The 123,327-nt window shown below is 44.5% G+C and overlaps 5 protein-coding genes across 7 annotated transcripts; 1 reads left to right on the top strand and 4 right to left on the bottom strand.

Annotated features, from left to right (window-relative positions):
- The first annotated feature begins 5,723 nt into the window (after positions 1–5,723).
- Positions 5,724–45,258, top strand: LOC124040063 (glutamate dehydrogenase, mitochondrial-like). Its single transcript, XM_046356841.1, has 13 exons — positions 5,724–6,317; positions 11,824–11,904; positions 12,085–12,140; positions 23,058–23,121; positions 26,476–26,570; positions 28,795–28,974; positions 39,382–39,519; positions 39,684–39,821; positions 39,945–40,025; positions 40,202–40,325; positions 42,171–42,262; positions 42,484–42,546; positions 42,808–45,258. The coding sequence occupies exons 1-13, from the start codon at positions 5,930–5,932 to the stop codon at positions 42,925–42,927; spliced, it is 1,620 nt and encodes a 539-aa protein (XP_046212797.1). The 5' UTR covers positions 5,724–5,929; the 3' UTR covers positions 42,928–45,258.
- A 65-nt stretch (positions 45,259–45,323) lies between these two features.
- Positions 45,324–47,003, bottom strand: LOC124040064. Its single transcript, XM_046356842.1, has 3 exons — positions 46,849–47,003; positions 46,263–46,331; positions 45,324–45,622 (listed from the first exon to the last, which is right to left on the bottom strand). The coding sequence occupies exons 1-3, from the start codon at positions 46,979–46,981 to the stop codon at positions 45,516–45,518; spliced, it is 309 nt and encodes a 102-aa protein (XP_046212798.1). The 5' UTR covers positions 46,982–47,003; the 3' UTR covers positions 45,324–45,515.
- Positions 47,004–63,724: 16,721 nt separating this feature from the next.
- LOC124039275 (alpha-synuclein-like) lies at positions 63,725–70,796 on the bottom strand. 2 transcript variants are annotated; one of them, XM_046355202.1, is made up of 6 exons: positions 70,307–70,796; positions 66,100–66,141; positions 65,938–66,029; positions 65,147–65,170; positions 64,279–64,317; positions 63,725–64,167 (listed from the first exon to the last, which is right to left on the bottom strand). In XM_046355202.1, the coding sequence occupies exons 1-6, from the start codon at positions 70,425–70,427 to the stop codon at positions 64,147–64,149; spliced, it is 339 nt and encodes a 112-aa protein (XP_046211158.1). In that variant the 5' UTR covers positions 70,428–70,796; the 3' UTR covers positions 63,725–64,146. The 2 variants fall into 2 exon arrangements, with proteins under 2 accessions (XP_046211158.1, XP_046211159.1); XM_046355203.1 differs by lacking the exon at positions 65,147–65,170 and having other exon boundaries at positions 63,726–64,167; positions 70,307–70,788.
- Positions 70,797–72,650: 1,854 nt separating this feature from the next.
- Positions 72,651–89,617, bottom strand: ldb3b (LIM domain binding 3b). 2 transcript variants are annotated; one of them, XM_046356840.1, is made up of 9 exons: positions 89,288–89,601; positions 81,716–81,867; positions 81,438–81,513; positions 77,645–77,667; positions 75,470–75,667; positions 75,155–75,184; positions 73,926–74,095; positions 73,264–73,300; positions 72,651–73,079 (listed from the first exon to the last, which is right to left on the bottom strand). In XM_046356840.1, the coding sequence occupies exons 1-9, from the start codon at positions 89,381–89,383 to the stop codon at positions 72,974–72,976; spliced, it is 888 nt and encodes a 295-aa protein (XP_046212796.1). In that variant the 5' UTR covers positions 89,384–89,601; the 3' UTR covers positions 72,651–72,973. The 2 variants fall into 2 exon arrangements, with proteins under 2 accessions (XP_046212796.1, XP_046212795.1); XM_046356839.1 differs by lacking the exons at positions 75,155–75,184; positions 75,470–75,667; positions 77,645–77,667 and adding an exon at positions 79,459–79,769 and having other exon boundaries at positions 89,288–89,617.
- Positions 89,618–91,696: 2,079 nt separating this feature from the next.
- Positions 91,697–102,251, bottom strand: LOC124039014 (melanopsin-A-like). The gene is made up of 5 exons (XM_046354904.1): positions 102,146–102,251; positions 94,205–94,335; positions 93,558–93,758; positions 92,819–92,887; positions 91,697–92,598 (listed from the first exon to the last, which is right to left on the bottom strand). The coding sequence occupies exons 1-5, from the start codon at positions 102,249–102,251 to the stop codon at positions 92,290–92,292; spliced, it is 816 nt and encodes a 271-aa protein (XP_046210860.1). The 3' UTR covers positions 91,697–92,289.
- Positions 102,252–123,327: the final 21,076 nt, after the last annotated feature.

Raw genomic sequence — 123,327 nt, 5'->3', positions numbered from 1 at the left:
GTTGGGCTAGTGAGACCGGGCAGGCACCGTGTTATGCTATGGAGCGCACGTGCGACACATACCAGCCCTTCCTATTGGCCGGGCTAGAGTGGGCATCGAGCCAGGTAAGCTTGGGCAGGCTCGGTGCTCAAGAGCTCCAGTGCGCCTGCATCGCGCCAGTACCACCAGTTCCAGCACCACGCACCAGGCCTCCAGTGCGCCTCGCCTGTTCAGCGCAGCCATCGCTTTTCTCCCCTCCTGCGCTGCCGGAGTCTCCCGCTTGTTTAGCGCAGCCAGAGCTTTTCTCCTCTCCTGCGCTGCCAGAGTCTCTTGTCTGTCCAGCGCCACCAGTGCTCCCAGTTGGCCCAGCGCGTCCAGTGCGCCTCGCCTGTTTAGCGCAGCCAGAGCTTTTCTCCTCTCCTGCGCTGTTGGAGTCTCCCGCCTGTTTAGCGCAGCCAGAGCCTTTCTCCTCTCCAGCGCTGCCAGAGTCTCTTGTCTGTCCAGCGCCACCAGTGCTCCCAGTCGGCCCAGCGCGTCCAGTGCGCCTCGTCTGTTTAGCGCAGCCAGAGCTTTTCTCCTCTCCTGCGCTGTTGGAGTCTCCCGCCTGTTTAGCGCAGCCAGAGCCTTTCTCCTCTCCAGCGCCGCCAGTGCTCCCAGTCTGCCCAGTGCTCCCAGTCTGCCCAGTACTCCCAGTCTGCCCAGCGCCGCCAGTCGGCCCAGCGTCACCAGTCTGCCAGGATCCGCCAGAAGTGCCAGTCTGCCAAGATCTTCTAGATCGGCCAGACAACCTGAATCATCCACTTCCACCAGCCAGCCAGGATTTACCGGAGCCTACTACCTGCCTGAGCTTCGTCTCAGTACTGAGCTTCCTCTCAGTACTGAGCTTCCTCTCAGTACTGAGCTTCCTCTCAGTACTGAGCTTCCTCTCAGTACTGAGCTTCCTCTCAGTACTGGGCTTCCTCTCAGTACTGGGCTTCCTCTCAGTACTGGGCTTCCTCTCTGTACCGGGCTTCCTCTCTGTACCGGGCTTCCTCTCTGTACCGGGCTGCCTCTCAGTACCGGGCTTCCCCTCAGTACCGGGCTGCTTCGATCCCGGGCTGCCCCTCTGTCCCGGGCTGCCCCTCTGTCTTGAGCTGCCCCTCTGTCCCGAGCTGCCCCTCTGTCCCGAGCTGCCCCTCTGTCCCGGGCCGGCCCTCTGTCCCGGGCTGCCCCTCTGTCCCGGGCTGCCCCTCTGTCCCGGGCTGCCCCTCTGTCCCGGGCTGCCCCTCTGTCCCGAGCTGCCCCTCTGTCCTGAGCTGCCCCTCAGTTATGTGGGGATCAGGGTGAGGACTATTAGGCCATGGTCGGCGGAGAAGGTGGATTATCCCAGGACGCGAAGGGGAGGAACTAGGACATTTATGGAGTGGGGTCCACGTCCCGAGCCAGAACCGCCATCATGGACAGACGCCCACCCGGACCCTCCCTATGCTCTTGAGGTGCGTCCCGGAGTCCGCACCTTGGGGGGGGGGGGGTTCTGTCACGCCTTGGTCATTGTATCTTGTGTTTTTGTTATATGTTTGGGTAGGCCAGGGTGTGACATGGGTTTATATGTTGTATTTCGTATTGGGGTTTGTATTAATTGGGATTGTGTATGATTAGGGGTGTGTCTAGTTAGGCTTGGCTGCCTGAGGCCTTTCCCAATTGGAGTCAGGTGATTCTCGTTGTCTCGGATTGGGAACCGTATTTTGGTAGCCTGAGTGCGCGTTGTATTTTGTGGGTGATTGTACCTGTCTCTGTGTTAGTCACCAGATAGGCTGTAATTAGTTCACGTTCTGTTTGTTGTTTTCTTATACAGTTATTTCATGTACCGCATGAGGAACATCTTTACATAAACGTGAAGTCCCACATCTGTTTTGGTGGAAAATATAAAAGGGAAAGGATGAGATGGTTGTGAGATACTGTACTATGTCAGTCTTTATCAGTCAGCAAAGTTCATGAAGGTCTATGGCTTGACAAAAGATATAGTAGATAAAGAATTATTACATTATCAATACATAGATACATTGATGGGAGACTATAATATCAGACTAAAGATGACATACAGTTAATATTGATTACATACAGAGATGGGCAGTATTTCTGGAAGGCCTACAAGTATTTGAAATATGTATTTTGTATTACACTGGGCTGAACTACGCTACAATGTATTTTATAACAAGATACTTTCGAGAGCTGTAATTTAGTTTTTTATTTTATTTAACCTTTATTTAACTAGGCAAGTCAGTTAAGAACAAATTCTTATTTACAATGACAGCCTACCTCAGCCAAACCCTAACCCGGAGGATGCTGGGCCAATTGTGTGCCACCCTGTGGGGCTCCCAATCACAGCTGGTTGTGATACAGCCTGGAATCAAACCAGGGTCTGTAGTGATGCCTCTAGCACTGAAATGCAGTGCATTAGAACGCTGCCCCACTCGGGAGCCCAAAATAATTTGTTATACTTTTTTTCCCAAAGCGGTTCACATTTGTGGCCATCCTTTCACACTGAAGAAATCTGATGGCACTATGGTGTGATAAGAGCGTCTGCTAAATGAACTATAATAAATATATATCTAAAAGTAAATAATTGCAAAGCTTGCTGAGTATTATTCTAACGAACCCAAATCAAGGCCAATAATAATACCCAGTGTGCTTTGCAGTTCATTTTGGTCTGTTCATTTTTACTTTAACATGACATTTTGGTCACATAGCAGCTTAACTCTTATCCAGACTGACTTACTCAAGTAATGTAGATAAACAACAACATATCGTATCATCATAGCAAGTCAACATTTTCTTTGAACCGTTTTTGAGAATGTTGTTGCTGTTCGTCCCTCTAGTTTCAAATATGTTTTTGTACATTCATTTTTATAAAATACATTACAAAATATTTGTATTGGTTTATGGTTATTTGTAATTATGTTTAGTTTTTTTTGGTAAAAATTGCCCATCCCTGATTAAATATCACTCTGAAACAGACTTGGGCTTTACACAGAAGCTAACCACACACTGTGTTCATGTGTGTGTTTGTTTGTAGCTGTGTTAGCGCAACGTGTGTGTTTGTACCAGGACCCAGGAGGATCAAATCAAATTTTATCTTGTGTTCACTCCACAGATGCAGGCAGGGGTCAGGTTCTCTATTCAGACAGACAAAACACGATTTGGTTGAAATCAAATCAAATCAAATTGTATTTGTCACATACACATGGTTAGCAGATGTTAATGCGAGTGTAGCGAAATGCTTGTGCTTCTAGTTCTGACAATGCAGTAATAACCAACAAGTAATCTAACTAACAATTCCAAAACTACTGTCTTATACACAGTGTAAGAGGATAAAGAATATGTACATAAAGATATATGAATGAGTGATGGTGCAGAGCAGCATAGGCAAGATACAGTAGATGTTATTGAGTACCGTATATACATATGAGATGAGTATGTAAACAAAGTGGTATAGTTAAAGTGGCTAGTGATACATGTATTACATAAGGATGCAGTAGATGATATAGAGTACAGTATATACGTATGCATATGAGATGAATAATGTAGGGTATGTAAACATTATATTAGGTAGCATTGTTTAAAGTGGCTAGTGATATATTTTACATAATTTCCCATCAATTCCCATTATTAAAGTGGCTGGAGTTGAGTCAGTGTCAGTGTGTTGGCAGCAGATACTCAATGTTAGTGGTGGCTGTTTAACAGTCTGATGGCCTTGAGATAGAAGCTGTTTTTCAGTCTCTCGGTCCCAGCTTTGATGCACCTGCACTGACCTCGCCTTCTGGATGATAGCGGGGTGAACAGGCAGTGGCTCGGGTGGTTGTTGTCCTTGATGATCTTTATGGCCTTCCTGTAACATCGGGTGGTGTAGGTGTCTTGGAGGGCAGGTAGTTTGCCCCCGGTGATGCGTTAGGCTATTTGTAGATATCCTACGCAGAACTAGAAACAACCGAATGGGGAGTTTGGTTAACTATCTGTGGATACCCTACACACAACTACACATACCATGGAAATATGAACACTATGACATACTTTTAGGAATTCATAAAAGGCATACACATGCACGCGCACGCACACACACAGACATTCTATGTGGAGTCATACTGACCCAAAGGACCCTTCCAGCCCTTTAAGGGTTCTTAGCAGTTCAATCAATAATTTTCCTTAATTAGTGATAATTAAAATGTAGGGGAGGCATCTCATTGAAATACATTTACATCATCATTACATTTAAGTCATTTAGCAGACGCTCTTATCCAGAGCGACTTACAAATTGGTGCATTCACCTTATGACATCCAGTAGAACAGTCACTTTACAATAGTGCATCTAAATCCTAAAGGGGGTGGGGGGGGGGGGGTGAGAAGGATTACTTATCCTATCCTAGGTATTCCTTAGCAAATATTTTGGGGTGTGGTTTTTTCACAGCTCTTTTCGTGCAAATGTGAGTGAGGGAGTGTGTCATTCCAGTTTATCTGATCTGTTTGTGTTATGCTATTACATGTTAGATATGACTTTGGTCAGTGAAGGTGTCTTGTGAAACACTTATGAATGGCCTTGTGTCAATTGAGAATGAATGATTTAGTCAGTAATTCTCTCCCCAGGGACCCCCAGCCATTCCAGAGCTAGCAAACAGGAGATCAACTTGTTAATTAACACAATAATAAAACTTGTGGAATTTTAATCATATAATATGTCTATTAAATAAAAAGCACAGTATGGTTCTACAATGAACCTTTTCAGATTGAGAATAGTTCTATAAAGAATCTTTCTCCATAAAGGTTCTACAAAGAAACATAAAAAATGGTTCTATATTGCCCCAAAAAAGGTTGTAACCATAGCGGAACCCTTTTTGGGTGCTATATAGAACCATTTTTAACAGTTCTTTAGATCATCTTAGGAAAGGGTTCTTTATAGCAGGGTTTCCCAAACTCAGTGCTGGGTGCCGTGTTTGGGCTACTATCAGTTGTACATCGGATCTGTTATAACGGATGTTCTCACTATGTGATTTGACAGAGAAAGAGAGAGAATCTGTAACAGACCAGTAAAGAGATTATCTTATCTTTCATAATATAGGGGAAACTTTGATAGAATAACATTTTCAACCAGTCCTACATTATTTTGTCTTTCTTATTAAAATAACTGCTTCTTAAAACATATTCAGAGATTTGTTTTCCAGTCAGACTTTCAGAGGTGGCGTTTACATTTAAAAAATATATATATTTATTTTACTAGGCAAGTCAGTTAAGAACAAATTCTTATTTACATTGACAGCCAACACTGGGCAAACCCAGATGATGCTGGGCCAATTGTCTGCCGCCCCATTGGACTCCCAATCACGGCCGGTTGTGATACAGCCTGCAATCGAACCAGGGTGTCTGTAGTGACACCTCAAGCACAGAGATGCAGTGACTTAGACCGTTGCGCCACTCGGGAGCAGAACAACGATCTAGAATACCACGAAATTAAATTCTCAGGATCCCATCAGAATGACTCCACAATTTTCTCATTGGGAGATTCAGTAGCTGCATTTATCTTACAGTATGTAGGCTATATATCATATATGTCACACTTACACAATAAACATTTGACATCAGGCAGCAAACGGTATCAAAGGGACACATACACGGGAGCGCGCTTTGTTTACGTGTGCACGCTCACCGCTAAATGAACCTCTCCTCTTCCGCGTGCATCCCGGTCTCGGAGTCGTCCTCGCGTCGTTGGTTAGCGCTGCCTTTTAAAGCAAACGGGCGCGCACTTCCAACCGTCATTCAGTCTGAATACTAGACACAGGGAAGGAGTACTGCTGTGTCGTCCAACCATCCCCCTCTTTCTTTCCCTGTTATTAATAGATACCAAACTAGCTACCCCCTTTATCTGTTGTTATTTTTTATTTGTATTTTAACGTTAAACGGTTAGTCAACTAGCTCGATCATGTATCGGTACTTCGGGGAGTTGTTATCCCGCGGGGCGGGCAGTGCGCTGGCCTCGGGGTGCGTGGACTCTGCTCTCCCAGCATCGGCCTCTCTAATGCGGGTCCGACAGTATAGCGAGCAGCCCGACGACCCCAACTTCTTTCGCATGGTGGAGGGTTTCTTCGACCGCGGAGCCGCCATCGTTGAGGACAAGCTTGTGGAGGACCTAAAGAGCAGAGAGACCCCTGAACAGAAGACGAAACGAGTGAAGGGGATTCTCCGCATTATCAAACCCTGCAACCACGTCCTCAGCGTCTCTTTCCCCATCAAGAGGGACAACGGAGAGTGGGAGGTAGTGGAGGGCTACCGCGCACAGCACAGCCAGCACAGGACGCCCTGCAAGGGGGGTAAGATACTGCCAAGCACCGCTTCCTGGTTCTCAACTCTTCAAGTGGTTGTGCGGTTTGACAGCGAGCTTGTTGCTAGGCTAGCTAGGTAACTAGCTACTAGGCTATCCCATTACCCAGCTGTGAGAGAAACTGCACTGATTCTCTCTTTCGCTAATGGTTGCCATAAGTGAAGCAGATAATGCAAGATACGTCTCTTACATGGGTTTAATTTCACAGCGACACTCGTCTGGATGTGGAATATGGTTATTTCGACAGCGTGTAACGTTAGCTTTCTGCCTGTCATGGCTATGCCATGCGGGGAGTGTAGCTCTGCAACACTGGATCACTGACCTTCCCACACACCTAGTGAGGCAGCCTGGAGCTAGCTGTCATACACTAACAGGAGCCAGCTGACATGGCTAGCTAGTATAGCCCCTTGATCAGCTCTAGGACACTGGGCTATCAGGGCTAATCAGCGAATCATACTACTGGTTTCCAAGATAGCTCTATACTGTAACAGAGCTCTGATCAATGCATTCTCTCAGTAACTAGAACCAAGATACAAACATTTATACTGACTATTGTTGACTAGCCAGCTCTGGCATAGTCCTTGTGTAGGCACTAATAGAAAGTGTTAGCAATAATAACCAATGATGGGTTAATATCTTTGGCTATGTGTGTGCAATTAGTGTTAGCTGAGATGTGGTGGCTAGAGAAGCTGATCATGTGATTTGGCATGTGGCATTTCACTGGGCAAGCCCTGCACTGGCACCCCTGTACCACTTTCAACACATGCTGCCAGCTGCCCCATACATAAACCATCAAGGAACAGGAACAGAAATAGGACATAGTGTACACACACACACACACACACACACACACACACACACACACACACACACACACACACACACACACACACACACACACACACACACACACACACACACACACACACACACACACACACACAACAGTGAAGGGCAAGTGATGTGGGTATTCCCTCCCAGCCTATAGGTGTGTGTGAGTGAAGCAGCATGGTGCTCTCTGCTCAGGCAGAGGTCAGGTGTGAGGAGGGGCTGGGGCGAGGCTGCAGGGTGTGAATGTGTGGTATTAGGAGGGGGGCTATGTGGTTCAGGGTTCAAGGCAGATAATTGTAGGCTGGTGCAGCCCTGCATTGTGGGTGCTTTGTGTGGTGAGGACCAGGATGGGTTACAGTGAGGGAGAGGGGGATAAACAGTTGTTTGAAGAGGAGTGGAGTGAAGGACGGGAAGGGGTGGTGATGTACCCAGGTGCTCCTATTCGTCAGCATTGTGCTAGGAGGAGGGAAGAGTGTTCACTAAGCGTTACTTACTTGATTCAGCTCACCACCTACCCAGGGTGCTAGGTAAGCTGAATCAAGTGCACCTGCTGACTGACAGAATATTTGAACACTGGTGTATAGATGATTAATGATGCAAATCACTTTCACAACACATCACCACTGTGCGTCACGCATGCTTAACTCACGCGGTCACATGCCACCAGAACAGATGCTTCCCTCCAACTCTTTTCTCTTTCTGCAGCTTAGTCACACTTTCCATTCTCCCCCTTGCTCTGACTTCGGCTGCCACTGCACTTCTCACGGCTTCTGTTTTCCCTTTTTCTGTGTGATCCAGCAACATTGTTGTCCTGTCAGTGTACGCGTTTTAACAGAGATGGTTCAATTAACCACTCTTGTATAACCTTGACTAGGACCTGCAGACTTTAACTTCCCTACATACTGAGGGTTAGCACAGTTATTTAGCACACAGATAACTGATGGTGAGGCTAGATGATAAAAAAAATAATATATTATTTGTTTAACCTTTTATTTAACTAGGCAAGTCAGTTAAGAACAAATTCTTATTTTACAATGACGGCCTACCGGGGAACAGTGGATTAACAGCCTTGTTCAGGATTGTTTACCTTGTCAGCTCGGGGATTTGATCCAGCAACCTTTCAGTTAGTGGCCCAACGTTCTAACCACTAGGCTACCTGCTGCCCCAAATGGGCATAAGATTGGGTAAAGGCGTGTGTGTGTGCGTGCGTGCGTGTGTGTGTGTGTGTGCGTGTGTGTGTGCGTGCGTGTGTGTGTGCGTGTATGCGTGTGTGCGTGTGTGCGTGTGTGCGTGTGTGCGTGTGTGCGTGTGTGCGTGTGTGTGTGTGGAAGGTTATGGGCTGACGCTTTCTGTGTAGGCCTATCTAACAATGGGGTAGAGGTTAAAGGGCTGATGGCTGTTATTCGTTGTCAGGTTTAATGTTTGATAATCAAGCTGAGAGACCCTTGGTCCTGCTGACTTATATATGATGGTCAAGGTGAATGACAAAGTGCAAAGGCTGTTGCTGTAATGCTGCTGCTGCAGATACAACAGACTAACAAACAAACCCACAAGGCTCTCTACAGTGTACCTGGTCCTACTACAATAGTTGCAGAACCTCACATTTTCTAGCTGGAACACTGCAGAACTGTGTGCCTGCATGTGCAAGCGTGATTCTGTGTTAGGGAGTTTCAGGAAGTATGTCACTCCAAGGACGTTTTGTCTGCTAAATCTCTAACATCTCCTTCTCATTTCCAAGCAGAAGTGGAAGAGGGAGCCTGTGGTGCAGAGTCTGAGTCAGTCTAGGCCTAATTACGTTTTTATTGTTAGAGTAGGTCTCATTTCCACTGTGTGACTAACAGCCCACTATGGGCTCCCTTCGTAGTGAATTTGTGCTCTTGGGCAATTGGGTGTGGGTGTATGTTTGTTCCTGTGTATCATGTGTTTGCATTCATTTTTGTGTGTGTATACACAACATACACAGCAGTTTTTTTGTATGTGTGTGGGTGAGAGCTAGCCAACCCAGAGACTCATTTCATTGGATTGTTTATCAACATATTTTTTCCCTTTGATGCAGTAGTGGGGGATGGGAGAGGAGTTGAGGAGGACGCGAGGAGGAAGAAAATCAAAGGAGGAGTGGTTATGGGAGAAAGGGGGCTACAAATATATCTATTTTATGTTCAGTGAATTGAATCAGCCTAGCTCAGTCAGTGCTGTGTCTGTAGTTCAAAGGAGAGTCTCAGCAAAATGTTCAAGGCCTTTGAGCATCTTATTGTGACACACTCCTACAGTAGTCTTAGGTTATCTAGTCTCTGAAGGTCATGTTTAGGTGGCATGAAACAGGAGAAATGTAATTGCTATGGTGTGCTCTACTCTGCTGAACACCACCCTTCTAACACAGCAGGGGCTACTGGCTAGCTAGGGGTGGTTTCTGGACTGGGCTTCAGTACACGGTATGGCGCTTAGAGATGATGTCACACATGCACACATCCTCCCTGTCCTCTGACAGGAACTGCTAGCTGCAGTTTCCTGTCAGTGCTCGGTGCCCTTGGCTCTCTGTAGGTCTCTGTCACAGCGTCACAGCCCAATATAGCACAACCAAAGTTAGCACACACATTCAAACACCCATGCGTACACACTCTGTTTCCCCTTGCCGCTGGTATAGAGGATCCACCTGCTCCAGAGTAGGCTTTACCCCCCCCACCCACACGGGCCACAGTGTAACTCTTATGTTTTGTCGTTTGGTTCTGAAACCACCATCAACCACTAATTAACTTGTCATTTTAGCAGATTAACTTAAGCTAGTAATGTATAAATATGTATATTTTATAAATTAGCTATGAATGTATAGCACAACAATGCCAATGAATATATAGCACATATACAGTGAGTGTACAAAACATTATGAACACCTGCTCTTTCCATAGCATAGACTGACCAGGTGAATCCAGGTGAAAGTTATGATCCCTTATTGATGTCGGTTGTTAAATCCACTTCAATCAGTGTAGATAAAGGCGAGGAGACAGGTTAAGTAAGGATTTTTAAACCTTGAGACAATTGACACGTGGATTATGTGTTCCGTTCAGTGGTTGAATGGGCAAGACAAAATATTTTAAGTGCCTTTGAACGGTTTATGGTAGTAGGTAACCGGCACACTGGTTTGTGTCAAGAACTGCAACGCTGCTGGATTTTTCATACTCAACAGTTTCCTGTGTGTATCAAGAATGGACATCCCGCCAACGTGACAACTGTGGGAAGCATTGGAATCAACATGGGCCAGCATCCCTGTGGAACGCTCTCGACACCTTGTAGTCCATGCCCGACCAACTGAGATTGCTCTGAGGGCAAACACTATTTCTGATGATGAACATGTTCAACATGTATGAGCAGTGTCTCCGGTAGCTTACTTTTATTCCGCTAAAACACCGTTTGTAACAGCTTATAGATAATAACCTAGCGTATTACAAAGGTTGTCACTCCGCTAATAAAGCCTAATATCACGTAAGTGTTACTGTAATTTAATTATGCCAATGTGTTTTCATTAATTGAAAACCCTTCATCTATTTTATGAGAATTTGTAAGATTCTTGTTTGCATAAAATAGACGGAGACCAGCCATTTCAATAATAGGTAACATCATTTATTCTCGGAGCGCGCTGCCACGTTACCACGATCGACAGTTTATATACAATAACATGACGTAATTTCATTGCTTAACAGAATCCCCTCCTCTCGACCGGGACAAAGTGAGGTTAACAGTTCATTCTAACTTACTAACACACTCTCAGGTCATACAACATAATTGAATTAACTTTTGACCCCTCAACATTATCGATCACCACTTAGCTGACAGTTCTAATTAACAGAGAACCTAGGAATGCACTCACTTCCTTATCTAAAACACCCCATAGCTCAGTTTGGTCGGTTCAACCATAGGTTAACTACCTTATCTGTTTACTTAATCCACAACCCATTTCTTTCTTCCTAGTTGTAATGGTGTTCATTAACTTTAATTACTCCTTGTCTGTGTCACACAATCCCTTATGAACTCATATTGTTAATCAGATATAATAAAACGGAGCATAAGTTTACTTAGTTACAGTTCCATTTAAAATGATTTGTTCAGTCATTTAATCATAATTTTCCTATCAGTAAGCCATTTTAGCATTTGAATGCTGAAGGTGTCGCGCATATGTGCAAGATCAGGAACAGGCCTCCTACCGCGCGTTGGCCAGCGCGTGAAGCTGGGCACAGTGCGCAGTTTGACTAGGCCACTGATATTGCCTGGGGACGTTCTGCATGCTAAATGACTTGTAGATCAATGACTGTTCACATTTTACATGCAGATTGACACTAAAGCAGAGGTCGCATTAGTTATTTTCGGAAGGTAGAGACAATGTAATATGAGCCCCAAAAAATTGGGAACCTGGAATTTGTAGTGTTCGAATCGATTTTCAGACCAATGCGTGCTACATTTGGATGGGTTTGTGGTCCGCGGACTGATGCTTATCGGTGAATCATAACATCCCTACTGGCATCCCTACTGGCTTCCTGTCAACTTTACTGTGTGTTGTGTTATGTTAGAAGACGATCAAACTTGACTATCTAGAGGAAGTAAAAGTCGTAACTAGTTTTGTTATGTTATTGTTGGGCGTTAACTTCCTATGTTTGTGTGTCTGTGTGCAGGTATCCGCTACAGTGAAGAGGTGTCTGTTGATGAGGTGAAGGCTCTGGCCTCTCTGATGACATACAAGTGTGCCGTGGTCGGTAAGTCCCTCTCCTTCCTCTATGTTCACATCTCATTCATGCCTTGATGCTCCTGAATTCATGCAAATATACACACTTTTTCTTAGCATTTTCGGTGAGCTGTTTTCAAAGCAATGAAGTGTATGTGCGTGTTTGTGTGTTCTTAAGCCCCAATTTTTAAGCTTTATTCTCTCTCTCCAGATGTACCCTTCGGAGGGGCTAAAGCTGGTGTCAAGATCAACGTCAAAAATTACTCTGTAAGTCCATCAGACACGCACAAACATACCCGCATACAGTGCATTCGGAAAGTATTCAGACTCCTTGACTTTTTCCATTTTGTTACAGCCTTATTCTAAAATGTATTTAAAACAAATTATAATTCTTCATCAATCTACACACATAATGAAAAAGTGAGAAAAGATTGTGCATTTTTTTTTTGCAAAAAAAGAAAAACCCTGGATAGACTCCACAGACACATCACCACAGACCACCATTGCCTTCAGGAGGTTTTGCTGTGCGTAGGGGTTGCGGTCATACATTCTCCACCGCCATACTGAGAGAAATTCCTCATTCGGATTCAGAAATGGGGAATATGCTGGCAAAAAAAGAACAGTGAACCTGGGGTGGACATTGAACAAGGCGCGAACCAGAGCAATCCGGTGGAAACTCTCGTTATCCCGAATGACAACATATGGGGCTTTCTCTGGTTGCCCTGGCTCCCCTTCCTGTTGAATAATGTTATTGTGCTGATGATCTAGAAATTGAAGGAGTTGTGCCTTGTTGTATGGACCCACTTTGACATGGCGGTGGAGGACGCCACGATTGCTGATTGCTGCACATAGGGTGACGTTGCCTCCACTCTGGCCAGGAACTTGTATGATGGCATCGTGACCAATGATGTTACGCCCCCTTTTGTGCATTTTTGTTAGGTTGAACCCAGGCTCATCGATGATGTACTACTGTGGGTCAGCCATGGCATCTCGCTCAAACATTCTCTTCAGAAGTAAAAAAAAACAACAACAAAAAACACACATTTTACTGTACTACAAATACAGTACTGTAGTGTACTACTGTACTGGAATGAAATGAGGTGTACTGCAGTTACTGTAACACGTTACTATACAGCACTGTATTGATATGCTGGAGAGATGGGCCATACTCTACATACTGTAAAAAATCTGTACAGTATAGCAATTACCTGCACATATTGGAATCATTGCTCCTTAACTCTGTTTGAATTCCTTTCCAAGGCACACGATACAGCTGCTTTGTCCTTGTGTTTCTTCTGAACGATCTGTTCCATGGTGGAAATGCTGATGCTGTCAATTCCTTGGAAGACTACCTGGTCTTCAACTATTTGGGTTTGAATTTCCCTCAAACGAATGTCATTATTGGCAATCACTATATTCACCAGGGCAGTCTCCTACTCAGCTGTGAGAAGTCTCCGCCTACCTCCAATAGATGATCGCCTATCAGTTCTGCAAAAATAAAATGGGATGGTCATCCATTACTGACATCCATTACTGACCTATGGTCATCCATTACTGTGGTAAAAACTACACTGAGAACAAAGTGGAGATTCAGTCTATATGCACTACAACATTACATGTATCACAGTAACAACATGGCAAATGACCCGTTTTCCCTTCTGAAAGTACGGACAATGGATGGAGCCATGTAACGGCTTAGGTTGGCTTGCACTAGCTGTCCAGCTTCTCTCATAGTCCTCCCATGTATGAGCACATGATGAACTAGGGTGGCATGGATATCATCAGAGATGACTTGTCTTTGTTGTTGTTGTCGTCATCTTCCTCTCTGTTGTCTTGCAACATTGTTAGGATCCATTGTTCCAAAGCACATGGACATGCCTCTAGGCCCTATTTATTTATTCTGCAATTCTGATTGAGGCTTAATGTTTGCACCTGGAGAAAGATATGCTCTTTGAGTTTAGGTTGTGGTGACTTGAGTAAATTATATTGAGAGCATGTGTTTTCTGAATGAATATATAGTACAATGAAGGATTTATTTGGCCATTTTTGTGTAAGGTTTTGCAGAAAGAGTTTTGAATATTGAAACTAGAGGTCGACCGATTTCATCGGAATGGCCGATTTCAAGTTGTCAAGTGTCTGTGTGCAGCGGGTAGGATGGAGTCAGGCGCAGGACACTGAACGGAGTAAAAACATACTTTGCTCAAAAATAAGACCAAAAACTAATTCCATACAAGGAATACAAAATCCAGCTCTACACAAACGAGTGAACACTTAACAAAGAACAAACACGCACAAAACCTTGTGGGAACCAGAGGGTTAAATAGGGAATAAATTATAACATAATGGAAACCAGGTGTGTAAAACCAAGACAAAACAAATGGACAAAGAAAAGTAGATCGGTGGCAGCTAGAAAGCCGGTGACTCCGCCCAAGCAAGGAGAGGCACCAACTTCGGCGGAAGTCGTGACACAAGTTTTCATAACAATCGGTAATCAGCATTTTTGGACACCGATTATGGCCAATTTATATTGCACTCCGCGAGGAGACTGTGTGGCAGGCTGACTGCATGTTACGCGAGTTCAGCAAGGAGCCACAAGGTAAGTTGCTAACTAGCATGAAACTTATCTTATGAAAAACAATCAATCTTAACATAATCACTAGTTAACTACACATGGTTGATGTTATTTCTAGTTCATCTAGCATGTCCTGCATTGCATATAATCGATGCGGTGCCTGTTAGTTTATCATCGAATCACAGCCTTCTTCGCCAAACGGGTGATGATTTAACTTCTTGCGTTGAGCAACCCCGTATCCGGGAGCGTAATCATAGCCTCAAGCTCATTACCATAACGCAACGTTAACTATTCATGAAAATCGCAAATGAAATGAAAGAAATATATTCACTCACAAGCTTTGCCTTTTGTTAACAACACTGTCATCTCAGATTTTCAAAATATGCTTTTCAACCATAGCTACACAAGCATTTGTAGAGTATTGATAGCTAGCCTAGCATTCAGCAGGCAACATTTTCACAAAAACAAGAAAAGCATTCAAATAAAATCATTTACCTTTGAAGAACTTCGGATGTTTTCAATGAGGAGACTCTCAGTTAGATAGCAAATGTTCATTTTTTTCCCAAAAAGATTATTTGTGTATGTGAAATCGCTCTGTTCATTAATAAAAACGAAAATTCAGTCATTACAACGCCAAACTTTTTTCCAAATTACCTCCATAATATCGACAGAAACATGGTAAATGTTGTTTAGAATCAATCCTCAAGGTGTTTTTCACATATCTATTCAATGATAAATCATTCGTGGCAGACGGGTTTCTCCTCGGAAGCAAATGGAAAAATACACACAGCTGGAGATTACACAATAATTGCGACAGAGGACACCAAGCGAGCACCTGGTAGATGTAGTGTAAAATGGTCAATCTTCCAATGATATGCCTACAAATACGTCACAATGCTGCAGACTCCTTGGGGAAACGACAGCAAGTTTAAGCTCATTCCTGGCCCCATTCACAGCCATATAAGGAGACATTGGAACACAGCGCCTTCAAAATCTGGGGCACTTCCTGTTTGAAATTTAATCTTGGTTTCGCCTGTAGCATCAGTTCTGTGGCACTCACAATATCTTTGCAGTTTTGGAAACGAGTGTTTTCTTTCCAAAGCTGTCAATTATATGCATAGTCGAGCATCTTTTCGTGACAAAATATCTTGTTTAAAACGGGAACGTTTTTTTATCCAAAAATTAAGAGTGCCCCCTATATCCAAGAAGTTAACAAGCGTATTCGCGAAAAAAGCACTGTCGTTGCACCAATGTGTACCTAACCATAAACATCAATGCCTTTCTTAATCAATAGAAAAGTATATATTTTTAAACCTGCATATTTAGTTAATATTGCCTGCTAACATTAATTTATTTTAACTAGGGAAATTGTCTCACTTCTCTTGCGTTCTGTGCAACAGAGTCAGGCTATATGCAGCAGTTTGGGCGGCTTGGCTCGTTGCGAACTCTGTGAAGACCATTTCCTCCTAACAAAGACCATAATTAATTCCCCAGAATTGTACATAATTATGACATAACATTGAAGGTTGTGCAATGTAACAGCAATATTTAGACTTAGGGATGCCACCCGTTAGATAAAATATGGAACGGTTCCGTATTTCACTGAAAGAATAAATGTTTTGTTTTCGAAATGATAGTTTCCAGGTTTTGACCATATTAATGACCTACGGCTCATATTTCTGTGTGTTATTATATTATAATTAACAATGCGGGAGTGGCTTCAGGACAAGTCTCTGAATGTCCTTGAGAGGCCAGAGCTTGAGAGGATATGCATAAAAGAATGGGAGAAACTGTGCAAATCGAGGTGTTTAAAGCTTGTAGCGTCATCCGAGAAGACTCACACAAGTGTATGTGTGTGTAGTTGTGTCATGTAGGGGAAAGAGCAGCCAGGTCACCTGTGATACAAGTATTCAGTATTCGACATCCATCTATGGCTGAGGGAGATGACGTGGAAACCTGCTACTAGGGTCAACAGTGAGTGCTGTTACCTTCAAGTAGGTTTTGGTTTAGCTTCGGTTTAGCTAAGGTGTTGTGGACAGGGATGGTGGATGGGCATAAGCATCTCTCTCTGATTTTAAAGGTTGGAAGTTCGAATCCTGCGATAGCATCTGCCTCTGATTCCAAAGGTTGCAAGTTTGAATCCAGAGAGAAAAAAATTGATATTAAAAACATTTAAGCCTATTCCAAACAACCCTTACCTTAATGCATGAACTTAACCCTATCCTTAGAAATTCAGAGTAAAACTTAACCTTAAACGCTTAGAACAACACTCTTTAGAACAACTTTGAAATTTGACTTTTGAGAAACAAGGATTAACGTCTAATTCTGACATGAGACTGAAAACTGGTAGTGAAAGATTGGCCTGCTTACTGGCTCTTCTCCACCACAAACACACACACACTGGATTTCCGTTAGCTGTTAATAGACTGTTTTTTAAAAACATTTTTTAAAGTAGATAAATAAAATTGCAGCCGGACAAACCGGGAGAAGAAGAACAACAAATCCCATTGTTAGCCTATTAATTGATGGAAATACCAGTCGATGAAAATACTTTAAACTGGGCATGCTTATCGGTCTCTGGAATTAAATTGCTGCGTGTGTACAGTATATTTGTTATGTAGTCCTATCTTTTTCATCACACGTGTATGGCATACAGAGCCTTTGAGTGGAAAATCTGTCAGACAGCGTGAGAGCTGCTGCTACAGCATCTCAAACAGCAAATGCATACAGTGCCTTGCAAAAGTATTCGTCCCTTGGTGTTTTTTCTATTTTGCTGTAATGTAAGTGGATTTTTATTTTTATTTCATGTAATGGATATACACAAAATAGTCCAAATTGGTGCAGTGAAATGAGAAATTATTTGTATCAAAAAAATATTTAAAAAATAAAAACGTAAAACTGGTTCGTGCATATGTATTCACCCCCTTTGCTATGAAGCCTTTAAATAAGATCTGGTGCGACCAATTACTTTCAGAAGTCACACAATTAGTTAAATAAAGCCCACCTGTGCGCGATCTAAGTGTCACATGATCTGTCACATTATCTCCGTATATATACACCTGTTCTTAAAGGCCCCAGAGTCTGCAACACTACTAAGGAAGGGGCACCACCAAGCAAGCGGCACCATGAAGACCAAGGAGCTCTCCAAACAGGTCAGGGACAAAGTTGTGGAGAAGTACAGATCAGGGTTGGGTTATAAAAAAATATCTGAATCTTTGAACGTCTCGCAGAGCACCATTTAAATCCATTATTAAAAGATGGAAAGAATATGGCACCACAACAAACCTGCCAAGAGAGGGCCGCCCAGCAAAACTCATGGACCAGGCAAGGAGGGCATTAATCAGAGAGGCAACAAAGAGACCAAGGATAACCCTGAAGGAGCTGCAAAGCTTCACAGTAGAAATTGGAGTATCTGTCCATAGGACCACTTTAAGCCATACACTCCACAGAGCTGGGCTTTACGGAAGAGTGGCCAGAAAAAAAGTAATTACTTAAACAAAATAATAAGCAAACAAGTTTGGTGTTCACCAAAAGGCATGTGGGAGACTCCCCAAACATATGGAAGGTACTCTGGTCAGATGAGACTAAAATGTAGCTTTTTGGCCATCAAGGAAAATTCTATGTCTGGCGCAAACCCAACAGCTCCCATCACCCCGAGAACACCATCCCCACAGTGAAGCATGGTGGTGGCAGCATCATGCTGTGAAGATGTTTTTCATCAACAGGGACTGGGAAACTGGTCAGAATTTAAGGAATGATGGATGGCGTTAAATACAGGAAAATTCTTGAGGGAAACCTGTTTGTCTTCCAGAAATTTGAGACTGGGACGGAGGTTCACCTTTCAGCAGGACAATGACCTTATGCATACGAAAGCAACATTTGAGTGGTTTAAGGGAAAACATTTAAATGTCTTGGAATGGCCTAGTCAAAGCCCAGACCTCAATCCAATTGCGAATCTGTGGTATGTCTTAAAGATTGCTGTACACCAGTGGAACCCATCCAACTTGAAGGATCTGGAGCATTTTTGCCTTGAAGAATAGGCTAAAATCCCAGTGGCAAGATGTGCCAAGCTTATAGAGACATACTCCAAGAGACTTGCGGCTGTAATTGTTGCAAAAGTTGGCTCTACAAAGTATTGACTTTGGGGTGTGAATAGTCATGCACCCTCAAGTTTTCTGTTTTTGTGTCTTATTTCCTGTTTGTTCCCCCCCCCCAAAAAAAAAAAAATATTTTGCATCTTCAAAGTGGTAGGCATATTGTGTAAATCAAATGATACAACCCCCCCCAAAAAATATATTTTAATTCCAGGTTTAAGCAAACAAAATAGGAAAAATGCCAAGGGGGTGAATACTTTCTCAAGCCACTGTAGGCAACGGAAGGCAGGCTACTTGATTCCGTATGTGTTATTTCATCGTTTTGATGTCTTCACTATTATTCTACAATGTAGAAAATAGTACAAATAAAGAACACCCTTGAAAGAGGAAGTGTGTCCAAACTTTTGACTGGTACTGTATTTAATTGTTTGAAACTGGAATGCTGTACTACATATTATGAGCAAGTCTTACCTTGCCTCAAAGTAGCCTAGCCAAAATCAGACTATATCCATGGAGGCAATTATTTTATGTATACTTTCTTTCATTGTCCAGGAGCCAAAGGCACAATCCTAGTCATATTAGCAACCCATGCAAGTTATTGCAGATTAGATTTTCCCTTTTTTCTACATTTCAAACGGATATTTTCATCTGCCGCATGAAACCGCTCGCATGTGCAGTGAGCTTTTGACAACAGTGTTTTCCCATTAATTGCATTAAGGAACGAACATTCGTACGTAGCCTACTTCCTTGTGCACATTGCTGCGCTTATAATGTGAAGAAATAATAGTTGATCAACATTTTAAGCTAAACATTTTGATCTGCTGCTTTAAACTCATTGCTTTAAATGTTTTTAATTTTTAATGTAGCCTAGGCCTACTGGTTGTTTGAATTTGGGCTCTATCGTCCCACAACTGTCCCAGAGTCTGTTCAGAATAGGCTATTTCTTTCTCGGCAATCTGACCAATAGAATTGTTCAAATGTTCTACTTTGGGGACAGTAGCTTGACATAGGCTAGTGATGTTGCTGTTCGTTATTGATGTTGTTGGCACAGGAAAAGTAAATGTGGCAGTTATTCTAAGGTCTTCAAAGTGCGCATCAGAATTCGGTAAGAAGGACCACACATCGTTGCATCCTCGAGTTGCATGTTCTGTTAATATGATTTACCATAATCTACATGTGATTTCTGTCACCCTGAGCACTGTGGGTGGGTGCCCTAATCAGGTTACGCACCCAATGCATATGGGTCCAGTACATTTCTGAAATGTCCATTAAATTAAAATGCTGCCGGTCAAATGTTCAGGGCCATGGAAACCCTGACACGCGCACACACACCATAGCAGGCGATTATGGTGGGAACGCTCTGATGCACAGGAAGCTTATCTTACTCCCTGTCACATCAGTGATATATTCCAGTGACCCCTTTACACACACACACACTTTGTCTTTTCCCCTCCAGCATAGAAGAAAATCAGAGGTTTAGTCTTATCCTTTTAGCATCTCCTCATTTTTCCTGCTCTCTACACATAGACACTCACCACAGAGCAAGATATACTGTTTATTTATATCCTTTGGCGTTAGGGCTGTTTGCTATGGCTTTCTGTTATAACATTATGTCATAGATAGACTACATGACCAAAAGTATGTGGACTGCTCATCGAACATCTCATTCCAAAAGCATGGGCATTAATATGGAGTTGGTCCCCCCCCTAATGCTACTATAACAGCCTCCACTCTTCTGGGAATGATTTCCCCCCTTTGCTACTATAACAGACTCTACTCTTCTGGGAATGATTTCTACTAGATGTTGGAACATTGCTGCGGTGACTTGCTTCCATTCAGCCTCAAAACCATTTGTGAGGTCTGGTGCTGATGTTCGGCGAGTAGGCCTGGCTCACAGTCGACGTTGCAATTCATCCCAAAGGTGTTCGATGGGGTTGAGTTCAGGGCTCTGTGCAGGCCAATGAAGTTCTTCATCACCGATTTCGGCAAACCATTTCCGTATGGACCTCGCTTTGTGCACAGGGCATTGTCATGCTGAAACAGGAAAAGGCCTTCCCCAAACTGTTGCCATAAAGTTGGAAGAATTGTCTAGAATGTCATTGTATGCTGTAACATTAAGATTTCCCTTCACTGGAACTAAGCGGCCTAGCCCAAACTATGAAAAACAGCCCCAGACCATCATTCTTCCTCCACCAAACTTTACATTTTGCACTATGCATTGGGGCAGGTTGCATTCTCCTGGCATCCACCAAACCCAGATTTGTCCGTTGGACTGCCAGATCACTCCAGAGAACGCATTTCCACTGCTCAAGAATCCAATGGCGGCACTCCAGCCGACAACTTGGCATTGTGCATGGTGATCTTCGGCTTGTTTGCGGCTGCTTGGCCATGCATACAGATTTCATGATTCTCCCGATGAACAGTTCTTGTGCTGACATTGCTTCCAGAGGCAGTTTGGACCTCGGTAGTGAGTGTTGCAACCAAGGACAGACAATTTTTACGTTGCTACGCACTTCAGTACCCGGCGGTCCTGTCCTGTTAGCTTGTGTGGCTTACCACTTCGCGGCGAGCCATTGTTGCTCCTAGACGTTTCCACTTCACAATAACAGCACTTACAGTTGACCGGGGCAACTCTGAAATTTGACGAACTGACTTGTTGGGAAGGTGGCATCCTATGTCGGTGCCATGTTGAAAGTCACCGAGCTCGTCAGTAAGGCCATTCTACTGCCAACGTACACTACCGTTCAAAAGTTTGGGGTCACTAAGAAATGTCCTTGTTTTTGAAAGAAAAGCAACAAAAAAAATGTCAATTTAAAATAACATCAAATTAATCAGAAATACAGTGTAGACATTGTTAATGTTGTAAATGTCTATTGTAGCTGTAAACGGTAGATTTTTAAAAAATAAAATATTTCTACATAGGCGTAAAGAGGCCCATTATCAGCAACCATCACTCCTGCGTTCCAATGGCATGTTGTGTTAGCGTTGTAAAATTATAAACTTGGATTAGCTAATTGATTATTAGAAAACTGTTGTGCAGGTTTAAAGAAGCAATACAACTGGCCTTCTTTAGACTAGTTTGTGGGTTCGATTTTTAAAGTCCCAAAATGGCCGGAAACAAATAACATTCTTCTGAAACTCATCAGTCTATTCTTGTTCTGAGAAATCAAGGCTTTTCCATGTGAGAAATTGCCAAGAAGCTGAAGATCTCGTACAACGCTGTATACTACTCCCTTCACAGAACAGCGCAAACTGGCTCTAACCAGAATAGAAAGGGGAGTGGGAGGCCCCGGTACACAACTGAGCAAGAGGACAAGTACATTAGTGTCTAGTTTGAGAAACAGACGCCTCACAAGTCCTCAACTGGCAGTTTCATTAAATAGTACCCACAAAACACCAGTCTCAACATCAACAGTGAAGAGGCGACTCCATCTCAATTATTTCATCAAACAGCTCGCTTAAAGCATCAGACAAGCTCACTATAGTTGATTTGTTAAAACACATAAGGTGTGTCTGTATAACAACAAAAAAATACACGTTAAGAACTTACAACCAATATTTTTTGTGTCTCCACTAGTATGTCCTTCAGCTGGCAGAGACAAAGGAAACCCTTCTCTCAAACCACCCCTCCCCCTCTCTCCTTGTACACACTGTGATCAATCAATTATCTTTATCGCTCTCCCCTTTCTATTTCTCGCTCTCTCTCGCCCTCTTTATTTCCCCTCTCTCTCATCGCGCTCTCTCTCGCCCTCTTTATTTCCCCTCTCTCTCTCCATTGCGCTCTCTCTCGCCCTCTTTATTTCCCCTCTCTCTCTCCATTGCGCTCTCTCTCGCCCTCTTTATTTCCCCTCTCTCTCTCCATTGCGCGCTCTCTCGCCCTCTTTATTTCCCCTCTCTCTCTCCCTCTTTATTGCGCGCTCTCTCGCCCTCTTTATTTCCCCTCTCTCTCCATTGCGCGCTCTCTCGCCCTCTTTATTTCCCCTCTCTCTCCATTGCGCGCTCTCTCGCCCTCTTTATTTCCCCTTTCTCTCTCCATTGCGCGCTCTCTCGCCCTCTTTATTTCCCCTCTCTCTCTCCATTGCGCGCTCTCTCGCCCTCTTTATTTCCCCTCTCTCTCTCCATTGCGCGCTCTCTCGCCCTCTTTATTTCCCCTCTCTCTCTCCATTGCGCGCTCTCTCGCCCTCTTTTTTTCCCCCTCTCTCTCTCCATTGCGCGCTCTCTCGCCCTCTTTTTTTCCCCCTCTCTCTCTCCATTGCGCGCTCTCTCGCCCTCTTTATTTCCCCTCTCTCTCCATTGCGCGCTCTCTCGCCCTCTTTATTTCCCCTCTCTCTCCATTGCGCGCTCTCCCTCATCTCAATTCAATTACATGCAAAGGGCCTTTCTTTATTGTCATGAGAAACGTGTCTGCATTGCCATATCAAGTGAAATAAACAAATGTGAGAACATCAAACAATATTAACAAAAAACTATTAGAAATGAAAAGTTAACATTGCTCTCTCTCTCTCTCTCTTTCTCTAGGACAATGAGCTGGAGAAGATCACTAGGAGGTTTACCATTGAGCTGGCCAAGAAAGGCTTCATCGGTAAGCGTGACTGTGTGCCTCACACAGTCTTACGTAGCCAGTTGTCCCCTATGATTCTGTATGCTAATGACTGTGACGTGTTAACTCAAAACACAGAGATGTCCCTCCCTTACATGTAATAATAGTGATGGGGTAGTAGACCCCTCTTCCAGTCAGTCAGCTCCTCCCCATTCCTCCCCCCTCTGTCCTCCAGGTGTTGGGGCCCCGGGAACACATGAGAATGTCCCTCGCTACATACCACACCCTGTTTATACCACAGAGAGTCTGGTATTTAGACATGTCTCTCTCTCTGCCATCAGGGTATAGTGGGCATTCAGAAACCTCCAGTCAGCCACTGTACAGTATTAAACATATAGTAAGCATATACTGTAGAAACTAACTAGTTGGTGTATATTTAGAATATGTACAAGTAGGGTTGCAAATTTTGGGGAATATTCAAAGGTGGAAACTTTCCTTGGGAATTAAGGAGAATATATGGGAATTAACTGAATTATATGGGAATTAACCAAAATATATGCAAATTATTATTAATACTATTTAAATGTAGATGTTTTTTGCATTGGATATATTTACAATATCATATTGAGACAGAAATATAAACATTTTACCTTATTATAAGTAGACATAATTGCAAATTATTAAACAATTTAGTTTAATTGAACTTTAATTAAATTATTTGACTCTTCACATCGGATGATCACCAATGATCCATCGCATCGCCCAAAAACGTTTTCAACATACATCTGTAAAATGATAGTCTAGAAACTAAAGCTTTGGTTGTCTTCCTCTCAGGCTTCCATGTCTTCTCTTTGGACCTCCTCAATGTCCACCTCTTGAACATCAGACTCTGAGGCCTCATCTTCACTGTCACTTTCTAACCTTGTTGAGGATGGCTTGTTTTCAGGCTCAAAAAGCCAAACAATGCATGGATGGCCACCAATCTTTCAACCCAAACAAGGACCAGTTGCGCTCTAAGGCCGCTGATGTTGGTGGGATTTGGAGGATGATGGAGGCAACAGGGGAAAGAGTCTCAGCTCCTCAAAGTCCCTTCCACCAGGTGGCTGATGAGATATGTTGGCAGGACTGCCATATTGCATCTCCATCCCAAAGCCCTTGCTCGGAAGTGTACTTCATCAGACTGACAAGAACCTGGCCCTCATCCAGGCCAAGGTGGCGAGACACGGTAGTGATGACACCATAGGCCTAGTTTATCTCTGCACCAAACAGGATGCTCTTGCCAACATGAACGCTGCGGCGTGTATGGGCGTCAGACAGAAATCTTCATGCTTTTTGATGTATTTCAGAATTGTAGTTTCCTCTGCTTGGAGCAACAGTGAAGTGGGCAGGGCATTACGGATTTCTTCTCTTACATCTGCAAGCAGAGTCTGAACATCAGACAGGATGGCATTGTCTCCCTCAATCGGTGCAATGGCTCCTGCAATAGGTTTCAGGCTTGCTTACCACTCTCCCAAAATACATCATCCAGGAGGGTCCTCTTGATGGGGCTGTCCATTTCAGCAGACTGTGATATGGCAATTTCTTTGAGAGACACCTTCCCCTCCAGGAGACTGTCAAACATGATGACAACACCACCCCAACGGGTGTGACTGGACAGCTTCAATGTGGTGCTCTTATTCTTCTAACTTTGCTTGGTGAAGTAAATTGCTGCTATATCTTGATGACCCTTCACATACCTAACAATTTCCTTGGCTCTCTTGTAGAGTGTATCCATTGTTTTCAGTACCATGATGTCATCGAGGAGCAGATTCAATGCATGAGCAGCACAGCCAATGGGTGTGATGTGAGGGTAGGACTCCTCCACTTTAGACCAAGCATCCTTCATTTTCACAACATTGCCAGTTACCAGTGAAAATACCTTCTGTGGTCCAAGGTCATTGATGACTGTCTTCAGCTCATCTGCAATGTAGAGACCGGTGTGTCTGTTGTCACTTGTGTCTGTGCTCTTGTAGAATACTGGTTTAGGGGTGGAGATGATGATGATAATTATTCCTTGCCCACAAACATTCAACCACCCATCAGAGGTGATTGTAATACAGTCTGCTTTCTCTATAATTTGCTTCACCTTCACTTGAACTCTGCATCCAGCAAATGAGTAGATAAAGCATGTCTGGTTGGAGGGGTGTATGCTGGGCGAAGAACATTCAGAAATCTCTTCCAATACACATTTGCCTGTGAGCATCAGAAGTGAACCAGTTGCATACACAGCTCGAGCAAGGCATTCGTCAGCATTTCTCTGACTACGTTCCTCCATTGAGTCAAAAAAAACTTCTGATTCCAGTAGGACCATGAGCTGTTGATATCGATAAGGTGTCTGATTCATCATTTTTACCTTGAATAGAAGTAGAGGGATTTTTGTCAGAGGTTGCTTGTTGTGAGCAGTGAGGGAACTTTATGCACTTGGCCAGATGATTCTGCATCTTTGTTGCATTCTTCACATATGTTTTGGCACAGTATTTGCAAATGTACACAGCTTTTCCTTCTACATTAGCTGCAGTGAAATGTCTCCACACATCAGATAGTGCCTGTGGCATTTTCCTGTAAAGATTTGATTTTTTTGTTGTAAAAAAACAATGTACAGATAATTAGCTAAGCAGTTAGATTAAACAACTCCTTTCTAAGATGATAAATGTTTTAAAGTGGAACATGTATGGAAACAGGTGAATTAACACTCCTCAGTTAGCAGGCTCCAGCAAGCTAAAACCTTCATGGCAGTAAAAACTAACTAGCAGAATTTGTTAACAAGTTCTAAATGATTTAAACACACTTTGATGTAGGCTACTATTTACTATTTACAAAATATAATGTATGTCATATAAAATATATTCACCCCATCCAGTATTGTAATCAAAACTTAACAGAAAGCATGTAGTCCTAGGCTCAGACAGTATAGTAGTGTGGGCTCAATAGCATTTCAATCCTGTGCAAGATCTTGAGAATCAGCTGTACATGTGATGGAAGAGTGCACTGTGCATGCAGAGGGTTGCAATTCCATTGAATTCTGGATAGTTTAACCAAAATATGTCAGAAGACCAAGAGTTGCCTATGTGTATCCCACAAAAAATGTTCGCTGTTATAAGCTAACTTTTTTGATGAATTTAAGCAAAATTCCCAAAATTCCGGAAACTTAACAGAAGATTTCCAACCCTTTGCAACCCGATGTACAAGTATAGAGATATATTAATATGTTTATCTCAAACATGTCTAGTGTTTGATTGTGTATGTTTGTGAGCAAAAAAAGCTGTGTGCATACATACGGGAGAGAAATATGTAGGGTGTGTACATGCTCCCCTTCCTCACATATACCTTTACTCCCCTTCCCCCTCCTCCCCTTAGGGCCAGGTATTGATGTGCCTGCTCCTGACATGAGCACCGGAGAGAGAGAGATGTCCTGGATCGCTGACACATACGCCAACACCATTGCACACACTGTGAGTTACCGCGCACACACACACAACACACACTGATCCCAACACGACCAAAGTCATTATTGTGTAGTGTTTGGCCATTCATTCCCTTACTGAGCTCAGAGTAACCTATGGCCAGTCAGTGCCTCACAGTGTGGTGCGTGTACAGCCCTAACGCCAGGCTGGATACTGACAGAGGGTTACATATTCCCCACTGAGAGGTGAAAATAGGTACAGGGCATATGTGGTCACTCTTTCTCAGTCTAAATCCCTCCCCCTCTTTCTGTTTTTATCTCTCCAGTTCTCCTTCCACTACAGTAGCAAAGACCCTTAGTTGTAGTTTGCAGGGTGTGTAGAGGGAGACAGATTACAACTCTCAGGCCCTCTGTGCGTTCCATCTACAAATTACAATAGCTTTAAAAAAAAAAACGACTCATTATGTGATTAGCGAATCCTCACAGAGCCTTGCTCAGGCCGATCCCCTCGAACACTCCATATACACTCCATGTATTCAGACCCTTTGACTTTTTCCATGTTTTGTTACGTTACAGCCTTATTCTAAAATTGATTAAATTGTTTTTATCCCCTCATCAATCTACACACTATACCCCATAACGACAAAACAAAAACAGGTTTTTATACATTTTTGCTAATGTGTATATATAAAAAAATATAGTACATTTACATAAATATATAAATAAACCCTTTACGCAGCACTTTGGCAGCGATTACAGCCTCAAGTTTTCTTGGGTATGACGCCACAAGCGTGGCACACCTGTATTTGGGGAGTTTCTCCCATTCTTCTCTGCAGATCCTCTCAAGCTCTTTCAGGTTGGATGTGAAGCGTTGCTGCACAGCTATTTTCAGGTCTCTCCAGAGATGTTCGATCGGGTTCAAGTCCGGGATCTGGCTGGGCCACTCAAGGACACTCTTGCTTTGTCTTGGCTGTGTGCTTAGGGTCGTTGTCCCGTTGGAAGGTGAACCTTTGCCCCTGTCAGGTTTTGAGCGCTCTGGATCAGGTTTTCATCAAGGAACTCTCTGTACTTTGCTCCGTTCAACTTTCCCTCAAACCTGACTAGTCTCCCAGTCCCTGAAAAACATCCCCTCAGCATGATGCTACCACCACCATGCTTCACCATAGGGATGGTGCCAGGTTTCCTCCAGATGTGAGTTCAATCTTGGTTTCATCAGACCAGAGAATATTGTTTCTCATGGTCTGAGAGTCTTTAGGTGCCTTTTGGCAAACTCCAAGCGGGCTGTCATGTGACTTTTATTGAGGAGTGGCTTTAGTCTGGCCACTCGGGTTCTTGGTTAGCTCCCTGATTGCTCAGTTTGGCCGGGCGGCCAGAGCTAGGAAGAGTCTTGGTGGTCCAAACTTCTTCCATTTAGGAATGATGGATGGCCACTGTTCTTGGGGATCTCCAATATTGCAGAATTATTTTGGTACCCTTCCCAAGATCTGTGCCTTGACGCAATGCTGTCTCGGAGCTCTACAGACAATTCCTTTGACCTCATGGTTTAGTTTTTGCTCTGACATGCACTGTTAACCTTTATATAGCCAGGTGTGTGCCTTTCCAATTCATTTTTGATTTAATTAGGCACGTCAGTTAAGAAAAAATTCTTATTTACGATGAAGGCTAAACCCTAACCCAGACGTGCGCCGCCCTACGGGACTCCTACCCACGGCCGGTTGTGATACAGCCTGGATTGAACCAGGGTCTGTAGTGATGCCTCTATCACAGAGATGCAGTGCCTTAGACCGCTGCGCCACTCGGGAGCCCAAATCACGTCCAATCAATTGAATTTACCACAGGTGGAATTATGTTGTAGTATTTATCGCATGGATAACCAATGAAAACAGGATTCACCTGAGCTCAATTTTGAGTCTCATAGCAAAGGGTCTAAATACTTATTTGAATGAGGTATTTATTTTTTAATTTGTAATTTTTAATACATTTTCAATAATGTCAAAATACCTGTTTTACAATAAGCCTGTAATGTAACATAATGTGGGGAAAAATCAATTGGTCTGAATACTTTCCGAAGGCACTGTACTTATAGTTCTGTTTTACCCCCAGAGCAGTGTGGGTATTGTGGTTCAGTAGTCGGGACCAAGGGTAGTATGGGTACTCTCATAATTATGCTATCTGACAGTTTGACAAACAGCCAACAGATGTAATCCAATTAAACATATGCTCTAATGTGTATGTCTCTGTGTGTGCCTCTGGGAATGTCTATGTGTGTGCAGGACATCAACGCTCACGCATGTGTGACAGGGAAACCCATCAGCCAGGGCGGTATCCACGGTCGTATCTCAGCCACCGGTCGCGGAGTGTTCCACGGCATTGAGAACTTCATCAACGAGGCTTCCTACATGAGCATGCTGGGCCTGACCCCCGGCTTCCAGGACAAGACATTCATAATCCAGGTACACACACCGACACATACACACATACGTGCACGCATATGCACACTACACGCATATACTTTATTTTGATGACAAACCCACCACTGGTGTGCATGACCTTGTAAGGGTTTTCCTGTGGTGAAGGAGAAGCGGACCAAAATGCAGCGTGGTGGTTATTCATGTTCTTTAATAAAGGAACTAGACATGAAATAACTAACAAAACAATAAATGTGCGAAAACCTAAACAGTCCTATCTGGTGCAAACACAGAGACCGGAACAATCACCCACCAACACACAGTGAAACCCAGGCTACCTAAGTATGATTCTCAATCAGAGACAACTAATTACACCTGCCTCTGATTGAGAACCATACTAGGCCGAAACATAGAAATACCCAAAACATAGAAAAACAAACAGACTGCCCACCCAACTCATGCCCTGACCATACTAAATAAATACAAAACAAAGGAAATAAAGGTCAGAATGTGACAGACCTGGCCAAGATAAAGCAAAGCAGTGTGACAAAAAACAACAGTTACACAACGTACAGTCAATAACACAATATAAAAATCTATATACAGTATGTGCAAATGAAGTAAGGAGGTAAGGCAATAAATATGCCAATAGTAGCGAAGTAATTACAATTTAAAAAATTAACACTGGAGTGATAGATGTGCAGATGATGATGTGCAAGTAGAGATACTGGAGTGCAAAAGAGCAAAAAAAGTAAATAAAAACAATATGGGGATGAGGTAGGTAGTTGAATGGGCTATTTACAGATGGGCTGTGTACAGCTGCAGCGATCGGTAAGCTGCTCAGATAGCTGATTCTTAAAGTTAGTGAGGGAGATAAGTCTCCAACTTCAGCAATTTTTGCCATTTGTTCCAGTCATTGGCAGCAGAGAACTGGAAGGACAGGCACCCAAAGGAGGTGTTGAATTTGGGGATGACCAGTGAGATATACCTGCTGGAGCACGTGCTACGGGTGGGTGTTGTTATGGTGAGGTGTGGGGGGAGATAAGGCGGAGCTTTACCTAGAAAAGACTTATAGATGACCTGGAGCCAGTGGGTCTGGCGACGAAAATGTAGCGAGGGCCAGCCGACGAGAGCATACAGGTCGCAGTGGTGGGTGGGATATTGGGCTTTGGTGACCAAACGGATGGCACTGTGATAGACTGCATCCAGTTTGCTGAGTAGAGTGTTGGAGGCTATTTTGTAAATGACATCGCCCGAAGTCGAGGATCAGAAGGATAGTCAGATTTACGAGGGTATGTTTGGCAGCATGAGTGAAGGAGGCTTTGTTGCGAAATAGGAAGCTGATTATAGATTTAATTTTGGATTAGAGATGCTTGATATGAGTCTGGAAGGAGAGTTTACAGTCTAGCCAGACACCTAGGTATTTGTAGTTGTCCACATATTCTAAGTCAGAACCGTCCAGAGTAGTGATGATAGTCGGGCGGCAGGTGCAGGCAGCGATCTGTTGAAGAGCATGCATTTAGTTTTACTAGCGTTTGGAGGTTTGTTAACAGTGTCCAAAGAAGGGCCAGATGTATACAAAATGGTGTCGTCTGTGTAAAGGTGGATCAAGGACTCACCCGCAGTAAGAGCGACATCATTGTTATATACATAGAAAAGAGTCAGCAGAAGTCGTGACAGTACCCCCCCCCCCCCCGCTGACGAGCCGCGCGTCGACACCGGCCTCTGGGACGACCCGGAGGGCGAGGTGCAGGGCGATCCGGATGGAGATGGTGGAATTCTGATAACATGGGATGATCTAACACGTCCTCCACCGGAACCCAGCATCTCTCTTCTGGCCCTTACCCCTCCCAGTCCACGAGGTACTGAAGGCCCCTCGCCCGACGTCTCAAATCCAAAATGGATCGAACAGAGTACGCCGGAACCCCCTCGATGTCTAGAGGAGCCGGAGGAACATCACGCACTTCAGCCTCCTAGAGCGTGCCAGCCACCATCGGCCTGAGGAGAGACACATGGAACGAGGGGTTAATACGGTAATTACTGGGCAGTTGTAACCTATAACATGCCTCCCAGGTTTCCTCAGCGTGCCGAAACCAATTGTCCACCGCAGGGGCCTCGGTCTGGCTCTGATGCCAAGGAGCCAGAACCGGCTGATACCCTAATACGCATTGAAAAGGAGCCAGTGGAGGAGTGACGTAGCGAGTTCTGAGCCATCTCTGCCCAGGGCACGAACTTCGCCCACTCCTCCGGCCGATCCTGGCAATAAGACCGCAGAAACCTACCCACATCCTGGTTAACTCTCTCCACCTTCCCATTACTCTCGGGGTGAAAACCTGAGGTAAGACTAACCAAGATCCCCAGATGCTCCATGAACGCCTTCCAGACCCTTGATGTGAACTGGGGACCTCGATCAGACAATATATCCTCAGGCACCCCATAGTGCCGGAAAACGTGTGTAAATGTGTCAATAGGGCCTCTGCCGTTTGTAAGGCCGTAGGGAGACCGGGCAAAGGGAGGAGACGACAGGACTTTGAAAACCGATCCACAACGACCAGGATTGTGGTGTAACCCTGTGAAGGTGGAAGATCAGTCAAAAAATCCGACAGGTGCAACCACAACTGTTGAGGAACGGGTAGAGGTTGTAGCTTACCTCTGGGCAGGTGTCTAGGAGCCTTGCACTAGGCGCACACCGAGCAGGAAGAAACATAAATCCTCATGTCCTTAGCTAAAGTGGGTCACCAGTACCTCCCTTCAAGACAGCGCATCGTCCGACCTATCCCAGGATGACCAGAGGAGGGTGACGTGTGAGCCCAATAGATCAATCGGTCGCGGACAGCAGACTGAACGTACAGACGACCAGCTGGACACTCGGGGAGATGGCTCTGCACGTGATGCCTGCTCAATGTCCGCGTCCAGCTCCCAAACTACAGGCACCACCAGACACGAAGCTGGGAGTATGGGAGTTGGATCCATGGATCGCTCCTCTGTGTCAATGCGTCTGCCTTAACGTTCTGGGAGCCTGGCCTGTAAGAAAGAGTAAACACAAAACGAGTGAAAAACATGGCCCACCTTGCCTGTCGAGGATTCAATCTCTTCGCCTGCCGGATGTACTCCAGATTGCGGTGGTCAGTCCAGATGAGAAAAGGGTGTTTGGCCCCTCAAGCCAATGCCTCCACACCTTCAAGGCTTCTACGACAGCTAACAGCTCTCGGTTCCCCACATCATAGTTTCGCTCCGCCGGGCTGAGCTTCTTCGAATCGAAAGCACAGGGGCGAAGCTTCAGTGGCGTACCCGAACGCTGAGAGAGCACTGCTCCTATCCCAGCTTCGGATGCGTCCACCTCCACTATGAAAACCAAAGAGGGATCCGGATGAGCCAGCAAAGGTACCGAGGTAAACCGAGTCTTCAGGTGCTCCAGATCCCTATTCGCCTCAGCCGACCACTGCAAGCGCACCGGGCCCCCCTTTAGCAGTGAGGTAATGGGAGCTGCCACCTGACCAAAACCCCGGATAAACCTCCGGTAGTAATTGGCAAACCCCAAAAAACGCTGCAACTCCTTTACCGTGGTTGGAGTCGGCCAATTACGCACGGCTGTAATGCGGTCGCTCTCCATCTCCACTCCTGAAGTGGAAATCCGATGCCCTCGGAAGGAGATGGATTGTTGGAAGAACAAGCATTTCTCAGCCTTGACATATAGATCATGCTCCAACAGGCAACCAAGCACCCTGCGCACCAGGGACACATGCTCGGCGCATGTAGCAGAGTATATCAGAATATCGTTGATATACACCACTACACCCTGCCCGTGCAGGTCCCTGAAGATCTCATCTACAAATGATTGGAAAACTGATGGAGCATTCATCAACCCATATGGCATGACAAGGTACTCATAATGACCTGAGGTGGTGCTAAATGCAGTCTTCCACTCATCATCCTTCCGAATACGCACCAGATTGTACGCACTCCTGAGATCCAATTTTGTGAAAAAACGTGCCCCGTGCATTAACTCAATAACCGTATTGATCAGAGGTAGCGGGTAACTATATTTCACTGTGATTTTATTAAGACCTCGATAATCAATGCACGGGTGTAAACCGCCATCCTTTTTTTTCACAAAAAAGAAACTCGAAGAGACTGGTGAAATGGATGGCCGAATGAACCCCTGATGCAGGGATTCAGAGACATATGTCTCCATAGCCTCAGTCTCCGCTTACGACGGGGGATACACGTGACTCTTGGATATGCAGCGTCTACCAGGAGATCTATCGCACAATCCCCCCGTCGATGGGGTGGTAATTGAGTCGCCTTCTTTTTACAGAAGGCGAGAGCCAAATTGGCATATTCAGGGGGAATGCGCACGGTGGAGACCTGGTCTGGACTTTCCACCGTAGTAGCACCAACGGAAACCCCTAAACACCTACCTGAGCATTCTTGCGACCACCCCGTGAGAGCCCTCTGTGGCCAAGAAACAGTGGGGTTATGCCAAGCTAACCAGGGTAGGCCTAGCACCACAGAATACGCAGGAGAATCAATAAGGAAAAGACTAATCTTCTCCTTGTGACCCTCCTGCGTTACCATACACAAAGGTGAGGTTACCTCCCTGATAAACTCTGACCCTAATGGTCGACTATCTAAGGCATGAATAGGGAAAGGCATATCCACAGGAACAATAGGGATCCCTAAACTATGAGCTAGACTTTTATTAATGAAATTCCCAGCCGCACCTGAATCTACTAGCACCTTATACTGGGAATGCATTGAAAAATCAGGAAAAGAGACAGAGACAAACATTAGTGCAGCAGAGGGCTCTGGATGAGAATGGTGCCTACTCACCTGGGGTGATGCCAGAATGCCCTGCCTGCCTTCTCTATTCCCAGAGGAACCAACCCGGCACCGACCAGCAGTGTGCCCTCTGCGACCATGAATGGTGCTCGAGCGAGAACCCCCTCCGGTCTCCCTGCGCACCATCCCTCCCAATTCCATAGGTTCGGGAGAGAGGGTGCGGGAGGATGGAACAACCAGACCCCGATCTAGACGTCCACGAGTAGCCAGCATGTTGTCCAGCTTGATGGATTTATCAGTGGTGTTTCCTAGCCTCAGTGCAGTGGGCAGCCGGGAGGAGGTGCTCTTATTCTCCATGGACTTTACAGTGTCCCATAACTTTTTGGAGTTAGAGCTATAGGATGCAAATTTCTGTTTGAAAAAGGTAGCCTTTGCTTTCCTAACTGACTGTGTATTGGTTCCTGGCTTCCCTGAAAAGTAAATGGCGGGGACTATTCAATGCTAATGCAGTACGCCACAGGATGTAAACTGTAGCACTCAGCATTTTTTTGACAAACATCTTTCTGGAAAGAAGAGGGGCGGGGGCGTATGCCTTGGAAAATTCCAGAAAATTATGTCATGGCTTTAGAAGCTTCTGATGAGCTAATTGACATCATTTGAGTCAATTGGAGGTGTACCTGTGGATGTATTTCAAGGCCTACCTTCAAACTCAGTGCCTCTTTGCTTGACATCATGGGAGAATCAAAAGAAATCAGCCAAGACCTCAAAAAAGAAATTGTAGACCTCCACAAGTCTGGTTCATCCTTGGGAGGAATTTCCAAACGCCTGAATGTACCACATTAATCTGTACTAACAATAGTACGCAAGTATAAACACCATGGGACCACGCAGCCGTGATAGCGCTCAGGGAGGAGACGTGTTCTGTCTGCTAGAGATGAACGTATTTGTCACGTTCGCCGAAAGGATTGGACCAAGGCGCAGCGTGATGAGCGTACATTTCTCTTTATTTTAAATGAATGTCGCCAGCAAAACAGGGAAATGACCGTGAAATGACCGCTTAACTTGGGCCACTAACAAAGATAATTACCCACAGAGGCAGCCTTTTTTCCTTTCGCATAAGTATGATTCCCAATCAGAGACCACGATTGAGAACCACACCCGGCCAAACACAAAGAAATAGAAATAAAGAAACTAGAATGCCCACCCTAGTCACATGCTGGCCGAACCAAAATAGAGAATAAAAGCCTCTCTGTCCAGGGCGTGACAGTACCACCCTCCCCCCGGCCGCAAAACCGGCTCTAAAGGGGAGGGTCCGAGTGGATATCCCTTACGGCGGCGGCTCTGGTGCTGAATGTAGACCCGCCTCTGGCTCCCCCCACTTTGGTGGCGCCTCTGGTGTGGGGACCCTCGCCGCCGACCCTGGACTGGGGAACCTCGTTGCGGGCCCCGGACTGGAGGCCCTCTCTGCCGATCCCGGACTGGGGACCCTCGCTGGAGGCTCCGGACTGGCCCGTTGAGCAGGCACAGGACTCACAAGGCTGAAGAGACTTACTGGAGGCCTGGTCCTTGGAGGAGGCACAGGATGAACCAGGCTGAATGCCCACTTTAGCCCGGCACCTCCAAAGCGCAGGCACAGGTCAAACCGGGCTGTGGGGGAGCACTGGAGATCTGGTGCTTAACACTTGCACCTCTCCTCTTGGCTAAATGCCCACTTTAGCCCGGCATGGGCGGAGCGCAGGTGTAGGACGCACTGAGCAGTCACTGCGCACCGGAGACACAGTGCGCAGAGCCGGTGCAGGATACCCTGGGCCAAAACGGCGCACCAGAGACCAATGGCGCTGAGCTGGCACAATCCGGCCTGGCTGGATGCCCACTCTAGCGTGGCACTTGCGGAGAGCTGGCTCCGAGCGCACCGGGCTCTGCATGTGCACCGGAGACACTGCGCACTTTACCGCATAACACAACACGGTGCCTGCCCGGTCACTCGCTCTCCGCGGTAAGCACGGGGAGTTCACTCAGGTCTATAACCTGACTCCGCCAATCTCCCCTTGTGCCCCCCGACATTTTTGGGGCTGCCTCTCATGCCTGCTTCGATGACTTGCCTCCTCATACCGTCGTCGCTCCTCCTTCGCTGCCTTTAATTCCTTATACCGTCCAGGATTTCCTCCGAAGTCCATGAGTCCCTTTCTCCACGCTGCTTGGTCCCTTTGTAGTGGGTAGTTCTGTCACGTTCGTCGAAAGGAATGGACCAAAGCGCAGCGTGATGAGCGTACATTTCTCTTTATTTTAAATGAATGTCGCCAACAAAACAGGGAAACGACCGTGAAGCTTAACTTGGGCAATAGTGCCACTAACAAAGATGACTACCCACAAATGCAAAAGGAAAAAAGGCTGCCTAAGTATAATTCCCAATTAGAGACAACGATAGACAGCTGCCTCTGATTGAGAACCACACCCGGCCAAACACAAAGAAATAGAAATAAAGAAACTAGAATGCCCACTCTAGTCACACCCTGGCCTAACCAAAATAGTGAATAAAAGCCTCTATGGCCAGGCCGTGACAGTACTTTGGTGCGAAAAGTGCAGATCACTCACAGAACAACAGCAAAGGACCTTGTGAAGATGCTGGAGGAAACCGGGACAAAAGTATCTATATCCACAGTAAAACGAGTCCTTTATCGACATAACCTGAAAGGCCGCTCAGCAAGGAAGAAGCCACTGCTCCAAAACTGCCATTAAAAGCCAGACTACGGTTTGCAACTGCACATGAGGACAAAGATTGCACTTTTTGGAGGAATGTCCTCTGGTCTGGTGAAACAAAAATAGAACTGTTTGGCCATAATGACCATCATTATGTTTGGAGGAAAAAGGGGGAGGCTTGCAAGCCGAAGAACACTATCCCAACTGTGAAGCACAGGGATGGCAGCATCATGTTGTGGGGTTGCTTTGCTGCAGGAGAGACTGGTGCACTTCACAAAATAGATGGCATCATGAGGGAGTTAAAGTATGTGGCTATATTGAAGCAACATCTCAAGACATCATTCAGGAAGTTAAAGCTTGGTCACAAATGGGTCTTCCAAGTTAAACATTTTAAAGACAATGCTACCAAATACTAATTGAGTGTATGTAAACGTCTGACCCACTGGGGATGTGATGAAAGAAATACAAGCTGAAATAAATCATTCTCTTTATTATTATTCTGACATTTCACATTCTTAAAATAAAGTGGTGATCCTAACTGAACTAAAACAGATTTTTTACTAGGATTAAATGTCAGGAATTGTGAAAAACTGAGTTTAAAATGTATTTAGCTAAGGTGTATGTAATCTTCCGACTTCAACTGTAGGTATTCCTCTTGTCCAGATGTGATAGGGCAGTGTGATGGTGATTGCATCGTCTGTGTACCTGTTGGGGCGGTTTGCAAACTGAAGTGGGTCTAGGGTGGCAGGTACGGTGGAGGTGATATGATCCTTGACTAGTCTCTCATAGCACTTCATGATGACAGAAATGAGTGCTACAGGGATTTAGGCATTTAGTTCAGTTATCTTTGCCTTCTTGGAGACAGGAACAATTGAGGCCATCTTGAAGCATGTGGGGACAGCAGACTGGGATAGGGAGAATATTGAATATGTCCGTAAACACAGCAGGCAGCTGGTCGGCATATGCTCTGAGGACGCGGCTAGGGATGTCGTCTGGGCCAGCAGCCTCACGATGGTTAACACATTTAAATGTCTTACTCACGTCGGCCACGGAGAGAGGGGGGGGCATTCCTTGTTAGCGGGCCGTGACGATGGCACTGTATTATCCTCAAAGCGGGCGAAGAGGGTGTTTAGTTTATCTGGAAGCGAGATGATGGTGTCCGTGACATGACTGGTTTTATTTTTGTTGTCCGTCATTTCCTGTAGACCCTGCTACAAACGTCTCATGTCTGAGCCGTTGAATTGTGACTCCACTTCGTCCCTATACCGACATTTCGCTTGTTTGATTGCCTTGCGGAGGGAATAACTACACTGTTTATAATCAGCCATATTCCAATACCTCTTTCCATGGTTAAATGTGGTGGTTCACGCTTTCAGTTTTGTGCAAATGCCGCCATCCATCCATGGTTTCTGGTTAGGGTAGGTTTTAATAGTCACAATGAGTACAACATCTCCAATGCACTTCCTTATAAACTCACTCACCGTGTCAGCGTATAGATCAATGTTATTCTCCGAGGCTGCCCGGAACATATCCCAGCCCGCGTGATCAAAACAATTGAAGCGTGGATTATGATTGGTCATACCAGCGTTGAATGGTTCTCGTCATGGGTACATTCTGTTTGAGTTTCTGCCTATAAAGACGGTAGGAGCAAGATGGAGTCATGATCAGATTTGCCAAAAGGGAGGGCAGGGGAGGGCCTTGTATGCATCGCGGATGTTAGAGTAGCAGTGATCGAGTGTATTGCCCGCACGAGTGCTGCATTCAATATGCTGATAGAATTTAGGTAGCCTTGTCCTCAAATTAGCTTCGTTAAAATCCCAGCTACAATAAATACAGCCTCAGAATATATGGTTCCAGTGAAGTTCCTTAAGAATTCTGGCATTTGATTTTAAGGAATTCTAGGTCTGGTGTGCAGAAGGACTTGAGTTCCGGTATGTTGTTATGATTACACCATGAGTGGTTAATCATGAAGCATACACCCCCACCCTTCTTCCCAGAGAGGTGTTTATATCTTTCGGAGCGACACATGAAGAAGCCCGGACCTGACTGTACACACGCAGACGCACACACACACACTTGCAGGCCCCATGGCCTTGTCCTCTTTCCTGGAAGCCTGTCTATAATTATCACCCTTTCCCTGTAATGAGCTGCGGAGAGTGTACGACAAGGTATGTGTTTGTGTGTAGGTCACTCAGTGTAAGGGTGAATGTACTACCGATTTAAGTTAGGATGAGAGTTAATGGCAACAGCAGTAGAGATCTTTTGATATACTTGCATCTCGCCTTGGTGCCTGATGTACAGACTGACTGACTAAACAGAGGTTGGAGGTGAGGAATGTCTGTGTGTGTAGTGGTTGCAGGGAGAGGGGTGAGGTGGAGAGCGCTCACCCTGTGCCCTGCCTATCTTGTGTGTGTGTGTGATTAGATTTTCTTGGAGATTTAGTGAGTACGCAGATCTGTAATGTCATCATGTATCTAGCAGATGACAGAGAGAGTTGAGGAAAGGAGTGGTCAGATTTATACTGCAACAAAGGAGAGGATAACTGAGAGAAACGGAAGTGAGGATAATGGAGGGATAGACGGAGGAAAGGAGCTGATCTCTTGAGTATTTATAGACGTCGGCCACTGCTGCTGTGGACACACACGCCTCTCAACTACAGTATCTATTGTGCAGGGCTTATAGCAGCGTTATATACTCGTCATAGTTAAAGCCACATTTCCCAGTTGTACCAGGTTTGGATAATATTTGATATTACCTGGTTTCCGTCCTCTCGCTCTGCTTATTTGCTGTTTCAGTTCATTAGCTAGTAATCTGTGGCTGTGGCTTCTGCAGTGACAGAGGGGGGCCACATGGGGGCACTAGTGTCATGTGTATGTAGTGGAGCTGAGATCAGGCCTGGTCGGGTGTTTCTGCGCAGGTGGTGGTAGTGATGACGACATAATGATTTCTCTCCCTTTCTGTCATCATTAGGGCTTTGGTAATGTGGGTCTCCACTCCATGCGGTACCTCCACAGGTACGGTGCTAAGTGTGTGGGCATCGCTGAGTATGACGGCAGCATCTACAACCCAGAGGGCATTGACCCCAAGCAGCTGGAGGACTACAAACTGGTAAAAATACTCTCTTACTCTCCTGCATTCTCTCTCTCTCTCTTCTTCTTTCTGTTTACCCCCCCTCCTCTCTCTTCCTCCCTCTCTTGCTCTGAATATGAGCTGGCCAAAGGCTTCCTCTCTCTCTCTCATACTTACCTGTGTCTTTGCATGTCTGTGTGCAGCAACATGGTACGATCGTAGGTTTCCCCGGGGCTCAGCCATACGAGGGCAGCCTCCTGGAAGCGCAGTGTCACATCCTGATTCCTGCCGCCAGCGAGAAGCAGCTCACACGCAACAACGCCCACAGAATCAAGGCCAAGGTACTACATTACAGACAACACCCCTATCTAAACTACACTATGCACAATACCCTATTTTCCTCTCAAGTTTAAACTACACTACCCACAGTCCTCTGCTCTAGCCAGTGTTGTTGTTTGTTCTAGATCATTGCTGAGGGAGCCAACGGCCCAACCACACCCGACGCTGACAAGATCTTCCTAGAGAACAAAGTCATGGTCATCCCTGTAAGAACACACACACACGAATAAAACGCACATTTGCATGTTAAGGCCGTCATGCACACATTCACAGTGTCTGCAGTTCTCTCATTAACCAATCAAGAAGCTGAAGACTCACTCAACAATCCCAGACAGAGACATTTATCTGTTTAACCTCCTGTGTGTGTTTCTCCCTCCCCCAGGACATGTACCTGAATGCCGGTGGTGTGACAGTGTCCTACTTTGAGTGGCTCAAGAACCTGAACCATGTCAGCTATGGACGTCTCACCTTCAAATACGAGAGAGACTCCAACTACCATCTCCTCAGTAAGTCCTGACCTCTTACCTCTGACCCACACAGCCACCGTCTCACCTTCCAATACAAGAGAGATTCCCACTACCACCTATATATTTTTTTTAATTTTTTTTATTTAACTAGGCAATTCAGTTAAAAACAAATTCTTATTTACAATGACGGTCTAGGAACAGTGGGTTAAACTGCTTTGTTCATGGGCAGAATGACAGATTTTTACCTCGTTTACCGGGGATTTGATCAAGCAACCTTTCGGTTACCTGCCCAACACTCTAACCACTAGGCTACCTGCCTCCCCAATATATAGTACATCCTGACACTTGTTAAATCAAACTTTATTAGAAAAGCATTTTAAAAAATCATTATACATTTTAGAACAAACATTTTGAAACACATATTGCTGGGGAAATTCACAGGGACCACCACCTTTTTGCTTTAAGCACCTTTATCATTGGGAAAGTGATAAACTATAACCAAAACAAGATAATGATGATGGTGAGCACTTATGAATGCATTTTTCATACAAGCTCAATAAAAAACACAAACATTAAAAGGTAAAAGATACAACAGGTAAGAAATACATGAAATAAGGTGAGAGGAACAGCAGGCTATAGCACAACTGTTCATCATATTATACATCCTGTAAAATAATGTTTCTCTTCTGATCTGCCCTGGAATGTTCAGGGCTTCCCTTTTCCTCCTTCCACCTCTTCCTTTATTTCCCCCTTTATGGCTTCCTGTTTTATGTCTTCCTCTTTTATGTCCTCGCTCTCTCTTTTCCTCTGCTCTCCTCTTTCCTCAATGCCTAGCTCTGCCATTTTCTCCTCGACACGCTTGCTCTCGACACTCTTTCTCACTCTCTCGCTCAAGGCTGGGAAATCATTTGGGAATATCATTAGCGTCTCACTATTATCCTGCACCATGATTATCCCAGTATCATACACATTTATAGTGCCTGCCTTCGTTTTCAGTTGTTTGCCATCTTGAATTTTTCTCCACTGTTTTCCCTCAGGATAGTGTTTCAGTATTTCCTCTTCCCATGTAGAAACATTTGTTGTGTAGAAAATGAGGTTGCATGGAGCCTGTTTTCTTTCATCACGATATAAAGTCTCAGGATTTCCCTGCAAAATGTCTCTTTTTTTTCTTTTTTATCTGTCATCCCCTCAGGGTAGGGGATGAGGGGGGGCAATATGTTCAGTTGTTTTACCTCTGCCATTTCTAGATGTGGCAACTAGATTTCCTTTGACTGTTTGTTTACTACCACCTGTAATAAAGATGAATGTTAATGTATTTATTATCAAGGTCACTCATTAACAACATTCTCTTTCACAAAAAAGCCAGGTTAAATATTAGGGCCCTGTATTTCCTTGACTAATATTGGAAGTCTTTCATCTGTACTCACTCACTCACTTTCTGATCTCGTCTCTCTGTCTGTAGAGGATCTGTGTTCGTTCAGTTCTGAAGCCTTTTCCTCTTCCTTTAACAACCTCGGTGAAGCAGGAGATACAGTACTGTGTCCCCTCTTGGAAATTGTTTCCGTTTTTTACGAGTTCTAAGGACAACTGAAAAGATGACCTCAAAACAAGTGTAACTGGCGATCTTTCCGTTGGTCACTCCCGTGTATAACGGAGGTTAAGGTGACGTGCCAGGTAGAATGACAGATGCGCCTTTCTGACGTTGAGGTCTCAACTGAATGAAAACGATATCTGAAATGTGTGAGTGAACCCAGAGGAAACTTCAGGGATGAATGTTGATCGATTGGATATACTTGAAAATACGATGGTTGCCAATGATCAGGTTACATTGCTACATTGCTGTCTAACTATTTCTCTCTATCCCTCGCTTTCTCTCTCTGTCAGTGTCCGTTCAGGAGAGTTTGGAGAGGAAGTTTGGAAAGCAGGGAGGACCAATCCCCATTGTCCCCACCGCTGACTTCCAGGCCAGAGTCGCTGTGAGCACACACACACACACACACACACACACACACACACACACACACACACACACACACACACACACACACACACACACACACACACACACACACACACACACACACACACACACACACACACACACACACACACACACACACACAACCTATGTGGTATGGAAATGATGTAATGTGTTGGCAGTTTGATAACACATCTTTCCTTCCTCTCTCCACTCCAGGGAGCTTCTGAGAAGGACATTGTTCACTCTGGCCTGGCCTACACCATGGAGAGATCTGCCAGGGTAAGAGTGTGAGCGTGCTTACATGTATGCGTGTGTGTCTGCGTGTGTTGGTGAGGTTAGTGCCGATGAGTCAGATCCTAGAATTTAATCATATGTTCTCTATGAGACAGACTGTGATAATGACAATGTCCCCGCCCTGGCCCGGGGCACCTCTCAATCACACCACCAGGTGTCTGTGTATGTTTGTGTCGGTGTGTGTGACTGGTTTTGCCAGTGTAACTGGTATCTAACTAGGGTTTGTGTGTTTTTGTCCCCCTGCAGCAAATCATGCGTACGGCCAGTAAGTACAACCTGGGTCTGGACCTGCGGACGGCTGCGTACGTCAACGCCATCGAGAAGGTGTTCAAGGTCTACAACGAGGCCGGCATCACCGTCACATAATCACCCTATCTAAGTCAGACCCCACCCATACTGCCCTGCTATTGGTTCTACCGCTTCCCCGTCGCCCAATCAGCCTTTTGAACATTTACATTAGAGATCCCCGCCTCCCCTTCGTACGCACGCACACAGACATACATGCATACACACACACTGAAACATACTGTGTTCTGTGTCCCATGACCTCGCCGTATCTCATTATCATGACAGTAACTCAGTATTTCTGTATCGTTTTGTTTCAGTATTGTCGTTCAGTAATTTGTGTATTGTGAAAGGAGCAGGTTGTAGCAGGAAGCAAGCTATGCTGAGAGAGCTTCAAGACAACCCTATCGGAGTTCAACATCTGTCTTTTTGTCTTGTTTGACCCTGGTGTTGCCATGGTTTCAGACCACAGCACTGGAAATGCCTTAGCTCTGACGGAGCTCTGACCTGAAGAGATGCACATACACCCCTATACTGTACTTTATAAAAGGAAATCGATTTAATGTTAACTTTAGTCTTATACTTTTTTTTTAAGGGAAATAGTTTAAAACTTTATAACAGGGAAAGATGACATCATATGTGTTTCTCAGTTTTCCTCCCAGAGGTTAGAGGTCAGGGCCCGTATCCACAAAGCATCTCAGAAAAGGTCCTAGGAATCCTGTTATAACCTGTTTTAAGACACAAAAAAAAATCAGAATAAGTTTAAGACACTGATCAGATGGGCCTCCCGAGTGGCGCAGAGGTCTAAGGCACAGCTTGAGGCGTCACTACAAAGCTGGGTTCGATCCCAGGCTGTGTCACAACTGGCCATGACCGGGAGTCCCATAGGGCGGCGCACAATTGGACCAGCGTCATCCGGGTTAGTGGAGGGCTTGTCCGGGGGGGCTTTGATTGCGCTCGCGCTCTAGCGACTCCTTGTTGCGGGCTGGGTGCTTGCAGTGAACAGTGTTTGAACAGTTTCTGCCGACACAGTGGTGCAGCTGGCTTCTGGGTTAAGCGGGTGGGTGTTAAGAGTGCGGTTTGGCAGGTTTATGTTTCGGCCTTCATGTTTCAGACTCGACCTTCACCTCTCCTGAGTCCATTGGGGAGTTTCAGCGAGGAGACAAGATCGAAATTGGGGAGAAAAAGGGGGTACAATACAAACTAACAAAAAGGCACTGCTCAGACAAACTCTGAGCCAGGAGTAAAATCAACTACTAAAACTTTTATCACGACGTTTTGAGGTTCTGCAAAGGAAAGATAGTGATGACGCTCATTGCCGTTGTTGTAAATGATGGGGGAATAACCAATCACGATGAGGTATTGGCAGCTGTGAACTCTATAGAGCACACACGTACATCAAATGTTGTCATGGTAAAACGTTTGATATCATTTTCATCCTGACACAATCACTTTGCTTATTTTTAATGATTGCCCAATATGTTGGCATGCATAAAATAAATACTGTAATCAAATTTTTATGGTTGTCAAAAGCTTTATTTTGACAATATTACCGTTATAGCAACACACACATTGTCACTCCTATTTAACAACTCTAAATCGCTTTGGCACAGTAGGCATCAAGTCACTTGCCCATAATGTTTGAAAGGTCTGTCATTTTCATTGAACACAATCAAAGGTTGCATAAGCACTAGATGCCTACAGTTGCACAATTTATAGGGTTGCCCAATTTAGACATATTTTTTAACTATGTGAGTGTGCGTTCCAAATGGATAACTTGAAATAACTTGATGTAGGTCATTAAATAATCAAAGGAAAATGGGTTTATTCATTAGCGTAGTGGTTATAAATATTTAGGCATATGATGTGAAATCATTGTCAAAAGGGCAAGAGATACTGTTGATTGTAGGTCTAGATTATTTAGGAATTGATGAAATATCAAAATGTTCTTTTAAAAACTCAAAAGCTATTGCAAATGACACAGGAACCACTGACTGGCTGCATTTGTCTGTTATCAAGACACCTGCTGGTAACTCTTAACTGGTTAGGACGCTTTGTTGATACGGGCCCCGGGCTCAGGGTTAGAGGTCAGGGGTTATGGTTAGCGTTCTGAGCTGAGGAACACTGGGTTCTACTGTGTTTGGTTGTTAGTAAAGTTCTACACCCTTCTCCACTACATCAGTCCCACCACGAGCCCCCCAACCTTCCCTGCCTACTGCTCCTGTCTTGTCCAATCTGACCCTCCTCCAAACCCCCCACCCCACCCTGAGCGAGAGTAGAGATACTCAATGGAACAAACGTTCTCCTTTTACTTCTCCAATAACCCGTTCATGCCCGCAAATGGAAATTGCTTTGGGAAATGTATTTCCTTTTTTGTTGTTGAAAACCAATAAAATGATGACAAAAACACAAGTGTGGCTTGACTGTGATGTATACGTGCAGTATGTGAGGTACAGAGACAGACAAGAGACTAGTGCTGAAAGATAGGTGTTTTATTCATGTCCTATTAACTTTATACAGATCTCAGTTACAGTACAGTGTATGGGGTTGGTTGAGGGGAAGGAAGGTTTGTGGTTGATGTATCCAGAGGACTCTTCAGGGGTGAGTGGAGAGATGGTATAGTCCATGTAGGGATGGAGTGGGGACATGGTATAGTCCAGGTCGGGGGATTATTTCAAAAGGCTCTTTCCGAAAGACTTGGCCTTGTCTGCAGCACTGTCCTTGGCTGCATTGGCTGCTACCCCTTTCACCGCATCAGTCACCATTTCTCCAATACCTGGAGAAACAACCACATCATCAGTCACCATTTCACCAATACCTGGAGAAACAACCACATCATCAGTCACCATTTCACCAATACCTGGAGAAACAACCACATCATCAGTCACCATTTCACCAATACCTGGAGAAACAACCACATCACCAGTCACCATTTCACCAATGCATACAAAGACATCGGACTCCCAACAGAATCATTATACTTCTTACACCTGGGTCGCATTTAGGAGGCTGCAACATACTGAATGTTGTAGATAGGAATTCAATGAATAGAGTTGACATTGTGGGTGTGTGTCGAGATCAGGCGCCGCATTCTGTCTTCAACGAGGTCCGGAGGGTCACACTGAACATTAGTTATATTTCCTTGCCATCAAAATTTGCAAAAAATTGTCCCTCTATCCATTGTTTTTGGAATTTTCGATGGTCCCTTACTGTCTAGCTTTCATTTCTGTGATTATTAGTGAGCTGGACACTGTCAAGAAACTATGTGGGTCTATTATAATTTCCACACAGTTTGGATTTGGTTTTAGTTATTTGAAAGTATACTGAGTTACTTTCGTTTGACATCCCTGATCGAGACCCATACAGGTGAGGCTACATGACCGTGTTAGCATTGTAACTCAGAATAGACAGATCACCTTGATCTTTCTTCGGTTCCTTCGTTCCTCCTCCGATCATATCTCCCACCTTCCCCTTCACCACACCAGCTAGACAGAGGGAGAGAGAGAGGGGGGGCTGTCAAACATGCACCTTCTGTCTCGACATGACGAGACATTTGGTGGAATTAAATCGTATGTCTCGTTAGGGAGAATGTATCAGCTGTGATGCCACAGAATCTTCGTTTATTTTTTCCCTTTCTGATAGAAATGAGCTCCCACACTTTTAAAATGTAGACAAATCCAACTGAACATTTTGAAACATGAGCAGTGCCATAAAGTACAGATCCAAGATTTTTTTTCTCTTCCTTATTTAGTTTAAGAATGTTGTTGGCTCATCAACTGCAGATACGCTTAAAATACCAAAGTCCAGATTGAACATTTTGAAGGCTGATAACACAACAATGAACACTCAAATCAAAGCAAAATTGTATATTAGTGCATATAAACATCATTTTTGCTGTGTGTTTGGTTTTAAATGATTAATTCTCCACATGAATGTCCCCCATCATTCAACCACGTAAACAAACACCATTATCAATTTATCTTATAGATGCCTTTTTCTCACCTGCTTTGTCGATGACCGCATCCACCTGTTTCCCTGATCCTTTCAGAAGATCCATCTCTGCGTGTTCTGTACTCGGCGGTAGAGTGTGTGAGAACTTTTGGATGTGGGTGGGTGTGTGTGTGTGTGTGTGCATTGGTTTATATGAGGTTGGGAGAGCTGCTTAGAGGCCACCCCTCCATCACACACCCCTCAAGTCACACACACACACCCTCAGGGTGCGCAATGCTTTTGTTGTTGGTGTCCATATGAAAACTTGTTGTCAGTGGAAATGCCCAGCAGCAGAACTGTAAATACCGTAGGCGGGAGAGGCCTCCTAACTTTATTAGGATCCTCAAACATTGTTTGAACTGAGGACCCAAAAATGATAAAGGATATGCAGATACTTGGACTTGGGAGTCACATATACATGCACATACACACACAATCCCTATTCACTTCATAGATATCCATAATGTGAAGATGCAAATGACACATTATTAAATGCAATTAATACATGAATAATTCATTTATTTGATATAAAGATGCATGGGAAACTGGAAATACTGGATGTGATGTCCTGGAAGGTTTCCAGACCTTTTGACTGACCGTCAAAACAGCTCAGCTATAAAAACAAACATAACGATACATGGGCCAAGCAAAAACCAGTATAGAACGCACTCCATACCAGGACAGTTCTCTCATAGATTGTTTCTCTGTGTTTGTGTGGATTCCTTAGGGGTGTTGGCTGTATGTATGTATGTATGTGTGTGTGAGAGTGTGAGAAAGTGACACCTACCACGCCTAGGTGTGGCTCCTCTCCATTCCACCTCTGGCAAGACAATCCTCTGTTTTAATGTCTTCTGGCGCTGGATCTAAGTGTATGTGGAGCAGTTAAGGACTTGTCTGTGAATGGAACATTGGGCTGGTTACATGTCATCCTGAAAGATCATTAAAACACTAATGGCTCTATTCAAACCGTATCGCTAAAGTTCAGCGTTACCAGTGGTGGAAAAAATACCCACTTGTCATACTTGAGTAAAAGTAAGGATACCTTAATAGAAAATGATTCAAGTTAAAGGGAAAGTCACCCAGCAAAATTCTACTTGGTTAAAAGTCTAAAAGAATTTGCTTTTAAATATACTTAAGTGTCAAAAGTAAATGTAATTCATGAAATATACTTAAGTATCAAAAGTAAAAGTATAAATCATTTTACATTCTTTATATTAAGCAAACCATTACGACATGATTTTCTTGTTTTGAACATTGACAGAAGGCCAGTGGCATGCTCCAGCACTCAGATATAAATGACAAACTAAGCAGATCCGAGGCAGTAGGGATGACCAGGGATGTTCTCTTGATAAGTGCATGAATTTGAGGACCCTTTTCCTGTTTTGCTAAGCATTTGAAATGTAACAAGTGCTTTTGGGTGTCAGGGAAAATGTATGGAGTAGAAAGTACGTAGTTTTTCTTTGTTGAATGATTTGATTTTGATGTGATTTAGTAGGATCCCCATTAGCCTACGCCAATGGCGACAGCTTATGTTGCTGGTGTCCACCAAATAACGGAACAGACGTTACTAACAAAAAACTTTACAATTTACATACATTTAAAAACATTCACGTGTAGTGTATGTGCATCTATCAGTTACACATACCTGTCAGTACATACACACAACAAGTAGGTCACACGGGGGGAGAGGCATTGTGCCGCGAGCTGTTGCTTTATTTGCTGTTCACTTTCTCTATACGAGATGGAAGGGCGTTCCATGTAATCATGTCTCTATATAATACGGTACGTTTCCTTGAATTGTATTATATATATATAATAAATAGTAAATTACAGATACCCAAAAAAAACTAATTAAGTACTTTAAGGAATTTTTACTTAAAGTACTTTAGACCACTGAACGTTACAGCGTGATAGAAATGTAAAGGCAATGTTGCCTCGTTGGGGGGAGACTGCATCACTGTAAATGCTGCGTAGGTCGGATCAATCTGAAATGGCCTTTACATTTATATTGCGCAATCTATAACGCTTCAGTGATACAGACTGAATAGAGCCCTAGGACTGGGCTCAATGACACTAGAGGTTCTACGTTGGCTTTGTTTTCTTCCTGACCTCTTAACCAGTTGCGCTGCGTGGGTAAAATCATCGGGGAGGCCAGGCCGACAGTAAAAAGCCATATTACAACCTACAGCACCAGTCAAAAGTTTGGACACACTTACTCATTCAAGGGTTTTTCTTTATTTGAACTATTTTCTGCATTGTAGAATAATAGTGAAGACATCAAAACTATGAAATAACACAAATGGAATCGTGTAGTAACCAAAAAAGTGTTAATCAAAATATATTTTATATTTGAGATTCTTCAAAGTAGCCACACTCTTGGCATTCTCTCAACCAGCTTCATGAGGTAGTCACCTGGAATGCATTTCAATTCACAGGTGTGCCTTTTTTTCTGCCTTAATGCGTTTGAGCCAATCAGTTGCATTGTCACAAGGTAGGGTTGGTATACAGAAGATAGCCCTATTTGGTAAAAGACCAAGTCCATATTATGGCAAGAACAGCTTAAATAAGCAAAGAGAAATGACAGTCCATCATTACTTTAAGACATGAAGGTCAGTCAATGCGAAACATTTCAAGAACTTTGAAAGTTTCTTCAAGTGCAGTCGCAAAAACCATCAAGTGCTCATGAGGACCGCCACAGGAAAGGCAGACCCAGAGTTACCTCTGCTGCAGAGGATAAATTCATTATAGTTAACAGCCACATAAATTGTAGCCCAAATAAATGCTTCACAGAGTACAAGTAACAGACACATCTCAACATCAACTGTTCAGAGGAGACTTCGTGAATATATTTTATTTATTTTATTTTACCTTTGTTTAACCAGGTAGGCAAGTTGAGAACAAGTTCTCATTTACTACTGTTGTTCAGGTTAGTTATCATTGTTTTAGTTCACAATGGAGCCCCTAGATCCACTCTGCACCCGCACCCCACCATACCCCTGTCTGCGCATTATGCCCTGAATATATTCTACTATGCCCAGAAACCTGCTCCTCTTATCCTCTGCCCCCAACGCTCTAGGCGACCAGTTTTGATAGCCTTTAGCCGCACCCTCATACTACTCCTTCTCTGTTCCGCGGGTGATGTGGAGGTAAACCCAGGCCCTGCATGTCCCCAGGTACCCTCATTTGTTGACTTCTGTGATCGAAAAAGCCTTGGTTTTATGCATGTCAACATCAGAAGCCTCCTCCCTAAGTTTGTTTTACTCACTGCTTTAGCACACTCTGCTAACCCTGATGTCCTTGCCGTGTCTGAATCCTGGCTCAGGAAGGCCACCAAAAATTCAGAGATTTCAATACCCAACTATAACATCTTCCGTCAAGATAGAACTGCCAAAGGGGGCGGAGTCGCAGTCTACTGCAGAGATAGCCTGCAAAGTAATGTCATACTTTCCAGGTCCATACCCAAACAGTTTGAACTACTAATTTTGAAAATTACTCTCTCCAGAAATAAGTCTCTCACTGTTGCCGCCTGCTACCGACCACCCTCAGCTCCCAGCTGTGCCCTGGACACCATTTGTGAATTGATCGCCCCCCATCTAGCTTCAGAGTTTGTTCTGTTAGGTGACCTAAACTGGGATATGCTTAACACCCCGGCAGTCCTACAATCTAAGCTAGATGCCCTCAATCTCACTCAAATCATCAAGGAACCCAAGTAAAGAGTGGGAAATGACCAGGTACAACCCTAACTCTGTAAACAAGGGCACCCTCATAGACGTCATCCTGACCAACTGGCCCTCCAAATACACCTCCGCTGTCTTCAACCAGGATCTCAGCGATCACTGCCTCATTGCCTGTATCCGCCACGGAGACGCAGTCAAACGACCACCCCTCATCACTGTCAAACGCTCCCTAAAACACTTCTGTGAGCAGGCCTTTCTAATCGACCTGGCCCGGGTATCCTGGAAGGACATTGACCTCATCCCGTCAGTTGAGGATGCCTGGTCATTCTTTAAAAGTAACTTCCTCACCATTTTAGATAAGCATGCTCCGTTCAAAAAATGCAGAACCAAGAACAGATACAGCCCTTGGTTCACTCCAGACCTGACTGCCCTCGACCAGCACAAAAACATCCTGTGGCGGACTGCAATAGCATCGAATAGCCCCCCGTGATATGCAACTGTTCAGGGAAGTCAGGAACCAATACACGTAGTCAGTCAGGAAAGCTAAGGCCAGCTTCTTCAGGCAGAAGTTTGCATCCTGTAGCTCCAACTCCAAAAAGTTCTGGGACACTGTGAAGTCCATGGAGAACAAGAGCACCTCCTCCCAGCTGCCCACTGCACTGAGGCTAGGTAACACGGTCTCCACCGATAAATCCATGATTATCGAAAACTTCAATAAGCACTTCTCAACGGCTGGCCATGCCTTCCGCCTGGCTACTCCAACCTCGGCCAACAGCTCCGCCCCCCCCCCCCCGCAGCTCCTTGCCCAAGCCTCTCCAGGTTCTCCTTTACCCAAATCCAGATAGCAGATGTTCTGAAAGAGCTGCAAAACCTGGACCCGTACAAATCAGCTGGGCTTGACAATCTGGACCCTCTATTTCTGAAACTATCTGCCGCCATTGTCGCAACCCCTATTACCAGCCTGTTCAACCTCTCTTTGATTTCGTCTGAGATCCCCAAGGATTGGAAAGCTGCCGCAGTCATCCCCCTCTTCAAAGGGGGAGACACCCTGGACCAAAACTGTTATAGACCTATATCCATCCTGCCCTGCCTATCTAAGATCTTCGAAAGCCAAGTCAACAAACAGGTCACTGACCATCTCGAATCCCACCGTACCTTCTCCGCTGTGCAATCTGGTTTCCGAGCCGGTCACGGGTGCACCTCAGCCACACTCAAGGTACTAAACGATATCATAACCGCCATCGATAAGAGACAGTACTGTGCAGCCGTCTTCATCGACCTCGCCAAGGCTTTCGACTCTGTCAATCACCATATTCTTATCGGCAGACTCAATAGCCTCGGTTTTTCGGATGACTGCCTTGCCTGGTTCACCAATTACTTTGCAGACAGAGTTCAGTGTGTCAAATCAGAGGGCATGCTGTCCGGTCCTCTGGCAGTCTCTATGGGGGTGCCACAGGGTTCAATTCTCGGGCCGACTCTTTTCTCTGTATATATCAATGATGTTGCTCTTGCTGCGGGCGATTCCCTGATCCACCTCTACGCAGACGACACCATTCTATATACTTTCGGCCCGTCATTGGACACTGTGCTATGTAACCTCCAAACGAGCTTCAATGCCATACAGCACTCCTGCCGTGGCCTCCAACTGCTCTTAAACGCGAGTAAAACCAAATGCATGCTTTTCAACCGATCGCTGCCTGCACCCGCATGCCCGACTAGCATCACCACCCTGGATGGTTCCGACCTTGAATATGTGGACATCTATAAGTACCTAGGTGTCTGGCTAGACTGCAAACTCTCCTTCCAGACTCACATCAAACATCTCCAATCGAAAATCAAATCAAGAGTCGGCTTTCTATTCCGCAACAAAGCCTCCTTCACTCACGCCGCCAAGCTTCCCCTAGTAAAACTGACTATCCTACCGATCCTCGACTTCAGAGATGTCATCTACAAAATGGCTTCCAACACTCTACTCAGCAAACTGGATGCAGTCTATCACAGTGCCATCCGTTTTGTCACTAAAGCACCTTATACCACCCACCACTGCGACTTGTATGCTCTAGTCGGCTGGCCCTCACTACATATTCGTCGCCAGACCCACTGGCTCCAGGTCATCTACAAGTCCATGCTAGGTAAAGCTCCGCCTTATCTCAGTTCACTGGTCACGATGGCAACACCCATCCGTAGCACACGCTCCAGCAGGTGTATCTCACTGATCATCCCTAAAGCCAACACCTCATTTGGCCGCCTTTCGTTCCAGTACTCTGCTGCCTGTGACTGGAACGAACTGCAAAAATCGCTGAAGTTGGAGACTTTTATCTCCCTCACCAACTTCAAACATCAGCTATCCGAGCAGCTAACCGATCGCTGCAGCTGTACATAGTCTATTGGTAAATAGCCCACCCATTTTCACCTACCTCATTCCCATACTGTTTTTATACTGTTTTTTATTTATTTACTTTTCTGCTCTTTTGCACACCAATATCTCTACCTGTACATGACCATCTGATCATTTATCACTCCAGTGTTAATCTGCAAAATTATATTATTCGCCTACCTCCTCATGCCTTTTGCACACATTGTATATAGACTGCCCATTTTTTCTACTGTGTTATTGACTTGTTAATTGTTTACTCCATGTGTAACTCTGTGTTGTCTGTTCACACTGCTATGCTTTATCTTGGCCAGGTCGCAGTTGCAAATGAGAACTTGTTCTCAACTAGCCTACCTGGTTAAATAAAGGTGAAATAAATGTTTAAAAAAAACTGCGACCTGGCAGTAGGTGAATGTGCAAAGTAGAAATACTGGGGTGCAAGGGAGCAAAATAAATAAATACAGTAGGGGATGAGGTAATTGTTTGGGCTATTTATAGATGGGATATGTAGGTGCAGTGATCTGTGAGCTGCTCTGACAGCTGGTGCTTAAAGCTGGTGAGGGATATAAGTGTTTCCAGTTTCAGTGAATCAGGCCTTCATGGTCAAATTGCTGCAAACAAACCACTTTTAAAGGACACCAATAAGAAGAAGAGACTTTCTTGGGCCAAGAAACACGGGCAATGGACATTAGACCGGTGGAAATCTGTCCTTTGGTCTGATGAGTCCAAATGTGGGATTTTTGGTTCCAACCGATGCAGATTAAGTGAACGGATGATCTCTGCATCTGTGGTTCCCACCGTGAAGCTTAGAAGAGGAGGTGTGATGGTGTGGGGGGGCTTTACTGGTGACACTGTCAGTGATTTATTTAGAATTCAAGGCACACTTAACCAGCATGGCTACCACAGCATTCTGCAGCGATGCGCCATCCCATCTGGTTGGAGCTTAGTGGGACTATAATTTTTTTTAACAGGACAATGACCCAACACACCTCCAGGCTGTTTAAGGGCTATTTGACCAAAAAGGAGAGTGATGGAGTGCTGCATCAGATGACCTTGGCTCCACAATCACCCGACCTCAAACCGATTGAGATGGTTTTCGATGAGTAGGACCGCAGAGTAAAGGAAAGCAGCCAACAAGTGCTCAGCATATGTGGGAACTCCTTCAAGACTGTTGGAAAAGCATTCCAGGTGAAGCTGGTTGAGAGAATGCTAAGAGTGTGCAAAGCTGTCATCAAGGCAAAGGGAGGATACTCTGAAGAATCTCAAATATAAAATATTTGTTAAACGCTATATTTGTTAAACAAAGTGTTTAAATATTTGTTAAACGCTTCTTTGGTTACTGCATGATTCCATATGTGTTATTTCATAGTTTTGATGTCTTCACTATTGTTCTACAATGTATAAAATAGTAAAAATAAAGAAAAACCCTTGAATGAGTTGTTGTGTCCAAACTTTTGACTGGTACTGTATAAGTAACAGAATACCTGTAAAACAAATGTACTTTTGCCCTCCGGAGAGGGGAGTTGGTGAATGTGCCAATAATAATTGACTGGTACTGTATATGTTGTGATAATTGCATTATTTGCTCTAAAACCTGTTAGTTCATATTCCTTGAGGCCTAAGGCTGAGACAATAAGAAGACACAGTGTCCAGAATAAATTCAACCACACCTTTGTTTCATCATAAAACGGGCGAGCAACCTAATTACTCCTGTAAGTTGCTCTGGATAAGAGTGTCTGCTAAATATATATATATATATTTTTAAAAGTATGAATACAATGCACCATGCCAGTTAGTTAACATTAGCCTACTGCATCTACTGTAGGTACATGTTGAACTTCCATCCGCACAGGCCAGGAGCACAATGTATGAATTTATGGTTGGATTAGAATCAGAGTTATAATTATTGGCCAATACGGAGAATTAAGAAAAAACAAAAGTTCAAATCCCTATCTCCAGCCATGGATAATTTAGAAAAGGGCTGATTTTAACTAGCTAACCACCAGAGGACAATGACACAATGAGATGCAAAAAAAAAAAGAAATTGGTCAATTACATTTTTTCTTCTCATGAAATGTGATTGGTGTGAAGCCAAATCCAAGCTGACTTCCCTTGAAACTTTTTTTTGGTGAGCCAGGACCATTCACATCTGAGCTCACTCAGTTTAGCTTAATGCTGATTTGCTGTTTATTATTATTTTAATTGTATTTATCATGGGAGGCCAAATGCTCGCTTGCTTCCCTTGCATTTAATGCTACAGGCGACAACAATGTCATACTCTTTATGACCAGACATAATTTGATGGCTACACATACTGAGACAGTGGGACGCTGTTTCGTTCACTCGGATGATTTCTCCGGTGAGATACATTCAGCCTCTATTATTTAGAATGTTTTTTTTTTCTTTTTTTCTTTGGGGGAGCCTGGCTACCCTTGGCCTACATGAATACACACCACTGCTCTGGACCTCTCTGTGACTCTGTCAGCTCCCAGCATGACGAGGGAGGGAGTTGCTTCATACAGTACCTGTAGGGGAGGACAAAGAGCCTGACTAAACCCGTGGTGCATTACGCACGTGCACACACACACACACACACACACAGTTTTGTATTGCTGTCCTTGTGGGTACCAAAGAATTGATTCCAATCCAAAATCACATTTTCCCTAACCCCTAACAATACATCTAACCCTAAACTTAAACCTTAGCCTAACCATAATCCTATCCTATCCTTAACCCTAAACCTATGCCTAACGCCTAACTTTAAATCTAATCCTAACCTTAAACTATAACCTAACCGTAACCCCTAACCCTAACCTTAATTCTAACCCTAACAAGGGCCTGATGTGCCCCAGCTGTGGGCCAAGATGGGACAAATTGGGCTGGAGGGAAACGAGCCTTATCATCTGACGACCCAGATTCAAGATTCCCACCTAGGACGAGTCACTCAATTTTTATCCTGTGCCTGGGGACCTAAAAAAGCCCAAGGCCCAAATGGGACAAAAGGCCCAGCTCTGCCCATGGCCTTTTATGGCCATCCAGGCCTATACACGTTTGACATTCAGCCTGACAAGAGGCACTCTGACTGGGACTCAGAGAATGACTCACTCCCTTGACCTGCTAACCTTCAAGGCCCAAGGTTTAAGGCCCAAAGCCCAAAACCCAAATGGGACAAAAGACCCAGCTCTGCCCTTGGCCTTTTATGAACATCCAGGCCTATACATGTTTGACATTAAGCCTGACAAGATGCACTCTGACTGGGGTCCAAGCTGGGGCTAAACAACCACCAATCAGTCGCCGAAGGGATGGCCACCTTAGGAGCGTTAGAACCGTGGTTCTGAAGGACCCAGAACCCTCGAAACAGCCCATTTCTAAATATCCGCACGGGTCTAGAAGTTTGCCACCGTTCCCGGATCTCTAGGACATGGTTCTCAAATGGTTCTCAGGTTTCTCAAATTTCCCCGGTACATGTCTAGTCCATCTCGAACTGAATGGGGTTACTATGGGGCAGGCCAATTGTCGACATAAGCCCTGTCACCCGCATGGCTACCGTGTTGCTCCACCAGATGGGGTCAAATCCCCCAACCCCCGTTTTGGTCTTTAACCTTAATAACTCGAAAAGTAAATGTCCAATCTGGATGGGGGTTTTTTTGCATGAAAGGGCACACCTAGACGCACATTTCCCTGTAATCAAAACCGTATTTCAATAACATTTTATAATGTCATTTTGTGTTAGAAGGTGATAAAAAATAAGTACAGGGGATGGGAGGAATAGCTTCCGTGTAGACTGGTCCTATTCGACCAAGGGTAACTGTAGCCCATCACGAGAGAAAGTACCCGTCCTAATTGGAACCTCTAACCCCTCGGGAAGTATTTTGAATCATTTTCTGAAAAATTGGAGTACACGTTTTTCTCCAGCTGTGCACCAGGTGATTGAACGGGTTACCAGGTGCTCATTTTTTTTAAATGGTTAAAAATGCCTTTAGGAGGGTGGAAGGGCTCCATGCATGGGATGGGATGGGAGCACCCCACACCCGGGCCCAGCCAATAGAGGGCACCCCTGATCATTTTGGAAGGTTTTTAAAAAATCTTCAGAAAAAGTCCAAACATCAACAGATTGAACGGGTTGAACAGATTGAACTACATCAACAGATTGAACGGGTTGAACAGATTGAACTACGGACCTCCAGGCCTCTATAATCCCTGCCTGGGTCAACACCCCTCTCTCTGGGCCTGAGAGTATAGCATACTCCCTGGAACTACGGACCTCCAGGCCTCTAGGCCTACACTCCCTAGGTCAACGCCACTCTCTCTCGACATAAGTCCCAGCCGGGGCCACCCCCCATCCATAACCTCACCCACCAGGAGAACTGGGTCACCCACACTTAAGCACCACTCCTCGGACACTAAAGTATACAGCCACCCTGTCAGAAACCACGTGCACCTGGTAACCAGCTCCGTTGTCACGAACCACATGCACCTGGTATCCGGGTGACCCACCTGCTTTCCGCTCAGAGACTCCACACATATGTCCACACATATGGGTTACCAGGTGCTGGTGGAACTTTCCAGCTGGGTCTCCACCTTCACTAGCCTGCTTGCCCTCTCTCTCTCTCTCTCTGGGCCTCTGGCCTCTCGTACTCTTGCTCCTGGCCCTTCTCTGTGCATCTGGTAACCCATTACTAAAGAAGGAGGAAGGTGGAGGAAGACGCCTTCCGTCCCTGACAAAAGCTTAGATCTGACTTGGAATAGATCACAGCAAATGAGCTGCTCTGCTACTTACAAAACCCTGACCCAAAATCAGGTAATCTACGAGTAACATGTCAGAGGCTGTTCACCTTGGAGACCTGCTGCAGATTTGGGTACGGCCTGGTGCGAGATTTACACCCTCTCGCCCAGATTTTCAAGGGCCAGCGAGAGCTCAACAGACGCCGCCAGAACCACAACACTTTCCAGGGCTTGAGCCCTTCTCTCGGAGCGAACCCACTCCAGGGAGCCCCGCCATTCACAAAGAAAAGATAACTCTCCCCGGGGCTCCCGCCAGTTTTTCTGGGATCGGTTGCGCTACCGCACAGGATGCCTCACGGCGCCCGTCTCCGCCACTCCAGATTCGGGGCCCGACTGAGCCATGTTCAACTGCTGTTCACATGGAACCCTTCTCCACTTCGGCCTTCCTCCAGATAGTTTCGGCGCTCCGCCAGAGCCGTGACCTCACTAAACCATCCAATCAGTTTCACTGTACTGTCCGTGTGTACTTAGACTTGCATGGCTTAATCTATGATACAAGCATATGCTACTGGCAGGATTAACCAGGTAGAACCTCGCAACATAGAGGTTCTACCTGGGCGCACTAAGTAGAGAACAGCCAGGTCACGGTCCTACCCCGTGATGGGAGGAGGCCCTGGTGCAATCCACCATGCACCCAGTGGGAGGCCCTGAACTGCCCCTGGCCGAAGCCAGCTGGAAGGTTTAGTAGGAACCGCCCAACCGAGCCAACAACAGGGTTTGAGAAACAGGGGGCGGGGGGAAATGGCTTCAGGGTGGGCTGGGTACTTTGCGAGGGTAACTGTAGCCCATCACGAGTGAGGGCACCAGTCCAAATTTGTGACCTCTTGCCAATTGGGAAGTATTTTTTATAATTTTCTGAAAAATCTGAAAAATGGTCTAAAAAATTCTAAGTACACGTTTTTCTCTTTTGCTCCAGAGACTAAGTCTAGCTGTGCACCTGGTGATTGAACGGGTTACCAGGTGCTAATTTAAAAAAATGTTTTAATGCCTTTATGGGGGTTCCAGGGCTCCATGCCTGGGTAGGGAGCCACTCCCAATCATTATTGTCCACAAGGGGGTGCAACTGGCCATTATCTTTTTATGGCTGCAGGGGCACTATTGAGTAGCTTGGATGAAAGGTGCCCAGAGTAAACGGCCTGCTCCTCAGTCTCAGTTGCTAATATATGCATATTATTATTAATATTGGATAGAACGCAATCTGAAGTTTCTAAAAATGTTTGAATGATGTATGTGTGTATAACAGAACTCATATGGCATGCAAAAACCTGAGAAGAAATCCAAACCGGAAGTGAGAAATCTGAGGTTGGTATATTTTCAACCCAGGCCCTATTGAATTCACATTGGGATATGAATGAAGTTGCACTTCCTATGGCTTCCACTCGATGTCAACTGTCTTTAGAAACTTGAATGAGGCTTCTACTGTGTTGTGGGACTCAATAAGAGCTGAATGAGTCAGCTTACTGGCAGAGAGCCATTTCCTGGTCACTCGCATTCCACATGATATCGACTTGCGTTCTGTTGCTTCTGTAGACACAAAGGAATTCTCCGGTTGGAACTTTATTGAAGATTTATGATAAAAACATCCTAATGATTGATTCTATACTTAGTTTGAAATGTTTCTTCGACCTGTAATATAACTTTTTGAAGTTTATGTCCGAAGTTTTTGTCCAAACGCCTGAGCGTTTGGATATGTGTACCTAACACTAACAAAAGTAAATAATAAATAATGGACATAAATAATGGTAATTATCGAACAAATCGGAACAAATCAAGCATTTATTGTGGAACTGCGATTCCTGTGAGTGCATTCTGATGAAGATCATCCAAGGTAAGGGAATATTTATCATGTAATTTCTGGTATCTGTTGACTCCAACATGGTGGTTAATTTGATTAATCTTCTGAGCGCAGTCTCAGATTATTGCATGGTTTGCCTTTTCCGTAAAGTTTTTAAAAAATCTGACACAGCGGTTGCATTAAGGAGAGGCATATCTATAATTCCATGTGTATAACTTGTATTATCATCTACATTTATGATGAGTATTTCTGTTGAATCGATGTGGTTATGCAAAATCACTGGATGTTTTTGGAACTAGTGAACGTAATGTGCCAATGTAAACTCTGATTTTTTTTATATAAATATGAACTTTATCAAACAAAACCTACATGTATTGTGTAACATGAAGTCCTATGAGTGTCATCTGATGAAGATCATCAAAGGTTAGTGATTCATTTTATCTCTATTTGTGCTTTTTGTGACTCCTCTCTTCGGCTGGAAAAATGGCTGTGTTTTTCTGTGGCTTGGTGATGACCTAACATAATCGTTTGTGGTGCTTTCGCTGTAAAGCATATTTGAAATCGGACACTGTGGTGGGATTAACAACAAGACTACCTTTAAAATGATATCGGAAAACGTTATAAGATACATGTATGTTTGAGGAATTTTAATTATGAGATTTCTGTTGTTTTGAATTTGGCACCCTGCACTTTCACTGGCTGTTGTCATATCATCCCGTTAACGGGATTGCAGCCCTGAGATGTTTTAAGACATTTTTATCCACCAGCACCTGGGAACAAAATGTAAGTCAATGACAGTGCAATGAGAGAGAAGTTGGACTCTATGTTCAGCTGTTCACCTGGTGATTGAACGGGTTACCAGGTGTCGATGAGGGGATGGCTCCTGGAGCCACCAGGGCTGGAATGGGGCTCTATACACAAGTTGGGGGAGACCCCATGTGGGGGCCCACACCCCCCCCCCATCAAGGGCACCTGGGAACACAATGGAATTCAATGACAGAGCTATGCTCTAAAATGACAAAGTCCAGCTTTCACTCCAGAGACTATGTCCAGCTGTGGTGATTGAACAAATTACCAGGTGTCTCCAGATCTCCATGACCCTGGGCGTACTCTCCCTGCCCTGCCCTGCCCTGCCCTGCCCTGCCCTGCCCTGCCCTGCCCTGCCCTGCCCTGCCCTGCCCTGCCCTGCCCTCTCTCTGACAGGTCACTTCAGATCAGTGCATCTGGTACCCTATAATACCCTGGTTATTCAGACCCCCAGGCCTCCATACATTCTCAACCGTGAACAAATGACAGACAAAGACAAGGGTGAATTTCAAAGAAATGTACTTTATTCATCAGTGAATCATGGATTCATTTGTCCCTCAATTTGTGACGTTATGAGTTAAATTGTGGTACCGGTAGTGCTGTGCCTGCATTTCCAGGGAGTGACACATATGGTCGGCCACGGCTCTGCGGTCTGTAACCGACCCTTGATTAAAGTTCATTGTAGCAACGCTTTGTCGAAGTGTACCGAAGGTCACTTTACTTCCAATGCCGAAACGTCTCTACAGCGTTTGCGAAATTTTGCCCTGTGCGCTGTCTGGGTCCTGTGCACTGTCTGGGCCCTGTGCGCTGTCTGGGTCTGCCGCTCCATCTTTGCCAAGCAGAGTAACACCTTTATAATCCCACTGGCTGTAGCCCGCAGACTCATCGGTCAGAACTGCAGAAGATACTTTAGAAAACTTCGGACATCGGCCCAAAAGATTTTTAACGTGGAGGGTGCCAAACCACGGTCTTCACGTTGGCTATACCACTCAGACACACGTCTATAATTAGCCAGGGAACACAGTCCTTCATCGGCCTTGCCCTCTGACATAATGCAGAGGAATTCCCGTACTCGGGATAGACTGGAGCGACTATTGTCATTTCGTTTGACAGAAGGGTTTTTACCCAGAATGAAGTGTTCATATACGGTCAATATCTCATATTTTTCAACTCGCTTCCGGGTAGGGCCCCGATCTTCAATAGTGGATGACTCACCGTCGACTCACTGTCGCTATCCGTTGAAGTCCCCCGGGCGCAGCCTTGTTTCCTCGGTTCCGAAAAAAAGGTCCCCACCACCTCATTTTCCTTGTTATACTATCCTTGTGAGGAATTCTGGTACCTGCAAGGATAGTTAAAGAAACACACACACACACACACACAACAAACATTGCTAAGACTTGCAGAGAGCATAGAAAATATCCAGGATGGCACCACATTATCTCCATGGTAACATACTGTAGGCCATACATACTGTTATAAACTGCATAATAAGTAATAACTCAAAAGGGAAAATGAAGATTGGCACAAGTTTGGATTTCAACAAAACTGTCTTTAATTCACTGGTACTGTTTATAAAATCAGCAAGTCTGCTTCGATGCCAACTTAAACAAGGTATGAGTGTGTTTGTGTATTATTTCTGTGTGTTTGATGAGTGTACTGTGTGTATGGATTGTGTGTGTGTGTGTGTGTGTGTGTGTGTGTGTGTGTGTGTGTGTGTGTGTGTGTGTGTGTGTGTGTGTGTGTGTGTGTGTGTGTGTGTGTGTGTGTGTGTGTGTGTGTGTGTGTGTGTGTGTGTGTGTGTGTGTGTGTGTGTGTGTGTGTGTGTGTGTGTGTGTGTGATGTGTGAATATAAGAGTGCTGGATAAGGCAACATGCAGTAATCAGTTTCCATTGACCTCAAAGTAATAATACACACATACCTGCTCTATAATACAGACACTGATGCTGGACTGACCTGCTGTATATGTAACAGACACACACACACACAGACACAGACACACACTTTGTACCTGCACCTGGTAGATCTGTTTTAGTCTCTTACGTTACTTGCTGACACAGGGAAGGGCGGGACACACTGAGTGACAGGGCAGAGGAAGCCTCTGAGTGGCTGAGATGGTTGACAACAGGAGCAGTTGACCAATGACAGTAGAAAATTTGCTATTTTTTGTGGGAATCAAAAATCGATTTGGAATATACATTTCCCAGCATTCCCTGTGCGTAATGCTCGTCTATTCTACCTATCTGTCTGACTATTGCTTGGTATTACTATGGCAACAACATATTTTCACAAGTAATCATCATTCTGAATCACTTTCTGCTTTTCTCCCTTCCAACTCTGCCAGTCAACCCAGGCCATATCTAGAGCCAGACTAAACCCAGGCTAAAACCACTGTAGTGTATTGTGTATACTGATATCTTCTGCTGTTAAGTGATTCCCAGTGGTGGCAGGGGCGTTCTTCCTCTCACACACACTAACAGTACATGTGTATTGCTTTCTGGCGTGTCTCAAGACATATTGTTTTGATATGCCGGGTAGTGTAACACACAGTTTGGCAACACACTATCTAGGATACACCCACACTACACCCCCAGGTGGCAGCTGGCAGGTCTAGGTGCTGAGTTAAGCCTTGAAAAGAACATCAGGTGCAGCCAATTGGGGTGATTGGCTGTCTGGGAGAAAGAGAGGAGGCCAGAAGCCTCTCTGCCGGCCTTTTGTTTGTTTCTTTGTGTTAGTTAACTTCTTTATTTGGGGATGCCTTTTTCTTGTTTCGTTTTTGTACATATTTATGTTTCACCATACGAACAAGTAATAATCCACTTGGACTGGCTGGTCAAGAGGTCAAGAAGGAGCTGGCCCTGGACTTAAGGTAAGGTGGCTGTCTCCTGTTCGCACGTACATTCAACACCTGGTCACATACGCTTCCTTCTCATATCGATGCACACATCAAATCAGGTTACAGACCAGTAAACTATGCCTAAGACCCATTGACTTAACATGTGCAACAATATAAGCCGGCTAGTTAATTGGTTTTAATATGACCCTGTTATATGTGTTTCCAAACACACTTCAACACACACACACACACACCCACTCTCTAATTCATTGCACATGTCCCTACAGCAGCATCTCATGGACAGAACACCCCTGAACTGGCCTACTACCTGACACGTCTAACAGAGACACACACACAAGCATCCAAACTACGATACATCTCTCTGTGGTTCCGTAGTCCTGAATAATCATCACAGCTCTCGTGTGTGTGTGTGTGTGTGTGTGTGTGTGTGTGTGTGTGTGTGTGTGTGTGTGTGTGTGTGTGTGTGTGTGTGTGTGTGTGTGTGTGTGTGTGTGTGTGTGTGTGTGTGTGTGTGTGTGTGTGTGTGTGTGTGTGTGTGTGTGTGTGTGTGTGTGTGTGTGTGTGTGTGTGTGTGTGTGTGTGTGTGTGTGTGTGTGTGTGTGTGTGTACGTGTGTGTACGTGTGTGTGTGTGTGTGTGTGTGTGTGTGTGTGTGTGTGTGTGTGTGTGTGTGTGTGTGTGTGTGTGTGTGTGTGTGTGTGTGTGTGTGTGTGTGTGTGTGCGCAGGCCTCTTGATAGAGTACTGGGTGGCGATAGGGAGAACATAACACTAGGGCGAACAACATGACGACAACGACACAAAGGCAGGGAGCTATACAGGAGAGGGGGGCCAGAAGGGGGCTGCTAGGAGCAACAGAGGGTATTAGGGAGGGCAAAGGGGGTATCTGGAAGAGTCTGTATCGGTTTTGGTTCCATAAAGTCACAAAAAAAGAAGTAGAACATCTGGAAGTCTGGAACAGCAGGGTGAGGGTAGCGAGCGACCAAACGGAAGGCTGGGGAGAAGAGATCCCTGGAATGACTAGTAGCCGCCCTGAGAGCCCTGCGAGTGAGTGAGAGTGAGCGAGAGAGGGAGTATCAACAATCATGTCATGATATCACCATCTTATGCATAAAGAAAGTAACAAAAAACCTGTGGTTCGTTATCACTTACCTCTCCTTCTCCTCCCTGCTCCATTCCTCCATATTCCGCCTACAGAGAGAGAGAGTTTACGTAAGAGTAGGGAAGGAAGAAAATGAAGGTGGGATGACATGAGAGGTCTAGGGTCTCAAGCAGTGAACCATGTTCATGTGATGGGTAACCTTGCCTGAGACCTGAAGACTTGTGTTGGCTCCTAGACCTGGTACCTAGGCTTTGGTGCTTTGGGCTAGCGCAATCGTGTGGCGTGCAGACGCCGTGGCTTCAAACCCAGTAGGTTACAGCTACATCAAGCACATTATCCCTTATGTCATGCTTATGACAGGGTTAAGAATGATACAAGGCCACTCAGTCCCAGTCTCTGAGCTGGAGTGTCTAATGAGGCGGAGGTTAGCATTCCATAGCTAGCAGAGTAGATGTGATGGCGCCCTCCTTGAGACCTGAAGTAATGTTGCCCCAACCAACCAAAGCCATTCTTTTTGTCAGCAGTCATTAGCATGGCACAGGAACAAACTCTGTTACACTTTTTCTGTGCACCCTAACCAGAGGGATCCATTCAGAGTAAGTGCATGTCCATATGCTACACCAGAGATGCAGCGTCATTATCTATATTACACCTAGCTGAAGTAGAACACAGTTAGACATGGTTATGGAGAGGGTTAGGAGAGGGTTAGGAGAGGGTTAAAACAGGTTTAGAATGTAACCCCAGGTCCTAACAGCACACTAGGCTGTCAGTGTTTCAAAGCCCCCTTAGGAATGATATGTGCACTTAGGGATGATCTATGTTAGGCGGAATCATGCAGCATTCCCTAGCCAGCCACCCCGCCATAACCTATAACCTCTGAACCCCCCCCCCCCCTTCTCTCTCCTGCCCAATAGGCACCTCGTATACAGGCTGAGGCTCCTCCTACCAATGGAACGTAGAGGAAACAAACACAACAATAACAAGAAAGGGTTAGCAGCACAACGCCAACACAGCACTGCTACAATTGCAACGTAAGCGCGCAAAATAGAAGCTATATCAACACACAATATCAACACTCTCAGCACACACAATAGCATCGCAACACAACAGCATAGCAGGATCACAACAGTAGGACATCGAAACTGGATGCCACACACAGAAAGGTGCCAACCAGCAAAGTAAAACACACCTTCGCACACACACACTCGATTCACAGCAGAAAAATACAGACCTCTTCATATTGGGAATGTGGAGTGAGTTATAGGCCTACCGTCATACCTAATCTGCCTGGACCTCTGAACCACTGGCTATTAGAGGAGCTGTCATTCCAGTCTGTCTCTGTGCTGCTGTACTGTATTAAATAGCGCCACCATGTGGTCAAGCAGCAGACTGTTCGCAGGCAAAAGCACTACTGTCTGAGCCCAACTGAAGGATTTAGACACTGTTATGATTGTTGATGCTGCAGTCATGTTGTTGCTCAACCTAGTTGTATTTCTCATTCTATTGTAATAATTTAAAAAGGGTGCTGTGCCACCTGATTGAAGGTCTCACGATGCCAGAAGCCTGGGCTTTCATAGGCTACCTGAATGACAATGTCAAGTTTGGTGTCTAGTTATTAGTATGTTGATCACTTGAATATTCTTGTTCACATTGACCTGTCAGTCACTAATTGATCAATCATTCTTTCATCTGTTGTCATGGTAACTCACCGCCTGTCCGGTGTTCTCCATGCCACCCTGCGAGAGGTCAGCTCCGGCAGCAGTGGGGTCCCCGACGATGTTTGCCTGGTCGCGGTTAGCAACTGACACAAAGAGATCGATCAGTCAGTTAAAAAATCAATCCGATCCCACAAGAATGTGTGTGTGTCTCACCTTTGTTTACTCCTGCGTCCATTCCCTCCTTTGTCTTTGAACCTGAGGACAGGCGAGACATCACAACGTGTCAACAGATCAATATATTGCAATCACATTGCAATGGATGCCATGAAACATGATCAGGGATCAGTTTTGTGATTAACTATATAAACGCAGCCTAAGAAGTACTGTGTTAATGAAGGAGTGCAGCAAACATAAATCTGTTGTGACCGTTTAGTAATGTAAACTCAGCAAAACATAAACTTCCCTTTTTCAGGACCTTGTCTTTCAAAGATAAATCGTAAAAATCCAAAGGACTTCACAGATCTTCATTGTAAAGGGTTTAAACACTGTTTCCCATGCTTGTTCAATGAACCATAAACAATTAATGGACATGCACCTGTGGAACGCTCGTTAAGACACTAACATCTTACAGACGGTAGGCAATTAAGGTCACAGTTATGAAAACTTAGGACACTAAAGAGGCCTTTCTACTGACTCTGAAAAACACCAAAAGAAAGATGCCCAGGGTCCCTGCTCATCAGGGTGAATGTGCAAGGAGGCATGAGGACTGCAGATGTGGCCAGGGCAATAAATTGCAATGTCCGTACTGTGAGACGCCTAAGACAGCGCTACAGGGAGACAGGACAGCTGTTCTCGTAGTGGCTGACCACGTGTAAAAACACCCGCACAGGATCGGTACATCTGAACATCACACCTGCGGGACAGGTACAGGATGACAACAACAACTGCCTGAGTTACAACAGGAACGCACAATCCCTCCATCAGTGCTCAGACTGTCCGCAACAGGCTGAGAGAGGCTGGACTGAGGGCTTGTAGGCCTGTTGTAAGGCAGGTCCTCTCCAGACATCACCAGCAACAACGTCCCCTATGGGCACAAACCCACCGTCGCTGGACCAGACAGGACTGGCAAAAAGTGCTCTTCACTGACGAGTCGCGGTTTTGTCTCACCAGGGGTGATGGTCGGATTCGCGTTTATCGTTGAAGGAATGAGCGTTACACCGAGGCCTGTACTCTGGAGGGGGATAGATTTGGAAGTGGAGGGTCCGTCATGGTCTGGAGCAGTGTGTCACAGCATCATCTGACTGAGCTTGTTGTCATTGCAGGCAATCTCAATGCTATGCATTACAGGGAACTCCTCCCTCATCTTTTGCCCTTCCTGCAGGCTCATCCTGAAATGACCCTCCAGCATGACAATGCCACCAGCCATACTGCTCATTCTGTGCGTGATTTCCTGCAATACAGGAATGTCAGTGTTCTTCCATGGCCAGCGAAGAGCCCGGATCTCACGTCTGGGACCTGTTGGATCGGAGGGTAAGGGCTAGGTCCATTCCCCCCAGAAATGTCCGGGAACTTGCATGTGCCTTGGTGGAAGAGTTGGGTAACAGCAAGAACTGGCAAATCGGATGCAGTCCATGAGGAGGAGATGCACTGCAGTACTTAATGCAGCTGGTGGCCACACCAGATACTGACTATTACTTTTGATTTTGATCCCCCCCCTTTGTTCAGGGACACATTATTATATTTCTTTTAGTCACATATCTGTGGAACTTGTTCAGTTTATGTCTCAGTTTTTTAATCTTGTTATGTTCATACAAAATATAATAATACGTTTGCTGAAAATAAACGCAGTTGACAGTGAGAGGACATTTCTTTTTTTTTTTGCTCATTTATTGGGTGAGGTTGTAGTAGCAGGGAGAGCACTGCAGGTGGCAGTGTAGAATTCAGCAGCAGTATGTCACACTCTGTAAAATCCAAATGGATGATATTATCTTCTAAGTACGCTCCTCCATAGACAGTGTTTCTCTGATGCTACAGTATGAAAGGTTCCTAGGCTGATTAAATAGTAGTTATGTAACCAGCTGGATAGAGGGAAAAAGAGAGAGGGAGGGGGTATAGAGAGAGTGGGAGGGGTATAGAGAGAAAACAGAATAATGATATCTCTTTCACATACATGACACACGTTTCCATAGCACACAGTTCATTGGAGATGCACACTCTCGCTTTATCTCTATCTCTCGTCCCCCCTTTCTCTCTCCTCCACAGTCTCAGAACTGCAGATGCCTCGCTTCCTCCTCCATTTCGCTACCTCTTTTTTTCTCTCCCCTCTTGTTCCACCTCGGTCTATTTCTCTCTCTTTCTCTCTCTCTGCACGCTCCCTGTAGTCTGTGAGCCACGTGCCGAGCTGCGCAGTACTGCAGCAGACATACACCAATACACACACCCATTTGCAGCGTGGCTATGACACAGCTTCCTTCTCTGAGTCAGAGGAGCACCCCTCCTGGGTACGGCCTCTATCTAGCATATCCGACTGCGTGTGTGTCTGTCTGTATGTGCGTAGGACCTGTCTGTCTGTCTACACTATCCAGGCCAAGGACCAAATGCAGTGTTTTAGCTGTAAGGTTTAGCAGCAGGGTTTACCCCTGAGAGAGAGAGAGAGAGCGCTCCTCTTCAGCCAATGACCTGTGAAACGGCCGTACGCTCCATAGGACAGAACACACACACCGACACACGCACACTTCTGCTCCAGTAAGCTCTGAGTGGACGACCTTGTTAGCGAGGAGGTGCATTCTGCTTTTGCATTTTGTGATAGAGGTAATAATCCACACGTGATTCGCTCCGATTGGACCGGCTCTGCTCCTTTAATGGGCTAACACACACACACATTCACACACACACTCTGCGGAGGTCATGAAGTCTCAGTTGATAGATTAGATGCAGTAGGTGATCAGGGACATTGAGCCTCGACAATCCACTGAATACATTTCTCTCTCTTTCTCTAACTACAGCTCCTCTTTGTCCACCTCTCTATCCTCTACCTCTATCCACCACTCGCCATTCCCCTCTCTATCCCCTACTCTGGCTTTATCCATCTCGCTCCCTCTCTTTCTCCATCTGTTGATCTTTAAGCTGCTAGCTCTATGACATAACACCCCCCCCCCCCTCTCTCTGTATCTCTCTCTCCCTTTTAATTGTCAATTGGCATTGATTTGGCTATGAATGAATGTTGAATTGAGCCATTAAAGATTGCCCCCCCCTCTCTCTCTCTTTGTCTCTCCCCATCACTCCCTCTCTCTGTTCCCTAGTTGTAAAGGGCATATACTCTGAAGGGGGAGGAAGGTAGTTAGTCATCAACGGTCACACACTAGCCAGCAGCACGTGAGGACACACACGCATGCGCATACACACCACACAACACACGGGGGCGAAGAGAGAGGATTGCTGCAGTGCTCCATGTCCCTGATGCCCCGCCCCCCAGCCACAAATAATACAAAAACACACACACACGTTTCATCAGGTCCATCACGTTTTTCTGTCTGTCTTGATATTCTGCAGAGTGTTAGCTGTAACTGTCAGAATGACGTGTGTGTGTGTGTGTGTGTGTGTGTGTGTGTGTGTGTGTGTGTGTGTGTGTGTGTGTGTGTGTGTGTGTGTGTGTGTGTGTGTGTGTGTGTGTGTGTGTGTGTGTGTGTGTGTGTGTGTGTGTGTGTGTGTGTGTGTGTGTGTGTGTGTGTGTGTGTGCATGCATGTGTGCGCATGTGTGTGCGCGTGCCAGCATGCATACCCTGTTCCTACCCCAAACCCTTTGGCCCTCACACAGGCTAACCTTGAGCTCTGACGCACAAATACACTCACACACACTGGTGAATCCCCTCACAGAATCCCCTCTCACAGTACTGGACCCTATCTAATGACCTGGTGGTAGCAGCCTTGGCATGGTCTTATCTTGATTATAACATGTTATAGCGCTCTTATGAACTGCTGCAGTGCCGCCACACTATCCCCCAATGTCACACTTTCCCTCTCTCCGCTCCTCTTGTCTAGTTCCCTCCCATTTTCTCTCTTCCTCTCATCCTTTCTCATCCACTCATTTTTCCTCTTCGTTTTGCTCATCACTCTCTGCTAATTAATTTTTCTCGATCCTCCTCTCTTTCTCTGATTCCCTCACTCAATGTCTCCCTATCTCTCCATCTACTCTTTCCTCCATCCTTGTCTCCACCACACCCCAGCTCTCTCTTTCTTCCCCCTCTCCTCCTCCTCACTCTCTCTCCCTCTCTCTCTCTGCACCAGTTCTGCAGTATTCTGCCTCTGCTCCTTGGCAACCACCTCCCCTTCTTCTCACTTCTCACTGTAACTGTCCCAGACTGGTGCACCCACGGGAGCCCTTTTGAGCACACACACAGACACACACACAAACACTTACCTACATACATGACCCCCTCCTTGGTCTTGGCGGCTGCCCCCTCCACCCCAGCCTTAGTCTTCTCTGCTGCGGCCACCACCCCCTCCTTAGCCATGCTGAACCCTCTCATCAGTACATCCATCCTGGGATTAGGTCTCTACTGGGCTCCCCTGCTCCGAAACGGGCCTGCTGGCTGGGCTGGTCGCACAGAGCGTGTGAGAGAGACGAAGTGTGTGTGTGTGTGTGTGTGTGAGGAAGAGACTGTGTGTGAGGAAGAGATTGTGTGTGTGTGTCAGTGACTTCTTCTCCAATAGCGCTGCAGAGAGAGCGAAGTAGAGAGCGAAAGAAGGAGAGAGGACTGCACAGCAGGGCTACAGGATGCAGACTGAGAGAGAAGAGGAGCGAGCGACCGAGCAGAGAGAGGAGAGAGGAAGAGAAAAATAAAGAGAGAGCAGGCGTGCGTGCGATGGAGAGAACGAGAGACAGAAAGACACAACCTGCTGGATGCTGCAGCATATTTAAGTCACGCTGCAGCCAACCCCGCCCCCCCCCCTCTCCCCTCTCACTCACACTCGAAGTGCGACGACTCCATATTTAATGCGCAGGTTGATCTGTCTGAGATACGTTTTATGTGAAGTAACTGATAAGTAATGCATTAGATGAAAAATCTAATAGATTGGAGAGATTGTTGAGATTGCTGGGGTTGATTCTTCAGTTTTATTGATCAGTTATATTGTCATATTATTAGATGAATCTACAGTGTGCTGCAACATCACCTCTGACCTCACTCAGCTTCCACCATATTCCTCACATCCGGGGGAAGGGGGGGGGGGGCAAAGACATGGTGGAAGCTGCCTTACACCACTCCAATCAAAGAGGGTCCAGTTCAATCCTTTTAAATCCATGCATGGGGGGTGAATGAGTGCACACTTTGAAGAAGTGAGAAATGGACCATAGTATTAGCTTGGTCCGTTTCTTTCTCTGGGTTGTGTGAAGAATGCTGACTCATCCCTACACCCCCTCTTTAACCCACCCCCCTTATGAGCTGTTCTCTTAAATCTATCTAGATTCAACCCGCAGAACGTGTCCGTGGTTGAGACACTCCCTCCAGTGACCATAATACACACTGCATCATGACACAGCAGATCCATGGAATCGATCCCCCCCCCCCCTCCCCAAAAAAAGGACACTAAGGACTTTCCCAGCCAAGTTTGAAGATGCAACATCATCACTTGTCCTGTCTCCCGCTTTCATCTCCTACAACTCGTTCTCCCTTTCTCCGCCCTAACATACAATGCATTCGGAAAGTATTCAGACTCCTTGACTTTTTGTTACAGCTTTATTCTAAAATGTATTAAATATTTTTCCCCCCTCATCAATCAACACACAATACCCCATAATGACAAAGCAAGAACAGGTTTTTTAGGATTGTTTGCAAATATATAATATATAAAAACAATGAAATTACATTTACATAAGTATTCAGACCCTTTACTCATCACTTTGTTGAAGCACCTTTGGCAGACAGCCTCGACCCTTCTTGGGTATCCTCTTATCCTCTTTACGAGAGCCAGTTTCATCAGAGCTTGATGGTTTATGTGACTGCACTTGAAAAACTTTCAAAGTTCTTGAAATGTTCTGGATTGACTGACCTTCATGTCTTTTCTTATTTGAGCTCTTTTTGACATAATATAGACTTGGTCTTTTACCAAATAGGGCTATATTCTGTATATCACCCTTACATGTCACAACACAACTGATTTGTTAATTGAAATGCATTCCAGGTGACTAACTCATGATGCTGGTTGAGAGAATGCCAAGAGTGTGCAAAGCTGCCATCAAGGCAAAGGGTGGCTACTTTGAAGAATCTCAAATATAGAATCTATTTTGTTTCGTTTAACACCTTTTTGGTTACTTCATGATTCCATATGTGTTATTTCATAGTTTTGATGTCTTCACTATTATTCTACAATGTAGAAAATAGTAAAATAAAGAAAACCCCTGGAATGAGTAGGTGTGACCAAACTTTTGTATGGTACTGTCTATAAATAAAGGTATTTCTGTTTTTTCTTTTTAATCCATTTTCCCCCAAAAATTCCAAAAAGTGTTTTTTGCAATGTCATTATGGGGTATTGTGTATAGATTGATGAGGAAATTGTTTTATTCAAACCATTTTAGAATAAGGCTGTAACGTAATAAAATGTGGAAAAAGTCAAGGGGTCTGAATACTTTCCGAATGCACTGTATCTCCCTACCTATCTCATTTCAACTGTTGATCACCGGGTGTCTGAGATTATGTCAGTATGTTGAAAGAAACCTACCAGAGAGAGACACACGAGACACATGACCAACACTCACATAGGCATTTTGATTTAAAGAAAATATTTATTCACATCGATAATAGTACATTTAAATTGTGTGGGTATATGTGCATTCATATGTATGTGTGTGCATCTTTGTTCATTGTTAGCATGCGTACATAGGTGTGTGTGTGCATGTGTGTGTGTGCGCATGTCTGTGTTCACGAGTGTGTGTTTACATGATCACTTTTACAATTTCTCTTAAATACTTTTTTTGTACAATTCCCTATCAGTTAGGAGAGGCAAAACAACCAACAAGAAAGAAAAGCAAAAACCATTCCAAACATTATAATCATTCCTAAGATAAAGGATAGATCTGGCAGATAAATCAGAAGGGAGTCTCAGGGACATTGAGGATCTGAGCTGAGAGCCCGTTGTGCCAGTTCTTCAGCTTGCGGAAGCGAGGTCCTTTCACCTCCGATTCAAACTTATCCCTGGGAGAAAGACAGAGAGAGAAAGACGGAGGGTAAAGTGTGCGTGCGTGCGTGCGTGCGTGCGTGCGTGCGTGCGTGCGTGCGTGCGTGCGTGTGTGTGTGTGTGTGTGTGTGTGTGTGTGTGTGTGTGTGTGTGTGTGTGTGTGTGTGTGTGTGTGTGTGTGTGTGTGTGCGCGCGCCTCACCTCGACCTCTGCAGGGCCTCCTCATCTGGGTCTTGCACTGAGGACAGCGAAGGGAGGGAAGAGAAGAGAGGGAGAAGAGAGGTGAGGATTGTCACGCCTTGGTCTTAGTATTTTGTGTTTTCTTTAATTATTTGTTCAGGCCAGGGTGTGACATGGGTTTAATGTTGTGTTTCGTATTGGGGGTTTTGTAGGTATTGGGATTGCGGCTGAGTAGGGGTGTAGCATAGGTTGGCTGCCTGAGGCAGTTCTCAATCAGAGTCAGGTGATTCTCGTTGTCTCTGATTGGGAACCGTATTTAGGTAGCCTGGGTTTCACTTTGTATTTCGTGGGTGATTGTTCCTGTCTCTGTGTAGTTTCACCAGATATGCTGTAATTAGTTTCCACGTTCCATTTGTTGTTTTGTATTTGTATCAGTTATTTCATGTATCGCGATTCATTCATTAAAGACATGAGTAACCACCACGCTGCATTTCGGTCCGACTCTCTTTCTACAAACGAAGAACGCCCGTTACAAGGATACATAAAACATGAAGAGGAGAAATTTCTGAAGTACAGAAACCGAGAAGACATGAGATGAAGAGGGAAGGAGAGCATAGAGAGAGAATAAGAGCTAGACAGAACAAGAGCGCGAGAAAGAGGTCGTTGAGTAGAGGTGTACTGACTGTATTCGGTGCCGGTGAGGTGGGCCAGCATCTTGAAGCTCTTGGACTGCAAGTTGGCAGCCCGTCTGGCCCACTCGGCAATCTCCTCATCTCTATCATGTGTCTGGATCACAGCCTGGTAGACTGGAGACGCACTGTCAACCACCGGGTCCTTCATAGGCAGGGAACCACTGCAGGCAGGGGACATGATGTCAGTAACTAGTAACGGAATGCAGACCGTAGGGGATAGAAGAAGGATGGATGCACATTACATAGGACCAAGTTTGTTTAAACCCTGGAGTAAGTTAGTAGTTGTCAATTCTCTACACATCGTCCCCCCAGCTGGCTCAGCGCTATCACACCCACCGGATTCAGCTTGTTCCTTTGCACAAAAATAAAAACTATGGTATTTTTCTTTATAGAACCATTCTCAATAAAGGTTTCATAAAGAACCATTAAAAAAAGGTTGTAACCACAGTGGAACCCTTTTTTGGTGCTATATAGAATTATTTTTTAATGGTTATTTACAGAACCTTTATGTGGAATGGTTCTATAAAGAACCTTTCTCAATCTTAAAGGTTCTTTGTGGAACCAAACAGTTTTTTTTTTAAATTCTGGTTTAATAGCCATATAATATTGTTAAAATTCAATAGTTTTTTATTATTGTATCATGTATTACATTTAGAACCTCATGAGCATGGTTCTTTATAGAACCTTCAAAAAAGGTTTCATAGAGCACCAAAAAGGATTCTGCTATGGCTACAAGCCAAAGAATCCTTATATGTCACTATATAGAACCATTTGTTTTTAGTGTGTAGGGTTAGGAGCATCGTGTAGTGTTTGGAGGGTTAGAACAGGAGGGGGAGACCAGTGATACTCAGAAAATTCCCTTTTATGTCATCAGAACTGAGTTGACCCCTGAAAACATTCTGAGACAGCTTAGTTAACCCCTGAAACATCGCAGTTCACCTCTGGATGCAAGAAACTGGACACACGGACCATGAGACAGACGCACAGACAGAAAAAGAGCTAGACACATGGATAGAGCCATGTGAAAAGTACAAGAGCCATGTGATATATGCAAATGTATCATGAGATGATATCATATGAGGCAGATGTGAGTTTGATACGGTTTATTAGACTTACAGCATATAAGCCGAACATGAGCCCAATATTAGTTTATTACACGTTATTTACATATCAGATATGAGTAGGCGGTGAGTAAAGGATGAGTCGGGGGTGATACTTACGCCAGGGGGGAGCCAGCAGGTACATCCTCACTGAGGTCACATGACCAGAGGGGGGCGAGGTGGGGGTTTGGATGACAACACAGGGGTGGTTGATTGGTTGGTGGGTTGTAGATTAAGTGAAGGAAGGAAGGAAGGAAGGAAGGAAGGAAGGAAGGAAGGAAGGAAGGAAGGAAGGAAGGAAGGATAGAAAAAAAGAAAGAAAGCCGTGATTGACACAGACGATAACTGGGAGTGGAGAAGTACAGCAGGACCCAGACAGAGTTCCCGCCTCTTAACACAAAATGTATTCTCTGCATTGTGTGTGTGCTCTCCTACCCCTCATGGCCCTTGGACTGTGACTGTCCGGCAATAGCGTCCATGATGGCATCCTGTGAGTACATGGAGATGGGGGTGTTGTACTGAGCGTGAACGATGGTGGCCTTGCCTCCCGGGCCGCGCACCTCGATGGGCTTATGGGTAGACAGAGCCGAGTCCTTCAGAGCTATGGGGTTAAAGCTGGGCACATACTCCTGACTGGAGAGGGATATGGTCGGGGGGATACAGGGTCAAGGGTCAGGGATAAAGGTTCATTTTTGGGAGGGTTGGTCGGGTATTGTGCAATGAAGGGGCAGGCGGCGATGGGGATCCATATTTGGGTTCACAGGTTGTAAGGGAATCAGACGACCGGGCGGAGATGATATAAAAAGGGGAGAGAAGAAGAAAAGAAAGAGAGAAAAAAAGGTGCAGGGATGGTGAGAGGTGCAAGAGGAGTAGGGTTCAGAGTCATCACTTACCTTCCTCTATCTGCGGGCTCACACACTGCACAGTACTACAAGGTATACACACATGATAAACACTACTAATGACTTCGCTTACTCCTGGTCTGTCTCACTCTTGTACATCTACAGTACCACTGATTACATTGTACCTGCCAGTCTCTCCAGTACACTAGCACTACCTGTCTGTCTCTCCTGTATGCGATATCTGATTGTATAGTACCTGTTTGTCTCTCTCGTCAGTCTCACTGCTTACTTTGTACCTAGTCTCTATCTACAATGTAAGCAGACTTCGCTTTTTCTACTTACTTTATTATTTATTTGATGTGAAATACATTGTCTATAGTGTCACCTCAGGACTAGTAAATTGAGCATAAGCCATGACTTCAAGAAAATTCACCTGATCACAAAGTGGTCAAGAAATACAATGTCTCTGACACGTTTTACGGACTAGCAAGGAAAACCAAATCAACCCAAGCCACTACTAAACAGGCTGTAAGACGCAAACACACTCTGCACTTTACACACTGTAAATTCCTAGTTAGTTATGATGCTTTACTAATGCACATATACTACCAATGTGTACATGCACACACACACACACACACACACACACACACACACACACACACACACACACACACACACACACACACACACACACACACACACACACACACACACACACACACACACACACACACACACACACACACACACACACACACACACACACACACACACACACACACACACACACACACACACACACACACACACACGTGTAGTACCATACGGAATATATTGTGAACGCATGTCTACACAGCAAATTCTCCAGTGTCAAATAAAAACTATTTACACAGAGAATGTTAAATGTATGTGAGTCCGTGGACTCACATACACACCGGAACAGTGATACATTAACACATTGCTTAGGGCTCTCAAGTGGTGTAGCGGTCTAAGGCACTGCATTCCAGTGCAAAAGGTGTCACCACAATCCCTGGTTTGAATCCAGGCTGTATCACATCCGGCTTGTGATTGGGAGTCCCATAGGGCGGCGAAAAATTGGCCCAGGGTCGTCCGGGTTTGGCCGGGGTAGGCTGTCATTGAAAATAATAATCTTATCGGACTTTCCTAGCTAAATAAAAGTTAAAAAAGAAAATACAAAAAAAAATCATTATTCAAGTCAATTGTAGAGTTTCCACTCTTAACTGTATTTGTTAGTAACAGAGGCATTGCAGGCATCTGTTTTTTGTCCTATGGACTTCACCAAGTGAGATCCTAAGTGATTATGTCATCATATCTTCTTTATCTACCATCCGTATTTCATAAGACCTTATTTTGAGGCCCTATTTTTTCCCGTAGTACAGGGGCCTGAACTCATACACATCCATTTGAACCAAGGCCACACCCATCATTATCATATTTCCAAGCATGTTCAATTGCAGGTGGATTTTTTGAAATTGTTTGTTTCAATATCCATGTTTGTGCGTGTACATTGAGTGATTAAGTGTTACCTCGTTCTGCAAGCGGAGACTGCCACATACACACAGCAAACTGGCAGGATGATTCTGACAAAAATGCTCAGAATAGACACACCACCATCACGAGAGAATCGATCAATGCTCACACTATGGGCAAGATGCCATTCACGAAGTACACACAGCTAAGCATGCACAAATACAACCTCTTCAACTTTGTTCATGCAAATTCTGCACATTCAGACGGTACTGACTTTCCAGCCGTGTTTGCAATAATCTGTAACAATATGAGAGAGAGAGAGAGAGAGAGAGAGAGAGAGATATTACCAGATAGTAAGGTATAGGAGTCATTCTGTGTGTTATAATTAAGCAATAATGCATGAGGGGGTGTGGTATATGGCAAATATACCATGGCTAAGGGCTGTTCTTGGGCACGATGCAACGTGGAGTGCCTGGATACAGCCCTTAGCCATGGTATATTGGTCATATACCACCAACCCCCGAGGTGCCTTATTACTATTATAAACTGGTTACCAACGTAATTAGAACAGCAACAAGAAATCTTTTGTCAAACCCACGGCTTTCAGCCAATCAGCATTCAGGGCTCGAATCACCCAGTTTATAAAGGCAGTTGTGTGTCATCAACTGTGATATTTCCCAGGATTGCCTGTGACTCAGCAGACTAACTGACAGGAGCAGGGGCTCCACAATCACATGACACACACACACACACACACACACACACACACACACACACACACACACACACACACACACACACACACACACACACACACACACACACACACACACACACACACACACACACACACACACACACACACACACACACACACACGTACACACACACGTACACAGACACTCATAGACATGCACAAGCGTACGCACAAACACTCAGACAGAAGAAGAAGAGTATTTTATTGTTCATTTTCATGGAGAGAACGGAAATGTCTTTTTACTTTCAGCCCAAACCCCCAAGACACACACACTACACAAATTGTTGAAGCCTATGTGTCATGGGCTGTATATAGAGATGGATCTGTCCCGGGACACTGTGTGTGTGTGTGTGTGTGTGTGTGTGTGTGTGTGTGTGTGTGTGTGTGTGTGTGTGTGTGTGTGTGTGTGTGTGTGTGTGTGTGTGTGTGTGTGTGTGTGTGTGTGTGTGTGTGTGTGTGTGTGTGTGTGTGTGTGTGTGTGTGTGTGTGTGTGTGTGATACTGTATGAGATGCTTGGGATGCATTGCAACCCGAGTGGAACATTCCAACGTGCCGAGAAGCAGCTGTTCCCGAGTTTGTGTGCATGTGAGCTTACAAAAAGAGAGTCGCCTGTACTGAACCAGGGATCTGCGTGAGTATACGGTCGTGCTTACCGACACTTTACTGGACACGTCTACCATATGCTGGTCAGCACAGCCACCGAACTTCACCCCCCAGCTCAGCTGAGTTTAGCAAAGTAGTGACAGCGATGCTCCCTCAAAGGCCATCAACTCCTAACAGCTAAAGCACCTGTCGTCAGCGGAATGACTGTAGTCGTCATCCACAGAGTGTGGTGCAGTGTTACCTGGAGACAGTCCAGGTGTGTGTCAGAGTGTGCACGTTACCACTTCGAGCGGCGAGTGTGCATGTGAGCCAGGAGAATGTGTTCCAGGAGAATCACGGAATGTTCTGAGTATTCTTGATCACTGTCCTGTTTAATGTGCACACAGGTGGGCAGGGATGTGTGACCCCCCCCCCCCCCCGGCTCATACCCTAAGTTGTCCTAGAGTGGAGATAGCCAGGGGAGGTGGTGGGGACAGGAACAGAGTGAGGAGGGAAATAAAAAATTGGGACAGTACAACAAGGACGTTGTTCCAGTAGGTCCCGTGGTTGGGAGAGGAGGGAGTGTTTTGTCTCCTAGTTAGTTTGGATGTTTTGTTGCCGGAGGAGGTGATCGGGAACTCAGTGAGACTCTGGTCAACAGAAGTGCAATATAAAGGGAACACGTGGCCAAAAGAAGTGTACTATACAGGGAACTGGGTACCATTTCATTATGGCCCCAGGCTACCTACCCTAGAAACGGCACTCCGCTGTCTGCCCCCTCTCCTCCCAGCTTGGCGGCCCCTGCCCCATCTCCTGCAACCTTGCCTTGCAGCAGGGCCATCTCTCTGAGAGTGTGTGCAGAGTACAGGCTGATGGGGGAGTTATACTGTCCCTTCTGGCTCGAGAGAGACACTGCAGCAGCAAGGGAGGGGGGGAGGAGCGGAGAGGGGGTACGGCGGGCAGGGGTCGGCTCTACAGGCTTTTTAGACAATAGTCTCCCAAACTTCTTCGCCTCCACCTCTTCTTCTTCTTCTACTTCTTTTTTAACATGCTCACCCTCCTTAATGACAAGAGAGATAGAGTGAGGGACTCAGAAAAACTGAGAAATGGGGAGAAAAAGATAGATAGATAGATAGATAGATAGATAGATAGATAGATAGATAGATAGATAGATAGATAGATAGATAGATAGATAGATAGATAGATAGATAGATAGGAGGTGGTGTATCCTCTTCACTATTTGGCCCAGGGGAGAACAACTGCCCCCTTTCATTGAAGCCACGGAGGTTCAAGACTGACCGCATTAGCGTCCCCCTCCCCATTATGGTGAACGGAAAAATGACAGTCTTTGTGTAAATCCAATCATGGTACTAATAATTGCTTCTAATACACCAGATGTATTTAAATTTTTTCGAAACACTAGTGGGCGCCAACACACAGCCTTCCAGTCTTCATGTATGTCCTTAAACCAATTCCCTAAGGTCCAAGGGTCCGGGCTGGGTTTTTACTACGCTAACATATGGAATTATTTTACGATGGTAATAACAAGGGTCATTTAGCTATTTGATTTGGAATTTGAACAGATATTTGATAAAACATAGAATTTGGCTTTACTGCTATTAGCCCATAGAAACACTTTGAATAACATACTAATGCGTGGCAAACCAGTCAAAATCATTTACAAAAAGGAAGTATGTTTTGGAGTCTCTGTCCTATATCTGGGAGATATAAGAAAGCTCAGAAAATTATCAAATAAATGTTCTACCCATATTTAAGCATTTCTTTGCACTAAAGTACTTCCATATGTACTTCTAATCATTTAAAAAAAACTGACACCGGGTTACCTTCAGACGAGTCTTGTGAGGCTGGTGGGCATCGTAGAGCAAAACATGTACGTGTTTGTGAGAGTCTCACCTTTCGATGGTGGGGTTCATAATAGTTTGTAGCCCAAACCATTGGGACTATACAAACAGAAGTTGACACATCGGCGGCACTGACTTCAGACGAGTCCAAGGAAGCTTGCAGCTGTCGGACACTACAGGCTTGCGAGAAGACCGATTTTCGGGATGCCTCCTGATCCAGTAGCTCTAACACTTTTCACCGCAGATGTGGAAGCCCGACATCAGAGGATGCGGTGGATTGAGACGCAGCCCATGCAAAAAGAACACATTTCTCTAGCTTAAACAGATGGATTTAATGGGTGTTTTTTTTATTATTATAGTTCGATTTCTGCAGGGGCACAGATATCGCCTCTAGTGGGTTTAAAAATAGCACAAAGAAGAAGTTATTAGGATAATGGAGTTGCTAATGGAAGCCTCCAGTACCCCAGTTGGCCTTCAACTTGAGTAACTCGTTGAGAGGAAGCAGCACTGAGCTGGCGTGCACCGACACTTCCTGGAACAACTAAAACGGCGCATGTTATGTCTCCAAGAGATGGCATCTTAACCGATTCAATTTGGCCTCAACGCGCTATTGAGTCTTCACATAGGAATGAATGGTGTCACATGATCGATGGCTTTATCCATTCATAAAACAGTCATTGCCTTGGCCAGAGCTTGATCCTCTGCTCTTTCATTTGGAAGCTACAGCTGCAATAGAAACACTAGTGGGCGCCAACACACAGCCTTCCAGTCTTCAATTGATCCCGTCTTCTTTTGTTCAAGGGCAATCGCATAGACACTCAAATGCAGAAACTTTTTTTTGTGTGTGCGTGCATGTGTGTGTTTACCTTCTGGTGAGGAATAACTGACATGGGGGAGTCCATTCTGGGTGTTGCCATGGGAACAAGGGTAGGACGTTTCGACCTGGGTGCAGAGCCACAACAACAGACTTTTACATTTGTAAGTAATATTACATGTGTTATGTAGTTTTGCATGTTATCTTGTAAGTATTTTAAGATCTAGTGTGTGTGTGTGTGTGTGTGTGTGTGTGTATGTGTGTGTTTCTATACATGCATTCTTGTGCGCCCATTTGTATGTGTGTGTGCCTGTGTGTGCGTATGTTTACTTTTGCATGGTGAGGGCCAGTTTATTGGAGGCCATCTTAATCTTGTTCTGTGCCTCCAGGTGTGTCATGCCTTCTGTACTAAGGCCGTCTATCGATGTGATGATGTCACCCTGGACTAGACTGCCCCCTGCAGCCTTACTGCCTGGAGTTATCTAGAGGGGAGAGAGAAAGCAGAAGAGTTAGGAGAAAGGGAGGAATGGAGCGAACGAGAGAGAGAGAGAACGAGAGAACGAGAGCGAGAGAGAGAGAGAGAGAGAGAGAGAGAGCGAGCCCTGGGCACTGAACTCAGGTCAACGTCTATTCCACGTTAGTTCAACATAATTTCCTTCAAATGAGGTGGAAACAACGTTGATTCAACCAGTGTGTGCCCAGTGGGGAGAGAGAGAGGGTAACAGAGGCAGGGTTATGTAAGAAAAACTGACATGGATACCTCTGCTCAAACACACACACAATTTGAGAGAAATAAGCATTATAGTGTATGGAACATTTCAGGGATCTTTTATTTCAGCTCATGAAACATGGGACCAACACTTTACATGTTGTGTTTATATTTTAGTTCAGTATATAAGGTCGTTATTCCTAGTGTCGGTCAGGTTATCTGCATTCGCTCAAACCAATCAGATAAAGCTGTGTCTAATTGACCAGCTGTAGTTATCACACTAGGACACTCCAGGATGGATCAGCATGTATTAACACCTACAGAATAGTATCAGGTCAACATCTTAGCAGAACTCAACTGTCTATCTGTCATGTTCCACAGGAGACACCTCAATGAGATGCGCCACAAAAGAAACACAGCTTTCTAACGCACCAATCACAACAGCAGGAGTCAGGTCCGTTGTCAAAAGTGGACTGGCGTCTCGTTCTCTCCTGCTTGAGTATACTATACTCCTCTAGAAACGACAAAAACTAAAAACAGTTATCCAAAATAGTTTTATTGAAATGGGCACCATTTTCAAACGCAACTTTCAAGTGGCATGACTGGGCCGTGATAGAACAGCAACTAGAGAAAACTAGCAGAAAACACTGATCTGAACTAACTTCCTCATTAAAAAAACACCACAGAGAAAGGCATTGATAGAAACACCGAATGAGCAGTACAGACTGCTCAGACAGTTGTTGTAAAAGATGTCAATTCTGCTTGCTTAGCAAGTACCACTTCCTCCTGATTCAACTCATACAGAGGCTTGAATTCAGGACACACGCGACCGCCTTCCTAAAGCGTTCCAACCCATTGCGCTATTGGAAAAGGCCTTCTTCAATTGCCCAAGGCGCGACACTTGAGGCTGAAGAGTGAATTTCACGAACCACCGTCTGCTACATTTGCAGAGTTAGATGGATGCACAGCAGTCTCTGTACAACTCTTAGGGCAGAGTACGTAGGTCTGTGGGACTAGGGAGTACTAGAGGGGACTAGGGAGTCAGAGGTAGAGTAGGGGCTGGGGTACAAGGCTGAGGTATTGGGTAGACTGAGGACTGGGCATGGACAGAGAGACGGGGCTGAGGACTGGGCATGGACAGAGAGACGGGACTGAGGACTGGGCATGGACAGAGAGACGGGACTGAGGACTGGGCATGGACAGAGAGACGGGGCTGAGGACTGGGCATGGACAGAGAGACGGGGCTGAGGACTGGGCATGGACAGAGAGACGGGGCTGAGGACTGAGCATGGACAGAGAGACGGGGCTGAGGACTGGGCATGGACAGAGAGACGGGGTTGAGGACTGGGCATGGACAGAGAGACGGGGCTGAGGACTGGGCATGGACAGAGAGACGGGGCTGAGGACTAACCATGGACAGAGAGACGGGACTGAGGACTGGGCATGGACAGAGAGACGGGCTGAGGACTGTAATAGAGGATAGGCTTACAGGCAGCTCGTTAAAGAGATAAAAATAAAGAGTGCTGTTGACGCCTCCCGCATCAGTCTGTTTAACCTAACTGCCCCCAACTACCTGCTAGTGCCACTCAAACCCGCCTTCTCTATCTATCTCTTTTCACCGCTCGCGCTCTCTTTTCCTCTTTCTCCTCAGTGACGCCTTCTGCCTTTGTTCCTTCATTTATTCAGTGTGGGTCCGCATTCGTGTGTGTGTGTGTGTGTGTGTGAAATTGTTCGGTTGTTTCAGGATGGCTTCACAGCAGCACCATTTTTCTCTCCTTAACTGCATCTGCTCTCTTAACATTTCACCACCCTGCTCTGCTTATGCTGAATCAGCTACACACACACAGACACACGCATGCACTGCATCCATCAGAACCAACTTTTGGACAAATCACGGTCTTGTTATCCATCCCTAAATATTCATTACTCTGCCATGGGACACAACAATGTATTCCGTCTCTCTTGAGAACATGGAAATAATGATGAACAGGCCTACATCTATCCTCCAGTCAAAAATAACACGACACTATATGCTAGACACTATCTGCGTTGAGACAATGACTTATCAATGACCCACGACCAGCTCATTTAATCCCTACCATTGTGCCGCTGAGTTGTCGTAATGCTTCAGAAAATGTACATTATCACAGGGGGCGCTGGAAGACAACGGGAGTAACCTAATTCATGTCCCTCTTGCTGCCCTGAATGCCTCTGCTGATCCTACAGCTATTGTATGCAGTAATCATGTGTCTATGAACCAGAGTTATACTGTTAGCACTGAGGAAATCCACCGTGAGCAGCTCACCCTGCACGAACATAAATAACCTGAGCACCTCTGCTAAACTTCCCAGTAAAGCAATAAAAACAATCAAGCATCCCAGAAAAGTGCTAAGAAATAGCCCACGTTAACATATCAGGATTCAAGAAATCAATAATTTGCTGGTAACAGATGACATTCGTATTTTGACAATCTCTGAAGCTCACTTAGTTAATACATTTGATGACACAGTGGTAGCAATACATTTATAAGATCTACAGAAAAGACAAAGGTGGAGGTGTGGCCGTTTATATTCAGAACCGCATTCCTCTAAAGCTTAGAGAGGAACTCATGTTAAATATTCTTGAAGTAATATGGCTACAGGTTCATCTGCCTCACCTAAAAACCCATTCTGGTGGGAAGCTGCTATAGACCACCAAGTGCTAACAGTCAGTATCTAAATAACATGTGTGAAATGCTTGATAATGAATCAACAGAGAAGTATATTATCTGGGTGATTTTAAATATTGACTGGCTTTCATCATACTGCCCACTCAAGAGAATGCTTCAAAATGTAACCAATGACCGGCAGCCTGGTTCAGGTTGTCAGTCAACCGACCAGGGTAGTTACAAACAGCACAGGAATGAAATCATCAACATGTATTTGATCACATCTTTACTAATGCTGCAGAAATGAGCTTGAAAGCAGTATCCAGATCCATCGGATGTAGCGATCACAATATAGTAGCCATATCTAGGAAAACCAAAGCCTGGGCCTAATATAGTGTATACGAGGTCATACAATAAGTTTTGTAGGGATTCCTATATTGTTGATGTAAAGAATATGTGTTGGTCCGTGGTGTTTAAGGAGAAGCAACCAGACGCTGCACTTGACACATTTATGAAATGACTAATGATTCCCAGTTACTAATAAGCATTCACCCATCAATAAAATGACTGTAAAAACTGTTAAATTCCTGTGGATTGATGAGAAATTGAAAAATGTATGGTTGAGAGGGATGAGGCAAAATAAATGGCAAATAAGTCTGGCTGCACAACTGATTGGAAAACGTACTGCAAATTGAGAAATCATGTGACTGAACTGAATAAAACGAAGAAGAAACTACACTGTGAAACAAATATAAATGACAAAGAATGATAGTAAAAAGCTTTGGAGCATCTTAAATCAAATTTTGGTCAAAAAGGCAAACTCCGCTCCATCATTCATTAAATCAGATGGCTCTTTCATCACAAAACTGACTAATATTGCCAACTACTGTAATGATTTTTCATTGGCAAGATTAGCAAACTTAGGCATGACATGCCAGCAACAAACAATGACACTACACATCCAAGTATATCTGACCAAATTATGAAAGAAAAGCATTGTAATTTAGAATTCAGGTAAAGTGAGTGTGGAAGAGTCGAAAAAGGTATTGTTGTCTATCAGCAATGACAAGACACCGGTGTCTGAAAACTTGGATAGAAAATGACTGAGGATAATTGTGGACAATATTGCCACTCATATTTAACATATCTTCAATTTAAGCCTACCAGAAAGTATGTGCCCTCAGGCCTGGAGGGAGGCAAAAGTCATTCCACTACCTAAAAATAGTAAAGCCACCTTTACTGGCTCAAATAGCCGACCAATCAGCCTGCTACCAACCCTTAGTAATGTTTTGGAAAAAAATGTGTTTGACCAGATACAACGTTATTTTACAGTCAACAAATTGACAACAGACTTTCAGCACGTTTATAGGGAAGGACATTCAACAAGCACAGCCCTTTTTCAAATGACTGATGTTTGGCTGAGAGAAATTGATGATAAAAAGATTGTGCGGGCTGTTTTGTTAGACTTCAGTGAGGCTTTAGGCATAATCGATCATAGTATGCTGCTGGGAAAAACCTATGTGTTATGGCTTTACACCCCTGCTATATTGTGTATAAATAGTTACCTGTCTAACAGAACACAGTGGGTGTTCTTTAATGGAAGCCTATCCAATATAATCCAGGTAGAATCAGGAATTCCCCTGGGCAGCTGTCTAGGCCCCTTACATTTTTCAATCTTACTAATGACATGCTACTACTGGCTTTGAGTAAAGTGTCTATGTATACGGATGACTCAACACAATACACGTCAGCTACTACAGCGTCTGAAATGACTGCAACACTTAACAAAGAACTGCAGTTAGTTTCAGAATGAGTGGCACGGAATAAGTTAGTCCTAAATATTTCAAAATTAAAATCATTGTATTTGGGACAAATCATTCACTAAATTAAATCTTGTAATGAATAATGTAGAAATTTAGCAATTTGTTAGCAATTGAGCAAGTTGTCATGGTTAAAATATATTGATACAACAGTAGCTAAAATAGGGAGAAGTCTGTCCATAATAAAGCACTGCTCTGCCTTCTTAACAGCACTATCAACAAGGCAGGTCCTACATGCCATAGTTTTGTCACACTTGGACTACTATTCAGTCGTGGGGTCAGGTGTCACAAAGAGGGATTTAAGAAAATTGCAATTAACTCAGAACAAGGCAGCACAGCTGGCCCTTAGATGTACACAGAGAGCTATTAATTATTATATATATTATTAATAATATGCATGTCAATCTCTGGTGGCTCAATGTGAAGGAGAGATTGACTTCATCACTACTTGTATTTGTGAGAGGAACTGACATGTTGAATGCACAATGACATGTTTGAACTACTGGCACACAGCTCAGACACCCATGCATACCCCACAAGACATGCCACCAGAGGTCTCTTCACAGTCCCCAAGTCCAGAACAGACTATGGGAGGTGCCCAGTACTACATGGAACTCTATTCCAAATCAAGTAACTCGTGCAAGCGATAACATTTGATTAAAAAATATATATATATAAATGCACCTTGTGGAACAGCGGGGACTGTATAAAGCAACACAAACAGTCACTGACACATGCATACAAACATACATTTACATACACACATGCCTACGCTGATTTTGTGTTGTAGATATGTGGTAGTAGATTAGGGGCCTGAGCGTGCACACTTAACGTGTTTGGAAATGTGTTGTTTTTGTTTATATATTTTTTACTTTACTAGGCAAGTCAGTTAAGAACAAATTCTTATTTTCAACGAAGGTGTAGGAACAGTGGGTTAACTGCCTTGTTCAGGGGCAGAATTACAGATTTTTACCTTGTCAGCTCTGGGATTTGATCTTACGGTTACAAGTCCAACACTCTAACCATTAGGCTACCTGCTGCCCCCAAAAGATTGTTGCGAAGTGTATCGTAATGTTTTTTAAATGGTATAACTGCCTTAATTTTGCTGGACCCCAGGAAGAGTAACTGCTGCCAATCATGACACTACATTGCTACTCTAAACCAATCACATGACTCTATACAGTAGCTATTGCCTAATCGCAAATTCTAATACTGTAGTTATCATGCAATAGCATCACACTATAGTGTTTCCATTACCCAATCCCACTGCTCTATAGGAGGGAGAGTTAACAGGGAACTGACTCTACTCCAAAATCGGCCTGTGTGAAAAATAAAGAGTGATGCAGTGGAACTGGGTATTTTTTATAAGAAGGTTAATAATAGTGTCAAAATAAAATGTAATTGCTAATTGGCTTCATGAGGCCTATTTGATCCAATATAGCTTTTGTGATGCTTAGGTCTATGCATATTCACTCTCCATTGAATGTAGGCGGTTGAGGTCAACAGCCCTCATCGAATTTTCAAAAAAGTATTCAATTAACGAGATGCATCCACCAATCCAAAGAGAGGAATAGGCGGGAACTTGATGGGTTCCATTCTGTGGACAACGAATCCCATTGTTAGGGTGGAGACATAAGTATCACGTCGTTATATCCATATCTCTGGTTTGGAGGACAACGGAAGCATATAGAAAATGGACGCCTGCCTCCTGGTCCGTATCCCTTCCTGTGCTTTTTTGTTTCTCTCCTCCCTTATGTTTTGTGTGTTTTAATCTTTTATTGGTACAACTTAAAATAGAACAGTTATGGAAAGAATCATGCTCGAAAATAAATGCTTTAAAAAACGGTTCCTTGTCGTTGTCTGCCTCTATTTCACGTTGCCTGCTCAACCCAGATTCTCAAAACCTGTTGCTTTTCCCCCCTCGTGACAGAAACACACACAGTCAAGTAGAAACTGGGAAACTGTATGTGATCCTCTATTCACAACAAAACGTTATGCTCCAGAAGCCATCATGTTCATCAAAATCAACACTAGAACAACTCCACTTCAGGTTTCAGGGAAGGTAAAGTCTCAAAGTGAGCTAGCACTCACTAGCTGGCTATTTAGCTAGCTCTGTACCTCACATCTGCCAAATCATTACAGTAATGAGGAGAGATCAGACTCTCCAGAGATCACACTCTTTCCTCACACAGCATCAGGTAGCTGATGCAGACTACAGGACAGAGTTGAGATGACTGAGTTCACAGCTCCAAAGCAGCCGGCAGGTCTGCGAAATGGACCGACCATTATGGACCAGAGATGGACAAAGAGGATGTCTTTAGAGACACACTTGGCATCCGAGAGGCCCAGCAGGACGCTTTAGGTAACACACAGCTTTCCATGTGACCGCACCTCTCCTCATCTCTCTCCCTCTCTGATGCCTCCTCCCCCTACTGCTATTTGCCATTTCCAGATCCACTGGCAGGAGCAATAACACACAACTACAGCAACAGGTCTAGATGGAAAGAGGAGGGGTGTGACAGAGAGGGAGAGGAGTGTATTTTAGAACTCTCTAGTTGGCAGGTCATTCCTCACCCCTCGTCATCTGTCATCAATCATTACGTCATTAAATAAGACCCACGTTTAGCATGTGCGCGCACACACAGCAACGAACCGTAACCACTATTTATCACACTCAAAGTCTGCCTCTCTAACACAGGAAAAGCTTAAAGTGTGTAGTGTCTTACCCTAGAGATGGTAAGTGGCATATTGAAGTCTTTTCCTCCATGTAGTCTGAAACCCCATGGCGCGGAGCCATTGAGAGATACTGTATATGTAGCCATCTTCAGCTTTGGTTAAAACCTACACACACACACCCTGCTTCCTCCTGAAAGCGCTTTCCTCCTTCACTCGCTGTCCTCTTTGTACTTGTTTCCTCTTGCACTCGCTTTCTGATTCCCCTCCTTCAGTCTCGTTCCGGAGTTCTCCCCCCCCTGTTATTTCCAGACGGTTGGGACAAACACCTGATAGGGGGAGGAAGGGCAGGCGCTGAAAAGCTTCTGATACACACACACAGACACACGTATGCACACTCACACACCTACCACACACTCAAAATGAATTAAAACTTAAACCACACAACAGCTAGTCTAGTATTCACCTAAAACTGAAAACCTGAACAACGCATTAAAATGTGTATAAAAGTGTTGTTAGAGAGGTCTTGCCTTAGTTGAGGTTAAGGGACAGACGGGACAAGAATAGCTGAGTGGAGCAGAGACGGGGATGGATGGCACAGGGGCCTTATAAGGCCTGTAATCCTACCCCCAGCATGCCTCACTCTGATCACCCTGCATTACTCACACATACAGATATAGACTCCTCTTAGCCTCACACATTCTCCCCTAGCTCTACCTCTATCTGTCCCTCGCATCAATCAATTCCTCTCTCTCTCTCTCTCTGTTTTTAATGTCTGTTTTGCTGTGATCTCACCTTCTCAATGTGTCACAATATCCCTTCGCATCACTTTTTCACTACTTGACTCTCTCTTTCTATCACTTTCTCTTTCTATTTCTCACTCTTACTCCCTTTCTCTCTGTGTTATCTCTCCCAGGGGAAGCAACACATTACCGAAGTCTGATGTCCGAGAAGCACCTCTACCAGGAGACAGTCACCATGATCAACAAGATGATAAAGGATAAGCTTTTTTTTACCACCTTTTGACAGCTCTGTATGTTAGGACATTCAACTATTACATTTCAAAATTCTACATGTTGGATTACTGTACATGCTTTTTTTTTGTGTACTTAGAAAGGTGAAAAAAGGGTAGGTCTTGAAATGCGGGTATATCTTCCCATTCTTAATCCACTACAATGGCAGTTTAATGATTTTACATGTGTTTTAGCATTATGATAGCGTTGTGCCACCAGTAGGATTAGTAAGTAACACTAATGATCGTAACACCAATGACACATTGTGGGTTATTGAGGATTTTCATAAATTGAGGCCACAGATGCTCAACTCTAAGATCGTTAACCCTTTAAAAATGATTGCTCATAAAGTGCTATGATTAATCATTTTGCTCACAATGACCGTTATCTTAATTGAAACAGATTAACTCCAGGGACACGTATTATGGTTGGCTGTGATATTGTGTACACATACACAATGGAAAGTGCATATCTCTCTGCCCTTGTCATGCTGTGGCAGAATACATCACACACACACACACACACACACACACACACACACACACACACACACACACACACACACACACACACACACACACACACACACACACACACACACACACACACACACACACACACACACACACACACACACACACACACACACACACACACACACACACACACACACACACACACACACACACAGAGAGAGAGAGATAGATTATAATGTGTGTCCTCATAGAGACAGTGCTGACGTGTACTGTTCACTGTGCCGATGACAAGATGTATTTTCAAAGTCCTGATCCCACAGCAAACTTTTATTTTCTATCCAACTTCTCACAACACTCACATACACTGCTGATGGTACATAGTCCATAACCAACCAGATACCAAAACACAGCTGCCAGTAATGCATTTGTTTAGAAAATTATATAAAAACAACTAAAATAAACTGTTTTACACATCCATCACAAATCTACAATAAACCCTCACCTAATTTAGAACAAAGGTTTTGAGAAATATTTCAATGATATAACAGCTGAAAAGTTGTTATTTTCCTCAATACAAGACATACATCAATCAGTTCATCGATACAATACTTTACAAATCAATCAGCTCATCAACATTCAGAACCACAACTAAATCTGTATTTGCACACCAAAGAGATCCTTTACAACCATAGAGTCGACGCGCAGCAGAGAAATACACTGTCCCAAATAATACCCTGTTCCCTACATAGGGCTGTTGTTAAAAGTAGTACACTAGGGAATAGGGTGCCATTTAAATTGAGGCAGGGCCGTGTATGGTGCCAAAATGACGATTAAAACAATTGAGTACACACTCACCTTATCACATACACTTACAATATCTTTATTATCTTATCAATATGGTGCTGTCTGGGGCACTGGGTTAGGACCATATACAGTAGAAACTTCTCCCCTAACCCCCCCCCCCCACACACACACACACTTAGGTGACAGGTCTAAATGGTGATAAGCAATAGACAATGACCCATTCTGCCATTTTCCTTGAAATATAGAACCGTAAAAAATAAGAATGAATATTGTAAAAAGAAACTCCCTCGATCCAATAATAATACCAACACAATGCCTTTAATTCCACGAGGGGTAGAAAAACGGTGTATTCTTCAGGGAGAAGGAGAGAAATAGCCTACAGACACTTTGTGTAAATAAATTCAGGAGGGAGGAGAGAGAAAGTAGGGGAGGAGGGAGGGAAAAGGAGGAGGGAGAGAATGTGGAGAGGAAAACATGAACAATCCTCCATGTTTAAAAACATAAAAAGGAAAGTCATCGACTGAAACTGTTTTCAGATTGTGTTTTCTACAGCTCAATGGAAAACGTCTCCTAATCCACAAATACAAAACACACACGGTGTGAAATGGCTAGCTAGTTAGCAGTGTGTGCTACTAGTGTTTCAATCGGTGACGTCACTCGCTCTGAGACCTTGAAGTAGTTGTTTCCCTTGCTCTGCAAGGAGCAGCAGCTTTTGTGGAGCGATAGGTAACCATGCTTCTTGGGTGACTGTTGATGATGTGTTCAGAGGGTCCCTGGTTTAAGCCCAAGTTGGGGCGAGGAGCGGGATGGAAGCAATACTGTTACACACACACAGACACTAGATACCATGCTGGCAGTGTAGAGCCCTTTAGAGGAGGAGAGAAACGACACACAGAGCTGTGTCATACATTGTCCAATTGCACAACATCCAGCAGTTCTCTCACAACAGACCCCACCCATTAAGGGGATTTCCATAGAGGTGACGATGATGGCAGGGATCGCGTCGTTTAGGCATGTGGAAGGGACACGCCCACTTATGCCTTTAGACTTTTCCTTTCTGACATCTTCCAGCTGCAACAGAGAAAGACAGTGTGGTGTCATTCTCACGGCATAATTCTGTCAAACTGATTCATTGATTGATTGACTGGTTGATTGCTAAAGTGTTTAAACTATACAGTACATGTATATATACGTCTGCACTCACTAATGGGATAGGCCACTTGACAGAACTATCATTACAGGATTTGCACAGGGCATTGAGAAAACGTATTTCATTGGCCAGTATACTTACAGTAGCAGGAAGGACAATAGTAAAACCAATGACTTCAGGTATGGAGATGTCCTCTGGCTCTGTCAGAGTCTGGAAAGGAAAGACATGGTCAGCATGCGCACACGCACACACACACACACACACACACACACACACGCACGCACGCACGCACACACACACATTGTGTGTTTCACAATCACAATAGCCCACTTAGCTAAAGCTCCCCACTACTTTCTCTCGCCATATAGGAGATGGGACATGTCAGTTTCTTTATTATAGATGTCTATATTTAATCCACACACACACACACACACACACACACACACACACACACACACACACACACACACACACACACACACACACACACACACACACACACACACACACACACACACACACACACACACACACACACACACACACACACACACACACACACACACACACACACACGAACAAAAACACTAACAGTGCAATGTGGGTCATGTGATAGATGTATGTAAATGTTAAGCATCACATGGGGATTACAAGCACCAGATTACAGAACAACTAATGGAGTATTGTGTGTGTGTGTGTATGTGTGTGTGTGTGTGTGGATTAAATATAGACATCTATAATAAAGAAACTGACATGTCCCATCTCCTATATGGCGAGAGAAAGTAGTGGGGAGCTTTAGCTAAGTGGGCTATTGTGATTGTGAAACACACAGTACATTTATGTCCAATACCTAGATACACACACACATTCTGCCACTCACTGTGGTGTGTTGCAGGTGGAAGAAAGCGGGGTCAGAGGGGGACTGAGAGGCGGTTTTCTCAAACACCCCTGAGTCGTGACTTTTCACCTTCAGGGAACAATGAACTTTTGACCTCTGAGAGAAGGTAGGGTGGGGCTGGGTGACATCACTAGACACCTGACGACTGGCCGGACGAGAGGAGAGTTCCGCCTCCGTAAGGCCCTGAGACCCCCCCCCCCCCCCCCCCACACACACACACAAACAAATAATTCAAAGATATACGTTCGATGTTGCACTCATTTACATGTACATTTTAGTCAGTTAGCAGACAGTTAATGCATTCCTCTTAAAGCTAGGTAAGACTACAACATATCACAGTCATAAAATGTGTCCTCGATAAAGCCACTACCAACAAAGTCAATGTTAATAAGAAATGTTTTCAGAAGTTTTCAGAAGATGGGCAGGGACTCAGCTGTCCTGATTTAGGGGGAAGCTCATTCCACCATAGGGGTGCCAGGAAAGAGAACAGCTTTGACTGGGATGAGCGGGAGCTGGCCCGTCATAGGGGTGGGAGAGCCAAGAGGACTCGACGTTCCTAAAGTTTAAAGAGAGAGAGGCAGGAAGATTCACTGATTCACTGTTGTACAGGGAGGAGAAGTGGCACTTGCCAGTCTTGCAAGGGTCAGATGTACTGGTGAGGGATGAACGACGGGTGGAGCACATGAAGCTGCTATAACGATCTCTGGTAGGAACACACAGCAACACACCCATACATGGGATGTACTTACTGATTGCCAGCCTGGATGAGAGAGAGAGAGAGAGAGAGAGAGAGAGAGAGAGAGAGAGAGAGAGAGAGAGAGAGAGAGAGAGAGAGAGAGAGAGAGAGAGAGAGAGAGAGAGAGAGAGAGAAGATTCATTGCATTGAGCCAGAGAGCTGATGGTAGGTTTAAGGTTGTCTAATCTACAGTATAAAAACTCCATCTGACATCTATTTCTAATCATCATAAAGACTATTAAAGGGTTAGAGATTAGAGGTCACTAGGAACAGAGTAGATACCCATATTAAACTGCCACACCAGTAGAAATCCACTTTTTCGAGTGGAAAGATGAAGGCCAGAGCTTACCCATGATGTTGCACAACGATTTAAATCAAATCAAAATGTATTAGTTGTGTATGCAATTAGGCAGGTGTCATAGCGTGTGCAGTGAAATGCTTATGTTACTAGCGCATAACAATTAAATAAAATGTCAATGATTAAAAAGTGGGAAAAAAATACTAAAAATTAAGAACCGCGGGACCAATCTGATTAACATTCCTAATAACACTGTAGCAGTAATCAAATGCTATCTATAGCACAGGAGGTTGGTGGTTCTTTAATTGGGGAGGACGGGCTCATGGTAATGGCTGGAGCAGAATATGTGGAATGGTATCAAATACATCAAACACATGGATTCCATATGTTTGATGCCATTCCATTCCCACCATACTGGCCATTATTATGAGCCCATACCCACCACCCCCAAAAATATATAAATTGCTTTGTCAATGTGCACAATAATCTGTGCTTCAGTCTGCTCAACTGTTGACAACAACCACAGCTGCAGGAAGCCTATGCACTCTAATCCCATCTAGGCCTGGCCAGGGGAAACTAGCATGTGGTCCTTCTGTAGCTCAGTTGGTACAGCATGGCACTTGTAACGCCAGGGTAGTGGGTTCAATCGCCGGGACCACCCATACGTAGAATGTATGCACACATGACTGTAAGTCGCTTTGGATAAAAGTGTCTGCTAAATGACATATATTATTATTATTTATATTATGTATCTATATGTATCTATAGCCTAAAATAGGCCAATTTATTTGTGTTCTGAGAAAATGTGAAAGTGATCAAATGTGGTTTATAGTCACACTTACGGTGGATAGGCCTTTTTCATCCAAAATGATTGACTGGAATTAATCAGTCATTACAGTAGTGATGACATACTGTATGAGAACCTTTTTAATTACAGATATTGTCACGCCTTGGTCATTGTATTTTGTGTTTTTGTTATATGTTTGGGTAGGCCAGGGTGTGACATGGGTTTATATGTTGTTTTCGTATTGGGGTTTGTATTATTTGGGATACGCCGTTACAGATATATAGGCCTACACGATGAAATCATGCATACAGCGGAGCTCAGACCTGTTCTTTTTTTTGTCCAACTGCAGTTGCTGTCTCGGTCTGTGTAAAGAGTTCTAATGTTTTCATCCTCCCTTGGGAATTGTTTGTCCAGGGTTTTTTTTGTTGCTGTTGTTTGTTTTAAACCATATGACCAAATGTATGTAGTTCTGTCCTTGAGCCGTTCTTGTTCATTTATGTTCTGTATTGTGTCATGTTTTATATTGTGTGGGCCCCCTGGAAGAGTAGCTGCTGCTTTCGCAACAGCTAATGGGGATCCTAATAAAATACTAAAATAACAGTACCATTACTGAATAGAAGCATAATCTGCTCCCATAATAGCCCATAGAAAAATATGTTTATTTTACAGTTGATGTCATACGCTACAACTAGGGTCCAGAGTTGGTTAGCCTACTACCAGATCAGGAAAAACTGGGTAAGCATATAATGTGAATGTCTAGCAACCCAAAGGTTGAGTGTTGAAATCGCATCACGGACAACAATTTAGCAACTTCGAAACAACGTATTACTTTTTAGCTACTTTGCAACTTCTTAGCATGTTAGCTAACCCTTCTCCTAAACCTTAACCTAACTCCTAACCCTAACCTCAATATAAGTAATATAATAAAAAAATACATCCCTATCAAAATCCCTATCAAAATCTGTCAGTTTCGGCAAGAGATCTGTTTATTTGCAGGGGCTGCATTTCAATCCAATCAATCCAGAGCTAGTTTCCGTCCTCCTCCTGGTACATTGACTTCAATTCAAAACCTAGAAGGTTCATGGTTCACTCCTTTCCATAGACTTACACAGTAATTATGACAACTTCCGGAGGATGTCCTCCAGCCTAACAGAGCTCTTGCAGCATAAACTGACATGTTGTCCACCAAATAAAAGGATAAGAGAATGAATCTAGTACTGAAAGCATAAGCTACAGCTAGGTAGCGCTGCAGTGCATAACATGTGTATTTGACGCAACGGTAGAGAAACACAATAGTTGAACAGTTTTGAACAAATTCATGTCTTCAAAAATTAAGGAGATGCAAGATAGATAAGAGAGAGAGCTAGCTATATTTGGTTGTATTTTTTAAAACTTTCACTTTCACTTAGCTAACAAATGTAGCTAGCTAGTTTAGCTTAAAAGAAAACACCCGGCTCAAACGGAGAGGGATGTTAGCTAACTGGCTATGGCTATCTAACACTGGAACACTTTCAAGTCAAGGTAAGCTTTTGGTTTTATTAATTTATTGCCACCGACTGATGTGTTGTGCACTGATGTCCACAAGCGAAGTGAAAAGGTGAGAGGAGGAGGGTGCGTATATAGCTGTGAGAAGGAATTATATATATATATATATATATATGTGGTCCTTCTGTAGCTCAGTTGGTAGAGCATGGCGCTTGTAACGCCAGGGTAGTGGGTTCGATTCCCGGGACCACCCATACGTAGAATGTATGCACACTTTGGATAAAAGCGTCTGCTAAATGGCATATATATATAAGGAATTATATATACAATGATTAAAGTGATCATACTGTTTTTATGTGGCTGCTATGAAAGTGAACTATAGTGGTTCCTCCATTAAAAGTTGCGTCATACTGCGGCACACCTTGCATGCTGCCGCAGCATTCTGTGGCACGTCATTTAATTCTCAAAAAAAAAATTCTGTTACTGCAAGTTATTGCTAGTTTGACCCTCAGAGGGGATCTTTGAGAAACATTTGATAGTATTCCGTATTGGCATTACCAGAGAATTTAAAAAAACTTTTTTGTAATAACATAGTATATGGGATTGAGTTTAAGAAATGTGGCTTAATTCATTAGATTAAACCTCTTGGGGCTAGGGGGCAGAATTTTCACTTTTGGATAAATAGCATGCCCAATTTTAACTTCCTGCTACTCATGCCACGAATATAAGATATGCATATTATTCATAGATTTGGATAGAAAACACTCTGAAGTTTCTAAAACTGTTTGAATCATGTCTCTGTGAGTATAACAGAACTTATGTAGCAGGCAAAACCCTGAGGACTGTTCAGAATCTATTTTTTTGCCTCTCTCTGTTCCAACCTGTTATTGCCAAGGGATATTTCTTAGGAACCTGTTTTCAGTTCCTTCCACTTCCACTGGATGTCACCAGTCTTTGGAATTTGATTGAGGTTATTCCTTTGTGCAATGAAGAAGTAGGCCAACTAGGAACTGGGTACACTTTTGTGAGTTGCGCAAGACGTGAAAAGTGGCGCTGGTTTGTTTTCATTCCTGTATTGAACACAGACTGCCCAGTCTACAATTTGCTCGATTATTAACATTTAAAAATACCTAAAGTTGCATTACAAAAGTAGTTTGAAATATTTTGGCAAAATTTATAGGCAACTTATGAAATATTTTGTAGTGACGTTGCGTTTTTTGTAAGCTGTTTTTTTCTAGATCAAACGCGCTTTATAAATGGATATTTTGGATATATATGGATGGAATTAATCGAACAAAAGGACCAATTGTGATGTTTATGGGACATATTGGAGTGCCAACAAAAGAAGCTCAAAGGTAATGCATGTTTTACATTTTATTTCAGCGTTTTGTGTAGCGCCTGCATGGTTGAAATATGCTAACTCCTTTGTTTACTGCTGGTGCAGATGGTGAAGGCTATCAGATAATAGCTTCTTATGCTTTTGCCAAAAAGCATTTTAAAAATCTGACATGTTGGCTGGATTCACAACGAGTGTAGCTTTAATTGAGTATCTTACATGTGTGATTTAATGAAAGTTTGAATTTTATAGTATTTTATTTGAATCTGGCACTCTGCATTTTCCCTGGCAATTGGCCAGTTGAGACATTTGCATCCCGCCTATCCCTAACTAGTTTTAATATTATGGTGTTTCTATAAAAAAATATTTAAAAAAAACGAAACCATAACGGTTTCCGTTAGAATGGAACTGAAGATATGGCGCTGAACAACATGACGGTCGGCAGTACAGTACTGGGCTATTTAGCTAAAAAAAAGTCCCTGTATCGTGCGGACGGGAGACCGGGGTTCAATCCCCCAACAGGGAGGAAGGAGGAGGCTGTCTTTGTTCTTAACTGATTCCACATGTGTTATTTCATAGTTGTGATGTCTTCACTATTAGTCTACAATGTAGAATCCTGGAATGAGTAGGTGTGTCCAAACATTTGACTGGTACTTGCTTAAATAATTTGAATAATATTATGGTGTTTTTATTCCATGACAAGACAAAACCCTCAGGGTTCCGTTACAATGGAATGGAAAATATGGTGCTGTACAACGTGACAGTTGTGAGTAGGCTACAGGATTGGAGGATTCTAAATGGTCTGCCTTCATTAGACAACTTTGTTCCAATATTTCGGTAAATCAGTGATATTTATTCCCGTAGTAATTCGTTATGGATCCATAACTAAATCAACATTGCATTTTGAAAGTGTTTTTTATCATTATTTTATTAACCTCATGCTCCCAGGCGTCCCATCTAGAGCTCTGGAAATGCAAATGCGCTACGCTAAATGCTAATAGTATTAGTTAAAACTCAAACGTTCATTAAAATACACATGCAGGGTATTGAATTAAAGCTACACTCGTTGTGAATCCAGGCAACAAGTCAGATTTTTAAAATGCTTTTCGGCGAAAGCATGAGAAGCTATTATCTGATAACATGTAACACCCCAAAAGACCCGCAGGGGACGTAAACAAAATAATTAGCGTCGCTACAAAAACCGCACAAATAAAATATAAAACATTCATTACCTTTGACCATCTTCTTTGTTGGCACTCCTAGATGTCCCATAATCACTATTGGGTCTTTTTTCGATTAAATCGGTCCATATATAGCCTAGATATCGATCTATGAAGACTGTGTGATAAGCGGAAAAAAAATTGCGTTTCATAACGTAACGTCATTTTTTTAAATTCAAAAAGTTGACGATAAACTTTCACAAAACACTTCAAAATACTTTTGTAATGCAACTTTAGGTATTAGTACACGTTAATAAGCGATAAAATTCATCAGGAGGCGATGTAAATTCTATAGCTGTCCGTCTCTAAAAAATGTCTGGAGAGAGCTCGACCAAAACATCCGGTCGGAGACCGGAGGGAATCGGTTCCCTTGATTCGGTTTGACCAAGAATCAAAGCCGAATCAAATGACAAGACTCTGCAACCTCGGCCTCATGTAATTCGGTTCACTTTGAACAATTCCTGGAAGTAGCGCATGGATATTTAATTCCATTTTCAGTGATCAGATTTTCCTGCACTTTTCGATGAAACGCACGTTCTGTTATAGTCACAGCCGTGATTTAACCAGTTTTATAAACGTCTGAGTGTTTTCTATCCACACATACTAATCATATGCATATACTATATTCCTGGCCTGAGTAGCAGGGCGCTGAAATGTTGCGCGATTTTTAACAGAATGTTCGAAAAAGTAGAGGGTCGACTGAAGAGGTTAACCAGATGTGTTTGCGGGGAAAGTGGGAGACTGGGGTTCACATTCCTGTTGGGGAGGGGTGAGTAGGCTGTCCTTGTAAATGAGAATTAGTTCTTAAAGTTCTTAACTGATTCCATATGTGTTATTTCATAGTTGTTTGCGTGTGACTGGGGGTGTATTCATTCCGCCAATTCCGTTGAAAAACATTTCTTAAATGGAAGCAAACAGAACCAAACGGGGATAAACATACCTGAATTTCTCTAATAGAAACTCTCATTTGCAATTGTTGCACTAAAGATTACAATCTAGATCAGTTGGATGCAGGCAAGAGTGTGCAAGACGGTATTGAAAGTGTCACTGTCACCTTGATTACTCAAAATTCTCTCGACCTGTGCACCTACAGTTAAAGTCAAAAGTTAACGTACACTTAAGTTGGAGTCATTAAAACTCGTTTTTCAACCATTCCACAAATTTGCTGTTAACAAACTATAGTTTTGGCAAGTCGGTTAGGACATCTATTTTGTGCATGACACAGGTCATTTTTCCAACAATTCCAACTTATATTTCACTGGATCACAATTCCAGTGGGTCAGAAGTTTACATACACTAAGTTGACTGTGCCTTTAAACAGCTTGGAAAATTCCAGAAAATTATGTCATGCCTTTAGAAACTTCTGATAGGCTAATTGACATCATTTGAGTCAATTGGAGGTGTACCTGTGGATGTATTTCAAGGTCTACCTTCAAAATCAGTGCCTCTTCACTTGACATCATGGGAAAATCAAAAGAAATCAGCCAAGACCTCAGAAAAAAATGGTAGACTTCCAGAAGTCTGGTTCATCCTTGGGAGCAATTTCCAAATGCCTGAAGGTACCCCATTCATCTGTACAAACAATAGTACTCAAGTATAAACACCATGGGACAATGCAGCTGTCATACCGCTCAGGAAGGAGACGCTTTCTGTCTCCTAGAGATGAACGTACTTTGGTGCGAAAAGTGCAGATCAATCACAGAACAACAGCAAAGGACCTTGTGAAGATGCTGGCGGAAACAGGTAAAAAAGTATCTATATCCACAGTTAAACGAGTCCTATATCGACATAGCCTGAAAGGCCGCTCAGCAAGGAAGAAGCCACTGCTCCAAAACCGCCATAAAAAAAAGCCAGATTTGCAACTGCACGTGGGGACAAAGATCACACTTTTTGGAGAAATGTCCTCTGGTCTGATGAAAAAAAAATAGAACAGTTTACCATAATGACCATCGTTATGTTTGGAGGAAAAAGAGGGAGGCTTGCAGCTGAAGAACACCATCCTAACCCTGAAGCACGGAGGTGGCAGAATCATGTTGTGGGGGTGTCTTGCTGCAGGAGGGACTGGTGCACTTCACAAAATAGATGCCATCATGAGGGGGGAAAGTATGTGGATATATTGAAGCAACATCTCAAGACATGAGTCAGGAAGTTAAAGCTTGGTCACAAATGGTATTCCAAATGGACAATGACCACAAGCATACTTCAAAAGTTGTGGCAAAATGGCTTAAGGACAACAAAGTCAAGATTTTGGAGTGGCCATCACAAAGCCCCAACCTCAATCCTAAACAAAATGTGTGGGTAGAACTGAAAAAGTGTGTGCGAGCGAGGAGGCCTACAAAACCGACTCAGTTACAGCTCTGTCAGGAGAAATGGGCCATAATTCACCTAACTGCAACAGAAGTGTGTGTGCATGTATGTTTGTGTTGTGTTGTGTCGGTATGTGTGTGTGTGTGTTAAGTGTGTGCGCGTACGTAGTGTTTGAAGTATGGGAGTAACAGTGTAGTGTGTGTGTGAGTGACTGTGTATATGGTGTGTATATAAAGTCTAGTAAGTGTGGGTCGTCAGTGAAAAATAGCCATTTGGGAGTTCTGCTTCGCTGGACAGCTCATTGCTGGGTTTCCCTTTGTAGACTTCATTAGTTGACATTGAACCTCCAATAAGTAATTTGCCCTTCTCTCCTAAGGTGTTACCTTCATAACTATGGTTACCTTTTTCTCCAAAGATCCACCTGTTATGCATGCTGTTGATGAAGAAGATGGGGGTCTGAGTCACACACGTGAGGAAGTCTGTTAACGCCAGGTTAATAATGAACATGTTGGCCGGAGTACGCAAACTCTTACTCCGAGAGAGAGAGAGAGAGAGAGAGAGAGAGAGAGAGAGAGAGAGAGAGAGAGAGAGAGAGAGAGAGAGAGAGGAGGGAGGGGGAAGGAGAGGGAGGAAGGGGATTAGTAATCCTACATGCACATTTTCGTTATTCTCTTTTTTTCCCCTTTGTCAATTTCTGATAAATGACTTGAACCAGTCGCCTGGACGAATAGAATGGGACAGTACGTTCGGCTTGAGCACGCAAAAGTTAACTTCCTCCAATAGACCTGAGTCTGTAGCCCTTGGTAACTGTGGATAGGACCCCAGGCGAGATTGTGCACCAGTTGTCTACTCTCTTAGCGAGCAGCCCGCGGTTGAGGCTGACTCTTGCTCACCAGTGGAGTATGGCTCCCACTAGTGGTGGCAGTGTGAGTTGCTCTTCAATAGTACTTTTGCTCTGTGCCATTGCAAGACGCCTGGTTGCTACAGAGATGGACTCCCTCAGACTTCCTTGAGAGCGAATGCATATTTGTATTTATTAAGGATCCCAATTAGCTGCTGCCACTCTTCCTTGGATCAGCAACATTAAGGCAGTTATATCAAATTTTAAATATTACATGACAAACGTAAAAGTATAAATAATTTCACATTCCTTATATTTAAGCAATATGAGTAAGCATTTTCTTGTTTTTTTATTTATTTATGGATAGCCAGGGGCACACTCCAACATTCCGACATCATTTACAAACAAAGCATTTGTGTTTAGTGAGTCCGCCAGATCAGAGGCAGTAGATTACCAGGGATGTTCTCTTGATAAGTGCGTGAATTGGACCATTTTCCTGTCCTGCTAACCATTCAAAATGTAACGAGTACTTTTGGATGTCAGGGAAAATGTATGGAGTAAAAAGTACATACTTTTCATTAGGAATGTAGTAAAGTAAAAATGATCAAAAATAGAAATAGTAACGTAAAGTACAGATACAAAACAAAAATGACTTAAGTAGTACTTCAAAGTATTTGTACTTAAGTACTTTACACCACTGCGTGAAGGATATACTGATTTCTCGGGAACCCCATCATTTACGTGAAGAAAAGATGGTCTTCTGGGAGTTTGTGGGGGGGCGAGTAATCTCCCACTTCCATCCGTTCTATTGGCCAACGTGCAATCATTGGAAAATAAAATCGATGACCTACGATCAAGATTATTCTACCAACAGGACATTAAAAACTGTAATATCTGATGTTCCACTGAGTCGTGGCTGAAAGACGACATGGACAATATAGAGCTGGCGGGATTTTCCATGTACCAGCAGGACAGAGAAGCTACGTATGGTAAAACGAGGGGTGGGGATGTGTGTCTATTTGTCAATAACAGCTGGTGCGCAATGTCTAATTTTAAAGAAGTCTGAGGTAGAGAACCTTATGATAAGCTGTAGACCAAACTATCTACCAAGAGGGTACTCCTCTATATTATTCGTAGCCGTCTATTTACCACCACAAACAGATGCTGGCACTAAGGCCGCACTCAACCAACTCTATAAGGCCATAAGCAAACAAGAAAATGCTCATCTAGAAGCAGCGCTCCTAGTGGCCGGGGACTTTAATGCAGGCAAACCTACATCCGTTTTACCTCATTTCTACCAGCATGTCACATATGCAACCAGAGGGAAAAAACTAGATATTTAGCCAATATTGATCAGAGTTACCTTGTCCTATGGATATCTACACAGTTATAACATTGGCACGGTGGTGTAAGCCTACACAAAACACAGACCTTATTTTAAGTGAATCTAAAAATCCTATGGAATAAATTAATGAAGGAACCGCTTTTCAGATTTTGCTAGAAGGTGTCATGGGAATTATGACTCACACTTTGGTAGTCAATTCTTACCATGTCCATTATTAAAATAGGATTTCCTGCATATAGAAATTACAGGTTTTTTTTCAACATTCATCACAGGCAACTTAAACCATATTTGTACTCAAACAGTTGAGAGTATTTGTCTCCTAAGCAGACTCTCCAGTAACATTGTCACTTCAGAGCTGTGTGTGTGTTTTACAGATGGCAGAGAAAAGCAGAGCACCAGTGTGGGACTGTTACATGGAATTGGCACCAGGGAAAGCAAGGTGTCTTATTTGTGATAAATGCACACATGACTGTAAGTCGCTTTGGATAAAAGCGTCTGCTAAATGGCATATATTATTATTATTATTATAAGCATGGGGTCAGCAACAGCTACATCACAAAATACCACCAACCTGTGGAATCACCTTAAGACCACCCATCCAAAAGCCCATAATAGCCCATAATATTATATTAAGTTAAAATAAAAGTGTTCATTCAGTATTGTTGCAATTGCCCTTATTACAAAAATCTGTATACATATAAACATTTTTTTAATAAAAATCGGCTGATTAATCGGTATCGGCTTTTTTTTTGTCTTCCAATAATCGGTATAGGTGTTGAAAAATCATAATCGGTCAACCTCTACTACATACAGTCGGTAACTCCCCAAGCATTACGACCAGAAATACTACTTTCCCGAATTGGATCATTTGTTCGTACCCCCCAGGGCAATTGAGCTTATTGCGGAGGCTGCTCCAAAACACAGCCAGCGGACAAGAGGTATTCAGAGTGGACTTTTAATCTGACTCAGGAGGCATACACACCATCCACTGCTTCATAGTATATTAATCGCTAATGTTCAGTCACGGGATAATAAAGTAGACAAGCTCAGGGCAAGGATCTCCTTCCAGAGAGACATCAGAGATGGTAACACTCTTTTTCACAGAAACATGGCTCTCTTGAGATATACTTTCCCCATCCATACAGCCATCTGGGTTCTCAATACATTGCACAGACAGGAATAAACAACCCTCTGGGAAGAAGAAAGGCGGGGGTGTATGTTTCATGATTAACTACTCATGGTGTGACTGTGATAACATACAGAAACTCAGGTCCTTTTGTTCACCTGACCTAGAATACCTCACACTCAAATGCTGACCGTATTACCTCTTCGGTTATAGTAACAGCCGTGTATTTTCCCCCTCAAGCCGATACCACGACGGCCCTCAAAGAATTACACTGGACTTTATGCAAGCTGGAAACCACATATCCTGAGGCTGCATTTATAGTAGCTGGGGATTTTATTTTATTTTTTAGTCCCTCGACTTCTTGGCAATGACGGAAACATGGATCACCACAGACAACACTGCTACTCCTACTGCTCTCTCTTCGTCCGCCCACGTGTTCTCGCACACCCCGAGAGCTTCTGGTCAGCGGGGTGGTGGCACCGGGATCCTCATCTCTCCCAAGTGGTCATTCTCTCTTTCTCCCCTTACCCATCTGTCTATTGCCTCCTTTGAATTCCATGCTGTCACAGTTACCAGCCCTTTCAAGCTTAACATCCTTATCATTTATCGCCCTCCAGGTTCCCTCGGAGAGTTCATCAATGAGCTTGATGCCTTGATAAGCTCCTTTCCTGAGGACGGCTCACCTCTCACAGTTCTGGGCGACTTTAACCTCCCCACGTCTACCTTTGACTCATTCCTCTCTGCCTCCTTCTTTCCACTCCTCTCCTCTTTTGACCTCACCCTCTCACCTTCCCCCCCCTACTCACAAGGCAGGCAATACGCTCGACCTCATCTTTACTAGATGCTCTTCTTCCACTAACCTCATTGCAACTCCCCTCCAAGTCTCCGACCACTACCTTGTATCCTTTTCCCTCTCGCTCTCATCCAACACCTCCCACACTGCCCCTACTCGGATGGTATCGCGCCGTCCCAACCTTCGCTCTCTCTCCCCCGCTACTCTCTCCTCTTCCATCCTATCATCTCTTCCCTCTGCTCAAACCTTCTCCAACCTATCTCCTGATTCTGCCTCCTCAACCCTCCTCTCCTCCCTTTCTGCATCCTTTGACTCTCTATGTCCCCTATCCTCCAGGCCGGCTCGGTCCTCCCATCCCGCTCCGTGGCTCGACGACTCATTGCGAGCTCACAGAACAGGGCTCCGGGCAGCCGAGCGGAAATGGAGGAAAACTCGCCTCCCTGCGGACCTGGCATCCTTTCACTCCCTCCTCTCTACATTTTCCTCCTCTGTCTCTGCTGCTAAAGCCACTTTCTACCACTCTAAATTCCAAGCATCTGCCTCTAGCCCTAGGAAGCTCTTTGCCACCTTCTCCTCCCTCCTGAATCCCCCCCCTCCTCCCTCTCTGCAGATGACTTCGTCAACCATTTTGAAAAGAAGGTCGACGACATCCGATCCTCGTTTGCTAAGTCAAACGACACCGCTGGTTCTGCTCACACTGCCCTAGCCTGTGCTCTGACCTCTTTCTCCCCTCTCTCTCCAGATGAAATCTCACGTCTTGTGACGGCCGGCCGCCCAACAACCTGCCCGCTTGACCCTATCCCCTCCTCTCTTCTCCAGACCATTTCCGGAGACCTTCTCCCTTACCTCACCTCGCTCATCAACTCATCCCTGACCGCTGGCTACGTCCCTTCTGTCTTCAAGAGAGCGAGAGTTGCACCCCTTCTGAAAAAACCTACACTCGATCCCTCCGATGTCAACAACTACAGACCAGTATCCCTTCTTTTCTCTCCAAAACTCTTGAACGTGCCGTCCTTGGCCAGCTCTCCCGCTATCTCTCTCTGAATGACCTTCTTGATCCAAATCAGTCAGGTTTCAAGACTAGTCATTCAACTGAGACTGCTCTTCTCTGTATCACGGAGGCACTCCGCACTGCTAAAGCTAACTCTCTCTCCTCTGCTCTCATCCTTCTAGACCTATCGGCTGCCTTCGATACTGTGAACCATCAGATCCTCCTCTCCACCCTCTCCGAGTTGGGCATCTCCGGCGCGGCCCACGCTTGGATTGCGTCCTACCTGACAGGTCGCTCCTACCAGGTGGCGTGGCGAGAATCTGTCTCCTCACCACGCGCTCTCACCACTGGTGTCCCCCAGGGCTCTGTTCTAGGCCCTCTCCTATTCTCGCTATACACCAAGTCACTTGGCTCTGTCATAACCTCACATGGTCTCTCCTATCATTGCTATGCAGACGACACACAATTAATCTTCTCCTTTCCCCCTTCTGATGACCAGGTGGCGAATCGCATCTCTGCATGTCTGGCAGACATATCAGTGTGGATGACGGATCACCACCTCAAGCTGAACCTCGGCAAGACGGAGCTGCTCTTCCTCCAGGGGAAGGACTGCTTGTTCCATGATCTCGCCATCACGGTTGACAACTCCATTGTGTCCTCCTCCCAGAGCGCTAAGAACCTTGGCGTGATCCTGGACAACACCCTGTCGTTCTCAACTAACATCAAGGCGGTGGCCCGTTCCTGTAGGTTCATGCTCTACAACATCCGCAGAGTACGACCCTGCCTCACACAGGAAGCGGCGCAGGTCCAGGCACTTGTCATCTCCCGTCTGGATTACTGCAACTCGCTGTTGGCTGGGCTCCCTGCCTGTGCCATTAAACCCCTACAACTCATCCAGAACGCCGCAGCCCGTCTGGTGTTCAACCTTTCCAAGTTCTCTCACGTCACCCCGCTCCTCCGCTCTCTCCACTGGCTTCCAGTTGAAGCTCGCATCCGCTACAAGACCATGGTGCTTGCCTACGGAGCTGTGAGGGGAACGGCACCTCAGTACCTCCAGGCTCTGATCAGGCCCTACACCCAAACAAGGGCACTGCGTTCATCCACCTCTGGCCTGCTCGCCTCCCTACCACTGAGGAAGTACAGTTCCCGCTCAGCCCAGTCAAAACTGTTCGCTGCTCTGGCCCCCCAATGGTGGAACAAACTCCCTCACGACGCCAGGACAGCGGAGTCAATCACCACCTTCCGGAGACACCTGAAACCCCACCTCTTTAAGGAATACCTAGGATAAGATAAGTAATCCTTCCCACCCCCCCTTTAAGATTTAGATGCACTATTGTAAAGTGACTGTTCCACTGGATGTCATAAGGTGAATGCACCAATTTGTAAGTCGCTCTGGATAAGAGCGTCTGCTAAATGCCTTAAATGTAAATGTAAATGTAATTTTAACACAGTAAGTTTGAGGGAAACACTACTGAAGTTCTACCAACACATTGACTGTAGTACTCGCGCTGGTAAAACATTGGACTACTGCTACAGAATGCCTACAAGACCCTCCCCCGCCCTCCCTTCGGCAAATCTGATCAGTACTCCATTTAGGTAAAAAGTCAAACAGGAAGAACCCCTGGTCTGACCAATTGGAATCCATGTCCAAGTCTTGCCACAACATATCAGTTGGGACTTTGACCAGGCCAATACAAAACTATCCATTTTCATGTAGACTTGATTGTGTGTTTGATCTGATCAAAATTATGCAAACGTTAGAAAGGGGGCAAAGACTTTTTCACGGCACTGTGTACATGACGTTTTTGGAGAGGTGCGGATGCTGCCACACTGGGCACCCAGGGAGCTGTTGTCGTGGGGGGTTAATTGCCTCGCTCAAGGACACAACGGCAGGCAATTGCATATATGATTTGATACCAGAAACCCTATGGTTGCCAGTTCATTTTCAGACAGATTTTTCATGTCAGATCCGAGATTCGAACTGGTAATCTGCCAGCTTGCCTCTCTAAATGCTAGGTTACTTGCTGCCCATGGATGGTTAAAACAGTGCTAGCCTGGAAAAGCTAACCTCTCAACAATGGAAAAACTGTATATATTGTGTTCGCCATGTGGGCTAGTTGATTAGCTAGTTAGTCTGTCTGTCACCCATTGAAAATCATAAAATTATTAGTATAAATCAAAACATTTATCAGCTTCAATTAAAGTCAAAATGTTTGACAGCAACACGTTATAAAATTCAAGTCAGATGGAAACATGTTTTTGTTGTCCCAATACCTTGGCATTGGGGGTCTATGAACTGACATACACTGCTCAAAAAAATAAAGGGAACACTAAAATAATACATCCTACATCTGAATGAATGAAATATACTTAATAAATACTTTTTTCTTTACGTAGTTGAATGTGCTGACAACAAAATCACACAAACTATCAATGGAAATCAAATTTATCAAGGTCTGGATTTGGAGTCACACTCAAAATAAAAGTGGAAAACCACACTACAGGCTGATCCAACTTTGATGTAATGTCCTTAAAACACGTCAAAATGAGGCTCAGTAGTGTGTGTGGCCTCCACGTGCCTGTATGACCTCACTACAACGCCTGGGCATGCTCCTGATGAGGTGGCGGATGGTCTCCTGAGGGATCTCCTCCCAGACCTGGACTAAAGCATCCGCCAACTCCTGGACAGTCTGTGGTGCAACGTGGCATTGGTGGATGGAGCGAGACATGATGTCCCAAATGTGCTCTATTGTGCTCAATTGTGCTGTAAACACAACCCCCACCAGTGGACGTCGGGCCCTCATACCACCCTTATGGAGTCTGTTTCTGACCATTTGAGCAGACACATGCACATTTGTGGCCTGCTGGAGGTCATTTTGCAGGGCTCTGGTAGTGCTACTCCTTGCACAAAGGCGGAGGTAGCGGCCCTGCTGCTGGGTTGTTGCCCTCCTACGGCCTCCTCCACGTCTCCTGATGTACTGGCCTGTCTCCTGGTAGCGCCTCCATGTTCTGGACACTACGCTGACAGACACAGCAAACCTTCTTGCCACAGCTCGCATTGATGTGCCATCCTGGATGAGCTGCACTATTTGAGCCACTTGTGTGGGTTGTAGACATCGTCTCATGCTACCACTAGAGTGAAAGCACCGCCAGCATTCAAGTGCCCAAAACATCAGCCAGGAAGCATAGGAACTGAGAAGTGGTCTGTGGTCACCACCTGCAGAACCACTCCTTTATTTGGGGTGTCTTGCTAATTGCCTATAATTTCCACCTGTTGTCTATTCCATTTGCACAACAGCATGTGAAATTTATTGTCAATCAGTGTTGCTTCCTAAGTGGACAGTTTGATTTCACAGAAGTGTGATTGACTTGGAGTTACATTGTGTTGTTTAAGTGTTCCCTTTATTTTTTAAAGCAGTGTAATAAAAGAACTATTGACCCATCAATCTGTTAGTTTCAATTTAAGATATTATATCAAATACTTGCTACAAAAAGGATGCTCAACAGCATTGAACAGTCAGCCTTGTTCAGACTGCCATAAGGAAACAGAATCAATAGAACATAATTTCTGGTACTGTCCATCGGTGGCTCGTTTTCGGAGTCAGGTCCAGGAATGGTTGTTATGTCAAACAGTATTGTTAGGGGATCTGAAAAACCACAATCAGTTAATGGTAAATATCATGATACTTTTGGGTATTTATTTTTAGGGCAATATCGGAAAAAAAATACAAATAGAGAGGTTCAGGACCTTTGTAAATTATCATAGTCAAATGGAGGGATTTATTGCAAAAGGAAATAGCAAAATGGAATTATACTGGGAAAGATGGGTTAATCTGTGGGCATTGGAGGTAGCAGTAGAAGTATTGTTCGCCGTTAGTTTACTCCAATTATGGTAGGGTAGAGGGGGAAAAGTATATATACAAATATTTTTTTAAATTTGAGGGACTAGAAATTATGCAAACAATTCAATTGATAGATCCTACAATCTGTCTGCAATATGTCACTTTTCGATGACCTGACCAAATTCACATAGAAATTTGAATTATAAATCTGTCACTCAATGAAAGAAAATCTAAGAAGCGGTAGACCTGTTCTATGTGAGCTATTTCTATGCTTCCTGTTTAAGTTTTTACTTTCGGTTTTGTAGACCAGCTTCAAACAGCTGAAAATAGAATACTTTTGGTTATTTAAAGGATATTTAACTGGAGTTTAGATGGTATAACTGAAATTAGGCGAACTATTATAATTTTTGAAACCAGTGACTTATGCATATTGCACATTTTAAAGCTGATCTACCCCCCAAAAATAAAAAATATATTTTTAAATAATAACAAAAAACACTGGAGGTGTTGTTTTAACACTGTAGGGTGGAAAGCTGTATATTTCCCAGCATGCCTTTCAAATTAAGATGAGAGATACCCACCAATGACTGTTTGTTAGTGACAGAGACATGGTTGTAGCGTTCAACTTCTATTACTGAATACTTCACAAAAAGACTACCTAAGTGAATGGTAGTAGAATGGCCTTACTGAAGAGCACAGTGACTTTCACCATGGCACTGTCATAGGATGCCACATTTCCAACAAGTTAGTTTGTCAAATGTATGCCCTGCTAGAGTTGCCCCGGTCAACTGTAAGTGCTGTTATTGAGAAGTGGAAACATCTAGTAGCAACAATTGCTCAACCGCTAAGTGGTAGGCCGCCAAAGCTCACAGAACGGGACTCTCAGAGTGCTAAAGACTGTAACATGTCAAAATAGTCTGTTCTCGGATGTAAACCTTACTACCAAGTTCCAAACTGCCTCTTGAAGCAACGTCAGCACAATAACTGTTCGTCGGGAGCTTCATGAAATGGGTTTTCATGGCCGAGCAACCATAACACAAGCCTAAGATCACAATGTGTAATGCCTAGCATCGGCAGGAGTGGTGTAAATCTCGCCACCGTTGGACCCTGGAATCACGTTCTCAGGAGTTATTTTCTTTAATTCGTTATTTAATCAGGCAAGTTGACTGAGAACATATTCTCATTTACAGCAACAACCTGGGGAATAGTTACAGGGGAGAGGAGGGGGATGAATGAACCAAGTGTAAGCTGGGGATGATTAGGTGACCATGATGGTATGAGGGACAGTTTGGGAATTTAGCCAGGATACCAGGGTTAACACCCCTACTCTTATGATAAGTGTCATGGGATCTTTAATGACCTCAGAAAGTCGGGACACCCGTTTAACGTCCCATCCGAAAGATGGCACCCTAGCGTCCCCAATCACTGCCCTGGGGCATTGTGATATTTTTTTCGACCTGAGGAAAGAGTGCCTCCTACTGGCCCTCCAACAGCATCTGGTCTCCCATCCAGAGACTGACCAGGACCAACCCTGCTTAGCTTCAGAAGCAAGCCAGCAGTGGGATGGAGGGTGGTAAGATGCTGGCAACTGATGATAGAGTGATGATTCACACTTCACCATCTGGCAATCCGACGGATGGTTTGGCGGATGCCAGTTGAACGCTATCTGTCCGAATGCATAGTGTCAACTGTAAAGTTTGGTGGAGGAGGAATAATGGTTTGGGACTGTTTATCATGGTTCGGGCTAGGCCGCTTAGTTTCAGTGAAGGGAAATCTTAACGCTACAGTGGACAATGATATTTGAGATGATTCTGTGCTTCCAACTTTGTGGCAACAGTTTGGGGAAGGCACTTTCCTGTTTCAGCATGACAATGCCCCCTTGCGAGATTCGAGATTGTTGTGGAAGAATTTGACTGGCCTGCACAGAGCCCTGACGCCGACTGCGAGCCAGGCCTAATCGCCCAACATCAGTGCCCGACCTCACTAATGCTCTTGTGGCTGAATGGAAGCAAGTGCCCGCAGCAATGTTCCAACATCTAGTGCAAAGCCTTCCCAGAAAAGTGGAGGCTGTTATTGCAGTAAAAGGGGGTCAACTCCATATTAATATCCATGATTTTGGAATGAGATTTTCGACAAGCTTTTGGTCATGTAGTGTATCTCTCAGCCATAGGAGACACACTTCAGAACAAACTTCCTTTTGATATATTTGGGGGATTATCATACATTTTTTGTATTTTATATATTTGTTCAATACTTCCATGTAGCTTAGTCGAACACCCCCTCCCCTTCCCCCCACCACCACACAGCTTAGACTCTGATGGGTTAAAGAAACACGAAATCATTCTAATGAAGGTGCATACCTGTTTCATAGCAAGCCTATTAAAGGTGGTATCGACAAAGTGATATAGCACCCATATTGGGTGTGATGGTGGTCTGGGACGTCCACCATTGGGAAGGGCCACCGACCCAGCATTGCGACCTAGAGTGTAAGAGACGGGATTGTATTTATGAAACTAATAGAAACTACAAAAGAGTTTGCTCCTCTTTTCACGGTAATTAACTCAATGAGACACCATCACGATTTTGACCTCTACCCCCTTTTAAACATTGTATTCAACATCACGTTTGACCTACAGACTTATTGGTTGTGCCATTAAATTAGTCTATTTCTTCTGCATTCATTAGTACTCCACAGTTGTCACTGACTAGTTGGATATTCATATCCTACTGAGCAAACAATTTCTGTACTTACAGCATTCATATAAATTCATTTTTATCAGGTTTTGACATTTGCCAATAAAACTCATGAATGCAACCGTTTATGGTCAGTGCCATTTAAGAGAAAGGAAGATGATTTATGAGCATTACCTTATTTCTATTACAGCATATTGGATGACTGTCATTCATATTCCATTCACCCAGTTCAATGTAACAGCGATAGGTTTAGGCTACTACATGATACTCACATTTTCCCTATACCCATCATGAGGTTGCTACAACCTAGCCTACGATTGAAAGTCTACAATGTAGGTGCACACAGGTTTGAGGTGACAGACAGTGACATTCAATACCGCCGTGCACTCTCTTACCTGCATCTAGCTGATATAGGGTGTAATCATTAGTCCAACAGCTGCAAACGAGTTGATATTGAACAAATTAATGTGTGCTTACCCGGTTTTCTTCCGTTTAAGAAACGTTTTTCAACAGAATCGGCAGAATGAATACACCCCTGATCACGCGTAAACACAGGTCACTTTCATAGCAGCCACGTTGTATTCCTTCTCTCATCCATGCGCTCTCCTCCTCTCACCTCTTCCCTTTGCTTGTGGACTTCAATGCCAACACATCAGCTATATGTGACCTGGCGAAAAAAACTTTCCAAGCCAAACCGCTAAACAAAGCGTACATCGTTGTCACCATATTATCTAAAGTAACATCATAGTCAGCATAGCTTATAGAATTAAGGCATTAGTAAGCCTGCAGTAATATTAGTGTACAGTCAGTAAGCAGTGACACCGGCGAGTCTATTGTAATAAATTAGTAATACCAAAAGCTTACCTTGACATGGAAGAGTTTGTGTTGTGGTGGAAAGTCATAGCATCCCTCTGTTAAAGCAGGGTGTTTCCGTAGGCTAAACTAGCTAGCTACATTTGCTAGCTAAGTAAATGAAACTGAAAAAAAGACCATCTCTGTCTCTATTTCGTTCTTGCTTCTCCTTCAACTATTTTCTTTCTCTTTGAGCCAACTGCTCGCCGCATTTTATACACTGTAGTGCTAGCTAGCTGTAGCTTATGCTTTCAGTAGATTCATTCTCAGATCCTTTGATTGGGTGGACAACATGTCAGTTTTCTGCAAGAACTCTGATAGACTGAAGGACTTCATTCAGAAGCTGTCATAATTACTGTGTAAACCTATGGAAGGGGGTGAGAACCATGAGCCTCCTAGGTTTTGTATTGAAGTTAATGTACCTAGAGGAGGACGAAAGCTAGCTGTCTTCCGGCTATACCATGGTGCTACGCTACAGAGTGCTGTTGTGGCTACTGTAGACCTTCTTTGCAAAATAGTGTGTTTTAATCAGTTATTTGGTGACGTGATTATATTTAGCATAACTTTTTAAATGTACATTTATGAAATTCACTGAGGAGGATGGTCCTCCCCTTCCTCCTATGAGGAGCCTCCACTGCTAAACACACTTGCTTTGTTTGTAAATTATGTTGGAGTGTGCCCCTGGCTATCCGTAAATACATTTTTTTAAATGGTGACGTCTGGTTTGCTTAATATAAGGAAATGTAAATGATTTAAACTGTTATTTTAGCAATTACATTTACTTTTGATACTTAAGTAGATCTAAAACCGAAAGGTTGCTGGATCAAATCCCTGAGCTTACAAGGTAAAAAGTCTTGACTAATTAAACTATTGTCAACACACTTGGCTGGATAGCCTCAATGCTTCAGGAAGCCTGGCTTCCATGCATAGCCAACAAACCGGTGATGCATACTTTTGGAACATATACATTTTAGAAAGTCTAATAAATCCATGTAATATAGCCTACACCATCACAATAAGTACATTATTTCAGACAGGTCTAAAGAAACATGATATGAAGAAAATGTAGTCTATTTCAGAAGAACAGAATAGAACACTGAATTGTTAGGCACTGATCTGGCTATGCCATATGGCTGTGGGCTACACTAGTTCATTTAGCAGACAATATTTGCTTAGAATTCCATGGAATTCTTTTCTATTTTATAGTATGAAGAATACAATTGAACATAGCTGATTAAAATAAAAAGGACATTTTCTCCAAATGCACATGCGGCTGGCTGTACTGTGTTTAGTGGTGAACATAGAAACAGGTGACAGCTGTAATTAATTTATAATTATTTATGTAACTTTAGTTGTGATACAATCATTGGATTATATGCTTGGATTTTTACTACATTCTAAGGCTGCATGATGTGACTAATGATGATTTGAAAAAAGTTGCATGAAAGGCCTAAGCTCTGCTTTTCTTTTTTTGCATAGGCTGTACACACTTCATCAGGCTCTCATTCACATTTTGACAAGCACTTAATAATTCCTCAAATGTCCTGCGGTATCCCCTTTGTGTGACCATAATGCCCCCCCCCAAAAAAAGCCATGCCCTTTTCGGGCAGTGGCTGTTGTGCCCTTGGGGTGAATATAATCATTATAATTCCCTTCTCCCGGCTGCATGATCCAAAGCACCTCTCACTCAAGTGGCTCTCCTTCACATGATTGGCTTTTTCTCACAGGCTACAAGTGAAGACATACACATATTGGAGCATATTGAAGATATTAGAAGAACTGTCCATATTTACTTTTCATCAGCCAACAAGATGAGTCTGTCATGTATTGTCATATATTGTCATGTCTTGTCCCTGTGCTTTCTCTTCTATTCGTTTCCCCCTGCTGGTCTTATTAGGTTTCTTTCCCTCTCTCTATCCCTCTCGTTCCGTTCCTGCTCCCAGCTGTTCCTCATTCTCCTAACGACCTCGTTTACTCTCTCACACCTGTCCCCTATATTTTGCCCTCTGATTAGGTCTCTATTTCTCTCTCGGTTTCTGCCTCTGTCCTTGTCGGATTCTTGTTTGCTGTTTGCTGTGTCCTTGTTCCGTCCTGTCGTGTTTTGCCTTATCATCAGCTGCTGCGTGTGAGCAGGTGTCTCTGTCCGCTACGGCCCGCGCCTACCCGAAGGGACCTGCAGTCTGTTGCCGCTTATCCTGCAATTCCCCTCAACAACTAGAGGATTTATGTTTTCCCCGTTTGGACATTTCCTGTAAAGGATTGAGGATTATGTTATCTCTGTTTGGACTTTAATAAACTCAGTTTCTGTTAAGTCGCTTTTGGGTCCTCACTCACCTGTATAACAAAAGAATCCGACCAAGAATGGACCCAGCGACTACGGATCCTCGCTACTCAGCCGTCGAGATCCAGGGAGCGATGCTCGGCAGACACGAGCAGGAATTGTCTGCTGCTCGGCAAGCCGTTGAGACCCTGGCCGCTCAGGTCTCCGACCTCTCAAGACAGTTTCACAATCTCCGTCTCGATCCACCAGCTACTTCCTGGTCTTCCGAGTCTCCGGAACCCAGAATTAATAACCCACCGTGTTACTCTGGGCAGCCCACTGAATGCCGCTCGTTTCTCACCCAGTGTGATATTGTGTTCTCTCTCCAGCCCAACACATACTCAAGGGGTAGAGCTCGTATCGCCTACGTCATATCTCTCCTTACTGGACGGGCTCCTGAGTGGGGCACGGCAATCTGGGAGGCAAGGGCTGAGTGTACTAACGAGTATCAGAACTTTAAAGAGGAGATGATACAGGTTTTTGATCGTTCAGTTTTTGGGAAAGAGGCTTCCAGGGCCCTGGCTTCCCTATGTCAAGGTGATCGATCCATAACGGATTATTCTATAGAGTTTCGCACTCTTGCTGCCTCCAGTGACTGGAACGAGCCGGCGTTGCTCGCTCGTTTTCTGGAGGGTCACCACGCTGAGGTTAAGGATGAGATTCTCTCCCGGGAGGTTCCTTCCAGCGTGGATTCTTTGATTGAACTCGCCATCCGCATAGAACGACGGGTAGATCTTCGTCACCGAGCTCGTGGAAGAGAGCTCGCGTTAACAGTGTCCCCCCTCTCCGCATCACTACCATCTCCCCCCACTGGCTCAGGTGTTGAGCCCATGCAGCTGGGGGATATTCGCATCTCGACTAAGGAGAGGGAACGGAGAATCACCAACCGCCTCTGTCTCTATTGCGGTTCCGCTGGACATTTTGTCATTTCATGTCCAGTAAAAGCCAGAGCTCATCAGTAAGCGGAGGGCTACTGGTGAGCGCTACTACTCAGGTCTCTCCGTCAAGATCCTGTACTACCTTGTCGGTCCATCTACGCTGGACCGGTTCGGCAGCTTCCTGCAGTGCCTTGATAGACTCTGGGGCTGAGGGCTGTTTTATGGACGAAGCCTGGGCTCGGGAACATGACATTCCTCTCAGACAGTTAGGGGAGCCCACGGCCATGTTCGCCTTGGATGGTAGTCCTCTCCCCAGTATATTATGTGAAACGCTACCTTTAACCCTCACTGTTTCTGGTAATCATAGTGAAACCATTTCTTTTTTTTTATTTTTCGTTCACCTTTTACACCTGTTGTTTTGGGTCATCCCTGGCTAGTGTGTCATAATCCTTCTATTAATTGGTCTAGTAATTCTATCCTATCCTGGAACGTTTCTTGTCATGTGAAATGTTTAATGTCTGCTATCCCTCCTGTTTCTTCTGCCCCCTCTTCACAGGAGGAGCCTGGTGATTTGACAGGGGTGCCGGAGGAATATCATGATCTGCGCACGGTCTTCAGTCGGTCCAGGGCCACCTCCCTTCCTCCTCATCGGTCGTATGATTGTAGTATTGATCTCCTTCCGGGGACCACTCCCCCCCGGGGTAGACTATACTCTCTGTCGGCTCCCGAACGTAAGGCTCTCGAAGATTATCTGTCTGTTGCTCTCGACGCCGGTACCGTAGTCCCTTCTTCCTCTCCCGCCGGAGCGGGGTTTTTTTTGTTAAGAAAAAGGACGGTACCCTGCGCCCCTGCGTGGATTATCGAGGGCTGAATGACATAACGGTTAAGAATCGTTATCCGCTTCCCCTTATGTCGTCAGCCTTCGAGATTCTGCAGGGAGCCAGGTTCTTTACTAAGTTGGACTTTCGTAACGCTTACCATCTCGTGCGCATCAGGGAGGGGGACGAGTGGAAAACGGCGTTTAACACTCCGTTAGGGCATTTTGAATACCGGGTTCTGCCGTTCGGTCTCGCTAATGCTCCAGCTGTCTTTCAGGCATTAGTGAATGATGTACTGAGAGACATGCTGAACATCTTTGTTTTCGTTTACCTTGACGATATCCTGATTTTTTCACCGTCACTCCAGATTCATGTTCAGCACGTTCGACGTGTTCTCCAGCGCCTTTTAGAGAATTGTCTTTATGTGAAGGCTGAGAAGTGCGCTTTTCATGTCTCCTCCGTCACATTTCTCGGTTCTGTTATTTCCGCTGAAGGCATTCAGATGGATCCCGCTAAGGTCCATGCTGTCAGCGATTGGCCCGTCCCTAAGTCACGTGTCGAGCTGCAGCGCTTTCTCGGTTTCACTAATTTTTATCGGCGTTTCATTCGTAATTTCGGTCAAGTGGCAGCCCCTCTCACAGCCCTTACTTCTGTCAAGACGTGCTTTAAGTGGTCCGTTTCCGCCCAGGGAGCTTTTGATCTTCTCAAGAAGCGTTTTACATCCGCTCCTATCCTTGTTACTCCTGACGTCACTAAACAATTAATTGTCGAGGTTGACGCGTCAGAGGTGGGCGTGGGAGCCATTCTGTCCCAGCGCTCCCATTCTGATGATAAGGTCCACCCTTGCGCGTATTTTTCTCATCGCCTGTCGCCGTCGGAACGTAACTATGATGTGGGAAACCGCGAACTGCTCGCCATCCGCTTAGCCCTAGGCGAATGGCGACAGTGGTTGGAGGGGGCGACCGTTCCTTTTGTCGTTTGGACTGACCATAAGAACCTTGAGTACATCCGTTCTGCCAAACGACTCAATGTGTGTCAGGCTCGTTGGGCGTTGTTTTTCGCTCGTTTCGAGTTCGTTATTTCTTATCGTCCGGGCACTAAGAACACCAAGCCTGATGCTTTATCCCGTCTCTTCAGTTCTTCTGTAGCCTCTACCGACCCCGAGGGGATTCTCCCTGAGGGGCGCGTTGTCGGGTTGACTGTCTGGGGAATTGAGAGACAGGTAAAGCAAGCACTCACTCACACTCCGTCACCGCGCGCTTGTCCTAGGAACCTTCTTTTCGTTCCCGTTTCTACTCGTCTGGCCATTCTTCAGTGGGCTCACTCAGCCAAGTTAGCTGGCCACCGCGGCGTTCGGGGTACGCTTGCTTCTATTCGCCAGCGTTTTTGGTGGCCTACTCAGGAGCGTGACACGCGCCGTTTCGTGCCTGCTTGTTCGGACTGCGCGCAGACTAAGTCAGGTAACTCTCCTCCTGCCGGTCGTCTCAGACCGCTTTCCATTCCCTCTCGACCATGGTCTCACATCGCCTTAGACTTTATTACCGGTCTGCCTTCGTCAGCGGGGAAGACTGTTATTCTAACGGTTGTCGATAGGTTCTCTAATGCGGCTCATTTTATTCCCCTCGCTAAGCTTCCTTCCGCTAAAGAGACGGCACAAATCATCATTGAGAATGTGTTCAGAATTCATGGTCTTCCGTCAGACGCCATTTCGGACAGGGGTCCGCAATTCACGTCTCAGTTTTGGAGGGAGTTTTGTCGTTTGATTGGGGCTTCCGTCAGTCTCTCTTCCGGTTTTCATCCCCAGTCTAACGGTCAAGCAGAACGGGCCAATCAGACTATTGGTCGCATCTTACGCAGTCTTTCCTTTCGAAACCCTGCGTCTTGGGCAGAACAGCTCCCCTGGGCAGAGTACGCTCACAACTCGCTTCCTTCGTCTGCGACCGGGCTATCTCCTTTTCAGAGTAGCCTTGGGTACCAGCCCCCTCTGTTCTCGTCCCAGCTCGCCGAGTCCAGCGTTCCCTCCGCTCAGGCTTTTGTCCAACGTTGTGAGCGCACCTGGAAGAGGGTTAGGTCTGCACTTTGCCGTTATAGGGCGCAGACTGTGAGAGCCGCTAATAAGCGTAGGACTAAGAGTCCTAGGTATTGTCGCGGTCAGAGAGTATGGCTCTCCACTCGTAACCTTCCCCTTACGACAGCTTCTCGCAAATTGACCCCACGGTTCATTGGTCCGTTCCGTATTTCTCAGGTCGTTAATCCTGTCGCAGTGCGACTTCTTCTTCCACGACATCTTCGTCGCGTCCACCCAGTCTTCCATGTCTCCTGTGTCAAGCCTTTTCTTCGCGTCCCCGTTCGTCCCCCCCCCCCCGTCCTTGTCGAGGGCGCACCTATCTACAGGGTCCGGAAGATTATGGACATGCGTTCTCGGGGACGTGGTCACCAGTACTTAGTGGATTGGGAGGGGTATGGTCCCGAGGAGAGGAGTTGGGTTCCATCTCGGGACGTGCTGGACCGTTCGCTGATCGATGATTTCCTCCGTTGCCGCCAGGTTTCCTCCTCGAGTGCGCCAGGAGGCGCTCGGTGAGTGGGGGGGTACTGTCATGTATTGTCATATATTATCATGTCTTGTCCCTGTGCTTTCTCTTCTATTCGTTTCCCCCTGCTGGTCTTATTAGGTTTCTTTCCCTCTCTCTATCCCTCTCTCTCTCTATCGTTCCGTTCCTACTCCCAGCTGTTCCTCATTCTCCTAACGACCTCGTTTACTCTCTCACACCTGTCCCCTATTTTGCCCTCTGATTAGGTCTCTATTTCTCTCTCGGTTTCTGCCTCTGTCCTTGTCGGATTCTTGTTTGCTGTTTGCTGTGTCCTTGTTCCGTCCTGTCGTGTTTTGCCTTATCATCAGCTGCTGCGTGTGAGCAGGTGTCTCTGTCCGCTACGGTCCGCGCCTACCCGAAGGGACCTGCAGTCTGTTGCCGCTTATCCTGCAATTCCCCTCAACAACTAGGGGATTTATGTTTTCCCCGTTTGGACATTTCCTGTAAAGGATTGAGGATTATGTTATCTCTGTTTGGACTTTAATAAACTCAGTTTCTGTTAAGTCGCTTTTGGGTCCTCACTCACCTGCATAACATAGTCGGCTTAACAAACAGCAAAAACACTAGCCTATATCAATCTACTATACCCCATAGTACAAAAGTTTACCTATTCTATTCTGTGCACGAAATAAATATTCCAAACAAGTCTGGGGCAGTTGTGGGATGGGATAGATCCCAAATTAATACAACCACTAGTTTCAAAATATATGTTTTAAGCAATGTGGCTGAGACAACAGATTTAGAACGTTTAGCTTAAAATGTTGATAAACTATTGCTCTATTTCGTGACATTATAAGTGCAGCAATGCTCACATTGCAGTAGGCTATAAGTGCAAACTTTCCATTAGCAGGAAAACACCAATCTCAAAAGTGACCGCAAATCCGATTATCCATGTCATGCTTTTATTAGAAATCAAATTAGCCACATGCGCCGAATACAACCTTACCATAAAATGCTTTCTTACAAACCCCTAACCAACAATGCAGTTCAATAAATAGAGTTTAGTTTATTTAGTTAATATTTTCTTGAGTAGCACAATAAAATAACAATAATGAGGCTACATGCAGGGGGTACTGGTACAGAGTCAATGTGGAGGTTAGTCGAGGTAATTTATACATGTAGGTAGGGGTAAAGTGATTAAATGTGTATTTTTATGGTGAAAATTACATTTACATTTAAGTCATTTAGCAGACGCTCTTATCCAGAGCGACTTACAAATTGGTGCATTCACCTTATGACATCCAGTGGAACAACCACTTTACAATAGTGCATCTAAATATTTTAAGGGGGGGGGTCTTCCCCAAACTTGAAACTCACGTGCTGCGTATGTATGCCAGTTAATCCGCTTTACAATGGGTGTAGAGCCTAATGTGCTTAATTGTAAGAAGTTATTTGGCCACTTTAGTTGTAATACAAACCTTATCAAAACATAGGCCTATGGGCAAGGCTACATGAGGTGTGGGACTATGAGTCGAAAAAGTCACAAAAAAGGCATGTGTTTCTTGCCTTACTGCACACAAGCTGGGCATCATTCACAATTGATATTATACAGTCGGAAGTTAACATACACCTGAGCCAAATACATTTAAACTCTGTTTTTCACAATTCCTGATATTTAATCCTAGTCAACATTCCCTGTCTTACGCCAGTTAGGATCACCACTTTATTTTAAGAATGTGAAATGTCAGAATAATTTGTCAGAATGATTTATTTCATCACATTCCTAGTGGGTCAAAAGATTACATACACTCAATTAGTATTTGGTAGCATTGCCTTTAAATTAACTTTGGTCAAACATTTCGGGTAGGCTTCCACATTTCGGGTAGGCTTCCACAAGCTTCCTACAATAAGTTGGGTGAATGTTAGCCCATTCCTCCTGACAGAGCTGGTGTAACTGAGTCAGGTTTGTAGACCTCCTTGCTCGCACACGCTTTTTCAGTTCAGCCTACAAATTGTCTATAGGATTGAGGTCAGAGCTTTGTGTTGTCTACTCCAATACATTGACTTTGTTGGCCTTAAGCCATTTTGCCACAGCTTTGGAAGTATGCTTGGGGTTATTGTCCATTTGGAAGACCCATTTGCGACCAAGCTTTAACTACCTGATTGATGTCCTGATGTTGCTTTAATATATCCACATAATTTTCCGTCCTCATGATGCCATCTATTTTGTGAAGTGCACCAGCTCCTCCTGCAGCAAAGCACCCCCATAACATGATTCTGCCACCCCAAGTTCACGGTTGGGATGGTGTTCCTCGGCTTGCAAGCATCCCTCTTTTTCCTCCAATCATACAGTGGGGCAAAAAAAGTATTTAGTCAGCCACCAATTGTGCAAGTTCTCCCATTTAAAAAGATGAGAGGCCTGTAATTTTCATCATAGGTACACTTCAACTATGACAGACAAAATGAGAAGAAAAAAAATCCAGAAAATCACATTGTAGGATTTGTAATGAATTTACTGCAAATTATGTTGGCTTATAAGTATTTTGTCAATA

Source organism: Oncorhynchus gorbuscha, linkage group LG07 (assembly GCF_021184085.1).
Source record: "Oncorhynchus gorbuscha isolate QuinsamMale2020 ecotype Even-year linkage group LG07, OgorEven_v1.0, whole genome shotgun sequence".
NCBI lineage: Eukaryota > Metazoa > Chordata > Actinopteri > Salmoniformes > Salmonidae > Oncorhynchus > Oncorhynchus gorbuscha.
The sequence above is the reverse complement of the archived record's forward strand: the minus strand, read 5'-3'. Positions and strand labels throughout refer to the sequence as shown.

Bases quoted from the DNA above. Each gene is read 5' to 3' on its own strand.
- LOC124040063 (XM_046356841.1), top strand. From the start codon at position 5,930: ATGTATCGGTACTTCGGGGAGTTGTTATCCCGCGGGGCGGGCAGTGCG. The intron at 6,318-11,823 runs GTAAGATACTGC...GTCTGTGTGCAG, and splicing joins CAGGACGCCCTGCAAGGGGG to GTATCCGCTACAGTGAAGAG. The intron at 40,026-40,201 runs GTAAGAACACAC...TCCCTCCCCCAG, and splicing joins ACAAAGTCATGGTCATCCCT to GACATGTACCTGAATGCCGG.
- LOC124040064 (XM_046356842.1), bottom strand. From the start codon at position 46,981: ATGCACACACACACACACACACCCACCCACATCCAAAAGTTCTCACAC. The intron at 46,332-46,848 runs GTGAGAAAAAGG...CCCTCTGTCTAG, and splicing joins TGCGGTCATCGACAAAGCAG to CTGGTGTGGTGAAGGGGAAG. The intron at 45,623-46,262 runs GTGATCTGTCTA...TTGTTTCTCCAG, and splicing joins GGAACCGAAGAAAGATCAAG to GTATTGGAGAAATGGTGACT.
- LOC124039275 (XM_046355202.1), bottom strand. From the start codon at position 70,427: ATGGATGTACTGATGAGAGGGTTCAGCATGGCTAAGGAGGGGGTGGTG. The intron at 65,171-65,937 runs GTGAGTTACCAT...TTCCATTGGTAG, and splicing joins TGGAGAACACCGGACAGGCG to GAGGAGCCTCAGCCTGTATA. The intron at 64,318-65,146 runs GTGCCTATTGGG...CTCTCTCTGTAG, and splicing joins AGCCTCAGCCTGTATACGAG to GCGGAATATGGAGGAATGGA.
- ldb3b (XM_046356839.1), bottom strand. From the start codon at position 89,383: ATGGCTACATATACAGTATCTCTCAATGGCTCCGCGCCATGGGGTTTC. The intron at 81,514-81,715 runs GTAAACATACGC...CTCTGCACCCAG, and splicing joins CTGGCCCTCACCATGCAAAA to GTCGAAACGTCCTACCCTTG. The intron at 79,770-81,437 runs GTAAACACACAC...CTTGTCATTAAG, and splicing joins CAGTTATTCCTCACCAGAAG to GAGGGTGAGCATGTTAAAAA.
- LOC124039014 (XM_046354904.1), bottom strand. From the start codon at position 102,251: ATGTTCATTATTAACCTGGCGTTAACAGACTTCCTCACGTGTGTGACT. The intron at 94,336-102,145 runs GTAACCATAGTT...TCTCTCATCCAG, and splicing joins GTGGATCTTTGGAGAAAAAG to GCTGGCAATCAGTAAGTACA. The intron at 92,888-93,557 runs GTGAGTGGCAGA...TTTCCTTTCCAG, and splicing joins TCCACCTGCAACACACCACA to ACTCTGACAGAGCCAGAGGA.